The sequence below is a fragment of the Trachurus japonicus genome, unplaced genomic scaffold (genome assembly GCF_045865225.1).
Source record: "Trachurus japonicus isolate A0001 unplaced genomic scaffold, Traja_1.0 AP030849.1".
Classification (NCBI taxonomy): domain Eukaryota; kingdom Metazoa; phylum Chordata; class Actinopteri; order Carangiformes; family Carangidae; genus Trachurus; species Trachurus japonicus.
In genome coordinates, this window is record NW_028220982.1 from 1 (window position 1) to 141,288 (window position 141,288).

General features: G+C 45.1%; 2 protein-coding genes and 1 pseudogene across 2 annotated transcripts; 1 reads left to right on the plus strand and 2 right to left on the minus strand.

The window, feature by feature from the left end:
* The first annotated feature begins 20,385 nt into the window (after positions 1–20,385).
* Positions 20,386–93,095, plus strand: LOC146959939 (uncharacterized; annotated as a pseudogene).
* Positions 93,096–106,979: 13,884 nt separating this feature from the next.
* Positions 106,980–111,891, minus strand: LOC146959940 (interferon-induced very large GTPase 1-like). The gene is made up of 2 exons (XM_085772766.1): positions 111,859–111,891; positions 106,980–111,763 (listed from the first exon to the last, which is right to left on the minus strand). Exons 1-2 carry the CDS (start codon positions 111,883–111,885, stop codon positions 107,006–107,008), a joined length of 4,785 nt encoding a protein of 1,594 aa, XP_085628892.1. The 5' UTR covers positions 111,886–111,891; the 3' UTR covers positions 106,980–107,005.
* A 9,880-nt stretch (positions 111,892–121,771) lies between these two features.
* On the minus strand, positions 121,772–123,549 carry LOC146959941 (uncharacterized). The gene is made up of 6 exons (XM_085772767.1): positions 123,519–123,549; positions 123,266–123,374; positions 122,309–122,881; positions 122,116–122,153; positions 121,904–122,021; positions 121,772–121,782 (listed from the first exon to the last, which is right to left on the minus strand). The coding sequence occupies exons 1-6, from the start codon at positions 123,519–123,521 to the stop codon at positions 121,772–121,774; spliced, it is 852 nt and encodes a 283-aa protein (XP_085628893.1). The 5' UTR covers positions 123,522–123,549.
* Positions 123,550–141,288: the final 17,739 nt, after the last annotated feature.

A 141,288-nucleotide genomic window follows, 5' to 3' on the forward strand; every position in this document is an offset into this window, starting at 1 on the left:
ATAGTGCGTAACTTCTATTGCCCCCTAGAGGATTTCTGCGTTATTACAACGATACAGCCGGCACCTCAATATGGCGTATGGCCCGGTGTAACCCGCCCCCCCCCTCCCCACCACTACCGTTTGTCACTCTCTTCGCCAACAGACCTTCAGCCGAACGGGAAGGCTTTTTCTTTTTAGTAGGATCCACTTCTGAACCTCTTGGTCACTTCTTCGGGTTCTCCGCCATGTTGCTTCTAGTAGCGCTCTCCTCCCCCTCCCTTCTCGTTGTCAGGTAAAACCGATGTTGCATTCCAGGCAGGCTGTTGAACCCGTAAGTTACGGCTTCAAGTCACGACTTACAACTTTGTAGCGTTCCAGGCAACCCGTAACTCGTGTTTTTCCGACCTGTTACCCTTGAAAGTGGACTATAACGGCCACTCGTAACTTCCGACCCGTGAAGTCGTACCAGATCGAACTGGTACGACTTCACAGGTTGTAAAATACGAGTTACGGGTTGCCTGGAACGCACCATTATTTCCTGTCCTCCAGTGCGGGAATGTTGCCAACGTCCCGTACAAAAAGAACAAATACTGAAAAATATCCAGGGTGTTAGAAGAGCCGAACGGCTTAATCAGCGTTGTATCATCTCCTCTTGTAGTGGCTTGGGTCAAACGGATATTTACAGACACGTAGAAGTTACGCACTATAGCTTTAACTCTCACCTGGCAGATGTGCTAGACACTATATCTAAAGAGAGCAAAGACTGTTATATAATGGGAGATTTTAATGTTAATATCATAGATTCTGTGAAAAACCCTCAGGTTAATTCATTTATGGATATAATGTTGTACGTCGCCCAGACTGGCGTTACCGGGGCCTGAACGAGCAACGTGGGCCCAGGCTCACCACCCGCGAGAGGGTTCAGAAGGGGCCGGTGCCATGTGGGTGGCGGTCTTGGGTGGGGGCCCTGACGACCCAATCCCCGAACAACGACTCTGGCTATGGGGACATGGAATGTCACCTCACTGGGGGGGAAAGAGCCTGAGCTAGTGCTGGAGGTTGAGCGGTACCGGCTAGAGATAGTCGGGCTCACCTCCACGCACAGTTTGTGCTCCGGTACCCAACTCCTTGAGAGAGGCTGGACTCTCTTCCACTCTGGAGTTGCCCACGGTGAGAGGCGGCGAGCTGGTGTGGGCTTGCTCATAGCTCCCCAGCTCAGCCGCCATGTGTTGGAGTTCTCCCCACTTAACGAGAGGGTCGTTTCCCTGCGCCTTCGGGTCAGGATAGGTCTCTCACTGTCGTCTCGGCCTACGGGCCGAACGGCAGTGCAGAGTACCCGGCCTTCCTGGAGGCCCTGGGAGGAACTAGAAGCTGCTCCAACCGGGGACTCCATCGTTCTGCTGGGGAACTTCAACGCTCATGTGGGCAGCGGCAGTGTTACCTGGAGAGGTGTGATTGGGAGGAACGGCCTCCCCGATCTGAACCCGAGTGGTGTTTTGTTATTGGACTTCTGTGCTAGCCACAGTCTGTCCATAACGAACACCATGTTCAGGCATAAGAGTGTCCATCAGTGCACGTGGCACCAGGACACCCTAGGCCGGAGGTCAATGATCGACTTTGTAGTCATGTCATCTGACCTCCGGCCGTATGTCTTGGACACTCGGGTGAAGAGAGGGGCTGAGCTGTCAACTGATCACCACTTGGTGGTGAGTTGGATCCGCTGGCAGGGGAGGAAGCTGGTCAGACTTGGAAGACCCAAGCGTATCTTAAAGCTATGGTCTACGATTTGAAAGAGGATGAGAAAAATTTGAAAAAAGCACCACTCACACACACAGCACAGCCTCATCCTACAGGGAGACTCCTCGCGCTGGGTGACCGGCCACAGGGTGCTGTGTCTGGGGAAGAGGAGCAGAGAGACCGGGGCCTGGAGCTCCGCAGCACCGCAGTGCAGAGAGACCGGTCAGGCTGCGGCTGGAAGCAGCTGTGTGTCGGGGAGAGGAGGAAGACCAGGAGCTCAGCAGGGCCGCGGTGTGCAGGGTGCAGAGCACCCCGGTCAGGCTGCGGCTGCGGCTGGAAGCGGCTGTGTGTCGGGGAGAGGATCAGGGAGACTCGACGCAGCACCGGTACTAGTAATACGGGCAGCAACACATTCTGTGCTTCTGTACTGTGCTTCTCTGAATCCTAGTGGGGCTTTTTTTCGGCAGCAGGTGCTGAATTGGTGGGTTCATGTGTCTGTGGCTGAGCAGCTCAGAGCGGTTACAACTACTTGTAGTTTCTAAGCGGAGGGGGTGGGGACGAGGCGGGTCGAGGAGGAGCAGGCGAGACGAGGGGATTGGATGGAGGGTACGAGCCAGTGGGAGCCGGACGGGGCGCGCGGCGCCCATTGGTCAATTTCTATGCAGGCCCACGGCTGATAGACTGAATGGATTTTTTTGGTTCTTTTTGCTATTTATATTGTGTATATCGGACCACAGGACCATAATCGCTGTATAAACGATGTACCAATGCTCCAAATCGTAGACCATAGCTTTAAGGGTCTGCTGGGAACGTCTGGCAGAATCCCCTGTCAGGGAGGTCTTCAACTCCCACCTCCGGGAGAGCTTTGACTCCCGAGGCAGCTGATGGGTACCGGCAGGCCAAGCGGACGGCAGCTTGGGCGGTCACGGAAGCAAAAACTTGGGTCTGGGAAAAGTTCGGGGAGGCCATGGAGGAGGACTACCGGTCGGACTTGAGGAAATTCTGGCAAACCATCCGACGCCTCAGGAGGGGGAAGCAGTGCTCTGCCAACACTGTTTACAGTGGAGGAGGGGAGCTGTTGACCTCGACTGGGGATATCGTTGGGCGGTGGAAGGAATACTTTGAGGATCTCCTCAATCCCACTGACACGCCTTCCATTGAGGAAGCAGAATCCATATCACTCCATTCCTTACACCTTTATAAGTTACTGCAACATTGCCTGGGCTAGTACTCACCGAACTAAACTGCAACCAGTTCTTCGGTTGCAAAAACGAGCAGTGAGAATCATTACTCTTTTTCCTCCAAGAACCCATACTTTCCCTTTGTTTCATAAATTTGGTATCCTTGATATTTATCAGATTAATTACCTCCAGATTGCTCAGTTTGTATATGATTCTTTAACACACTTCCTTCCTTGTTTCACAATTTATTTTCTGCAAACAAACAATTTCATAATTTTTTCAACCCGTAAAGCATATCAGCTTCGGCACCCAAAATCGAGAACTGTTTCATCCCAATTTAAGATTTCCTACAGAGGTTCCAAGATATGGAATTCACTTCCTCCTCACTTTCTCTCAATCAGCTTTTAAAAAGTCTGTGAAACGTATGTTGTGCAATCAAGAACTGAATGCTTTGTTCTTCATAACACCTTGATGTGTGTATCTGTGTATTCAGTGGTGTTTTATTCGATATGTGTGCCTTGTATAATACAGTAGCTTGCATTCTTATCCATGCTTTGTAATTGTTCTCTTGACAAGTCCCTCAAGGGTTTTTTCAGACCTCATAGCATGTTCGCTGTGTATAATGTATTTTTGTTGTTGTTGTTGTTGTTGTTGTTGTTTTCTTGTTTGTTTTACTTTATTTTATGGATATTGTAATTGACTATGTGTTAAATAAATCAAATCAAATCAAATCAAAAGAAGTACTCACTAATAATACAACTTTTGCCTCAGCTTGAGGAAGTCGTATAGCCTGCATGTGGGGATTCATATTGTCAATTGTCCTGTAAAAAACAAATAAATCCCAACTTTTACATACAGCCCTTTTTTTTTTTTAAATTTTGTGAATCCAACAAGGCTCTGACTGGTTTATATAGCTTGAAAAGAAGGATTTCCCTTTTCCGTAACCTTTTATCAGGCAACTGATCACAATCAGAAACTTATTTTTGACAAATAAAATAAGTTACTTAAGATTAAGGTGAGTATTTAAGTTTGGAATCAGTATTTTTGGTTTTACACATTTCTATGTATTAATATTAATATTCCTTTAACTTTATCAGTGTTTTTTTGTTGTTGTTTTTTTGCTTATTTGTTTTTACACATTTTGGGAAAATCAACCTTTGAATTGACCTTGATAAAACAGATAATTTGTGGATACATAGACTGACACAATGTTACTGATTTACAGTATGAAATATGCTGTAAACAAACACTGGAGGTAATTAAAGGAAATGTTTTGGTATATTTTACGTTATTTGGGTGATGGGGTCTTTTAATACCACTGTGAATGGTTAAAACATCAGGACACGTGAAAGTGATTGGTGGCATGAACTTGATTAAATTCAGTGTGATTCATGTGTATTTGTTAATATTAAGTTTAAGTTAATCACACAGCAGTGAACTCATGAATAGTATTATACTAATTATGCGTGTATGGATAAGTCCTCACACTAATACTTAGCTGGATTGTCCTACTTCATTGTGATACAACTCATTAATCAACTGAAATATGAATTTACCATTAACGTAAACATGTCACATCACATCAACACAGTCATGAACACAGCTAACTTAAAGGGTAGCACGCCAAATACTGGTTAACTCTAAATTCATATGTCTAAATGAGGGCAAAATAAAAGACCATAGTCTCCGTGATACACTTAAGTTGTGGAAAACCTCAATTACCAAACATTAGTATGCTAACATTGTAGCTGCTAAACATGAGCATGTTAGCATAGATCCAGTCGGCAACAGAGGAAATGCCCACAAACGTCACATAAGAGCCATGGGAGAAAACACATCAACCCCCCAGCCTGCTATATTGTGAAAGCGTGGCATTTAAACCTTTGCTTAACACTTAAACCCACTGTCTTGTCTTACTTTGAATCACTTGTATCTGCTGAAAAAGAGCTATTAAAAAAAACTTGGGGTAGATTGTTGTCCAGGCGCTGACAAGCTGCTCACCAGGATGGCTTCACATCGCATAGAACAGGAAGGTGTCTGATGTGATTTTGTGATGGACCACAACCCCGACAAAGCCACTTGTAAAAAAAAAACTCATCAGTGATGATGATTATGATGATGATGATGATACGGTGCTCGCATTAATTCTATTAAGTGTCAGGTACAGAAGTTTAATTCATCATATCAATAGCAAAAGTGATATTGTTCCCTAACAAGTGACTCAAGCACTTGTGGCCATTGAACCAGATCATTGACCCAGTCTTTTAAAATGCACGGACAACAATCTACCCCGATTGTATTATTATTTTTTAAAAGCTCTTTTTCAGCAGATCCAAGAGATTCAAAGTAAGACATTGACAGCGGATTTAAGTGTTAAACTAAAGTTAAAATGCCGCACTTTCACAATATAGTGGGCTTGGGGGTTGGTTTGTTTTCCCCCACAGCTCTTACTGGATGTGACGTTTGTGGGCCTTCCCTCTGCTGCCGACAGGGATCTATTGTCACTGTTAGCATGTAGCTTAGCCTCACACACATTCGTCTTTGTTCATGTCAATGGTCCAATTTTTATGGTTTAAAGTTTTAAGTGTTTTTATGTTTGATTGTGTTGTATCAACCAGCAGAGGGCAGCAGTGTGACTGTTTCACTCCTGACAGCTCATTGAAGACTGAAAGATGAACTTCTGTTGGTTATAAATTCGTTCAACACAAAACAAACTGGACTATAATTTCTTGTTGTTGTGTTTAGTTCTTTAAAATCACAGTTGAGGAGTTCTGTAGGTTTGTAGCCTACTGTTGTGTTTCCATCACAGCTGTTCAACAACAGGTGGCAGTGCGTGTGACAAAATTCACCACTGACCTGAATGCTTTGCGTTTGTCGGAGCATGGATGTGTTGTTGTGTTTCTACACCATGGTGACCCAGATTTTAAAAATCAATTGACTGAACATCAAGAACAGGAAACTTTCCACTGATTCAGATCAGAGAAACAGAGAATTCTGGGGGGAAAATCACCATAAAGAAAAAAAAGTTAAAATAGTGAGAATTAACCAAGATAAAGAGTTGAAATAATAAATGAATCTCCTCTGCAGGCTGACAGTGACCTTCATCTTCTTCTTTACATAAGATCAAAACTCACAACCTTACATGAAGTTTCATGTGAAGCACTGAAGTCAGATCGAGCTGCAGATACTTTTTTATTCCACTTTATTGTTTGCCCTTCAAAAAGATTCATTCATTCCTGCTCATTTACGATTTTACTGATTGGTTTTCCTTTGAATGATTGTGTAACACTTAAATAATTGTTTTATCTGATTTCTTCCCGTGTTGTAAGTTTGTCTTCATTTCAATCTCATCATGTTTTGAAAGGTGTCACATGAACAAAGCAACCACCATTAGTATTATTATAATTTAAATTCTTCGTTGGAGTGAGTAGAAACTAAACCATATCACTCTGCACATTCATTAGGTTCTCAATGCCCTGATTGCTGTACCTTAAGAAAACATACAGAAAGGTTTTTGACTGATGAAACATTAATAACAGAGACGCCAGGTTATAAAACATTAAAAGAATTGTGTTGTGGGTGAACTGATATGTTTGTGGGTCTCTGGGCTCAGTGGAACAAAAGTGTCACCAACAGACAAACTGCAAACGGGGGTGGGGGAGGGGACATGAGTGAGAATGTAGAGCAGCAGATATGAATCTGTTGTCAGAGGTTATTAGAACTCATAAAAAAAACTGCCGACAGCAACTCGACACTTCCTTTGCTGCAGCACTCGGGCTGTGTGGTTTCAGCTCTGCAGCCTCCACACCCTGAGCTGTGGCTTCACTCTGATGAACACCACGACAGCTACAACCATCCACTCTGTTCAAGACTCAGGAAGCATCTGTGTAACGTTACAGAAACATCACTAACTGTAAATCATGTCTCAGTAATATCTACACTTGTATACTATGTAAAGTTGTTTGGAAATACTGTGCCATTTTTAAACTTTATTAAGATTTTGAGTGCCCTATAAATTTCAAATATCAAGAAATGTATAGGTATTTTAGATTAATTGCTTGTTATTTAATTTGTGTGTAAACAAGGGTGTCATCAGCATGAAGGCTTACATTTACACTGACACTATTGTAAAAGATGGTTCACATTCAAGTTAAATGATAGAAACATTACCATACCTACTGGATTTTGTGAAGCTGTATTTGTGGTTGCTGTTATTGATTAAAGGGATAGTTCAACATTTTGGCAAATTCGCCTATTGCCATAATCCCTATAGTTATAGCAGTAGGTTCATTACCTTTAAAGAGACCCAGAGGATTTTGCTTTTGGTTATAAAAGAGTCTCATATTAATGTGGATGAATGTACATTACCCACACTTGTTAATGGGTCCATTTTCGATGAATAGTTATTTTGATATTATTATTTAGTGGTCGACTCACCCAGCATTTTCTAGTTTCGGGTCACGGGAATAACGCTGCCGGATTGCTAATTGGCATCGTTTATGGTCGGAACTACGACCATATCTGATTGTCTTTGATTAATGAAAACATTCTTGGAAAATGTTTTTGCTTTTGTCCATCTTGCGCCAGTCCAAGAATTTCACTATGTGCGTGGAGGCTCATGGGAAATGTAGTGTCAAAACACTTTGCTTTCCGAAACTCCTCGTAGTCCCTCATCAGTGCATGTTGTTTTGAGATCCGTGGGGCTAAGACGCAAGCTGCTCAGTGAACACACTGAAGGTGAATGGTACAGGTCCCTTGTCCCTCATCAAACTCATCAAATACACAATCCAACAACTAGAATCTGAACGAGATATCATGGTTTTACCTCCATATTACACACTGGACCTTTAAACTGTATATATTATGCAGAGTCCAGTCCTAATATTTTGGTGAAGGTAAAATATGTATTTTTTTTCCTCCATTGATACATGAAATTATTAAATAATTTAAAACGTGTAGTGAAGTGAACTTCTTTCCTCTGCTTCGTTGATTTGGAATACAAGTTTATGTGTTTATTTAAACCCAAATGAAAGTACGTTATCAAGCAGAGTGAGTCAGAGAGGCCTGGCACTTATTTAAGATTATATTGAATATTATTTTAATAGCTGTTTGTTATTTTATTAATATCAGACTATGGTAACACAAATTTCATTTCCGTCATCAGAAACAGAGCTTGGTCTTGGTTTACAGAGTAATAAGCTCTTCCTGGGTTTCTGTTCTGCTGTTGGTGCTGCAATTATACAAAACACAGATAAAGAGCACCACCCTGTGGTTAGTTGTGGTTAGGTTAAGTGCAAGGACAAGGATGCTGATGGTGGTTGTCATGATCTTATTATCTTAATGGGAGCCAGAACTAAGACAATGACACTTACTGTACAAAGGACTTGACTAATACTAGGTTTGCGTATGCCACTTTTCACGTATTTTCCCAAATCCTTAAAAATTGGGCGGTGAAAACCACATAGCCTATGCATTTTTCAAACCGTGCATAGCCTCCTGTGTATACAGTCATTTCAGATTATTGTCAAGTAGCGGGCAAAAATGATAATACAATTGTGAATTTGGGAGACATTTCATTTAGATATTTCTTTTCTTTCACTACATTGTGTCAATAGTAATTATGATCACCAACCAGCTGCAGCAGCTATCTAACTGTCTTTATGTGATGCAGCAACTGCAAGCGTGGTAAGACAAGTGAACAGTGTTTGTTGAACGAAACAAGAGGAAATAAAAAAAAACCCAGTTTATTTCATTTGATGATTCCCGCAGTACAACTTTAAATCCCCTATACTTCCATCAATACAGTTTATAATAATCACGTTATTTTTATTATAAGACACAGTCAGTAAGGATGCAAATACACAATATATTTACAAATACACATGTCTTTGTAAAAACCAAAATACAAGTTTGAAATTAGACTTTTGTATTTGTGGATAGCAAAACACGTGTGCAAACCAAGGAATATTTGTAGATCAACCTTTGTGCGTTCACAGATATATATGAGACAAAAATAACCACATATTCTAGTACCAGTATTCTACACAGTGAAATAGACTAATACAAAAACCAGTCTGCTACTGAATGTGTCAGCTTTGAACCAGGATCAGGTTTCAGCGCCATCATGTGTTTCTCTAACGTTCACATCAACACCACTGTCTCTTCTCTTTTCTTTTGTCTTCACACTGAAACATATCAACACATATTCACATTTGAATTGGTCCAGACCTTCATGTTCCCCTCAGGATGAACCATAAGAACTTTACTGATCCTCTCATTTTTCATTCTAGCGCCACCATCTGGTCACAGTTGAATTTGTCCAACACTTTGGTTACAATCATAACCTCAATTACCACATGTTAGCAGGCTAAAACTGTAGCTGGTAAAAAAAAAAAAAAAAAAAGAGCATAAAAATGAGCAGAGAGCAACAAAGGGCTAAAAAGGGCCCTGTTTGGGAGTTTTTATGTTTGATTGTGTGTTTCAGCCAGCAGAGGGCAGCTGTGTGAAGGTTTCACGCCTCACACCAGAGGAACTCATTGAAGACTGACAGATGAACTGATGTTGATTTAAAATTCATTCAACACAAAACAAACCGGACTATAATTTCTTGTTGTTATGTTAAGTTCTTTAAAATCACAGTTGAGGAGTTCTGTAGATTTGTACTGTCACAGCTGTTCAACAACAGGTGGCAGTGCGTGTGACAAAATTCACCACTGACCTAAATGCGTTTGTGGGAAGATGAATGGGTTGTTGTGTTTCTACATCATGGTGACCCAGATTTTTTTTTTCTTTTTCTTTTTTTAAGCATCTTCCAGATTAAAATCATGAGCAGACAGTTCCACTGATTCAGTTCAGGGAAACAGAGAATTCTGGGAAAAATCACCATAAAGCAAAAAAGTTTGAAATAGTGAGAATTAACCAAGATAAAGAGTTGAAATAATAAATGAATCTCCTCTGCAGGCTGACAGTGACCTTCATCTTCTTCTTCAACAGCCGACATCTGAACGCTGAACACAAACAGCATGTTGGAGACTGAAGGTCACAGAGGAAAACCACACAACAGCTTCAGCTGAGCTGTCAATCAGCAGCAGCAGGGGCTGATGGGAGTTTGAGGAGCCGTCAGAAACCACGTGGCCTCGTCTGAGCTCACAGCTGGTCCTTGTTGGGCCTCAGCAGCATCAGAGCTCCACTTCTCCTCAGCTTCTCCAGAGGAAACACCACTGCTCAACATGCTCTTCCTCCCAGCTGCTGCTCTGTGCTGGCTGTGTTCAGGTGAGTGTTTCCAGCCAATCAGGAGCCAACACGCTCTACCTGTCAACCCTACTGTCACTCTGACCTTCATCTACCTGTCCGTGTCTCTGCAGCGCTGGTCGCCATGGCAGCAGAGCTGGTTCAGGACCAGTTGTCATTGACCAGGAGAGTTGGTGAATCAGTCTCCTTCAGCTGTGAAGGAACTGACCAGTGTGACACTTTGGTGTTCTGGTACCAGAAGAAAGAGACAGAAACATTTGCACTGATCCTTGAAATTGACAGGTATAATGATAAAACAGATTCAGGTTACAATCATCCTCAGAAAGAAGATTTCTCTGCTGTTACTAAACCAAACGGCTGTGAGCTGAAGATAGAGAAAGTTAAACCCATCCATTCAGCCTCCTACTACTACTGCTGCTGTCGGAAGAGTGGTTCCCACAGTGAGACATGATCCCTGCTGCCTGAACAAAAACCTCCAGATCAACACATGTCAGAGCAGTAAACCACAGCCCAGGTTCACACACTTCACCTCCACATCACACAACAGGTTTCCTGTTGTTGTTTCACGCACTGAGAAGAAACACTGAAGCTCATTAGAGAAAACAAAGGTCAAAGTAACTAAATGAATAAAATCACAAATACTCTAAACAAAGTTTAAACCACATTTTTAAATTGGACCAATAAGACGAGTGTGATGAAGCTCCGAGACAAAGATGAAGATGAACAGGAGTTCTGTGAGGCTGCTGTTAGCTACAGATATGTATACTGAATAGATATTGAAATTATAATTTTGATATCTTAATATATAAGGCAATGAAGTGATGATTTAGTATGTTTTTGAATTTAAAAACACAATAGAGAAGCATGATTTATATATCTTATTTATGTGTATTTACCTTATTTAAAAATACATTGAATTTCATTAGATTTTTACAACGAGCCTGCAAGAGTTGAACGAATAATCAGTGATGCTCATATGGATTTCTTTTTTTAAGACCTTTGTAGATCAGCTCATTAACAAACTGCTTTTCTCTAAATTCCTCTTCTTTTCTTTAAATTACTCTGTGCATTGTTGTTAAAGCAGAAGTCAGCGATCTGGTCGTTTTGGCTAACTTCTTGTCAGCAGATGGAGTTAGCAGTCCCCGCCCTCGTCCCTACGTCACCACATTCAGGCGCATCCCTTGGCTGCACACACAGAGAGGACTGCCCCTTTATGCCGTTCTCTCTCCTCATTGGATACAGGTTGTAGGATACAAGGAAAGTTTTCTCCTGGGCTCAGAGCAGAGCAGAGTGACTGACAGACCCGTATTTCAGACCAAACACTCTATGTAAGTGATTGCTGTCGGAAGATACAACTATTTAAGACTTATATTAACACAAACATTCACCTTACTTCTGCTTTAATGGAGAAAGTATGAGTGATACAAAAAAGCCTGATCGCAGCCTGAAGCAACAGTCTTGCAGCAAATATGACAAGAGGAGGCTGCTTTTAATTTCTGAAAGCTGAACACTGTCAACATTGAATCACCATTGAATCACAATATAGAAAAAAAAGATGACAATGGCAAATACCGTCAACTCTCAAGTAAAAGCAGAGTCTCAAACAGATGCCAGTCTCCTGTACTGTCTGGCTTTACAGGTTTGAGCCGGTCTCAATTAGAAGGATCTACTTTTATTTTCTGCAAGTTATTGAATGTACAAAATCTCTCAAAGCCAAACACTCTCAACCCCCATCTCAGGTGGCTGAAAGAGGTGTTACTTGTTCTTCAACAGCCAACATCTGGACACAAACAGCATGTTGGAGACTGAAGGTCTCAGTTTGACCAGTCACACACTGAAACATAGAAGCTGTGACACGTTCATGTTGCTGCCATGAAATGATCATTTTCACTGTTCAACTCTCCCCTTTAAAACCTCACACTCAGAGGAAAACCACACAACAGCTTCAGCTGAGCTGTCAATCAGCAGCAGCAGGGGCTGATGGGAGTTTGAGGAGCCGTCAGAAACCACGTGGCCTCGTCTGAGCTCACAGCTGGTCCTTGTTGGGCCTCAGCAGCATCAGAGCTCCACTTCTCCTCAGCTTCTCCAGAGGAAACACCACTGCACAACATGCTCTTCCTCCCAGCTGCTGCTCTGTGCTGGCTGTGTTCAGGTGAGTGTTTCCAGCCAATCAGGAGCCAACACGCTCTACCTGTCAACCCTACTGTCACTCTGACCTTCATCTACCTGTCTGCGTCTCTGCAGCTCTGGTCGCCATGGCAGCAGAGCTGGTTCAGGACCAGATATCATTGACCAAGAAAGATGGTCAAACAGTCTCCTTCAGCTGTGAAGGAACTGACCAGTGTGGCGGCAATCTGGTGTTCTGGTACCAGAAGAAAGACGGGGAAACATTCACACTGATTCTTCAAATTAACAGGCGTGATGGTGAAACTGATTCAAGGTACAATCATCCTCAGAAAGAAGATTTCTCAGCGAGTAAAATTGAGAACGGCTGTGAGCTGAAGATAGAGAAAGTTAAACCCATTCATTCAGCCTCCTACTACTGCTGCTGTCAGATGAGTAATTCCCACAGTGAGAAATGATCCCTGCTGCCTGAACAAAAACCTCCAGATCAACACATGTCAGAGCAGTAAACCACAGCCCAGGTTCACACACTTCACCTCCACATCACACAACAGGTTTCCGGTTGTTCCACACAAAGAAAACTCACACAGCACAGAAGCTCAACAGACAAACAGAAAACTGTCAAAGGAACTAAATGAATAAAATCACATCAAACATGAAAACTCTCAACAAAGTTTAAATTGCGTGTTGAAAGTGGAACCATGAATAAAGACGAGTGTAATGAAGCTCCAAGAACGCAGGTCTGTTAGTGACTCCCAGTATCTCTAAAAACAGACTGGGAGGTAGAGCCTTCAGTTACCGGGCTCCTTTACTGTGGAAGCAGCTCTCTCCATGGGTCAAAGAGGCAGACACTCTAACTACATTTAAGTCTAGACTTAAAGGGATAGTTCAACATTTTGGCAAATTGGCCCATTGCCATAATCGCTATAGTCATAGCAGTAGGTTCGTTACCTTTAATTGTAGGTGTAAGCTATTTTCAGTACGGCGGAGCGCAGCAGCTGGCTGCTCAGAGCTACGCTATGGAGGCTAAGGGAATTTCTTGGTTTCCCTCATTAAACTCATCAAATTCAACATCCCAAAACTCCACAGCACTTTTGTAGACAAGTTGTGAGCTGCACAACCACCACGCTATGAGATAATGACGGAACGATACGAAACGGAGCCGTTTTCGAGGTAAATTCATACAAAACCGCTGATGCGCGTTGCGTTCAGGGACAGTTTTTCAGCAAGCAGTCTCCGCATTTACCCTGTATTTACCTCGAAAACGGCTCCGTTTCGTATCGTTCCGTCATTATCTCATAGCGTGGTGGTTGTGCAGCTCACAACTTGTCTACAAAAGCGCTGTGGAGTTTTGGGATTTTGTATTTGATGAGTTTAATGAGGGAAACCAAGAAATTCCCTTAGCCTCCATAGCGTAGCTCTGAGCAGCCTGCTGCTGCGCTCCGCTGTACTAAAAATAGCTTACACCTACAATTAAAGGTAACGAACCTACTGCTATGACTATAGCAATTATGGCAATGGGCCAATTTGCCAAAATGTTGAACTATCCCTTTAAGACCTTCCTTTATGACAGGGCTTTTAGTTAGGGCTGGTTCAGGTAGCTCTGAACCATTTTATAGCTACGCTGCTATAGGCTTAGACTGCTGGGGACACATCTGGTTACATGGAGCCCTCTCCTCCTCTTCTCTCCTTTCCTCTCCTCTCCTCTCCTCTCCTCTCCTCTCCTCTCCTCTCCTCTCCTCTCCTCCCCTCTTCTCTCCTCTCCTCTCCTCTCCCCTCCTCTCCTCTCCTATTTTGATTGTCATTATCATTATCTGTTGCACTTTGTAGTTTGGCCTTGGTGTCTCGCACTCTCTCGGTGTTTAAAAGGGTTTTCCATGGAGTTTTTCCTCAGTGGATGTGAGGGTCTAAGGACAGAGGATGTTGTTATGATGTTATGTGAAGCCCTTTGAGACAAACTGTTTGTAAAAATGGGCTATACAAATTAAAGTGCCTTGCCTTGCCAAGCCAAAGGTGAAGATGAACATGAAATGTAAAAAAAAGAAAAGAAAAGAAAAGAAGAAAAAACAAAAAGATTATGACAAATATTCTTATTCTGCGGGTAATGGGGGCGGGACTAGATCAGCTTTTGCTTCTCCCGCTTTCCCTTTCGGCCATGTGTATTGTATTATTTGAACGAAGATGAAGTGTGATGATGATTTAAATTGACATGCCCGAAATAAAGAAATTGATTGATTGATTGATTGATTGATTGATTGATTGATTGATTGATTGATTGATTGAGTTCTGTGATGCTGAATCCACAGTTAGAGCTCTACTCGGCTCGACTCGGTTTAGTTCCTTTTCCATTACAGCTGAGTAATTCATATATACGTATATACATATAGTGAGCAGAATCATCATAGCACGGCTGCTACGGTCACATCCTCTAGCTTTCGTAATAGGATCCTCTCGTCAGCTCCAAACAGACTCGTCTGCACCTCGATGAAGGACCACAGTGATGTTTCTCACACAGCAGCCATTGTCAACTCATGTAAAGGAATTTCAACAGTCTCAGTACAGAGCAGGGGTCACTGTTGCCAGTGTGTTTTTAAAGGTTTGATTCTTGTGTCGGAAGGCGTGCTTACAATTCTTCCAGTGATTACATAGGGTGACCAAACGTCCTCTTTTTACGTCCTGTCCAGGGCGTCCGGCGGGGTTTTATAAATTCACCATCAAGCGTGTACTTAAATTGACCAGCGTTTTGCACACAATACTACGGTAGCTACTTTGTTGCGTGATGTAATTCTCGAGAGGCTGCCTTGTGGGCGGCTCTGCGACGTGCACATGCACAGGGAACAGAGCAGACAGCGGAGCAGCATTGCACACAAAATGCCGAAGTGTAAGTGCAGCTTCACAGATGAACTGCAAAAAAAACTTTCCCACACCGTCCCGGTTGGAACCAGTGGGAGGCGGAGTGCACCATGTGCAAAGCTGGCACATATGATTCAGTGTCTAATAAAGGTTCTGGAGATCTCAAAGCTCACATGGATACCGAAAAACATTAAAAAAAACCTGTGCGAGGTGAGAGTTCTTCTGCAAAGTTGACTGAGTTCTTTGTCAGACCCGGGAACACAGAGGATGCTGTAAATGCAGCAGAAGGTGCAATAGCATTTCATACTGTAAAACACCACAGCAGCTACAGGTCCATGGATTGCACCAGTACCTTGCTAAAAAAAGGCATTTCCAGACTCTGACATCGCTAAAAGAATTAGTAGTGCTCGCACTAATGGCGCTTTTCCACTGGCACGGCGCGGCACGGCCCACTTTTTTTTGTTTTCCCACTGGCCCTAGTACCTGGTACCAGGTACTATTTTTAGTACCTCCTCGGCCCTGGTTCCAAGCGAGCCGAAGCAATACTAAAACGTGACGTCAGCCGACTGCCTTCCGCTGATTGGGCAGAGCGTTGGCGCGTGCGCGACGTCCGACATGAGAATCAAACCTGGAAATTTCAAAAACACAGCGGCAACAGCGCCAGCTGATCTGTACCGAGACAGTTGTTATTCCTTCACCCGAGTTAAATGTTGCTGTGTGTAAAACCACTGTGGTCTGTTAACGAGGTGCAGTCGAGTGAGGTTGGAGCTGATGAGCGGATGCCGACCCCGCCCCCGCTGAGGAGGTAGTGGAAAAGCACCTTTACCGAGCCGTGCCGTTCCGTGCTGTGAAAGTGTAGTGGAAAAGCACCATAAGACTGAAGCCATTGTCAATGGTGTTATAGCGCCCCACTCTATTGAAGTCACTCATGAAGCACTCAAAGAAATCCAGTACTGTGGTACTTCTACAGACGTAACCACGGAGCAGTGAACATATTCCCAATCATAATCCAGTATTTTGACTGGAAGAAGGGTGGTGTGCAAACAAAATTGATTGAGGTTAAAGACACTCCCAATGAGACAGCAGAAACCATCGCAAAATATCTCACTGAAACACTGGCAAAAAACAATTTGTCTGAAAAATGTATTGCATTTACTGGCAACAATTGCAACACAAATTTTGGAGTGATGAAGCAGGAAAGAATGTGTTTGCAAATTTGAAGAGGTTGCTGCAGAACAAGACTCTGATCGGTGTGGGTTGCCCAGCACACATTAATAATTGTGCTCATCATGGGGTAGACACAACATATGATTGAGAATATCATGTTCAAAATCTACCAGTACTTCCACTTCCACATTTACACTGTGCAGACTGAGAGCCTGAAGGAGTACTGTGAGTACTGTGATTTTGTTGAGATTGATTACAGAAGGATGCTCTCTCACAGCAAGACAAGGTGGCTGTCATTGTTCCCAAGCATTGAGAGGATGATACAGATGTTTCCAGCTTTAAAGGCACATTTTCTGTCTCAGCAAAGGCCACCCATAGTACTCAAGACGTTTTTTGAAAACGACTTCGCTGAGATCTACCTCTGGCAAGTGCACTCACTCATGTCTGTGTTCCACACCCACATTCAAGAAATGGAATAGGAGAACATGAAGGTGAAGAAAATATTGAACAATATCCACACCATTCTTCTTGGACGCAAGAGCAACAACTTCATGTCCCTCAAAGTTAAGGGACTATACTGGCACAAAAGCACAAAGATGGACTTGGTATGGGCTGTGACCAGTTCTGTGCTGATGTGCAAGGCCTGTACATTGCATGTCTGGAGTATCTGGAGTATCTGGAGAAGTGGATGACTCCCATGGAAGAGTTCTCAACATTCATGTGGATGGATCTGAGTGAGCCACCAAACTGGAATGATGTGGAGGCCTGCTTCAAGTACCTATAGGAGAGAAGGGGGTGCCTGTTGATGATGTCAAGTGTTTTGACCAGGTCACCGATCTGAGGAAATTCACAGAAAGGTGCAACCGTGATGAGGAGTTCAGTGGCCTGCAAGTCGCACCAGAAGTGGACCAAATATTTTGAAAAGGAAAAAAGCATTGCATGCTACTCAGAGCTACTGAAGATTGCACAGTTTGTCTTTGCACTTCCCTCTCACAATGCAAATGTTGAGGGGGTTTTCTCACTGATGCAGAGCCAGTGGACAAAGGAGAGGAACCAGCTGTCTGTTGAGTCACTGAAGAGGATTCTATTAGTGCACTGGGTAACCATCAGGACAACGATTTAGGGGTCAAAAATGACCGGAATTCTCCTTTAAGGACACTGCCCTCACATGGCTTTGCTCCTACCTCTCTGACAAAAACTTTTCTGTTGTGATGGGAGGATTCTCCTCATCTCCATGTGGTGTTCCCCAGGGGTCAATTCTTGGTCCATTACTATTTCCCATATAGTACATGCTCCCCTGATGAAATAATTAATAACCATAATATTAACTTCCATTTTTGTGCGTATGACACGCTCCTCTATGTCTGGCAATAATACAGATGAATCTTAGCCTGTCTTTCTGATATTAAATGTTGGATGTCTCAAAACTTCTTGCAGCTAAACAAATCCTAATCAGAAAGCATTTTATTCAGTCCCCCTAACCAAACCAATGATTTTAAAAAGAAAAAAAAAGAATCTTGGGTTATTGTCATCCAACATTAAATTTGGTTGTTATTTTTGATTCGGAGTTGTGCTTTTATACAACAAATCATAAAAGTAATTCAATCCTGCTTTCTGGAGATCAGAAATATTGCTAAAGTCAAACCATTCCTATCCCAAGCAGACCTTGAAAGAGCCATTCATGCCTTTGTTTCTTTCAGTCTGGATCATTGCAATTCTCTCTATGCAGGACTGAGTCAAAAGCCCTCTCCCGTCCAGAATACAGCCACAAGACTTTTAACTAGTGACAAGACAAGACCGTAACACCCATCCTTGACACTCTGCACTGGTTGGTTACCAGTCAAACTTGATTGATTGATTTTACACTTTTACTTTTAAAGCCCTACATGGCCTTGCTCCTTCTTATATCACAGTTACTTGTACCTTATGAGCCTAGCCGCTGCCTACACTCCTCAGGTATGAACCTTCTATCTACTCCCAGAGCCAGCCTAGTCTCTATAGGCGACCGGGCATTTTCTATTAGAGCCCCTCAGCTGTGGAAGTCCCTGCCTGAGGAGCTGAGGTCGGCAAACTCCCTTCCCTCTTTTAAATCACCTCTTAAAGGGAAACTAAGCAGGATTCTTCCCATGGCTATGCTACATTTTTACCTTAATTAAAAAGCTCCGGAGTAATTGTGATAGTTAACTACATGACTTGTGACACCCAAAAAACATGGTTGGACATTAAGCCAAAAGGGTCTTATAAACGCCACCAGTGTAATCACTGCGCTAATGTAATACAAACTAAGACATTTCTAGATTTTGCATTGCAGAAAGAGTATAATATCAACCACTTCATCAACTGTAAAACTACCTTTGTCATCTATAGGTTGGAATGTCCCACCTGCAAAGTGTTTTACATAGGCAGAACCAAAAGGCGCCTCCAAGACAGATTGGCAGAACACAAGTATGCAATTCGCACTGGAAATGTTAATTATCCTATGGCCAAACACTACCTTGACTTCCACAACAGTAATCCTTCGACCTTGCAACCATTTGGCATAGACCACATTCCATCTTCTATACACAAAGGCAATAGACAAAGAAAACTGAATCAAAGGGAAGTGTTTTTGATTTATAAGTTGCAGGCTACAAAACATCCGGGCCTGAATGAGGACTTAGACTTCACTGCTTTCTTGTGAGTTGGTTATGTTCTCTAATTTTTCTCTGGTTTCTGTATGTTTATTATTGTATTTATTTTATCTAATGCTGTGTTTTTGATTGTATTGTTGTATCTTATTTGATATAATGTGTTTTCTCTTTGGTATCTGTTGGCATGTTTATTTTGTACATATCACTGATTGTTTTCCTTTATTCTTTCATTCAGCTTGGTTGAGGCCTGGGCTATAGGTATGTCCCTTTAATGGGCTGACGACCACACCCACTCTGGGTTGTGGCAACCAGGTGGACACTTGTCATTGGATAAACACTTGTATAAAAGAACCATTGTTCCTATACTCCATTTGACTCCCTGATGAAGGCTAGACGCCAAAACGCGTCAGAGTTTTTAATTGTCATTTTGACCATGCCAAAATTTAATAAAGGCATTTTATAGGTAAGAGAGTGCCTTGGAATTTTTCTTTTGTTTTCCCACATCCTTGATCCCTCTCCAAAGAGCACTTCTTTTTAAACAACTAGTCCACGAAGCGCTCCTTTGTTTGAACATTTTTTTACTACACAAACATATGTTGTAACATCATATACTATGTTATATAGCTTTATCCACCACTCCATGGATTGATTTTTCGTGGGCTTCGTGGTAAACAAATGCACATGGCCAGGCAGAGGGTTAGCAACTCCGCAGAAAAGCTGTGTGCAGACATTTAAAGGTCCCATGTCCCAAAGTTCACTTTATAATGGTTTTCTAAAAGTTATATTTGTTCCTGTGGTCTGTCTAATGGGACCTAGAAGTGAAAAAAGTCAGTCATCTCCCTCCCTCATTTGCTCCGCCTTCCAGAGAATGTGTAATCTCCCTTCCTGACATCAAGTCGTCACTGTTGCCGATGTGTTTTTAAAAGCAGTGGGTTTGATTCTCGTGTCGGACGTCGCACTTATGATTCTTCCAGTGATGACACTCTGACCAATCAGTGGCCAGCAGTCGGGTGATGTCATGTTTTAGTATCTGCTTGGCTCGCTTGAAACGCAGGCTGAGGTGTTACCAAAAAAGAAAGCACCAAGTACCAGGTAGTCTACTATCCCTAGCTAAAAATCTAAAAAGTTGAGTCGGGTTGTACTGGAATTTGACACATAGCTGCTGTTAGCTACATGCTAACAGTGACTATGCTAACATGTTAATGTGTAGCATAGTGTTAGCATGCTACCATTTGGTAATTATTGAGGTTTTAATCATAACCAAAGTGTTGGACAAACTAAAATGTGACCCGATGGTGGCGCTAGAATGATAAATGAAAGGATCAGTAAAGTTCTTATGGTTCATCCTGAGGGAACCATGAAGGTCTGGACCAATTCAAATGTGAATATTTGTTGAAGACAAAAGAAAAGAGAGGAGAAAGTGGTGCTGATGTGAATGTAAGAGAAGCACATGATGGAGCTGAAACCTGATCCTGGTTCATAATGTGGACTCGTTCACCTCAGCTGACACATTCAGCAGCAGACTGGTTTTTGTATGAGTCTTTCTCACTGTGGATTACTTCATCTTGGGCTCTGGTACTAAACTGTACGTTAGAGGTAAGAACAAACTTTCATTTCTCTTCAGTTGTTTTGTTGAAGAAGTTAAAATGTGTTTGAAGTCAGTTTCTGCTGCTTCAGACTTTTATATGTTAGTTTGTTCAGAGTTAGTACAAAGCTCTTGATGCAGCCGTTCTTGAATGATAAAGTTCAATCATGAGTGAAAAGATGTTTAAATGTCTGAACAGAAGAAGGAATTATTTTTTTCTACTGCAGCTAAAACATTTGTGAAGAGTCTTGCATTAAAAGTTTAATTGGAATTATTATCAGCTGCTATTTTATCAACCATCACAAAGCTTTTCTCTTCTCTCTACTTCCATGGTATCTGCAGGAACAGTAAATATAATTTGTATAATCAAATAACTGTTTCATAAATGTAAAACCACTTCATATAATCGTGAATATGGATAGTCTTAAAGATTGTCACTTAATAGAATAGTAAGTAGTAACTGTCTAATTGTGTAAATTATGTCAAACACAATCTAAAATGTGCTTGTAATACTATAAAGAGAAACATTCCATATTAGATTAATTATATAAAGTGAGTGGTGAGAATTGTTAGAATTGTTTTAATATTTTAATAGAACAAAAAAGCATCTATTTAGTTTAATTATGTACAAATCTAAAATTGTGATTGGTTAAATAATTCAATCACAAGAATGTGATCAATTTACTATAAATTCATCTGATACAAAATTAAATGTATTATCAATAATTACACATATATTTTATAATTATTGTATGTGAACACGCACATAAATCATACCTGAATGTGGTGAGATGTAAGAAAATATTGTAATTAATTTGTAGTTTTTTGATATGCTATATAAAAATATATATTGGCAATTAAATTATATGATCTGATCTATATCATCAAGTATGTTGAAAATACTGTATAGGCTTTACTATAGATTAAACTACAACATCTAGGCTATTTAGTTTCATCGTGTATTGATCTAAAATTGTGGGAGAATAAATATTTAAATCGTAATAATGTAGTCCATTTACAACTAATTTATCTAACTCAAAATAAAATTTTGTATCGATAAATACATAAAACATTTCTATATAAACACGCACATAATTTCATATCATGGTCAATGGTCAAATGGCATTTTATATATTAGCAATACAATCCTGTGATTTTATCTATATCATAAAGGATGTTGTTAATACTGTATAAATTTCACTGAGTTTGTATTTTTATTAGTGCTGTCAATGTTAATGTGATAACAATGAGCTAACGCACAATATTTTTAATGGCATTTTTTTTATGTGCGATTAACGCACGTATAATACATCCTGGAAGCCACGCAGCAGTAACAAGTGGATGGTGAAGTAGAAACAAACCTCAGAAACTGATAAAGAAACGGCTCCTTAGAGCGGCAAGTTCAGCTACATTGTTCTCTCCACAAGTTATTTATTATTTGTTTGTTTGTTTGTTTATTTCACATATCAAAAAAGTTAAAAAAATATGCAACATATAGAATCCAAGATAATGTGAGGGAAAAATGCTGAAAAAACCCTCCAGGGGCTTGTGCAGTGGCATTCTCCGACTACAGTTCTAGGCTACTACATTTGTGGGGTACAAGAACCTTTTATACATTGTAAAAACAAACATGGTTTAACATGATTTAACACAGTACAATGCATACAAAAACGTGAAAAATTAATCATTGTGATAAGCACTCACTCACATATTTAAAACTTAAGTCATCAAAAATATACAGACATACATTGAAAATCTAAGGGCATCCTGGTAACACATGACAACATAATTTGAAATTAATTGAATACTGATAAAAAAATATATCAAATAGTCCCTGTTTAATATTGGCAGAAAGTATTGTCTAGTTAGCAGAAATCACTAAATTGCGGTAAAGATAAGTATAAAAAAAAAGAAAAAAAAAAGTACAAATAATAGATTCCATATTCTGGACCCACAATAAAGTAGAACTGTGATTGGGAGGTACAAAAATATGGGGGTCTAAGGTGGCAAGAGTAATGTGTGGAATAAGTGTGAAATTGATAGTTACATATAAACGTATTATTTTTTTTTAGAAAACCATAAATAGATAAACCAATCTGAACATGATTCACTTGATAAACACTGAGGATACCAGACTGTAGGAATAAAGGCAGTGAAGAATGTCTTGTCTTATTCTTACTACTCTTTTCTGAAGATGGTAGGCTATATGGGCTTTAGTCTAGTTTGGTAAGTGCTGAGCCAGGTGGCATTACAATAGTTTATATATGGATAAACCATTGCATAGTATAACATAATGGCAACCTCAGTGTTGATCAGGTGACAAATATATACCCAGTATTCCAATGGTTTTGACCATCGTTATGATAATAATAATATAATATACATTCACTGTCAATGTGTTTCCACACAGGCAGTGTTTAGGTCATCCCAGATCGACTTTGGGCCAAACACAGTGTGTTTGGGTCAGTGCAAACACAACAGTCCCTCTCGGATCGCCAAAATCAGATCACATTGGATAGTTTGCAACGGAGACTCCTAGACAACTGTACAACCAGTCCACCTCAGAGGTTGTTCTGGAGAATATTCTGGACGATATTTGTCCTTGTTTCGGATTATTACAATAATTAAAGCCGCAAGCGGCTATGACGGGCCCTCGCTCCACGCCACTCGGCGTCCCCGCTACCCCCGGGCCGCTCTTCGAAAACCCCCGCGCGCGACCGGACGTGGGCGGCTGCGTCGAGGGCGGTCCCCTCGTCGAACACGCGAAGTTTCGAGCAAATCGGACAACGTACGATGGAGTTACGGCAGGTTTACGGTTCGTCCACCAGGGGGTGGTAACGGGATGTGGGCCGTTGCGTTCGGGGTCGTGACCTCATCACACATGTGAAGTTTCGAGCCGATCGGACAATGTCGATGCAAAACGCGACATTTCCTGTGTCCACAAGGGGGCGTCTTGAGCGAGCTAGCGTACGATCAAATGGAGGCGTAGAGGGCGGGCCCCTGATCATGTACTGAAATTTTGAAGTGACTACGACCAAGTATGTGGGCGTGGAAGGCAAACGTAATAGCATGGCGACTAAACGAGCAGTTGACCAACTTTGTCGCCCCCTAGCAGCCACGCCGTTTCACGTAGAGAAAAGCTTTTAATAGTGTTTGACCAGCTCGGTCTCCTGATGATCTGTAGCGAATATGAAGTCAATCGGGCAAAATCCGTGGGAGGTGGCAGTTCACGATGGAGCGCTATTCCTGTCGCCGCCACAAGGGGGCCATTAGCCGTAGCGTCATAGCGTTCACGAAATACCTTCACCAACTTGTTCGGCATGTTTTAGAAGTGGAATGAAGTTGATGGGGGCAACTATGTATTTTTAATGAATTTTAGCGCACTTCCTGTTACCACCGGGGGGCGCTATGAGTGACGTAGGAAAATAATATGTCGGATCGTTCAGGGTCACGCCATCATCATGTGCAACAAGTTTGAAGCTGCTGCGATCAAATCTGTGGGCGCGATAGCATTTAAACCTTTTTAGCTGAATTCGGGAACTTGGCCGTGCGCTAGCAGCCACGCCCTTTGACCTACACACCTGCGGAGCACAAGCCGTAATCAGCTCAGTCTGGAGATGTTCCGTGCCCAATTTGAAGTCAATCGGGCGAACTCCCTCGGAGGAGTTCGTTTTGCGTCAAAGAAATGCTAACCAAAATGGCCGACTTCCTGTTGGGTTTAGGGCGTGGCTCCCATTCAATTTTTGGTATGTTTGGGTATGATACAGGTGTGTGTCGAGTTTCGTATGTGTACGACAAAGTAAGCGAAATTTGTCTATGGAGAATTTCGGAAAAACTTCTAGGGGGCGCTATTGAGGCATTTAGCCACGCCCATGGGAAACGACTCTATCCGCTGAAAGAGCTCGCCATTCTTGACCCGTGGATGAAATTTCGTGAGGACACGACTTCGTTAAAGCCACGAAAAAGGCAAACGTAATTGTACGATAAAAAATCGTCAGTCGCCGCGGCGGCACACGGACGCCGTTCGTCGTATCTTCACAGCGTTCATAATGTAGCTTCAGCAACTGGTTCTGCATGTATTAGAAGTGGAATGAAGTTGATCGGGTGAAGTATGGATTTTTAATGAATTTTTGCGTACTTCCTGTTACCACCGGGGGGCGCTATGAGCCAGGCAGGAAGTCGATACATCAAAACGTTCAGGGAGGAGCCAACGTCATGTCCTTTGAATTTCAAGTGGCTACGACGAAGTATGTGCGCGTGAAAGGCAAACGAAATTTAAATTGGGATGATACACATTCGCCGCGGCGGTACACGGACGCCGTTGCTCGTAGGGTCAAAGCGTTCATGATGTAGCTTCACCATCCGGGTCTGCATGTACTAGAAGTGTAACGAAGTCGATTTGGTCAACTACGTATTTTTAACGAATTTTTGTACGTTTCCTGTTACCACCGGGGGGCGCTATGAGCGACGTACGCAAATAATATGTCGGATCGTTCAGGGTCTCTCCATAGATTTTTGCACCAAGTTTGAAGCGTCTACGATCAAGTATGAGGGCATGAGAGCCGTTCGTATTTACATGGCGAGCACCGAAACAGTCGCCAAACTTCGGGGCACGCCAGAGGCCAAGCGCTTTGAGCTACAGACCTGCGGAGCACAAGATAAGCTCAGCTAGGTCTGGCGATGTTCTGGACCCAATTTGGAGCCGATCGGGCGTAACCCCTCGGAGGAGTTCGTTTTGCGTAAACCAACTTTGAAGCAAAATGGCCGACTTCCTGTTGGTTGTCGGGTATGTCCGTAATGAGATTTTTTGAAGATCTTGGGTTGATGAATATGTTTACCAAGTTTCGGACAAATCGGTATCGCAGACTGCCATTTCCTATGCGCGGTCTAGGGGGCGCTGTGGTGCCATTTGGCCACGCCCACATGTGAGACCACCACAGAATCGCAATTTTTTGGCTTCCCCCCCTGCGTGTAAAATTTCATCCGTTTCTCGGCTTGGGAAAGGGGTCGAAATCGCGTTCGAACTCGGGGAATAATAATAATAAAAATAATAATAAGAATTAAAGCCGCAAGCGGCGATGACGGGCCCTCGCTCACCCATGCCACCGCGGGGCCTGAGGCACGCCGGGGCTGTGGCGTGAAGGTGAAAGGGTGAAAAAACCTGAGAGGAGGCAAAAAAAGCAATTTTTCGTTCATCCACCAGGGGGCAATCACCGCATGTGGTCTGGTGCGTTCAGGGGCCGCCCCTCATCACTCATGTGAAGTTTGGAGTGAATCGGACAAAGCATGAGGGAGTTATGAGCAGTTAATGGTTCGTCCACCAGGGGGCAGTAATGGGATGCGTGCAGGTGCGTTCAGGGTCAGTCCCTCATCACACATGTGAAGTTTCGTGTAAATCGGACAAAGCATGAAGGAGTTATGAGCAGTTAATGGTTCATCCACTAGGGGGCAGTAATGGGATGCGTGCAGGTGTGTTCAGGGTCAGTCCCTCATCACACATGTGAAGTTTCGTGGAAATCGGACAATGTTGATGTAAAATATGCCACTTCCTGTTTCCACTAGGGGGCAAATGAGTGAGATCGCCTATGAGCACATAGAAACGTTGAGGTCGTGACCCTGGACCTGTGTACCAATTTTTATGTTGATACGAGTTCAATAAAGCCACCCAAAGGGCAAACGTATTGTCATGGCGAGGAATGATAGCCACGCCCCCACACGGACGCCATTACTCGTAGCTTCACAGTCTTCATAATGTAGCTTCACCAACTGGTTCTGCATGTATTAGAAGTGGAATGAAGTTGATGGGGCAAAGTATGTACATTTTCCAAATTTTAGTCCACTTCCTGTTACCACCGGGGGGCGCTATGAGTTACGTGGGAAGTTAATATATCGGGACGTTCAGGGCGGAGCCATCATCATGTCCAGCAAGTTTGAAGTTGATTGGATGAAGTATGTGGGCGTGAGAGCCACTCGTATGGACATGGCGAGCACGCCAAAGTGAATTGAGCGCTGGCAGCCACGCCCTTTGACCTACGGACTCACGGAGCACAAGATAAGCTCAGCTAGGTCTGGAGATGTGGTGTACCTAATTTGAACTTGATCGGGCGAACGCTCTGGGAGGAGTTAATTTTAGGCGGGAAAAATCAAAACCAAAATGGCCGACTTCCTGTTGTGTTGAGGTCATGAGGTCAAGAGGATTTTTTGTATATCTGGGTATAATACATATGTCTACCGAATTTTGTGTGTGTATGACAAAGTAAGACGATGGCGATGCCATTGACACGTGTTTGTAGGGGGCGCTATTCAGCCATTTGGCCACGCCCATTTCCAACGACTTTAAAATATCAAATTTTTCGCGAGGCCTGATGTGCATGCCAAAATTCACGCGTTTTGGGGCATGTTGAGGCCCCCAAAAATGCGATTTTAGGGAGAATATAATAATAATAAACATAGCAATTACAATAGGGCTTTCGCTGGGCGACTTGCAGTCGCCGCTCGGGCCCTAATAATAAACAGCGCGATTTCAATAGGGCTTTCGCTGGGCGACTTGCAGTCGCCGCTCGGGCCCTAATAAACACTTGCATTTCAAGGTAGCGTTTTTTCCTGCCAGGTCACTTGAGTACTTGATTACTTGCTTGGTTACTTGTTGCTTGTCGGTGATCGGTGTGGATGTCGAATTACAATAGGGACCTCCCTGGGTCGTTGACACAGGCTCGGGCCCTAATAATAAAAAGAAACATTACAATATCTGGGGTTTTTGCTGCCAGGTCTATGCAGTACTTGAGTACTTGCTTGCTTACTTGTTGTTACTCGTCGGCTGGCACGTCGACTAATGTGCATGTCGAATAACAATAGGGACCTCCCTGGGTCGTTGACACAGGCTCGGGCCCTAATTAAAGCCGCAAGCGGCTATGACGGGCCCTCGCTCCACGCCACTCGGCCTCCCCGCAACCCCCGGGCCGCTCTTCGAAACCCCCGCGCGCAACCGGACGCGGGCGGCTGCGTCGAGGGCGGTCCCCTCGTCGAACACGTGACGTTCCGAGCAAATCGGACGACGTACGATGGAGTTACGGCAGGTTTACGGTTCGTCCACCAGGGGGCGGTAACGGGATGTGGGCCGTTGCGTTCGGGGTCGTGACCTCATCACACATGTGAAGTTTCGAGCCGATCGGACAATGTCGATGCAAAACACGACATTTCCTGTGTCCACAAGGGGGCGTCTTGAGCGAGCTAGCGTACGATCAAATGGAGGCGTAGAGGGCCGGCCTCTGATCATGTACTGAAATTTTGAAGTGACTACGATCAAGTATGTGGGCGTGGAAGGCAAACGTAATAGCATGGCGACTAAACGAGCAGTTGACCAACTTTGTCGCCCCCTAGCGGCCACGCCGTTTGACGTAGAGAAAAGCTTTTAATAGTGTTTGACCAGCTCGGTCTCCTGATGACTTGTAGCGAATATGAAGTCAATCGGGCAAAATCCGTGGGAGGTGGCAGTTCGCGGTGGAGCGCTATTCCTGTCGCCGCCACAAGGGGGCCATTAGCCGTAGCGTCATAGCGTTCATGAAATACCTTCACCAACTTGTTCGGCATGTTTTAGAAGTGGAATGAAGTTGATGGGGTCAACGATGTATTTTTTAATGAATTTTAGCGCACTTCCTGTTACCACCGGGGGGCGCAATGAGTGACGTAGGAAAATAATATGTCGGATCGTTCAGGGTCACGCCCTCATCATGTGCACCAAGTTTGAAGCCGCTGCGATCAAATCTGTGGGTGTGATAGCATTGCAAACTTCTTAGCTGAATTCGGCAACTTGGCCGTGCCCTAGCAGCCACGCCCTTTTGACCTACACACCTGCGGAGCACAAGCCGTAATCAGCTCAGTCTGGAGATGTTCTGTACCCAATTTGAAGTCAATCGGGCGAACTCCCTCGGAGGAGTTCGTTTTGCGTCAAAGAAATGCTAACCAAAATGGCCGACTTCCTGTTAGGTTTAGGGCGTGGCTCCAATTCAATTTTTTGTATGTTTGGGTATGATACACGTGTGTGTCGAGTTTCGTATGTGTACGACAAAGTAAGCGAAATTTGTCTATGAAGAAATTCGGAAAAACTTCTAGGGGGCGCTATTGAGGCATTTAGCCACGCCCATGGGAAACGACTCTATCCCCTGAAAGAGCTCGCCATTCTTGACCCGTGGATGAAATTTCGTGAGGACACGACTTCGTTAAAGCTACGAAAAAGGCAAACGTAATTGTACGATAAAAAATCGTCAGTCGCCGCGGCGGCACACGGACGCCGTTCGTCGTATCTTCACAGCGTTCATAATGTAGCTTCAGCAACTGGTTCTGCATGTATTAGAAGTGGAATGAAGTTGATCGGGTGAAGTATGGATTTTTAATGAATTTTTGCGTACTTCCTGTTACCACCGGGGGGCGCTATGAGCCAGGCAGGAAGTCGATACATCAAAACGTTCAGGGAGGAGCCAACGTCATGTCCTTTGAATTTCAAGTGGCTACGACGAAGTATGTGCGCGTGAAAGGCAAACGAAATTTAAATTGGGATGATACACTTTCGCCGCGGCGGCACACGGACGCCGTTGCTCGTAGGGTCAAAGCGTTCATGATGTAGCTTCACCATCCGGGTCTGCATGTACTAGAAGTGTAACGAAGTCGATTTGGTCAACTACGTATTTTTAACGAATTTTTGTACGTTTCCTGTGACCACCGGGGGGCGCTATGAGCGACGTCGGCAAATAATATGTCGGATCGTTCAGGGTCTCGCCATAGATTTTTGCACCAAGTTTGAAGCGTCTACGATCAAGTATGTGGGCATGAGAGCCATTCGTATTTACATGGCGAGCACCGAAACAGTCGCCAAACTTCGGGGCACGCCAGAGGCCAACCCCTTTGAGCTACAGACCTGCGGAGCACAAGATAAGCTCAGCTAGGTCTGACGATGTTCTGAACCCAATTTGGAGCCGATCGGGCGTAATCCCTCGGAGGAGTTCGTTTTGCGTAAAATAAATGCTAACCAAAATGGCCGACTTCCTGTTGGTTTTTGGGCTTCGCACGAAACAAATTTTTTTCATGTCTGGGTATGATACATATGTGTACCAAGTTTGGGCAGCCTGCGAGAAAAAAAATTTTGGTCCCTATGGCCGGGGGTCAAAAGTTCAAGGGGGCGCTGTTGTGCCAATTTGCCCCGCCCACAAACGGCGATAGTATCAGATCGAAATTTTTTCAGGTCCCGACGTGTGTCCCAAATTTCGTCCGTTTCTCGGCTTGGCAAAGGGGTCAAATCGAGGTTCAAAGTCGCGGAAAAATAATAATAATAATAAAAATAAACACTTGCATTTCAAGGTAGCGTTTTTTCCTGCCAGGTCACTTGAGTACTTGATTACTTGCTTGGTTACTTGTTGCTTGTCGGTGATCGGTGTGGATGTCGAATTACAATAGGGACCTCCCTGGGTCGTTGACACAGGCTCGGGCCCTAATTAAAGCCGCAAGCGGCTATGACGGGCCCTCGCTCCACGCCACTCGGCGTCCCCGCTACCCCCGGGCCGCTCTTCGAAAACCCCCGCGCGCAACCGGACGTGGGCGGCTGCGTCGAGGGCGGTCCCCTCGTCGAACACGCGAAGTTTCGAGCAAAACGGACAACGTACGATGGAGTTACGGCAGGTTTACGGTTCGTCCACCAGGGGGCGGTAACGGGATGTGGGCCGTTGCGTACGGGGTCGTGACCTCATCACACATGTGAAGTTTCGAGCCGATCGGACAATGTCGATGCAAAACGCGACATTTCCTGTGTCCACAAGGGGGCGTATTGAGCGAGCTAGCGTACGATCAAATGGAGGCGTAGAGGGCCGGCCCCTGATCATGTACTGAAATTTTGAAGTGACTACGACCAAGTATGTGGGCGTGGAAGGCAAACGTAATAGCATGGCGACTAAACGAGCAGTTGGCCAACTTTGTCGCCCCCTAGCGGCCACGCCGTTTCACGTAGAGAAAAGCTTTTAATAGTGTTTGACCAGCTCGGTCTCCTGATGATCTGTAGCGAATATGAAGTCAATCGGGCAAAATCCGTGGGAGGTGGCTGTTCACGATGGAGCGCTATTCCTGTCGCCGCCACAAGGGGGCCATTAGCCGTAGCGTCATAGCGTTCACGAAATACCTTCACCAACTTGTTCGGCATGTTTTAGAAGTGGAATGAAGTTGATGGGGTCAACGATGTATTTTTAACGAATTTTAGCGCACTTCCTGTTACCACCGGGGGGCGCTATGAGTGACGTAGGAAAATAATATGTCGGATCGTTCAGGGTCACGCCATCATCATGTGCACCAAGTTTGAAGCCGCTGCGATCAAATCTGTGGGCGCGATAGCATTTAAACCTTTTTAGCTGAATTCGGGAACTTGGCCGTGCCCTAGTAGCCACGCCCTTTGACCTACACACCTGCGGAGCACAAGCCGTAATCAGCTCAGTCTGGAGATGTTCCGTGCCCAATTTGAAGTCAATCGGGCGAACTCCCTCGGAGGAGTTCGTTTTGCGTCAAAGAAATGCTAACCAAAATGGCCGACTTCCTGTTGGGTTTAGGGCGTGGCTCCAATTCAATTTTTGGTATGTTTGGGTATGATACACGTGTGTGTCGAGTTTCGTATGTGTACGACAAAGTAAGCGAAATTTGTCTATGGAGAATTTCGGAAAAACTTCAAGGGGGCGCTATTGAGGCATTTAGCCACGCCCATGGGAAACGACTCTATCCGCTGAAAGAGCTCGCGATTCTTGACCTGTGGATGAAATTTCGTGAGGACACGACTTCGTTAAAGCCACGAAAAAGGCAAACGTAATTGTACGATAAAAAATCGTCAGTCGCCGCGGCGGCACACGGACGCCGTTCGTCGTAGCTTCACAGCGTTCATAATGTAGCTTCAGCAACTGGTTCTGCATGTATTAGAAGTGGAATGAAGTTGATCGGGTGAAGTATGGATTTTTAACAAATTTTTGCGTACTTCCTGTTACCACCGGGGGGCGCTATGAGCCAGGCAGGAAGTCGATACATCAAAACGTTCAGGGCGGAGCCAACGTCATGTCCTTTGAATTTCAAGTGGCTACGACGAAGTATGTGCACGTAATTGGGAAACGTAATTTTACGACAAAAAATCGGCAGTCGCCGCGGCGGCACACGGACGCCGTTGCTCGTAGGGTCAAAGCGTTCATGATGTAGCTTCACCATCCGGGTCTGCATGTACTAGAAGTGTAACGAAGTCGATTTGGTGAACTACGTATTTGTAACGAATTTTTGTACGTTTCCTGTGACCACCGGGGGGCGCTATGAGCGACGTCGGCAAATAATATGTCGGATCGTTCAGGGTCTCGCCATAGATTTTTGCACCAAGTTTGAAGCGTCTACGATCAAGTATGTGGGCATGAGAGCCATTCGTATTTACATGGCGAGCACCGAAACAGTCGCCAAACTTCGGGGCACGCCAGAGGCCAACCCCTTTGAGCTACAGACCTGCGGAGCACAAGATAAGCTCAGCTAGGTCTGACGATGTTCTGAACCCAATTTGGAGCCGATCGGGCGTAATCCCTCGGAGGAGTTCGTTTTGCGTAAAATAAATGCTAACCAAAATGGCCGACTTCCTGTTGGTTTTTGGGCTTCGCACGAAACAAATTTTTTTCATGTCTGGGTATGATACATATGTGTACCAAGTTTGGGCAGCCTGCGGGAAAAAAAATTTTGGTCCCTATGGCCGGGGGTCAAAAGTTCAGGGGGCGCTGTTGTGCCAATTTGCCCCGCCCACAAACGGCGATAGCATCAGACGTCAATTTTCGCAAGACCCGACGTGTGTCCCAAATTTCGTGAGTTTTCGAGCGTGGCAAAGGGGTCAAATCGGGGTTTAAAGTCGCGGAATAATAATAATAATAATAATAATAATAAACATTACAATATCTGGGGTTTTTGCTGCCAGGTCTATGCAGTACTTGAGTACTAGCTTGCTTACTTGTTGTTACTCGTCGGCTGGCACGTTGACTAATGTGCATGTCGAATAACAATAGGGACCTCCCTGGGTCGTTGACACAGGCTCGGGCCCTAATTAAAGCCGCAAGCGGCTATGACGGGCCCTCGCTCCACGCCACTCGGCGTCCCCGCTACCCCCGGGCCGCTCTTCGAAAACCCCCGCGCGCAACCGGACGTGGGCGGCTGCGTCGAGGGCGGTCCCCTCGTCGAACACGTGACGTTTCGAGCAAAACGGACAACGTACGATGGAGTTACGGCAGGTTTACGGTTCGTCCACCAGGGGGCGGTAACGGGATGTGGGCCGTTGCGTACGGGGTCGTGACCTCATCACACATGTGAAGTTTCGAGCTGATCGGACAATGTCGATGCAAAACGCGACTTTTCCTGTGTCCACAAGGGGGCGTATTGAGCGAGCTAGCGTACGATCAAATGGAGGCGTAGAGGGCGGGCCCCTGATCATGTACTGAAATTTTGAAGTGACTACGACCAAGTATGTGGGCGTGGAAGGCAAACGTAATAGCATGGCGACTAAACGAGCAGTTGACCAACTTTGTCGCCCCCTAGCAGACACGCCGTTTCACGTAGAGAAAAGCTTTTAATAGTGTTTGACCAGCTCGGTCTCCTGATGATCTGTAGCGAATATGAAGTCAATCGGGCAAAATCCGTGGGAGGTGGCAGTTCACGATGGAGCGCTATTCCTGTCGCCGCCACAAGGGGGCCATTAGCCGTAGCGTCATAGCGTTCACGAAATACCTTCACCAACTTGTTCGGCATGTTTTAGAAGTGGAATGAAGTTGATGGGGTCAACTATGTATTTTTAATTAATTTTAGCGCACTTCCTGTTACCACCGGGGGGCGCTATGAGTGACGTAGGAAAATAATATGTCGGATCGTTCAGGGTCACGCCCTCATCATGTGCACCAAGTTTGAAGCCGCTGCGATCAAATCTGTGGGCGTGATAGCATTTAAACCTATTTAGCTGAATTCGGGAACTTGGCCGTGCCCTAGCAGCCACGCCCTTTGACCTACACACCTGCGGAGCACAAGCCGTAATCAGCTTAGTCTGGAGATGTTCCGTGCCCAATTTGAAGTGAATCGGGCGAACTCCCTCGGAGGAGTTCGTTTTGCGTCAAAGAAATGCTAACCAAAATGGCCGACTTCCTGTTGGGTTTAGGGTGTGGCTCCAATTCAATTTTTTGTATGTTTGGGTATGATACACGCGTGTGTCGAGTTTCGTATGTGTACGACAAAGTAAGCGAAATTTGTCTATGGAGAATTTCGGAAAAACTTCAAGGGGGCGCTATTGAGGCATTTAGCCACGCCCATGGGAAACGACTCTATCCGCTGAAAGAGCTCGCCATTCTTGACCTGTGTATGAAATTTCGTGAGGACACGACTTCGTTAAAGCCACGAAAAAGGCAAACGTAATTGTACGATAAAAAATCGTCAGTCGCCGCGGCGGCACACGGACGCCGTTCGTCGTATCTTCACAGCGTTCATAATGTAGCTTCAGCAACTGGTTCTGCATGTATTAGAAGTGGAATGAAGTCGATCGAGTGAAGTATGGATTTTTAACGAATTTTTGCGTACTTCCTGTTACCACCGGGGGGCGCTATGAGCCAGGCAGGAAGTCGATACATCAAAATGTTCAGGGAGGAGCCAACGTCATGTCCTTTGAATTTCAAGTGGCTACGACGAAGTATGTGCGCGTAATTGGCAAACGAAATTTAAATTGGGATGATACACATTCGCCGCGGCGGCACACGGATGCCGTTGCTCGTAGGGTCAAAGCGTTCATGATGTAGCTTCACCATCCGGGTCTGCATGTACTAGAAGTGTAACAAAGTCGATTTGGTCAACTACGTATTTTTAACGAATTTTTGTACGTTTCCTGTTACCACCGGGGGGCGCTATGAGCGACGTACGCAAATAATATGTCGGATCGTTCAGGGTCTCGCCATAGATTTTTGCACCAAGTTTGAAGCGTCTACGATCAAGTATGAGGGCATGAGAGCCGTTCGTATTTACATGGCGAGCACCGAAACAGTCGCCAAACTTCGGGGCACGCCAGAGGCCAAGCGCTTTGAGCTACAGACCTGCGGAGCACAAGATAAGCTCAGCTAGGTCTGGCGATGTTCTGGACCCAATTTGGAGCCGATCGGGCGTAACCCCTCGGAGGAGTTCGTTTTGCGTAAACCAACTTTGAAGCAAAATGGCCGACTTCCTGTTGGTTTTAGGGTATGTCATTTTATGAAATTTTTTGAAGATCTCGGGTTGATGAATATGTTTACCAAGTTTCGGACAAATCGGTGTCGCAGACCCTCATTCCCTATGCGCGGTCTAGGGGGCGCTGTGGTGCCATTTGGCCACGCCCACATGCGAGACCACCACTGAATCGCAATTTTCGGGCTTCCCCCCTGCGTCGAAAGTTTCATCCGTTTCTCGGCTTGGGAAAGGGGTCGAAATCGCGTTCAAACGCGCGGAAGAATAATAATAATAATTAAAGCCGCAAGCGGCTATGACGGGCCCTCGCTCCACGCCACTCGGCGTCCCCGCTACCCCCGGGCCGCTCTTCGAAAACCCCCGCGCGCAACCGGACGCGGGCGGCTGCGTCGAGGGCGGTCCCCTCGTCGAACACGTGACGTTTCGAGCAAAACGGACAACGTACGATGGAGTTACGGCAGGTTTACGGTTCGTCCACCAGGGGGCGGTAACGGGATGTGGGCCGTTGCGTACGGGGTCGTGACCTCGTCACACATGTGAAGTTTCGAGCCGATCGGACAATGTCGATGCAAAACGCGACATTTCCTGTGTCCACAAGGGGGCGTCTTGAGCGAGCTAGCGTACGATCAAATGGAGGCGTAGAGGGCGGGCCCCTGATCATGTACTGAAATTTTGAAGTGACTACGACCAAGTATGTGGGCGTGGAAGGCAAACGTAACAGCATGGCGACTAAACGAGCAGTTGACCAACTTTGTCGCCCCCTAGCAGCCACGCCGTTTCACGTAGAGAAAAGCTTTTAATAGTGTTTGACCAGCTCGGTCTCCTGATGATCTGTAGCGAATATGAAGTCAATCGGGCAAAATCCGTGGGAGGTGGCAGTTCACGATGGAGCGCTATTCCTATCGCCGCCACAAGGGGGCCATTAGCCGTAGCGTCATAGCGTTCACGAAATACCTTCAACAACTTGTTCGGCATGTTTTAGAAGTGGAATGAAGTTGATGGGGGCAACTATGTATTTTTAATGAATTTTAGCGCACTTCCTGTTACCACCGGGGGGCGCTATGAGTGACGTAGGAAAATAATATGTCGGATCGTTCAGGGTCACGCCATCATCATGTGCACCAAGTTTGAAGCCGCTGCGATCAAATCTGTGGGCGTGATAGCATTTAACCCTTCTTAGCTGAATTCGGGAACTTGGCCGTGCGCTAGCAGCCACGCCCTTTGACCTACCCACCTGCGGAGCACAAGCCGTAATCAGCTCAGTCTGGAGATGTTCCGTGCCCAATTTGAAGTCAATCGGGCGAACTCCCTCGGAGGAGTTCGTTTTGCGTCAAAGAAATGCTAACCAAAATGGCCGACTTCCTGTTGGGTTTAGGGCGTGGCTCCAATTCAACTTTTTGTATGTTTGGGTATGATACACGTGTGTGTCGAGTTTCGTATGTGTACGACAAAGTAAGCGAAATTTGTCTATGGAGAATTTCGGAAAAAATTCAAGGGGGCGCTATTGAGGCATTTAGCCACGCCCACGGGAAACGACTCTATCCGCTGAAAGAGCTCGCCATTCTTGACCTGTGGATGAAATTTCGTGAGGACACGACTTCGTTAAAGGCACGAAAAAGGCAAACGTAATTGTACGATAAAAAATCGTCAGTCGCCGCGGCGGCACACGGACGCTGTTCGTCGTATCTTCACAGCGTTCATAATGTAGCTTCAGCAACTGGTTCTGCATGTATTAGAAGTGGAATGAAGTTGATCGGGTGAAGTATGGATTTTTAATGAATTTTTGCGTACTTCCTGTTACCACCGGGGGGCGCTATGAGCCAGGCAGGAAGTCGATACATCAAAACGTTCAGGGAGGAGCCATCGTCATGTCCTTTGAATTTCAAGTGGCTACGACGAAGTATGTGCACGTGAAAGGCAAACGAAATTTAAATTGGGATGATACACATTCGCCGCGGCGGCACACGGACGCCGTTGCTCGTAGGGTCAAAAAGTTCATGATGTAGCTTCACCATCCGGGTCTGCATGTACTAGAAGTGTAACGAAGTCGATTTGGTCAACTACGTATTTTTAACGAATTTTTGTACGTTTCCTGTTACCACCGGGGGGCGCTATGAGCGACGTCGGCGAATAATATGTCGGATCGTTCAGGGTCTCGCCATAGATTTTTGCACCAAGTTTGAAGCGTCTACGATCAAGTATGTGGGCATGAGAGCCATTCGTATTTACATGGCGAGCACCGAAACAGTCGCCAAACTTCGGGGCTCGTCAGAGGCCAACCCCTTTGAGCTACAGACCTGCGGAGCACAAGATAAGCTCAGCTAGGTCTGACGATGTTCTGAACCCAATTTGGAGCCGATCGGGCGTAATCCTTCGGAGGAGTTCGTTTTGCATAAACGAAATTTGAACCAAAATGGCCGACTTCCTGTTGGGTTTTGGGCTTCGCCATAAGAGGTTTTTTTGTTCATCTCGCATTGATAAATATGTCTGCCGAATTTGGTCCGCTTTCGTTAACGTCATTTTTTTCCCTATGGGTTTTTGAAAAGTTTGTAGGGGGCGCTATTTTGCCATTTGGCCACGCCCACATGCGAGACCACCACTCAACGCTAAGTTGCCACAGGTCCCACGTGCGTCTAAAATTTGGTGAGTTTTCGTGCATGGGAAAGGGGTCGAAACGGCGTTCGAAGTGGGAGAATAATAATAATAATAATAATTAAAGCCGCAAGCGGCTATGACGGGCCCTCGCTCCACGCCACTCGGCGTCCCCGCTACCCCCGGGCCGCTCTTCGAAAACCCCCGCGCGCAACCGGACGTGGGCGGCTGCGTCGAGGGCGGTCCCCTCGTCGAACACGCGAAGTTTCGAGCAAAACGGACAACGTACGATGGAGTTACGGCAGGTTTACGGTTCGTCCACCAGGGGGCGGTAACGGGATGTGGGCCGTTGCGTACGGGGTCGTGACCTCATCACACATGTGAAGTTTCGAGCCGATCGGACAATGTCGATGCAAAACGCGACATTTCCTGTGTCCACAAGGGGGCGTATTGAGCGAGCTAGCGTACGATCAAATGGAGGCGTAGAGGGCGGGCCCCTGATCATGTACTGAAATTTTGAAGTGACTACGACCAAGTATGTGGGCGTGGAAGGCAAACGTAATAGCATGGCGACTAAACGAGCAGTTGGCCAACTTTGTCGCCCCCTAGCGGCCACGCCGTTTCACGTAGAGAAAAGCTTTTAATAGTGTTTGACCAGCTCGGTCTCCTGATGATCTGTAGCGAATATGAAGTCAATCGGGCAAAATCCGTGGGAGGTGGCAGTTCACGATGGAGCGCTATTCCTGTCGCCGCCACAAGGGGGCCATTAGCCGTAGCGTCATAGCGTTCACGAAATACCTTCACCAACTTGTTCGGCATGTTTTAGAAGTGGAATGAAGTTGATGGGGGCAACTATGTATTTTTAATGAATTTTAGCGCACTTCCTGTTACCACCGGGGGGCGCTATGAGTGACGTAGGAAAATAATATGTCGGATCGTTCAGGGTCACGCCATCATCATGTGCACCAAGTTTGAAGCTGCTGCGATCAAATCTGTGGGCGCGATAGCATTTAAACCTTTTTAGCTGAATTCGGGAACTTGGCCGTGCCCTAGTGGCCACGCCCTTTGACCTACACACCTGCGGAGCACAAGCCGTAATCAGCTCAGTCTGGAGATGTTCCGTGCCCAATTTGAAGTCAATCGGGCGAACTCCCTCGGAGGAGTTCGTTTTGCGTCAAAGAAATGCTAACCAAAATGGCCGACTTCCTGTTGGGTTTAGGGCGTGGCTCCAATTCAATTTTTTGTATGTTTGGGTATGATACACGTGTGTGTCGAGTTTCGTATGTGTACGACAAAGTAAGCGAAATTTGTCTATGGAGAATTTCGGAAAAACTTCAAGGGGGCGCTATTGAGGCATTTAGCCACGCCCATGGGAAACGACTCTATCCGCTGAAAGAGCTCGCCATTCTTGACCTGTGGATGAAATTTCGTGAGGACACGACTTCGTTAAAGCCACGAAAAAGGCAAACGTAATTGTACGATAAAAAATCGTCAGTCGCCGCGGCGGCACACGGACGCCGTTCGTCGTAGCTTCACAGCGTTCATAATGTAGCTTCAGCAACTGGTTCTGCATGTATTAGAAGTGGAATGAAGTTGATCCGGTGAAGTATGGATTTTTAACGAATTTTTGCGTACTTCCTGTTACCACCGGGGGGCGCTATGAGCCAGGCAGGAAGTCGATACATCAAAACGTTCAGGGCGGAGCCAACGTCATGTCCTTTGAATTTCAAGTGGCTACGACGAAGTATGTGCGCGTAATTGGGAAACGTAATTTTACGACAAAAAATCGTCAGTCGCCGCGGCGGCACACGGACGCCGTTGCTCGTAGGGTCAAAGCGTTCATGATGTAGCTTCACCATCCGGGTCTACATGTACTAGAAGTGTAACGAAGTCGATTTGGCCAACTACGTATTTTTAACGAATTTTTGTACGTTTCCTGTTACCACCGGGGGGCGCTATGAGCGACATCGGCAAATAATATGTCGGATCGTTCAGGGTCTCGCCATAGATTTTTGCACCAAGTTTGAAGCGTCTACGATCAAGTATGTGGGCATGAGAGCCATTCGTATTTACATGGCGAGCACCGAAACAGTCGCCAAACTTCGGGGCACGCCAGAGGCCAACCCCTTTGAGCTACAGACCTGCGGAGCACAAGATAAGCTCAGCTAGGTCTGACGATGTTCTGAACCCAATTTGGAGCCGATCGGGCCTAAACCCTCGGAGGAGTTCGTTTTGCGTAAAATAAATGCTAACCAAAATGGCCGACTTCCTGTTGGTTTTTGGGCTTCGCACGAAACAAATTTTTTTCATGTCTGGGTATGATACATATGTGTACCAAGTTTGGGCAGCCTGCGAGAAAAAAAATTTTCATCCCTATGGCCGGGGGTCAAAAGTTCCAGGGGGCGCTGTTGTGCCAATTTGCCCCGCCCACAAACGGCGATAGCATCAGACGTCAATTTTCGCAACTCCCGACGTGTGTCCCAAGTTTCGTCCGTTTCTCGGCTTGGCAAAGGGGTCAAATTGGGGTTTAAAGAGGGGGAATAATAATAATAATAATAATAATAATAATTAAAGCCGCAAGCGGCTATGACGGGCCCTCGCTCCACGCCACTCGGCGTCCCCGCTACCCCCGGGCCGCTCTTCGAAAACCCCCGCGCGCAACCGGACGTGGGCGGCTGCGTCGAGGGCGGTCCCCTCGTCGAACACGTGACGTTTCGAGCAAAACGGACAACGTACGATGGAGTTACGGCAGGTTTACGGTTCGTCCACCAGGGGGCGGTAACGGGATGTGGGCCGTTGTGTTCGGGGTCGTGACCTCATCACACACGTGAAGTTTCGAGCCGATCGGACAATGTCGATGCAAAACGCGACATTTCCTGTGTCCACAAGGGGGCGTCTTGAGCGAGCTAGTGTACGATCAAATGGAGGCGTAGAGGGCGGGCCCCTGATCATGTACTGAAATTTTGAAGTGACTACGACCAAGTATGTGGGCGTGGAAGGCAAACGTAATAGCATGGCGACTAAACGAGCAGTTGACCAACTTTGTCGCCCCCTAGCAGCCACGCCGTTTGACGTAGAGAAAAGCTTTTAATGGTGTTTGACCAGCTCGGTCTCCTGATGATCTGTAGCGAATATGAAGTCAATCGGGCAAAATCCGTGGGAGGTGGCAGTTCATGATGGAGCGCTATTCCTGTCGCCGCCACAAGGGGGCCATTAGCCGTAGCGTCATAGCGTTCACGAAATACCTTCACCAACTTGTTCGGCATGTTTTAGAAGTGGAATGAAGTTGATGGGGGCAACTATGTATTTTTAATGAATTTTAGCGCACTTCCTGTTACCACCGGGGGGCGCTATGAGTGACGTAGGAAAATAATATGTCGGATCGTTCAGGGTCACGCCCTCATCATGTGCACCAAGTTTGAAGCTGCTGCGATCAAATCTGTGGGCGTGATAGCATTTAAACCTTTTTAGCTGAATTCGGGAACTTGGCCGTGCGCTAGCAGCCACGCCCTTTGACCTACACACCTGCGGAGCACAAGCCGTAATCAGCTCAGTCTGGAGATGTTCCGTGCCCAATTTGAAGTCAATCGGGCAAACTCCCTCGGAGGAGTTCGTTTTGCGTCAAAGAAATGCTAACCAAAATGGCCGACTTCCTGTTGGGTTTAGGGCGTGGCTCCAATTCAATTTTTGGTATGTTTGGGTATGATACAGGTGTGTGTCGAGTTTCGTATGTGTACGACAAAGTAAGCGAAATTTGTCTATGGAGAATTTCGGAAAAACTTCTAGGGGGCGCTATTGAGGCATTTAGCCACGCCCATGGGAAACGACTCTATCCGCTGAAAGAGCTCGCCATTCTTGACCCGTGGATGAAATTTCGTGAGGACACGACTTCGTTAAAGCCACGAAAAAGGCAAACGTAATTGTACGATAAAAAATCGTCAGTCGCCGCGGCGGCACACGGACGCCGTTCGTCGTAGCTTCACAGCGTTCATAATGTAGCTTCAGCAACTGGTTCTGCATGTATTAGAAGTGGAATGAAGTTGATCGGGTGAAGTATGGATTTTTAACGAATTTTTGCGTACTTCCTGTTACCACCGGGGGGCGCTATGAGCCAGGCAGGAAGTCGATACATCAAAACGTTCAGGGTGGAGCCAACGTCATGTCCTTTGAATTTCAAGTGGCTACGACGAAGTATGTGCGTGTAATTGGCAAACGTAATTTTACGACAAAAAATCGCCAGTCGCCGCGGCGGCACACGGACGCTGTTGCTCGTAGGGTCAAAGCGTTCATGATGTAGCTTCACCATCCGGGTCTGCATGTACTAGAAGTGTAACGAAGTCGATTTGGCCAACTACGTATTTTTAACGAATTTTTGTACGTTTCCTGTTACCACCGGGGGGCGCTATGAGCGACGTCGGCAAATAATATGTCGGATCGTTCAGGGTCTCTCCATAGATTTTTGCACCAAGTTTGAAGCGTCTACGATCAAGTATGTGGGCATGAGAGCCATTCGTATTTACATGGCGAGCACCGAAACAGTCGCCAAACTTCGGGGCACGCCAGAGGCCAACCCCTTTGAGCTACAGACCTGCGGAGCACAAGATAAGCTCAGCTAGGTCTGACGATGTTCTGAACCCAATTTGGAGCCGATCGGGCGTAATCCCTCGGAGGAGTTCGTTTTACGTAAAATAAATGCTAACCAAAATGGCCGACTTCCTGTTGGTTTTTGGGCTTCGCACGAAACAAATTTTTTTCATGTCTGGGTATGATACATATGTGTACCAAGTTTGGGCAGCCTGCGAGAAAAAAATTTTTGATCCCTATGGCCGGGGGTCAAAAGTTCCAGGGGGCGCTGTTCTGCCAATTTGCCCCGCCCACAAACGGCGATAGCATCAGACGTCAATTTTCGCAAGTCCCGACGTGTGTCCCAAGTTTCGTCCGTTTCTCGGCTTGGCAAAGGGGTCAAATTGGGGTTTAAAGAGGGGGAATAATAATAATAATAATAATAATAATAAACATTACAATATCTGGAGTTTTTGCTGCCAGGTCTATGCAGTACTTGAGTACTTGCTTGCTTACTTGTTGTTACTCGTCGGCTGGCACGTTGACTAATGTGCATGTCGAATAACAATAGGGACCTCCCTGGGTCGTTGACACAGGCTCGGGCCCTAATAATAAACATTTGCATTTCGGGGAATTTTGCGCCAGGTCAGTGGAGTACTTGATTACTTGGTTGGTTACTTGTTGTTACTCGTCGGCTGGCACGTCGACTAATGTGCATGTCGAATAACAATAGGGACCTCCCTGGGTCGTTGACACAGGCTCGGGCCCTAATAATAATTAAAGCCGCAAGCGGCTATGACGGGCCCTCGCTCCACGCCACTCGGCGTCCCCGCTACCCCCGGGCCGCTCTTCGAAAACCCCCGCGCGCAACCGGACGCGGGCGGCTGCGTCGAGGGCGGTCCCCTCGTCGAACACGTGACGTTTCGAGCAAATCGGACGACGTACGATGGAGTTAGGGCAGGTTTACGGTTCGTCCACCAGGGGGCGGTAACGGGATGTGGGCCGTTGTGTACGGGGTCGTGACCTCATCACACATGTGAAGTTTCGAGCCGATCGGACAATGTCGATGCAAAACGCGACATTTCCTGTGTCCACAAGGGGGCGTCTTGAGCGAGCTAGCGTACGATCAAATGGAGGCGTAGAGGGCTGGCCCCTGATCATGTACTGAAATTTTGAAGTGACTACGACCAAGTATGTGGGCGTGGAAGGCAAACGTAATAGCATGGCGACTAAACGAGCAGTTGACCAACTTTGTCGCCCCCTAGCAGCCACGCCGTTTCACGTAGAGAAAAGCTTTTAATAGTGTTTGACCAGCTCGGTCTCCTGATGATCTGTAGCGAATATGAAGTCAATCGGGCAAAATCCGTGGGAGGTGGCAGTTCACGATTGAGCGCTATTCCTGTCGCCGCCACAAGGGGGCCATTAGCCGTAGCGTCATAGCGTTCACGAAATACCTTCACCAACTTGTTCGGCATGTTTTAGAAGTGGAATGAAGTTGATGCGGGCAACTATGTATTTTTAATGAATTTTAGCGCACTTCCTGTTACCACCGGGGGGCGCTATGAGTGACGTAGGAAAGTAATATGTCGGATCGTTCAGGGTCACGTCATCATCATGTGCACCAAGTTTGAAGCCGCTGCGATCAAATCTGTGGGCGTGATAGCATTTAAACCTTCTTAGCTGAATTCGGGAACTTGGCCGTGCGCTAGCAGCCACGCCCTTTGACCTACACACCTGCGGAGCACAAGCCGTAATCAGCTCAGTCTGGAGATGTTCTGTGCCCAATTTGAAGTCAATCGGGCGAACTCCCTCGGAGGAGTTCGTTTTGCGTCAAAGAAATGCTAACCAAAATGGCCGACTTCCTGTTGGGTTTAGGGCGTGGCTCCAATTCAATTTTTGGTATGTTTGGGTATGATACACGTGTGTGTCGAGTTTCGTATGTGTACGACAAAGTAAGCGAAATTTGTCTATGGAGAAATTCGGAAAAACTTCTAGGGGGCGCTATTGAGGCATTTAGCCACGCCCATGGGAAATGACTCTATCCGCTGAAAGAGCTCGCCATTCTTGACCCGTGGATGAAATTTCGTGAGGACACGACTTCGTTAAAGCCGCGAAAAAGGCAAACGTAATTGTACGATAAAAAATCGTCAGTCGCCGCGGCGGCACACGGACGCTGTTCGTCGTATCTTCACAGCGTTCATAATGTAGCTTCAGCAACTGGTTCTGCATGTATTAGAAGTGGAATGAAGTTGATCGGGTGAAGTATGGATTTTTAACGAATTTTTGCGTACTTCCTGTTACCACCGGGGGGCGCTATGAGCCAGGCAGGAAGTCGATACATCAAAACGTTCAGGGTGGAGCCAACGTCATGTCCTTTGAATTTCAAGTGGCTACGACGAAGTATGTGCGTGTAATTGGCAAACGTAATTTTACGACAAAAAATCGCCAGTCGCCGCGGCGGCACACGGACGCCGTTGCTCGTAGGGTCAAAGCGTTCATGATGTAGCTTCACCATCCGGGTCTGCATGTACTAGAAGTGTAACGAAGTCGATTTGGCCAACTACGTATTTTTAACGAATTTTTGTACGTTTCCTGTTACCACCGGGGGGCGCTATGAGCGACGTCGGCAAATAATATGTCGGATCGTTCAGGGTCTCGCCATAGATTTTTGCACCAAGTTTGAAGCGTCTACGATCAAGTATGTGGGCATGAGAGCCATTCGTATTTACATGGCGAGCGCCGAAACAGTCGCCAAACTTCGGGGCACGCCAGAGGCCAAGCGCTTTGAGCTACAGACCTGCGGAGCACAAGATAAGCTCAGCTAGGTCTGACGATGTTCTGAACCCAATTTGGAGCCGATCGGGCGTAATCCCTCGGAGGAGTTCGTTTTACGTAAAATAAATGCTAACCAAAATGGCCGACTTCCTGTTGGTTTTTGGGCTTCGCACGAAACAAATTTTTTTCATGTCTGGGTATGATACATATGTGTACCAAGTTTGGGCAGCCTGCGAGAAAAAAATTTTTGATCCCTATGGCCGGGGGTCAAAAGTTCCAGGGGGCGCTGTTCTGCCAATTTGCCCCGCCCACAAACGGCGATAGCATCAGACGTCAATTTTCGCAAGTCCCGACGTGTGTCCCAAGTTTCGTCCGTTTCTCGGCTTGGCAAAGGGGTCAAATTGGGGTTTAAAGAGGGGGAATAATAATAATAATAATAATAATTAAAGCCGCAAGCGGCTATGACGGGCCCTCGCTCCACGCCACTCGGAGTCCCCGCTACCCCCGGGCCGCTCTTCGAAACCCCCGCGCGCAACCGGACGTGGGCGGCCGCGTCGAGGGCGGTCCCCTCGTCGAACACGTGAAGTTTCGAGCAAATCGGACGACGTACGATGGAGTTACGGCAGGTTTACGGTTCGTCCACCAGGGGGCGGTAACGGGATGTGGGCCGTTGCGTTCGGGGTCGTGACCTCATCACACATGTGAAGTTTCGAGCCGATCGGACAATGTCGATGCAAAACACGACATTTCCTGTGTCCACAAGGGGGCGTATTGAGCGAGCTAGCGTACGATCAAATGGAGGCGTAGAGGGCAGGCCTCTGATCATGTACTGAAATTTTGAAGTGACTACGATCAAGTATGTGGGCGTGGAAGGCAAACGTAATAGCATGGCGACTAAACGAGCAGTTGACCAACTTTGTCGCCCCCTAGCGGCCACGCCGTTTGACGTAGAGAAAAGCTTTTAATAGTGTTTGACCAGCTCGGTCTCCTGATGACTTGTAGCGAATATGAAGTCAATCGGGCAAAATCCGTGGGAGGTGGCAGTTCGCGGTGGAGCGCTATTCCTGTCGCCGCCACAAGGGGGCCATTAGCCGTAGCGTCATAGCGTTCATGAAATACCTTCACCAACTTGTTCGGCATGTTTTAGAAGTGGAATGAAGTTGATGGGGTCAACGATGTATTTTTTAATGAATTTTAGCGCACTTCCTGTTACCACCGGGGGGCGCAATGAGTGACGTAGGAAAATAATATGTCGGATCGTTCAGGGTCACGCCCTCATCATGTGCACCAAGTTTGAAGCCGCTGCGATCAAATCTGTGGGTGTGATAGCATTGCAAACTTCTTAGCTGAATTCGGCAACTTGGCCGTGCCCTAGCAGCCACGCCCTTTTGACCTACACACCTGCGGAGCACAAGCCGTAATCAGCTCGGTCTGGAGATGTTCTGTACCCAATTTGAAGTCAATCGGGCGAACTCCCTCGGAGGAGTTCGTTTTGCGTCAAAGAAATGCTAACCAAAATGGCCGACTTCCTGTTAGGTTTAGGGCGTGGCTCCAATTCAATTTTTTGTATGTTTGGGTATGATACACGTGTGTTTCGAGTTTCGTATGTGTACGACAAAGTAAGCGAAATTTGTCTATGGAGAAATTCGGAAAAACTTCTAGGGGGCGCTATTGAGGCATTTAGCCACGCCCATGGGAAACGACTCTATCCCCTGAAAGAGCTCGCCATTCTTGACCCGTGTATGAAATTTCGTGAGGACACGACTTCGTTAAAGCCACGAAAAAGGCAAACGTAATTGTACGATAAAAAATCGTCAGTCGCCGCGGCGGCACACGGACGCCGTTCGTCGTATCTTCACAGCGTTCATAATGTAGCTTCAGCAACTGGTTCTGCATGTATTAGAAGTGGAATGAAGTCGATCGGGTGAAGTATGGATTTTTAATGAATTTTTGCGTACTTCCTGTTACCACCGGGGGGCGCTATGAGCCAGGCAGGAAGTCGATACATCAAAACGTTCAGGGAGGAGCCAACGTCATGTCCTTTGAATTTCAAGTGGCTACGACGAAGTATGTGCGCGTGAAAGGCAAACGAAATTTAAATTGGGATGATACACTTTCGCCGCGGCGGCACACGGACGCCGTTGCTCGTAGGGTCAAAGCGTTCATGATGTAGCTTCGCCATCCGGGTCTGCATGTACTAGAAGTGTAACGAAGTCGATTTGGTCAACTACGTATTTTTAACGAATTTTTGTACGTTTCCTGTTACCACCGGGGGGCGCTATGAGCGACGTACGCAAATAATATGTCGGATCGTTCAGGGTCTCTCCATAGATTTTTGCACCAAGTTTGAAGCGTCTACGATCAAGTATGAGGGCATGAGAGCCGTTCGTATTTACATGGCGAGCACCGAAACAGTCGCCAAACTTCGGGGCACGCCAGAGGCCAACCCCTTTGAGCTACAGACCTGCGGAGCACAAGATAAGCTCAGCTAGGTCTGACGATGTTCTGAACCCAATTTGGAGCCGATCGGGCGTAACCCCTCGGAGGAGTTCGTTTTGCGTTTACAAACTTTGAAGCAAAATGGCCGACTTCCTGTTGGTTTTAGGGTATGTCATTTTATGAAATTTTTTGAAGATCTCGGGTTGATGAATATGTTTACCAAGTTTCGGACAAATCGGTGTCGCAGACCCTCATTCCCTATGCGCGGTCTAGGGGGCGCTGTGGTGCCATTTGGCCACGCCCACATGCGAGACCACCACTGAATCGCAATTTTCGGGCTTCCCCCCCTGCGTCGAAAGTTTCATCCGTTTCTCGGCTTGGGAAAGGGGTCGAAATCGCGTTCAAACGCGCGGAAGAATAATAATAATAATAATAATAAACATTTGCATTTCGGGGAATTTTGCGCCAGGTCAGTGGAGTACTTGATTACTTGGTTGGTTACTTGTTGTTACTCGTCGACTTGCACGTCGACTTATGTGGATGTCGAATAACAATAGGGACCTCCCTGGGTCGTTGACACAGGCTCGGGCCCTAATAATAAACATTACAATATCTGGAGTTTTTGCTGCCAGGTCTATGCAGTACTTGAGTACTTGCTTGCTTACTTGTTGTTACTCGCCGGCTGGCACGTTGACTAATGTGCATGTCGAATAACAATAGGGACCTCCCTGGGTCGTTGACACAGGCTCGGGCCCTAATTAAAGCCGCAAGCGGCTATGACGGGCCCTCGCTCCACGCCACTCGGCGTCCCCGCTACCCCCGCGCCGCTCTTCGAAAACCCCCGCGCGCAACCGGACGTGGGCGGCCGCGTCGAGGGCGGTCCCCTCGTCGAACACGTGACGTTTCGAGCAAAACGGACAACGTACGATGGAGTTACGGCAGGTTTACGGTTCGTCCACCAGGGGGCGGTAACGGGATGTGGGCCGTTGCGTACGGGATCGTGACCTCATCACACATGTGAAGTTTCGAGCTGATCGGACAATGTCGATGCAAAACGCGACATTTCCTGTGTCCACAAGGGGGCGTCTTGAGCGAGCTAGCGTACGATCAAATGGAGGCGTAGAGGGCGGGCCCCTGATCATGTACTGAAATTTTGAAGTGACTACGACCAAGTATGTGGGCGTGGAAGGCAAACGTAATAGCATGGCGACTAAACGAGCAGTTGACCAACTTTGTCGCCCCTAGCAGCCACGCCGTTTCACGTAGAGAAAAGCTTTTAATAGTGTTTGACCAGCTCGGTCTCCTGATGATCTGTAGCGAATATGAAGTCAATCGGGCAAAATCCGTGGGACGTGGCAGTTCACGATGGAGCGCTATTCCTGTCGCCGCCACAAGGGGGCCATTAGCCGTAGCGTCATAGCGTTCACGAAATACCTTCACCAACTTGTTCGGCATGTTTTAGAAGTGGAATGAAGTTGATGGGGGCAACTATGTATTTTTAATGAATTTTAGCGCACTTCCTGTTACCACCGGGGGGCGCTATGAGTGACGTAGGAAAATAATATGTCGGATCGTTCAGGGTCACGCCATCATCATGTGCACCAAGTTTGAAGCTGCTGCGATCAAATCTGTGGGCGTGATAGCATTTAAACCTTTTTAGCTGAATTCGGGAACTTGGCCGTGCCCTAGTAGCCACGCCCTTTGACCTACACACCTGCGGAGCACAAGCCGTAATCAGCTCAGTCTGGAGATGTTCCGTGCCCAATTTGAAGTAAATCGGGCGAACTCCCTCGGAGGAGTTCGTTTTGCGTCAAAGAAATGCTAACCAAAATGGCCGACTTCCTGTTGGGTTTAGGGCGTGGCTCCAATTCAATTTTTGGTATGTTTGGGTATGATACACGTGTGTGTCGAGTTTCGGATGTGTACGACAAAGTAAGCGAAATTTGTCTATGGAGAATTTCGGAAAAACTTCAAGGGGGCGCTATTGAGGCATTTAGCCACGCCCATGGGAAACGACTCTATCCGCTGAAAGAGCTCGCCATTCTTGACCTGTGTATGAAATTTCGTGAGGACACGACTTTGTTAAAGCCACGAAAAATGCAAACGTAATTGTACGATAAAAAATCGTCAGTCGCCGCGGCGGCAAACGGACGCCGTTCGTCGTATCTTCACAGCGTTCATAATGTAGCTTCAGCAACTGGTTCTGCATGTATTAGAAGTGGAATGAAGTTGATCGGGTGAAGTATGGATTTTTAATGAATTTTTGCGTACTTCCTGTTACCACCGGGGGGCGCTATGAGCCAGGCAGGAAGTCGATACATCAAAATGTTCAGGGCGGAGCCAACGTCATGTCCCTTGAATTTCAAGTGGCTACGACGAACTATGTGCGCGTAATTGGCAAACGTAATTTTACGACAAAAAATCGTCAGTCGCCGCGGCGGCACACGGACGCCGTTCGTCGTATCTTCACAGCGTTCATAATGTAGCTTCAGCAACTGGTTCAGCATGTACTAGAAGTGAAACAAAGTCGATTTGGTCAACTACGTATTTTTAACGAATTTTTGTACGTTTCCTGTTACCACCGGGGGGCGCTATGAGCGACTTCGGCAAATAATATGTCGGATCGTTCAGGGTCTCGCCATAGATTTTTGCACCAAGTTTGAAGCGTCTACGATCAAGTATGTGGGCATGAGAGCCATTCGTATTTACATGGCGAGCACCGAAACAGTCGCCAAACTTCGGGGCACGCCAGAGGCCAACCCCTTTGAGCTACAGACCTGCGGAGCACAAGATAAGCTCAGCTAGGTCTGACGATGTTCTGGACCCAATTTGGAGCCGATCGGGCGTAATCCCTCGGAGGAGTTCGTTTTGCGTAAAATAAATGCTAACCAAAATGGCCGACTTCCTGTTGGTTTTTGGGCTTCGCACGAAACAAATTTTTTTCATGTCTGGGTATGATACATATGTCTACCAAGTTTGGGCAGCCTGCGGGAAAAAAAATTTTGATCCCTATGGCCGGGGGTAAAAAGTTCTAGGGGGCGCTGTTGTGCCAATTTGCCCCGCCCACAAACGGCGATGGCATCAGAACGCATTTTAATCGAGACCCGACGTGTGTCCCAAATTTGGTGAGTTTTCGAGCGTGGCAAAGGGGTCAAATCGGGGTTTATTGACGAGGAATAATAATAATAATAATAATAAACATTTGCATTTCAAGATAGCGTTTTTTCCTGCCAGGTCACTTGAGTACTTGATTACTTGATTACTTGCTTGGTTACTTGTTGCTTGTCGGTGATCGGTGTGGATGTCGAATTACAATAGGGTCCTCCCTGGGACGTTGTCACAGGCTCGGGCCCTAATAAACATTTGCATTTCGGGGAATTTTGCGCCAGGTCAGTGGAGTACTTGATTACTTGCTTGCTTACTTGTTGTTACTCGTCGGCTGGCACGTCGACTAATGTGGATGTCGAATAACAATAGGGACCTCCCTGGGTCGTTGACACAGGCTCGGGCCCTAATTAAAGCCGCAAGCGGCTATGACGGGCCCTCGCTCCACGCCACTCGGCGTCCCCGCTACCCCCGGGCCGCTCTTCGAAAACCCCCGCGCGCAACTGGAGGTGGGCGGCCGCGTCGAGGGCGGTTCCCTCGTCGAACACGTGACGTTTCGAGCAAATCGGACAACGTACGATGGAGTTACGGCAGGTTTACGGTTCGTCCACCAGGGGGCGGTAACGGGATGTGGGCCGTTGCGTTCGGGGTCGTGACCTCATCACACATGTGAAGTTTCGAGCCGATCGGACGATGTCGATGCAAAACTCGACATTTCCTGTGTCCACAAGGGGGCGTATTGAGCGAGCTAGCGTACGATCAAATGGAGGCGTAGAGGGCGGGCCTCTGATCATGTACTGAAATTTTGAAGTGACTACGACCAAGTATGTGGGCGTGGAAGGCAAACGTAATAGCATGGCGACTAAACGAGCAGTTGGCCAACTTTGTCGCCCCCTAGCAGCCACGCCGTTTGACGTAGAGAAAAGCTTTTAATAGTGTTTGACCAGCTCGGTCTCCTGATGATGTGTAGCGAATATGAAGTCAATCGGGCAAAATCCGTGGGAGGTGGCAGTTCACGATGGAGCGCTATTCCTGTCGCCGCCACAAGGGGGCCATTAGCCGTAGCGTCATAGCGTTCACGAAATACCTTCACCAACTTGTTCGGCATGTTTTAGAAGTGGAATGAAGTTGATGGGGGCAACTATGTATTTTTAATGAATTTTAGCGCACTTCCTGTTACCACCGGGGGGCGCTATGAGTGACGTAGGAAAATAATATGTCGGATCGTTCAGGGTCACGCCATCATCATGTGCACCAAGTTTGAAGCTGCTGCGATCAAATCTGTGGGCGTGATAGCATTTAAACCTTTTTAGCTGAATTCGGGAACTTGGCCGTGCCCTAGTAGCCACGCCCTTTGACCTACACACCCGCGGAGCACAAGCCGTAATCAGCTCAGTCTGGAGATGTTCCGTGCCCAATTTGAAGTCAATCGGGCGAACTCCCTCGGAGGAGTTCGTTTTGCGTCAAAGAAATGCTAACCAAAATGGCCGACTTCCTGTTGGGTTTAGGGCGTGGCTCCAATTCAATTTTTTGTATGTTTGGGTATGATACACGTGTGTGTCGAGTTTCGTATGTGTACGACAAAGTAAGCGAAATTTGTCTATGGAGAATTTCAGAAAAACTTCAAGGGGGCGCTATTGAGGCATTTAGCCACGCCCATGGGAAACGACTCTATCCGCTGAAAGAGCTCGCCATTCTTGACCTGTGTATGAAATTTCGTGAGGACACGACTTCGTTAAAGCCACGAAAAAGGCAAACGTAATTGTACGATAAAAAATCGTCAGTCGCCGCGGCGGCACACGGACGCCGTTCGTCGTAGCTTCACAGCGTTCATAATGTAGCTTCAGCAACTGGTTCTGCATGTATTAGAAGTGGAATGAAGTTGATTGGGTGAAGTATGGATTTTTAACGAATTTTTGCGTACTTCCTGTTACCACCGGGGGGCGCTATGAGCCAGGCAGGAAGTCGATATATCAAAACGTTCAGGGCGGAGCCAACGTCATGTCCTTTGAATTTCAAGTGGCTACGACGAAGTATGTGCGCGTAATCGGGAAACGTAATTTTACGACAAAAAATCGGCAGTCGCCGCGGCGGCACACGGACGCCGTTGCTCGTAGGGTCAAAGCGTTCATGATGTAGCTTCACCATCCGGGTCTGCATGTACTAGAAGTGTAACGAAGTCGATTTGGTCAACTACGTATTTTTAACGAATTTTTGTACGTTTCCTGTTACCACCGGGGGGCGCTATGAGCGACGTCGGCAAATAATATGTCGGATCGTTCAGGGTCTCGCCATAGATTTTTGCACCAAGTTTGAAGCGTCTACGATCAAGTATGTGGGCATGAGAGCCATTCGTATTTACATGGCGAGCACCGAAACAGTCGCCAAACTTCGGGGCACGCCAGAGGCCAAGCGCTTTGAGCTACAGACCTGCGGAGTACAAGATAAGCTCAGCTAGGTCTGACGATGTTCTGAACCCAATTTGGAGCCGATCGGGCGTAACCCCTCGGAGGAGTTCGTTTTGCGTTTACAAACTTTGAAGCAAAATGGCCGACTTCCTGTTGGGTTTCGGGCTTCGCGATAGGAGGATTTTGTGTTTATCTCGCATTGATGAACATGTGTGGCGATTTTGGTCCGCTTTCGTTAACGTCATTTTTTTCCCTATGGGTTTTTGGGAAAATTGTAGGGGGCGCTATTTAGCCATCTGGCCCCGCCCAAATGCGACGCTGCCAAAATATCAAATTTTTCGCGAAGCCCCACGAGGCTACAAAGTTTGGTGAGTTTTCGTGCATGGCAAAGGGGTCGTTTTTGCGATTCTTTGCGGGGAATAATAATAATAATTAAAGCCGCAAGCGGCGATGGCGGGCCCTCGCTCGCCCATGCCACCGCGGGGCCTGAGGCACGCCGGGGCCGTGGCGCGGAGCAGAAATGGAGAAAAAACCTGGAAGGAGGCCAAAAACGCAATGTTTCGTTCATCCACCAGGGGGCAGTCACCGCATGTGGTGTGGTGCGTTCAGGGGCCGCCCCTCATCACTCGTGTGAAGTTGGGAGTGAATCGGACAAAGCATGAGGGAGTTATGAGCAGTTAAAGGTTCGTCCACTAGGGGGCAGTAATGGGATGCGTGCAGGTGTGTTCAGGGTCAGTCCCTCATCACACATGTGAAGTTTCGTGGAAATCGGACAAAGCATGAGGGAGTTATGAGCAGTTAAAGGTTTGTCCACTAGGGGGCAGTAATGGGATGCGTGCAGGTGTGTTCAGGGTCAGCCCCTCATCACACATGTGAAGTTTCGTGGAAATCGGACAAAGCATGAGGGAGTTATGAGCAGTTAAAGGTCCGTCCACTAGGGGGCAGTAATGGGATGCGTGCAGGTGTGTTCAGGGTCAGCCCCTCATCACACATGTGAAGTTTCGTGGAAATCGGACAATGTTGATGCAAAAAATGGCACTTCCGGTTTCCACTAGGGGGCCACATGAGCGACACCCCTATCAGATGGAAGAGGTCTCCACCCTGGACCTGTGTATCAAATTTCATGATGATACGAGTTCATTAAAGCCATCAAAAAGCCAAACGTATTTTCATGGCGAGGAATTGATGGTAGCCACGCCCCCACAGGGACGCCATTACTCGTAGCTTCACAGTCTTCATAATGTAGCTTCACCAACTGGTTCTGCATGTTTTAGAAGTGGAATGAAGTTGATGGGGTGAACTATGTATTTTTAATGAATTTTAGTTCACTTCCTGTTACCACCGGGGGGCGCTATGAGTTACGTGGGAAGTTAATATATTGGGACGTTCAGGGCGGAGCCATCGTCATGTCCAGCAAGTTTGAAGTTGATTGGATGAAGTATGTGGGCGTGAGAGCCAATCGTATTACATGGCGAGCACGCCAAAGTTAATTGAGCGCTGGCAGCCACGCCCTTTGACCTACGGACTCACGGCGCACAAGATAAGCTCAGCTAGGTCTGGAGATGTGGTGTACCTAATTTCAACTTGATCGGGCGAACGCTGTGGGAGGAGTTCGTTTTAGGCGGGAAAAATCTAAACCAAAATGGCCGACTTCCTGTTGGGTTGAGGTCATGAGGTCAAGAGGCTTTTTTGCATATCTGGGTATAATACATATGTGTACCAAATTTTATCAACATCGGACAAAGTTAGCAAAATTCCCTATGGGCATTTTTGGAATTTGTAGGGGGCGCTATTCAGCCATTTTGCGTCGACCGTGTGCGACCACCCAAAAATATCGAATTTCGGATCCGGCCGGACGCCCATGCAAAAGTAGACGCATTTTCGCCTTTGGGAAAGGGGTCAAAATGGCGTTTTAAGGGTGTGGGAATAATAATAATAATAATAATAATAATAATAAACAGCGCGATTTCAATAGGGCTTTCGCTGGGCGACTTGCAGTCGCCGCTCGGGCCCTAATAATAATAATAATAATAAACATTACAATATCTGGGGTTTTTGCTGCCAGGTCTATGCAGTACTTGAGTACTTTCTTGCTTACTTGTTGTTACTCGTCGGCTGGCACGTTGACTAATGTGCATGTCGAATAACAATAGGGACCTCCCTGGGTCGTTGACACAGGCTCGGGCCCTAATTAAAGCCGCAAGCGGCTATGACGGGCCCTCGCTCCACGCCACTCGGCGTCTCGCTATCCCCGGCCCGCTCTTCGAAACCCCCGCACGCAACCGGACGTGGGCGGCTGCGTCGAGGGCGGTCCCCTCGTCGAACACGTGAAGTTTCGAGCAAATCGGACAACGTACGATGGAGTTACGGCAGGTTTACGGTCCGTCCACCAGGGGGCGGTAACGGGATGTGGGCCGTTGGGTTTGGGGTCGTGACCTCATCACACATGTGAAGTTTCGAGCTGATCGGACAATGTCGATGCAAAACACGACATTTCCTGTGTCCACAAGGGGGCGTCTTGAGCGAGCTAGCGTACGATCAAATGGAGGCGTAGAGGGCCGGCCTCTGATCATGTACCGAAATTTTGAAGTGACTACGATCAAGTATGTGGGCGTGGAAGGCAAACGTAATAGCATGGCGACTAAACGAGCAGTTGGCCAACTTTGTCGCCCCCTAGCAGCCACGCCGTTTCACGTAGAGAAAAGCTTTTAATAGTGTTTGACCAGCTCGGTCTCCTGATGATCTGTCGCGAATATGAAGTCAATCGGGCAAAATCCGTGGGAGGTGGCAGTACACGATGGAGCGCTATTCCTGTCGCCTCCACAAGGGGGCCATTAGCCGTAGCGTCATAGCGTTCATGAAATACCTTCACCAACTTGTTCGGCATGTTTTAGAAGTGGAATGAAGTTTATGGGGTCAACTATGTATTTTTTAATGAATTTTTGCGCACTTCCTGTTACCACCGGGGGGCGCAATGAGTGACGTAGAAAAATAATATGTCGGATCGTTCAGGGTCACGCCCTCATCATGTGCACCAAGTTTGAAGCTGCTGCGATCAAATCTGTGGGCGTGATAGCATTGCAAACTTCTTAGCTGAATTCGGGAACTTGGCCGTGCCCTAGCAGCCACGCCCTTTTGACCTACACACCTGCGGAGCACAAGCCGTAATCAGCTTGGTCTGGAGATGTTCTGTACCCAATTTGAAGTCAATCGGGCGAACTCCCTCGGACGAGTTCGTTTTGCGTCAAAGAAATGCTAACCAAAATGGCCGACTTCCTGTTAGGTTTAGGGCATGGCTCCAATTCAATTTTTTGTATGTTTGGGTATGATACACGTGAGTGTCGAGTTTCGTATGTGTACGACAAAGTAAGCGAAATTTGTCTATGGAGAAATTCGGAAAAACTTCTAGGGGGCGCTATTGAGGCATTTAGCCACGCCCATGGGAAACGACTCTATCCCCTGAAAGAGCTCGCCATTCTTGACCCGTGGATGAAATTTCGTGAGGACACGACTTCGTTAAAGCCACGAAAAAGGCAAACGTAATTGTACGATAAAAAATCGTCAGTCGCCGCGGCGGCACACGGACGCCGTTCGTCGTATCTTCACAGCGTTCATAATGTAGCTTCAGCAACTGGTTCTGCATGTATTAGAAGTGGAATGAAGTTGATCGGGTGAAGTATGGATTTTTAATGAATTTTTGCGTACTTCCTGTTACCACCGGGGGGCGCTATGAGCCAGGCAGGAAGTCGATACATCAAAACGTTCAGGGAGGAGCCAACGTCATGTCCTTTGAATTTCAAGTGGCTACGACGAAGTATGTGCGCGTGAAAGGCAAACGAAATTTAAATTGGGATGATACACTTTCGCCGCGGCGGCACACGGACGCCGTTGCTCGTAGGGTCAAAGCGTTCATGATGTAGCTTCACCATCCGGGTCTGCATGTACTAGAAGTGTAACGAAGTCGATTTGGTCAACTACGTATTTTTAACGAATTTTTGTACGTTTCCTGTTACCACCGGGGGGCGCTATGAGCGACGTCGGCAAATAATATGTCGGATCGTTCAGGGTCTCTCCATAGATTTTTGCACCAAGTTTGAAGCGTCTACGATCAAGTATGAGGGCATGAGAGCCGTTCGTATTTACATGGCGAGCACCGAAACAGTCGCCAAACTTCGGGGCACGCCAGAGGCCAAGCGCTTTGAGCTACAGACCTGCGGAGCACAAGATAAGCTCAGCTAGGTCTGGCGATGTTCTGGACCCAATTTGGAGCCGATCGGGCGTAACCCCTCGGAGGAGTTCGTTTTGCGTTTACAAACTTTGAAGCAAAATGGCCGACTTCCTGTTGGGTTTCGGGCTTCGCTATAGGAGGATTTTGCGTTCATCTCGCATTGATGAACATGTGTGGCGATTTTGGTCCGCTTTCGTTAACGTCATTTTTTTCCCTATGGGTTTTTGGGAGAATTGTAGGGGGCGCTATTTAGCCATTTGGCCCCGCCCAAATGCGACGCTGCCAAAATATCAAATTTTTCGCGAAGCCCCACGAGGCTACAAAGTTTGGTGAGTTTTCGTGCATGGCAAAGGGGTCGTTTTTGCGATTCTTTACGGGGAATAATAATAATAAAAATAATAATAAACATTTGCATTTCGGGGAATTTTGCGCCAGGTCAGTGGAGTACTTGATTACTTGCTTGGTTACTTGTTGTTACTCGTCGGCTGGCACGTTGACTAATGTGCATGTCGAATTACAATAGGGTCCTCCCTGGGACGTTGTCACAGGCTCGGGCCCTAATTAAAGCCGCAAGCGGCGATGGCGGGCCCTCGCTCGCCCATGCCACCGCGGGGCCTGAGGCACGCCGGGGCCGTGGCGCGGAGCAGAAATGGAGAAAAAACCTGGAAGGAGGCCAAAAATGCAATGTTTCGTTCATCCACCAGGGGGCAGTCACCGCATGTGGTCTGGTGTGTTCAGGGTCAGTCCCTCATCACACATGTGAAGTTTCTTGGAAATCGGACAAAGCATGAGGGAGTTATGAGCTGTTAAAGGTTCGTCCACTAGGGGGCAGTAATGGGATGCATGCAGGTGTGTTCAGGGTCAGTCCCTCATCACACATGTGAAGTTTCGTGGAAATCGGACAATGTTGATGCAAAAAATGGCACTTCCTGTTTCCACTAGGGGGCCACATGAGCGACACCCCTATCAGATGGAAGAGGTCTCCACCCTGGACCTGTGTATCAAGTTTCATGATGATACGAGTTCATTAAAGCCATCAAAAAGCCAAACGTATTTTCATGGCGAGGAATTGATGTTAGCCACGCCCCCACAGGGACGCCATTAATCGTAGCTTCACAGCGTTCATAATGTAGCTTCACCAACTGGTTCTGCATGTTTTACAAGTGGAATGGAGTTGATCGGGTGAAGTATGGATTTTTAATGATTTTTTGCGTACTTCCTGTTACCACCGGGGGGCGCTATGAGCCAGGCAGGAAGTCGATACATCAAAACATTCAGGGCGGAGCCAACGTCATGTCCTTTGAATTTCAAGTGGCTACGACGAAGTATGTGCGCGTAATAGGCAAACGTAATTTTACGACAAAAAATCGTCAGTCGCCGCGGCGGCACACGGACGCCGTTCGTCGTATCTTCAAAGCGTTCATAATGTAGCTTCAGCAACTGGTTCAGCATGTACTAGAAGTGGAACGAAGTCGATTTAGTGAACTACGTATTTTTAACGAATTTTTGTACGTTTCCTGTTACCACCGGGGGGCGCTATGAGCGATGTAGGCAAATAATGTATCGGATCGTTCAGGGTCTCGCTATAGATTTTTGCACCAAGTTTGAAGCGTCTACGATCAAGTATGTGGGCATGAGAGCCGTTCGTATTTACATGGCGAGCACCGAAACAGTCGCCAAACTTCGGGGCACGCCAGAGGCCAAGCGCTTTGAGCTACAGACCTGCGGAGCACAAGATAAGCTCAGCTAGGTCTGACGATGTTCTGGACCCAATTTGGAGCCGATCGGGCGTAACCCCTCGGACGAGTTCGTTTTGCGTAAACGAACTTTGAACCAAAATGGCCGACTTCCTGTTGGGTTTCGGGCTTCGCTATAGGAGGATTTTTTGTTCATCTCGCATTGATAAATATGTGTGCCGATTTTGGTCCGCTTTCGTTAACGTCATTTTTTTCCCTATGGGTTTTTGGCAAAATTGTAGGGGGCGCTATTTAGCCATTTCGCGTCGACCATGTGCGACCACCCAAAAATATCGAATTTCGGATCAGGCCGGACGTCCGTGCAAAAGTAGACGCATTTTCGCGTTTGGGAAAGGGGCGAAATTGGGGTTTAAAGGCGGAGAAGAATAATAATAATAATTAAAGCCGCAAGCGGCGATGGCGGGCCCTCGCTCGCCCATGCCACCGCGGGGCCTGAGGCACGCCGGGGCCGTGGCGCGGAGCAGAAATGGAGAAAAAACCTGGAAGGAGGCAAAAAACGCAATGTTTCGTTCATCCACCAGGGGGCAGTCACCGCATGTGGTCTGGTGCGTTCAGGGGCCGCCCCTCATCACTCGCGTGAAGTTTGGAGTGAATCAGACAAAGCATGAGGGAGTTATGAGCAGTTAAAGGTTCGTCCACTAGGGGGCAGTAATGGGATGCGTGCAGGTGTGTTCAGGGTCAGCCCCTCATCACACATGTGAAGTTTTGTGGAAATCGGACAAAGCATGAGGGAGTTATGAGCAGTTAATGGTTCGTCCACTAGGGGGCAGTAATGGGATGCGTGCAGGTGTGTTCAGGGTCAGTCCCTCATCACACATGTGAAGTTTCTTGGAAATCGGACAAAGCATGAGGGAGTTATGAGCAGTTAAAGGTTCGTCCACTAGGGGGCAGTAATGGGATGCGTGCAGGTGTGTTCAGGGTCAGTCCCTCATCACACATGTGAAGTTTCGTGGAAATCGGACAAAGCATGAGGGAGTTATGAGCAGTTAATGGTTCGTCCACTAGGGGGCAGTAATGGGATGCGTGCAGGTGTGTTCAGGGTCAGTCCCTCATCACACATGTGAAGTTTCTTGGAAATCGGACAAAGCATGAGGGAGTTATGAGCAGTTAATGGTTCGTCCACTAGGGGCAGTAATGGGATGCGTGCAGGTGTGTTCAGGGTCAGCCCCTCATCACACATGTGAAGTTTCGTGGAAATCGGACAATGTTGATGTAAAATATGGCACTTCCTGTTTCCACTAGGGGGCGAATGAGTGAGATCGCCTACGAGCATATGGAAACGTTGAGGTCGTGACCCTGGACCTGTGTACCAATTTTCATGTTGATATGAGTTCAATAAAGCCATCAAAAAGCCAAACGTATTGTCATGGCGAGGAATGGTCGCCGCGTCGCCACACGGACGCCATTACTCGTAGCTTCACAGCGTTCATGATGTAGCTTCACCAACTGGTTCTACATGTTTTAGAAGTGGAATGAAGTTGATGGGGCAAAGTATGTACATTTTCCAAATTTTAGTACACTTCCTGTTACCACCGGGGGGCGCTATGAGTTACGTGGGAAGTTAATATATCGGGACGTTCAGGGCGGAGCCATCATCATGTCCAGCAAGTTTGAAGTTGATTGGATGAAGTATGTGGGCGTGAGAGCCACACGTATGGACATGGCGAGAACGCCAAAGTGAATTGAGCGCTGGCAGCCACGCCCTTTGACCTACGGACTCACGGAGCACAAGATAAGCTCAGCTAGGTCTGGAGATGTGGTGTACCTAATTTCAACTTGATCGGGCGAACGCTGTGGGAGGAGTTCGTTTTAGGCGGGAAAAATCAAAATCAAAATGGCCGACTTCCTGTTGGGTTGAGGTCATGAGGTCAAGAGGCTTTTTTGCATATCTGGGTATAATACATATGTGTACCGAATTTTATCGACATCGGACAAAGTCACTCAAATTCCCTATGGGGATTTTGAAAGTTTGTAGGGGGCGCTATTTCGCCATTTCGCGTCGACCATGTGCGACCACCCAAAAATATCGTATTTCGGATCAGGCCGGACGTCCGTGCAAAAGTACACGCGTTTTCGCATTTGGGAAAGGGGCGAAATTGAGGCACGAAGTCGGAGAAGAATAATAATAATAAACAGCGCGATTTCAATAGGGCTTTCGCTGGGCGACTTGCAGTCGCCGCTCGGGCCCTAATTAAAGCCGCAAGCGGCTATGACGGGCCCTCGCTCCACGCCACTCGGCGTCCCCGCTACCCCCGGGCCGCTCTTCGAAAACCCCCGCGCGCAACCGGACGTGGGCGGCTGCGTCGAGGGCGGTCCCCTCGTCGAACACGTGACGTTTCGAGCAAAACGGACAACGTACGATGGAGTTACGGCAGGTTTACGGTTCGTCCACCAGGGGGCGGTAACGGGATGTGGGCCGTTGCGTACGGGGTCGTGACCTCATCACACATGTGAAGTTTCGAGCTGATCGGACAATGTCGATGCAAAACGCGACTTTTCCTGTGTCCACAAGGGGGCGTATTGAGCGAGCTAGCGTACGATCAAATGGAGGCGTAGAGGGCGGGCCCCTGATCATGTACTGAAATTTTGAAGTGACTACGACCAAGTATGTGGGCGTGGAAGGCAAACGTAATAGCATGGCGACTAAACGAGCAGTTGACCAACTTTGTCGCCCCCTAGCAGACACGCCGTTTCACGTAGAGAAAAGCTTTTAATAGTGTTTGACCAGCTCGGTCTCCTGATGATCTGTAGCGAATATGAAGTCAATCGGGCAAAATCCGTGGGAGGTGGCAGTTCACGATGGAGCGCTATTCCTGTCGCCGCCACAAGGGGGCCATTAGCCGTAGCGTCATAGCGTTCACGAAATACCTTCACCAACTTGTTCGGCATGTTTTAGAAGTGGAATGAAGTTGATGGGGTCAACTATGTATTTTTAATTAATTTTAGCGCACTTCCTGTTACCACCGGGGGGCGCTATGAGTGACGTAGGAAAATAATATGTCGGATCGTTCAGGGTCACGCCCTCATCATGTGCACCAAGTTTGAAGCCGCTGCGATCAAATCTGTGGGCGTGATAGCATTTAAACCTATTTAGCTGAATTCGGGAACTTGGCCGTGCCCTAGCAGCCACGCCCTTTGACCTACACACCTGCGGAGCACAAGCCGTAATCAGCTTAGTCTGGAGATGTTCCGTGCCCAATTTGAAGTGAATCGGGCGAACTCCCTCGGAGGAGTTCGTTTTGCGTCAAAGAAATGCTAACCAAAATGGCCGACTTCCTGTTGGGTTTAGGGTGTGGCTCCAATTCAATTTTTTGTATGTTTGGGTATGATACACGCGTGTGTCGAGTTTCGTATGTGTACGACAAAGTAAGCGAAATTTGTCTATGGAGAATTTCGGAAAAACTTCAAGGGGGCGCTATTGAGGCATTTAGCCACGCCCATGGGAAACGACTCTATCCGCTGAAAGAGCTCGCCATTCTTGACCTGTGTATGAAATTTCGTGAGGACACGACTTCGTTAAAGCCACGAAAAAGGCAAACGTAATTGTACGATAAAAAATCGTCAGTCGCCGCGGCGGCACACGGACGCCGTTCGTCGTATCTTCACAGCGTTCATAATGTAGCTTCAGCAACTGGTTCTGCATGTATTAGAAGTGGAATGAAGTCGATCGAGTGAAGTATGGATTTTTAACGAATTTTTGCGTACTTCCTGTTACCACCGGGGGGCGCTATGAGCCAGGCAGGAAGTCGATACATCAAAATGTTCAGGGAGGAGCCAACGTCATGTCCTTTGAATTTCAAGTGGCTACGACGAAGTATGTGCGCGTAATTGGCAAACGAAATTTAAATTGGGATGATACACATTCGCCGCGGCGGCACACGGATGCCGTTGCTCGTAGGGTCAAAGCGTTCATGATGTAGCTTCACCATCCGGGTCTGCATGTACTAGAAGTGTAACAAAGTCGATTTGGTCAACTACGTATTTTTAACGAATTTTTGTACGTTTCCTGTTACCACCGGGGGGCGCTATGAGCGACGTACGCAAATAATATGTCGGATCGTTCAGGGTCTCGCCATAGATTTTTGCACCAAGTTTGAAGCGTCTACGATCAAGTATGAGGGCATGAGAGCCGTTCGTATTTACATGGCGAGCACCGAAACAGTCGCCAAACTTCGGGGCACGCCAGAGGCCAAGCGCTTTGAGCTACAGACCTGCGGAGCACAAGATAAGCTCAGCTAGGTCTGGCGATGTTCTGGACCCAATTTGGAGCCGATCGGGCGTAACCCCTCGGAGGAGTTCGTTTTGCGTAAACCAACTTTGAAGCAAAATGGCCGACTTCCTGTTGGTTTTAGGGTATGTCATTTTATGAAATTTTTTGAAGATCTCGGGTTGATGAATATGTTTACCAAGTTTCGGACAAATCGGTGTCGCAGACCCTCATTCCCTATGCGCGGTCTAGGGGGCGCTGTGGTGCCATTTGGCCACGCCCACATGCGAGACCACCACTGAATCGCAATTTTCGGGCTTCCCCCCCTGCGTCGAAAGTTTCATCCGTTTCTCGGCTTGGGAAAGGGGTCGAAATCGCGTTCAAACGCGCGGAAGAATAATAATAATAATAATAATTAAAGCCGCAAGCGGCTATGACGGGCCCTCGCTCCACGCCACTCGGCGTCCCCGCTACCCCCGGGCCGCTCTTCGAAACCCCCGCGCGCAACCGGACGTGGGCGGCCGCGTCGAGGGCGGTCCCCTCGTCGAACACGTGAAGTTTCGAGCAAATCGGACGACGTACGATGGAGTTACGGCAGGTTTACGGTTCGTCCACCAGGGGGCGGTAACGGGATGTGGGCCGTTGCGTTCGGGGTCGTGACCTCATCACACATGTGAAGTTTCGAGCCGATCGGACAATGTCGATGCAAAACGCGACATTTCCTGTGTCCACAAGGGGGCGTCTTGAGCGAGCTAGCGTACGATCAAATGGAGGCGTAGAGGGCCGGCCTCTGATCATGTACTGAAATTTTGAAGTGACCACGATCAAGTATGTGGGCGTGGAAGGTAAACGTAATAGCATGGCGACTAAACGAGCAGTTGACCAACTTTGTCGCCCCCTAGCGGCCACGCCGTTTGACGTAGAGAAAAGCTTTTAATAGTGTTTGACCAGCTCGGTCTCCTGATGACTTGTAGCGAATATGAAGTCAATCGGGCAAAATCCGTGGGAGGTGGCAGTTCGCGGTGGAGCGCTATTCCTGTCGCCGCCACAAGGGGGCCATTAGCCGTAGCGTCATAGCGTTCATGAAATACCTTCACCAACTTGTTCGGCATGTTTTAGAAGTGGAATGAAGTTGATGGGGTCAACGATGTATTTTTTAATGAATTTTAGCGCACTTCCTGTTACCACCGGGGGGCGCAATGAGTGACGTAGGAAAATAATATGTCGGATCGTTCAGGGTCACGCCCTCATCATGTGCACCAAGTTTGAAGCCGCTGCGATCAAATCTGTGGGTGTGATAGCATTGCAAACTTCTTAGCTGAATTCGGGAACTTGGCCGTGCCCTAGCAGCCACGCCCTTTTGACCTACACACCTGCGGAGCACAAGCCGTAATCAGCTCAGTCTGGAGATGTTCTGTACCCAATTTGAAGTCAATCGGGCGAACTCCCTCGGAGGAGTTCGTTTTGCGTCAAAGAAATGCTAACCAAAATGGCCGACTTCCTGTTAGGTTTAGGGCGTGGCTCCAATTCAATTTTTTGTATGTTTGGGTATGATAGACGTGTGTGTCGAGTTTCGTATGTGTACGACAAAGTAAGCGAAATTTGTCTATGGAGAAATTCGGAAAAACTTCTAGGGGGCGCTATTGAGGCATTTAGCCACGCCCATGGGAAACGACTCTATCTCCTGAAAGAGCTCGCCATTCTTGACCCGTGTATGAAATTTCGTGAGGACACGACTTCGTTAAAGCCACGAAAAAGGCAAACGTAATTGTACGATAAAAAATCGTCAGTCGCCGCGGCGGCACACGGACGCCGTTCGTCGTATCTTCACAGCGTTCATAATGTAGCTTCAGCAACTGGTTCTGCATGTATTAGAAGTGGAATGAAGTTGATCGGGTGAAGTATGGATTTTTAATGAATTTTTGCGTACTTCCTGTTACCACCGGGGGGCGCTATGAGCCAGGCAGGAAGTCGATACATCAAAACGTTCAGGGAGGAGCCAACGTCATGTCCTTTGAATTTCAAGTGGCTACGACAAAGTATGTGCGCGTGAAAGGCAAACGAAATTTAAATTGGGATGATACACTTTCGCCGCGGCGGCACACGGACGCCGTTGCTCGTAGGGTCAAAGCGTTCATGATGTAGCTTCACCATCCGGGTCTGCATGTACTAGAAGTGTAACGAAGACGATTTGGTCAACTACGTATTTTTAACGAATTTTTGTACGTTTCCTGTTACCACCGGGGGGCGCTATGAGCGACGTACGCAAATAATATGTCGGATCGTTCAGGGTCTCTCCATAGATTTTTGCACCAAGTTTGAAGCGTCTACGATCAAGTATGAGGGCATGAGAGCCGTTCGTATTTACATGGCGAGCACCGAAACAGTCGCCAAACTTCGGGGCACGCCAGAGGCCAAGCGCTTTGAGCTACAGACCTGCGGAGCACAAGATAAGCTCAGCTAGGTCTGGCGATGTTCTGGACCCAATTTGGAGCCGATCGGGCGTAACCCCTCGGAGGAGTTCGTTTTGCGTAAACCAACTTTGAAGCAAAATGGCCGACTTCCTGTTGGTTTTAGGGTATGTCATTTTATGAAATTTTTTGAAGATCTCGGGTTGATGAATATGTTTACCAAGTTTCGGACAAATCGGTGTCGCAGACCCTCATTCCCTATGCGCGGTCTAGGGGGCGCTGTGGTGCCATTTGGCCACGCCCACATGCGAGACCACCACAGTACGCCGAGTTGCCACAGTCCCCACGTGCGTGTAAATTTTCCTCCGTTTCCCGGCTTGGGAAAGGGGTCGAAATCGCGTTCAAAGCGGCGGAAAAAAGAATAATAATAATAATAATAATAATAATAATAATAAACATTACAATATCTGGGGTTTTTGCTGCCAGGTCTATGCAGTACTTGAGTACTTGCTTGCTTACTTGTTGTTACTCGTCGGCTGGCACGTCGACTAATGTGCATGTCGAATAACAATAGGGACCTCCCTGGGTCGTTGACACAGGCTCGGGCCCTAATTAAAGCCGCAAGCGGCTATGACGGGCCCTCGCTGCACGCCACTCGGCGTCCCCGCTACCCCCGGGCCGCTCTTCGAAAACCCCCGCGCGCAACCGGACGCGGGCGGCTGCGTCGAGGGCGGTCCCCTCGTCGAACACGTGAAGTTTCGAGCAAAACGGACAACGTACGATGGAGTTACGGCAGGTTTACGGTTCGTCCACCAGGGGGCGGTAACGGGATGTGGGCCGTTGCGTACGGGGTCGTGACCTCATCACACATGTGAAGTTTCGAGCCGATCGGACAATGTCGATGCAAAACGCGACATTTCCTGTGTCCACAAGGGGGCGTATTGAGCGAGCTAGCGTACGATCAAATGGAGGCGTAGAGGGCCGGCCCCTGATCATGTACTGAAATTTTGAAGTGACTACGACCAAGTATGTGGGCGTGGAAGGCAAACGTAATAGCATGGCGACTAAACGAGCAGTTGGCCAACTTTGTCGCCCCCTAGCGGCCACGCCGTTTCACGTAGAGAAAAGCTTTTAATAGTGTTTGACCAGCTCGGTCTCCTGATGATCTGTAGCGAATATGAAGTCAATCGGGCAAAATCCTTGGGAGGTGGCAGTTCACAATGGAGCGCTATTCCTGTCGCCGCCACAAGGGGGCCATTAGCCGTAGCGTCATAGCGTTCACGAAATACCTTCACCAACTTGTTCGGCATGTTTTAGAAGTGGAATGAAGTTGATGGGGTCAACGATGTATTTTTAATGAATTTTAGCGCACTTCCTGTTACCACCGGGGGGCGCTATGAGTGACGTAGGAAAATAATATGTCGGATCGTTCAGGGTCACGCCATCATCATGTGCACCAAGTTTGAAGCTGCTGCGATCAAATCTGTGGGCGCGATAGCATTTAAACCTTTTTAGCTGAATTCGGGAACTTGGCCGTGCCCTAGTAGCCACGCCCTTTGACCTACACACCTGCGGAGCACAAGCCGTAATCAGCTCAGTCTGGAGATGTTCCGTGCCCAATTTGAAGTCAATCGGGCGAACTCCCTCGGAGGAGTTCGTTTTGCGTCAAAGAAATGCTAACCAAAATGGCCGACTTCCTGTTGGGTTTAGGGCGTGGCTCCAATTCAATTTTTGGTATGTTTGGGTATGATACACGTGTGTGTCGAGTTTCGTATGTGTACGACAAAGTAAGCGAAATTTGTCTATGGAGAATTTCGGAAAAACTTCAAGGGGGCGCTATTGAGGCATTTAGCCACGCCCATGGGAAACGACTCTATCCGCTGAAAGAGCTCGCCATTCTTGACCTGTGGATGAAATTTCGTGAGGACACGACTTCGTTAAAGCCACGAAAAAGGCAAACGTAATTGTACGATAAAAAATCATCAGTCGCCGCGGCGGCACACGGACGCCGTTCGTCGTAGCTTCACAGCGTTCATAATGTAGCTTCAGCAACTGGTTCTGCATGTATTAGAAGTGGAATGAAGTTGATCGGGTGAAGTATGGATTTTTAACAAATTTTTGCGTACTTCCTGTTACCACCGGGGGGCGCTATGAGCCAGGCAGGAAGTCGATACATCAAAACGTTCAGGGCGGAGCCAACGTCATGTCCTTTGAATTTCAAGTGGCTACGACGAAGTATGTGCGCGTAATTGGGAAACGTAATTTTACGACAAAAAATCGGCAGTCGCCGCGGCGGCACACGGACGCCGTTGCTCGTAGGGTCAAAGCGTTCATGATGTAGCTTCACCATCCGGGTCTGCATGTACTAGAAGGGTAACGAAGTCGATTTGGTCAACTACGTATTTTTAACGAATTTTTGTACGTTTCCTGTGACCACCGGGGGGCGCTATGAGCGACGTAGGCAAATAATATGTCGGATCGTTCAGGGTCTCGCCATAGATTTTTGCACCAAGTTTGAAGCGTCTACGATCAAGTATGTGGGCATGAGAGCCATTCGTATTTACATGGCGAGCACCGAAACAGTCGCCAAACTTCGGGGCACGCCAGAGGCCAACCCCTTTGAGCTACAGACCTGCGGAGCACAAGATAAGCTCAGCTAGGTCTGACGATGTTCTGAACCCAATTTGGAGCCGATCGGGCGTAATCCCTCGGAGGAGTTCGTTTTGCGTAAAATAAATGCTAACCAAAATGGCCGACTTCCTGTTGGGTTTTGGGCTTCGCACGAAACAAATTTTTTTCATGTCTGGGTATGATACATATGTGTACCAAGTTTGGGCAGCCTGCGGGAAAAAAAATTTTGGTCCCTATGGCCGGGGGTCAAAAGTTCAAGGGGGCGCTGTTGTGCCAATTTGCCCCGCCCACAAACGGCGATAGCATCAGACGTCAATTTTCGCAAGACCCGACGTGTGTCCCAAATTTCGTGAGTTTTCGAGCGTGGCAAAGGGGTCAAATCGGGGTTTAAAGTCGCGGAATAATAATAATAATAATAATAATAATAATAATTAAAGCCGCAAGCGGCGATGACGGGCCCTCGCTCACCCATGCGACCGCGGGGCCTGAGGCACGCCGGGGATGTGGCGCGAAGGTGAAAGGGAGAAAAAACCAGGAAGGAGGCAAAAAAAAAGTAATATTTCGTTCATCCACTAGGGGGCAGTAATGGGATGCGTGCAGGTGTGTTCAGGGTCAGTCCCTCATCACACATGTGAAGTTTGGAGTGAATCGGACAAAGCATGAGGGAGTTATGAGCAGTTAATGGTTCATCCACTAGGGGGCAGTAATGGGATGCGTGCAGGTGTGTTCAGGGTCAGTCCCTCATCACACATGTGAAGTTTCGTGGAAATCGGACAAAGCATGAGGGAGTTATCAGCAGTTAAAGGTTCGTCCACTAGGGGGCAGTAATGGGATGCGTGCAGGTGTGTTCAGGGTCAGTCCCTCATCACACATGTGAAGTTTCGTTGAAATTGGAAAAAGCATGAGGGAGTTATGAGCAGTTAAAGGTTCATCCACTAGGGGGCAGTAATGGGATGCGTGCAGGTGTGTTCAGGGTCAGCCCCTCATTACACATGTGAAGTTTCGTGGAAATCGGACAATGTTGATGTAAAATATGGCACTTCCTGTTTCCACTAGGGGGCGAAAGGAGTGAGATCGCCTACGACCATATAGAAACGCTGAGGTCGTGACCCTTGACCTGTGTACCAATTTTCATGTTGATACGAGTTCAATAAAGCCACCCAAAGGGCAAACGTATTGTCATGGCGAGGAATGATAGCCACGCCCCCACACGGACGCCATTACTCGTAGCTTCACAGCGTTCATAATGTAACTTCACCAACTGGTTCTGCATGTTTTAGAAGTGGAATGAAGTTGATGGGGCAAAGTATGTACATTTTCCAAATTTTAGTCCACTTCCTGTTACCACCGGGGGGCGCTATGAGTTACGTGGGAAGTTAATATATCGGGACGTTCAGGGCGGAGCCCTCATCATGTCCAGCAAGTTTGAAGTTGATTGGATGAAGTATGTGGGCGTGAGAGCCACTCGTATGGACATGGCGAGCACGCCAAAGTGAATTGAGCGCTGACAGCCACGCCCTTTGACCTACGGACTCACGGAGCACAAGATAAGCTCAGCTAGGTCTGGAGATGTGGTGTACCTAATTTGAACTTGATCGGGCGAACGCTCTGGGAGGAGTTAATTTTAGGCGGGAAAAATCAAAACCAAAATGGCCGACTTCCTGTTGTGTTGAGGTCATGAGGTCAAGAGGATTTTTTGTATATCTGGGTATAATACATATGTCTACCGAATTTTGTGTGTGTATGACAAAGTAAGACGATGGCGATGCCATTGACACGTGTTTGTAGGGGGCGCTATTCAGCCATTTGGCCACGCCCATTTCCAACGACTTTAAAATATCAAATTTTTCGCGAGGCCTGATGTGCATGCCAAAATTCACGCGTTTTGGGGCATGTTGAGGCCCCCAAAAATGCGATTTTAGGGAGAATATAATAATAATAATAATAAACATAGCAATTACAATAGGGCTTTCGCTGGGCGACTTGCAGTCGCCGCTCGGGCCCTAATAATAAACATTACAATATCTGGGGTTTTTGCTGCCAGGTCTATGCAGTACTTGAGTACTAGCTTGCTTACTTGTTGTTACTCGTCGGCTGGCACGTTGACTAATGTGCATGTCGAATAACAATAGGGACCTCCCTGGGTCGTTGACACAGGCTCGGGCCCTAATAAACATTTGCATTTCGGGGAATTTTGCGCCAGGTCAGTGGAGTACTTGATTACTTGCTTGCTTACTTGTTGTTACTCGTCGGCTGGCACGTCGACTAATGTGGATGTCGAATAACAATAGGGACCTCCCTGGGTCGTTGACACAGGCTCGGGCCCTAATTAAAGCCGCAAGCGGCTATGACGGGCCCTCGCTCCACGCCACTCGGCGTCCCCGCTACCCCCGGGCCGCTCTTCGAAAACCCCCGCGCGCAACCGGACGTGGGCGGCTGCGTCGAGGGCGGTCCCCTCGTCGAACACGTGACGTTTCGAGCAAAACGGACAACGTACGATGGAGTTACGGCAGGTTTACGGTTCGTCCACCAGGGGGCGGTAACGGGATGTGGGCCGTTGCGTACGGGGTCGTGACCTCATCACACATGTGAAGTTTCGAGCTGATCGGACAATGTCGATGCAAAACGCGACTTTTCCTGTGTCCACAAGGGGGCGTATTGAGCGAGCTAGCGTACGATCAAATGGAGGCGTAGAGGGCGGGCCCCTGATCATGTACTGAAATTTTGAAGTGACTACGACCAAGTATGTGGGCGTGGAAGGCAAACGTAATAGCATGGCGACTAAACGAGCAGTTGACCAACTTTGTCGCCCCCTAGCAGCCACGCCGTTTGACGTAGAGAAAAGCTTTTAATAGTGTTTGACCAGCTCGGTCTCCTGATGATCTGTAGCGAATATGAAGTCAATCGGGCAAAATCCGTGGGAGGTGGCAGTTCACGATGGAGCGCTATTCCTGTCGCCGCCACAAGGGGGCCATTAGCCGTAGCGTCATAGCGTTCACGAAATACCTTCACCAACTTGTTCGGCATGTTTTAGAAGTGGAATGAAGTTGATGGGTCAACTATGTATTTTTAATTAATTTTAGCGCACTTCCTGTTACCACCGGGGGGCGCTATGAGTGACGTAGGAAAATAATATGTCGGATCGTTCAGGGTCACGCCCTCATCATGTGCACCAAGTTTGAAGCCGCTGCGATCAAATCTGTGGGCGTGATAGCATTTAAACCTATTTAGCTGAATTCGGGAACTTGGCCGTGCCCTAGCAGCCACGCCCTTTGACCTACACACCTGCGGAGCACAAGCCGTAATCAGCTTAGTCTGGAGATGTTCCGTGCCCAATTTGAAGTGAATCGGGCGAACTCCCTCGGAGGAGTTCGTTTTGCGTCAAAGAAATGCTAACCAAAATGGCCGACTTCCTGTTGGGTTTAGGGCGTGGCTCCAATTCAATTTTTTGTATGTTTGGGTATGATACACGCGTGTGTCGAGTTTCGTATGTGTACGACAAAGTAAGCGAAATTTGTCTATGGAGAATTTCGGAAAAACTTCAAGGGGGCGCTATTGAGGCATTTAGCCACGCCCATGGGAAACGACTCTATCCGCTGAAAGAGCTCGCCATTCTTGACCTGTGTATGAAATTTCGTGAGGACACGACTTCGTTAAAGCCACGAAAAAGGCAAACGTAATTGTACGATAAAAAATCGTCAGTCGCCGCGGCGGCACACGGACGCCGTTCGTCGTATCTTCACAGCGTTCATAATGTAGCTTCAGCAACTGGTTCTGCATGTATTAGAAGTGGAATGAAGTCGATCGAGTGAAGTATGGATTTTTAATGAATTTTTGCGTACTTCCTGTTACCACCGGGGGGCGCTATGAGCCAGGCAGGAAGTCGATACATCAAAATGTTCAGGGAGGAGCCAACGTCATGTCCTTTGAATTTCAAGTGGCTACGACGAAGTATGTGCGCGTAATTGGCAAACGAAATTTAAATTGGGATGATACACATTCGCCGCGGCGGCACACGGATGCCGTTGCTCGTAGGGTCAAAGCGTTCATGATGTAGCTTCACCATCCGGGTCTGCATGTACTAGAAGTGTAACAAAGTCGATTTGGTCAACTACGTATTTTTAACGAATTTTTGTACGTTTCCTGTTACCACCGGGGGGCGCTATGAGCGACGTACGCAAATAATATGTCGGATCGTTCAGGGTCTCGCCATAGATTTTTGCACCAAGTTTGAAGCGTCTACGATCAAGTATGAGGGCATGAGAGCCGTTCGTATTTACATGGCGAGCACCGAAACAGTCGCCAAACTTCGGGGCACGCCAGAGGCCAAGCGCTTTGAGCTACAGACCTGCGGAGCACAAGATAAGCTCAGCTAGGTCTGGCGATGTTCTGGACCCAATTTGGAGCCGATCGGGCGTAACCCCTCGGAGGAGTTCGTTTTGCGTAAACCAACTTTGAAGCAAAATGGCCGACTTCCTGTTGGTTTTAGGGTATGTCATTTTATGAAATTTTTTGAAGATCTCGGGTTGATGAATATGTTTACCAAGTTTCGGACAAATCGGTGTCGCAGACCCTCATTCCCTATGCGCGGTCTAGGGGGCGCTGTGGTGCCATTTGGCCACGCCCACATGCGAGACCACCACTGAATCGCAATTTTCGGGCTTCCCCCCCTGCGTCGAAAGTTTCATCCGTTTCTCGGCTTGGGAAAGGGGTCGAAATCGCGTTCAAACGCGCGGAAGAATAATAATAATAATTAAAGCCGCAAGCGGCGATGATCGGCCCTCGCTCGCCCATGCCACCGCGGGGCCTGAGGCACGCCGGGGCTGTGGCGCGGAGCAGAAATGGAGAAGAAACCCGGAAGGAGGCCAAAATTGCAATGTTTCGTTCATCCACCAGGGGGCAGTCACCGCATGTGGTGTGGTGCGTTCAGGGGCGGCCCCTCATCACTCATGTGAAGTTTGGAGTGAATCGGACAAAGCATGAAGGAGTTATGAGCAGTTAAAGGTTCGTCCACTAGGGGGCAGTAATGGGATGCATGCAGGTGTGTTCAGGGTCAGTCCCTCATCACACATGTGAAGTTTCGTGGAAATCGGACAATGTTGATGCAAAAAATCGCACTTCCTGTTTCCACTAGGGGGCCACATGAGCGACACCCCTATCAGATGGAAGAGGTCTCCACCCTGGACCTGTCTATCAAGTTTCATGATGATACGAGTTCAATAAAGCCATCAAAAAGCCAAACGTATTTTCATGGCGAGGAATTGATGGTAGCCACGCCCCCACAGGGACGCCATTACTCGTAGCTTCACGGTCTTCATAATGTAGCTTCACCAACTGGTTCTGCATGTTTTACAAGTGGAATGGAGTTGATTGGGTGAACTATGTATTTTTAATGAATTTTAGTTCACTTCCTGTTACCACCGGGGGGCGCTATGAGCGACGTAGGCAAATAATATGTCGGATCGTTCAGGGTCTCGCCATAGATTTTTGCACCAAGTTTGAAGCGTCTACGATCAAGTATGTGGCGTGAGAGCCAATCGTATTACATGGCGAGCACGCCAAAGTGAATTGAGCGCTGGCAGCCACGCCCTTTGACCTACGGACTCACGGAGCACGAGATAAGCTCAGCTAGGTCTGGAGATGTGGTGTACCTAATTTCAACTTGATCGGGCGAACGCTGTGGGAGGAGTTAAGTTTAGGCGGGAAAAATCTAAACCAAAATGGCCGACTTCCTGTTGGGATTTCACCATGACATTAAGAGGCTTTTTTGCATATCTGGGTATAATACATATGTGTACCGAATTTTGTAGGTCTACGCCAAAGTAAGCAAAATTGTCTATGGGACTTTTCAAAATTTGTAGGGGGCGCTATTTCGCCATGTCGCGTCGGACATGTGCGACCACCACATATATCGAATTTCGGATCAGGCCGGACGTCCGGGCAAAAGTTCACGCATTTTCGAAGTCGGGAAAGGGGCCAAATTGGGGCATTTAGGTGACGGAATAATAAGAATAATAATAATAATAAAAAACAACGCGATTTCAATAGCCCCTCGGGCGAGTGCTACTCGCCGCTCGGGCCTAATTAAAGCCGCAAGCGGCGATGGCGGGCCCTCGCTCGCCCATGCCACCGCGGGGCCTGAGGCACGCCGGGGCCGTGGCGCGGAGCAGAAATGGAGAAAAAACCTGGAAGGAGGCCAAAAATGCAATGTTTCGTTCATCCACCAGGGGGCAGTCACCGTATGTGGTCTGGTGCGTTCAGGGGCCGCCCCTCATCACTCATGTGAAGTTTGGAGTGAATCGGACAAAGCATGAGGGAGTTATGAGCAGTTAAAGGTTCGTCCACAAGGGGGCAGTAATGGTATGCGTGCAGGTGTGTTCAGGGTCAGTCCCTCATCACACATGTGAAGTTTCGTGGAAATCGGACAAAGCATGAGGGAGTTATGAGCAGTTAATGGTTCGTCCACTAGGGGGCAGTAATGGGATGCGTGCAAGTGTGTTCAGGGTCAGTCCCTCATCACACATGTGAAGTTTCGTGGAAATCGGACAAAGCATGAGGGAGTTATGAGCTGTTAAAGGTTCGTCCACTAGGGGGCAGTAATGGGATGTGTGCAGGTGTGTTCAGGGTCAGTCCCTCATCACACATGTGAAGTTTCGTGGAAATCGGACAATGTTGATGCAAAAAATGGCACTTCCGGTTTCCACTAGGGGGCCACATGAGCGACACCCCTATCAGATGGAAGAGGTCTCCACCCTGGACCTGTGTATAAAGTTTCATGATGATACGAGTTCATTAAAGCCATCAAAAAGCCAAACGTATTTTCATGGCGAGGAATTAATGGTAGCCACGCCCCCACAGGGACGCCATTACTCGTAGCTTCACAGTGTTCATAATGTAGCTTCACCAACTGGTTCTGCATGTTTTAGAAGTGGAATGAAGTTGATGGGGTCAACTATGTATTTTTAATGAATTTTAGTTCACTTCCTGTTACCACCGGGGGGCGCTATGAGCGACGTAGGCAAATAATATGTCGGATCGTTCAGGGTCTCGCCATAGATTTTTGCACCAAGTTTGAAGCGTCTACGATCAAGTATGTGGGCGTGACAGCCAATCGTATTACATGGCGAGCACGCCAAAGTGAATTGAGCGCTGACAGCCACGCCCTTTGACCTACGGACTCACGGCGCACAAGATAAGCTCAGCTAGGTCTGGAGATGTGGTGTAGCTAATTTCAACTTGATCGGGCGAACGCTGTGGGAGGAGTTCGTTTTGGGCGGGAAAAATCAAAACCAAAATGGCCGACTTCCTGTTGGGTTGAGGTCATGAGGTCAAGAGGCTTTTTTGCATATTTGGGTATAATACATATGTGTACCAAATTTTGTGAGCGTAGGACAAAGTTAGCAAAATTCCCTATGGGCATTTTTGGACTTTGTAGGGGGCGCTATTCCGCCATTTTGCGTCGACCGTGTGCGACCACTCAAAAATATCGAATTTCGGATCCGGCCGGACGCCCATGCAAAAGTAGACGCATTTTCGCCTTTGGGAAAGGGGTCAAAATGGCATTTTAAGAGCGCAAGAATAATAAAGAATAATAATAATAATAATAATTAAAGCCGCAAGCGGCGATGATCGGCCCTCGCTCGACCCATGCGACCGCGGGGGCCTGAGGCGTGCGGGGGCCGTGGCGCGAAGCGAGAATGGCGAAAAAGCGCTGCGGGAGCGGAAAAACGCAACGTGCGGTTCGTCCACTAGGTGGCGCTACGAAGCCAGAAGCGGGTAGCGGCGTTCAGGAGCTGACCGGGATCAAGCACCTGAAGTTTGATGTGAATCGGACAATGTAAATGTAAAACAGGTCACTTCCTGTTACCACCAGGGGGCGCATTTGTATGAATCCAGATGTGGGTGGGTGTGTTCAGGGGCGGAGTGTCATCACACGTGTAACATTTGAAGTCGATTTGACAATGTAAGTGTAAAGCAGGTCACTTCCTGTTACCACCGGGGGGCGCATTTGTATGAAGCCAGATGTGGGTAGGTGTGATCAGGGGCTGACCGGGATGAAATCTGTAAAATTGGAGGTCGATTGGACATTGTAAGTGTAAAGCAGGTCACTTCCTGTTACCACCGGGGGGCGCATTTGTATCAATCCAGATGCGGGTAGGTGTGATCAGGGGCTGACCAGGATCACATGTGTTAAATTTGAAGAAAATCGGACAATGTAAGTGTAAACCAGGTCACTCTGACCACCGGGGGCGTATTTGTATTAGGTTTGTTCAGTGGCTGACTGGCATCACCCATGGTAAATTAGAATTGAATCTGCTCATGTAAGTGAATGCAACAATAAAGCAGGTCACTTTCTGTTACCACCGGGGGGTGTACATGGGAAGTTTATACATCAAAACGTTCAGGGCGGAGCCATCGTCATTCACAGAAACATTGAAGTTGATAGGATTAAGTATGTGGGCGGAGCATCCGCTCGAAGGTGAAATGGCGAGCAAACAAAAAGGCGCCAAACTTGACAAGGCCGCAGAATCCACGCCCTTTGACCTAGAGACTTGCGGAGCACAACTTTTAATCAGCATGGTATCTCGCTGGTCTGTAGCCAATTTGAAGTTGATCGGACAAAATCTGTGGGCGGAGTTAACTTGTTTATGTAAAAAAAGTCACTTCCTGTTACCACCGGGGGGCGCATTGAGCAAAGTGGGATATTGATATATCGGGCGAATCAGGGACTCACTGCCGTAATTGCAATTCAAGTTTGAAGTTGATAGGATGAAGTATGTGGGCGTGACAGCCAACCGAATTTGGATGGCGTTCGAGCCCAACTTTGGCGCCCACCAGAAGCCACGCCCTTTGACGAATCGAGCTACGGAGCACAATCTTTACTCAGCTAGGTCAGAAGATGTTGTCTATCAAATTTGGAGCGTGTCGGGTGAATCGTTTTGGACGAGTTAATTTGGCGCCAAAAACGACCAATTCAAAATGGCCGACTTCCTGTTGACATTTCACCATGACATTAAGAGGCTTTTTTGTATATCTGGGTATGGTACATATGTGTACCGAATTTCGTCCGTCTAGGCCAAAGTGACCCAATTTCCCTATGGGCTTTTTTGAACTTTGTAGGGGGCGCTATTTCGCCATTTCGTGTCGGACATGCGCGAGCAGCACAAAATATCGAATTTCGGAAGAAGCCGGACGTCCGGCAAAAAGTTCACGCATTTTTGAGTTGGGGAAAGGGGCAAAATTGGGGTTTGAAGGCGGAGAAGAATAATAATAATAATAATAAACAGCGCGATTTCAATAGGCCCTCCGCGGGCGAGTGCTACTCGCCGCTCGGGCCTAATAAACAGCGCGATTTCAAAAGGGCTTTCGCTGGGCGACTTGCAGTCGCCGCTCGGGCCCTAATAATAATAATTAAAGCCGCAAGCGGCTATGACGGGCCCTCGCTCCACGCCACTCGGCGTCCCCGCTACCCCCGGGCCGCTCTTCGAAAACCCCCGCGCGCAACCGGACGTGGGCGGCTGCGTCGAGGGCGGTCCCCTCGTCGAACACGTGACGTTTCGAGCAAATCGGACAACGTACGATGGAGTTACGGCAGGTTTACGGTTCGTCCACCAGGGGGCGGTAACGGGATGTGGGCCGTTGCGTACGGGGTGGTGACCTCATCTCACATGTGAAGTTTCGAGCCGATCGGACAATGTCGATGCAAAACGCGACATTTCCTGTGTCCACAAGGGGGCGTCTTGAGCGAGCTAGCGTACGATCAAATGGAGGCGTAGAGGGCGGGCCCCTGATCATGTACTGAAATTTTGAAGTGACTACGACCAAGTATGTGGGCGTGGAAGGCAAACGTAATAGCATGGCGACTAAACGAGCAGTTGACCAACTTTGTCGCCCCCTAGCAGCCACGCCGTTTCACGTAGAGAAAAGCTTTTAATAGTGTTTGACCAGCTCGGTCTCCTGATGATCTGTAGCGAATATGAAGTCAATCGGGCAAAATCCGTGGGAGGTGGCAGTTCACGATGGAGCGCTATTCCTGTCGCCGCCACAAGGGGGCCATTAGCCGTAGCGTCATAGCGTTCACGAAATACCTTCACCAACTTGTTCGGCATGTTTTAGAAGTGGAATGAAGTTGATGGGGGCAACTATGTATTTTTAATGAATTTTAGCGCACTTCCTGTTACCACCGGGGGGCGCTATGAGTGACGTAGGAAAATAATATGTCGGATCGTTCAGGGTCACGCCATCATCATGTGCACCAAGTTTGAAGCTGCTGCGATCAAATCTGTGGGCGTGATAGCATTTAAACCTTTTTAGCTGAATTCGGGAACTTGGCCGTGCCCTAGTAGCCACGCCCTTTGACCTACACACCTGCGGAGCACAAGCCGTAATCAGCTCAGTCTGGAGATGTTCCGTGCCCAATTTGAAGTCAATCGGGCGAACTCCCTCGGAGGAGTTCGTTTTGCGTCAAAGAAATGCTAACCAAAATGGCCGACTTCCTGTTGGGTTTAGGGCGTGGCTCCAATTCAATTTTTTGTATGTTTGGGTATGATACACGTGTGTGTCGAGTTTCGTATGTGTACGACAAAGTAAGCGAAATTTGTCTATGGAGAATTTCGGAAAAACTTCAAGGGGGCGCTATTGAGGCATTTAGCCACGCCCATGGGAAACGACTCTATCCGCTGAAAGAGCTCGCCATTCTTGACCTGTGTATGAAATTTCGTGAGGACACGACTTCGTTAAAGCCACGAAAAAGGCAAACGTAATTGGACGATAAAAAATCGTCAGTCGCCGCGGCGGCACACGGACGCCGTTCGTCGTATCTTCACAGCGTTCATAATGTAGCTTCAGCAACTGGTTCTGCATGTATTAGAAGTGGAATGAAGTTGATTGGGTGAAGTATGGATTTTTAATGAATTTTTGCGTACTTCCTGTTACCACCGGGGGGCGCTATGAGCCAGGCAGGAAGTCGATACATCAAAACGTTCAGGGAGGAGCCATCGTCATGTCCTTTGAATTTTAAGTGGCTACGACGAAGTATGTGCGCGTGAAAGGCAAACGAAATTTAAATTGGGATGATACACATTCGCCGCGGCGGCACACGGACGCCGTTGCTCGTAGGGTCAAAGCGTTCATGATGTAGCTTCACCATCCGGGTCTGCATGTACTAGAAGTGTAACGAAGTCGATTTGGTCAACTACGTATTTTTTAACGAATTTTTGTACGTTTCCTGTTACCACCGGGGGGCGCTATGAGCGACGTCGGCAAATAATATGTCGGATCGTTCAGGGTCTCGCCATAGATTTTTGCACCAAGTTTGAAGCGTCTACGATCAAGTATGTGGGCATGAGAGCCATTCGTATTTACATGGCGAGCACCGAAACAGTCGCCAAACTTCGGGGCACGCCAGAGGCCAACCCCTTTGAGCTACAGACCTGCGGAGCACAAGATAAGCTCAGCTAGGTCTGACGATGTTCTGGACCCAATTTGGAGCCGATCGGGCGTAACCCCTCGGAGGAGTTCGTTTTGCGTAAAATAAATGCTAACCAAAATGGCCGACTTCCTGTTGGTTTTTGGGCTTCGCACGAAACAAATTTTTTTCATGTCTGGGTATGATACATATGTGTACCAAGTTTGGGCAGCCTGCGAGAAAAAAAATTTTGGTCCCTATGGCCGGGGGTCAAAAGTTCAAGGGGGCGCTGTTGTGCCAATTTGCCCCGCCCACAAACGGCGATAGTATCAGATCGAAATTTTTTCAGGTCCCGACGTGTGTCCCAAATTTCGTCCGTTTCTCGGCTTGGCAAAGGGGTCAAATCGAGGTTCAAAGTCGCGGAAAAATAATAATAATAATAATTAAAGCCGCAAGCGGCGATGGCGGGCCCTCGCTCGCCCATGCCACCGCGGGGCCTGAGGCACGCCGGGGCTGTGGCGCGGAGCAGAAATGGAGAAAAAACCTGGAAGGAGGCAAAAAACGCAATGTTTCGTTCATCCACCAGGGGGCAGTCACCGCATGTGGTCTGGTGCGTTCAGGGGCGGCCCCTCATCACTCCTGTGAAGTTTGGAGTGAATCGGACAAAGCATGAGGGAGTTATGAGCAGTTAAAGGTTCGTCCACCAGGGGGCAGTAATGGGATGCGTGCAGCTGTGTTCAGAGTCAGTCCCTCATCACACATGTGAAGTTTTGTGGAAATCGGACAATGTTGATGTAAAATATGGCACTTCCTGTTTCCACTAGGGGGCGAATGAGTGAGATCGCCTATGAGCATATGGAGACGTTGAGGTCGTGACCCTGGACCTGTGTACCAATTTTCATGTTGATACGAGTTCAATAAAGCCATCCAAAGGGCAAACGTATTGTCATGGCGAGGAATGGTCGCCGCGTCGCCACACGGACGCCATTACTCGTAGCTTCACAGCGTTCATGATGGAGCTTCACCAACTGGTTCTGCATGTTTTAGAAGTGGAATGAAGTTGATGGGGCAAAGTATGTACATTTTCCAAATTTTAGTACACTTCCTGTTACCACCGGGGGGCGCTATGAGTTACGTGGGAAGTTAATATATCGGGACGTTCAGGGCGGAGCCATCATCATGTCCAGCAAGTTTGAAGTTGATTGGATGAAGTATGTGGGCGTGAGAGCCACTCGTATGGACATGGCGAGAACGCCAAAGTCTGTTGAGCACAGGTAGCCACGCCCTTTGACCTACGGACTCACGGAGCACAAGATAAGCTCAGCTAGGTCTGGAGATGTGGTGTACCTAATTTGAACTTGATCGGGCAAATTCTGTGGGAGGAGTTACGTTTAGGCGGGAAAAATCAAAACCAAAATGGCCGACTTCCTGTTGGGTTGAGGTCATGAGGTCAAGAGGATTTTTTGTATATCTGGGTATAATACATATGTGTACCAAATTTTGTGTGTGTACGACAAAGTAAGACGAATGGCGATGCCATTGACACGTGTTTGTAGGGGGCGCTATTCGGTCATTTTGCGCCGTCCATGTGCGGCACCACCAAAATATCGAATTTCGGAGAAGGCCGGACGTCCGTGCAAAAGTAGACGCATTTTCGCATTTGGGAAAGGGGCGAAATTGGGGCCAGAAGTTGCGTAAGAATAATAATAATAATAAACAGCGCGATTTCAATAGGGCTTTCGCTGGGCGACTTGCAGTCGCCGCTCGGGCCCTAATAATAAACATTTGCATTTCGGGGAATTTTGCGCCAGGTCAGTGGAGTACTTGATTACTTGCTTGCTTACTTGTTGTTACTCGTCGGCTGGCACGTCGACTAATGTGGATGTCGAATAACAATAGGGACCTCCCTGGGTCGTTGACACAGGCTCGGGCCCTAATAAACAGCGCGATTTCAATAGGGCTTTCGCTGGGCGACTTGCAGTCGCCGCTCGGGCCCTAATAATTAAAGCCGCAAGCGGCGATGACGGGCCCTCGCTCACCCATGCGACCGCGGGGCCTGAGGCACGCCGGGGATGTGGCGCGAAGGTGAAAGGGAGAAAAAACCAGGAAGGAGGCAAAAAAAAAGTAATATTTCGTTCATCCACTAGGGGGCAGTAATGGGATGCGTGCAGGTGTGTTCAGGGTCAGTCCCTCATCACACATGTGAAGTTTGGAGTGAATCGGACAAAGCATGAGGGAGTTATCAGCAGTTAAAGGTTCGTCCACTAGGGGGCAGTAATGGGATGCGTGCAGGTGCGTTCAGGGTCAGTCCCTCATCACACATGTGAAGTTTCTTGGAAATCGGACAAAGCATGAGGGAGTTATGAGCAGTTAAAGGTTCGTCCACTAGGGGGCAGTAATGGGATGCGTGCAGGTGTGTTCAGGGTCAGTCCCTCATCACACATGTGAAGTTTCGTTGAAATTGGACAAAGCATGAGGGAGTTATGAGCAGTTAAAGGTTCGTCCACTAGGGGGCAGTAATGGGATGCGTGCAGGTGTGTTCAGGGTCAGTCCCTCATCACACATGTGAAGTTTGGAGTGAATCGGACAAAGCATGAGGGAGTTATGAGCAGTTAATGGTTCATCCACTAGGGGGCAGTAATGGGATGCGTGCAGGTGTGTTCAGGGTCAGCCCCTCATCACACATGTGAAGTTTGGAGTGAATCGGACAAAGCATGAGGGAGTTATGAGCAGTTAAAGGTTCGTCCACTAGGGGGCAGTAATGGGATGCGTGCAGGTGTGTTCAGGGTCAGTCCCTCATCACACATGTGAAGTTTCGTGGAAATCGGACAAAGCATGAGGGAGTTATGAGCAGTTAAAGGTTCGTCCACTAGGGGGCGGTAATGGGATGCGTGCAGGTGTGTTCAGGGTCAGTCCCTCATCACACATGTGAAGTTTCGTGGAAATCGGACAAAGCATGAGGGAGTTATGAGCAGTTAAAGGTTCGTCCACTAGGGGGCAGTAATGGGATGCGTGCAGGTGTGTTCAGGGTCAGTCCCTCATCACACATGTGAAGTTTCGTGGAAATCGGACAATGTTGATGTAAAATATGCCACTTCCTGTTTCCACTAGGGGGCAACATGAGTGAGATCGCCTATGAGCATATGGAGACGTTGAGGTCGTGACCCTGGACCTGTGTACCAATTTTCATGTTGATACGAGTTCATTAAAGCCATCATAAAGCCAAACGTATTATCATGGCGAGGAATGGTCGCCGCGTCGCCACACGGCCGCCATTACTCGTAGCTTCACAGCGTTCATGATGGAGCTTCACCACCTTAGTCTGCATGTTTTAGAAGTGGAATTAAGTTGATGGGGTCAACTATGTGGCATCAGTACACGTTAAGGTAAAACCTGGCCACTTCCTGTTACCACCGGGGGCGCTATGAGTGACGTAGGAAATTAATATATCGGGACGTTCAGGGCGGAGCCGTCATCATGTCCAGCAAGTTAGAAGTTGATCGGATAAAGTATGTGGGCGTTAGAGCTGTTCGAAGGTGAAATGGCGAGCAAACGAAAAGTCGCCAAAATCCTCAAGGCCCCAGAAGCCACGCCCTTTGACCTAGAGACCTGCGGAGCACAACTTTTGATCAGAGTGGCATCTCGGTGGTCTGTAGCCAATTTGAAGTCAATCGGACAAAATCTGTAGGAGAAGTTAGATCAAACAGGTCAAAAGTTCAAATCAAAATGGCCGACTTCCTGTTGTGATTTCACCATGTCATTAAGAGGCTTTTTTGTGTGTCTTGCCATGTTCTATAAGCCCACCAAATTTCATGCATGTAGGTGAAACGCAAAGGAGGGGCTGATGTTTTGAAATTTTCTAGGGGGCGCTATTCAGCCATTTGACCACGCCCATTCCCAACGACTTTAAAATATCAAATTTTTCGCGAGTCCTGATGTGCATGCCAAAATTTACGCGTTTTGGGGCATGTTGAAGCCCCCAAAAATGCGATTTTAGGGAGAATATAATAATAATAATAATAATTAAAGCCGCAAGCGGCGATGACGGGCCCTCGCTCACCCATGCGACCGCGGGGCCTGAGGCATGTCGGGGCTGCAATGATTTGTTCATCCACCAGGTGGCGCTAAGCAGTTGTGGGTGGGTGCGTTCAGGGTCAGCCCCTCATCACTAATGTGAAGTTTGGAGTGAATCGGACAAAGCATGAGGGAGTTATGAGCAGTTAATGGTTCATCCACTAGGGGGCAGTAATGGGATGCGTGCAGGTGTGTTCAGGGTCAGCCCCTCATCACACATGTGAAGTTTCGTGGAAATCGGACAAAGCATGAGGGAGTTATGAGCACTTAAAGGTTCGTCCACTAGGGGGCAGTAATGGGATGCGTGCAGGTGTGTTCAGGGTCAGCCTCTCATTACATATGTGAAGTTTCGTGGAAATCGGACAAAGCATGAGGGAGTTATGAGCAGTTAAAGGTTTGTCCACTAGAGGGCAGTAATGGGATGCGTGCAGGTGTGTTCAGGGTCAGTCCCTCATCACACATGTGAAGTTTCTTGGAAATCGGACAAAGCATGAGGGAGTTATGAGCAGTTAAAGGTTCATCCACTAGGGGGCAGTAATGGGATGCGTGCAGGTGTGTTCAGGGGCCGCCCCTCATCACACATGTGAAGTTTCGTGGAAATCGGACAAAGCATGAGGGAGTTATGAGCAGTTAAAGGTTCGTCCACTAGGGGGCAGTAATGGGATGCGTGCAGGTGTGTTCAGGGTCAGTCCCTCATCACACATGTGAAGTTTCGTGGAAATCGGACAATGTTGATGTAAAATATGCCACTTCCTGTTTCCACTAGGGGGCAACATGAGTGAGATCGCCTATGAGCATATGGAGACGTTGAGGTCGTGACCCTGGACCTGTGTACCAATTTTCATGTTGATACGAGTTCATTAAAGCCATCATAAAGCCAAACGTATTTTCATGGCGAGGAATGGTCGCCGCGTCGCCACACGGCCGCCATTACTCGTAGCTTCACAGCGTTCCTGATGTAGCTTCACCACCTTAGTCTGCATGTTGTAGAAGTGGAATGAAGTTGATGGGGTCAACTATGTGGCATCAGTACACGTTAAGGTAAAACCTGGCCACTTCCTGTTACCACCGGGGGGCGCTATGAGTGACGTAGGAAATTAATATATCGGGACGTTCAGGGCGGAGCCGTCATCATGTCCAGCAAGTTAAAAGTTGATCGGATAAAGTATGTGGGCGTTAGAGCTGTTCGAAGGTGAAATGGCGAGCAAACGAAAAGTCGCCAAAATCCTCAAGGCCCCAGAAGCCACGCCCTTTGACCTAGAGACCTGCGGAGCACAACTTTTGATCAGAGTGGCATCTCGGTGGTCTCTAGCCAATTTGAAGTCAATCGGACAAAATCTGTAGGAGAAGTTAGATCAAACAGGTCAAAAGTTCAAATCAAAATGGCCGACTTCCTGTTGTGATTTCACCATGTCATTAAGAGGCTTTTTTGTGTGTCTTGCCATGTTCTATAAGCCCACCAAATTTCATGCATGTAGGTGAAACGCAAAGGAGGGGCTGATGTTTTGAAATTTTCTAGGGGGCGCTATTCAGCCATTTGACCACGCCCATTCCCAACGACTTTAAAATATCAAATTTTTCGCGAGTCCTGATGTGCATGCCAAAATTTACGCGTTTTGGGGCATGTTGAAGCCCCCAAAAATGCGATTTTAGGGAGAATATAATAATAATAATAATAATTAAAGCCGCAAGCGGCGATGATCGGCCCTCGCTCGACCCATGCGACCGCGGGGGCCTGAGGCGTGCGGGGGCCGTGGCGCGAAGCGAGAATGGCGAAAAAGCGCTGCGGGAGCGGAAAAACGCAACGTGCGGTTCATCCACTAGGTGGCGCTACGAAGCCAGAAGCGGGTAGCGGCGTTCAGGAGCTGACCGGGATCAAGCACCTGAAGTTTGATGTGAATCGGACAATGTAAATGTAAAACAGGTCACTTCCTGTTACCACCAGGGGGCGCATTTGTATGAATCCAGATGTGGGTGGGTGTGTTCAGGGGCGGAGTGTCATCACACGTGTAACATTTGAAGTCGATTTGACAATGTAAGTGTAAGGCAGGTCACTTCCTGTTACCACCGGGGGGCGCATTTGTATGAAGCCAGATGTGGGTAGGTGTGATCAGGGGCTGACCGGGATGAAATCTGTAAAATTGGAGGTCGATTGGACATTGTAAGTGTAAAGCAGGTCACTTCCTGTTACCACCGGGGGCGCATTTGTATCAATCCAGATGCGGGTAGGTGTGATCAGGGGCTGACCAGGATCACATGTGTTAAATTTGAAGAAAATCGGACAATGTAAGTGTAAACCAGGTCACTCTGACCACCGGGGGCGTATTTGTATTAGGTTTGTTCAGTGGCTGACTGGCATCACCCATGGTAAATTAGAATTGAATCTGCTCATGTAAGTGAATGCAACAATAAAGCAGGTCACTTTCTGTTACCACCGGGGGGTGTACATGGGAAGTTTATACATCAAAACGTTCAGGGCGGAGCCATCGTCATTCACAGCAACATTGAAGTTGATAGGATTAAGTATGTGGGCGGAGCATCCGCTCGAAGGTGAAATGGCGAGCAAACAAAAAGGCGCCAAACTTGACAAGGCCGCAGAATCCACGCCCTTTGACCTAGAGACTTGCGGAGCACAACTTTTAATCAGCATGGTATCTCGCTGGTCTGTAGCCAATTTGAAGTTGATCGGACAAAATCTGTGGGCGGAGTTAACTTGTTTATGTAAAAAAAGTCACTTCCTGTTACCACCGGGGGGCGCATTGAGCAAAGTGGGATATTGATATATCGGGCGAATCAGAGACTCACTGCCGTAATTGCAATTCAAGTTTGAAGTTGATAGGATAAAGTATGTGGGCGTGACAGCCAACCGAATTTGGATGGCGTTCGAGCCCAACTTTGGCGCCCACCAGAAGCCACGCCCTTTGACGAATCGAGCTACGGAGCACAATCTTTACTCAGCTAGGTCAGAAGATGTTGTCTATCAAATTTGGAGCGTGTCGGGCGAATCGTTTTGGACGAGTTAATTTGGCGCCAAAAACGACCAATTCAAAATGGCCGACTTCCTGTTGACATTTCACCATGACATTAAGAGGCTTTTTTGTATATCTGGGTATGGTACATATGTGTACCGAATTTCGTCCGTCTAGGCCAAAGTGACCCAATTTCCCTATGGGCTTTTTTGAACTTTGTAGGGGGCGCTATTTCGCCATTTCGCGTCGGACATGCGCGAGCAGCACAAAATATCGAATTTCGGAAGAAGCAGGACGTCCGGCAAAAAGTTCACGCATTTTCGAGTTGGGGAAAGGGGCGAAATTGGGGTTTGAAGGCGGAGAAGAATAATAATAATAATAATAATAATAATAAACAGCGCGATTTCAATAGCCCCTCGGGCGAGTGCTACTCGCCGCTCGGGCCTAATTAAAGCCGCAAGCGGCGATGACGGGCCCTCGCTCACACATGCAACCGCGGGGCCTGAGGCATGTCGGGGCTGCAATGTTTTGTTCATCCACCAGGTGGCGCTAAGCAGTTGTAGGTGGGTGCGTTCAGGGGCGGCCCCTCATCACTCTTGTGAAGTTTGGAGTGAATCGGACAAAGCATGAGGGAGTTATGAGCAGTTAATGGTTCATCCACTAGGGGGCAGTAATGGGATGCGTGCAGGTGTGTTCAGGGTCAGTCTCTCATCACACATGTGAAGTTTGGAGGAAATCGGACAATGTTGATGTAAAATATGCCACTTCCTGTTTCCACTAGGGGGCAACATGAGTGAGATCGCCTATGAGCATATGGAGACGTTTAGGTCGTGACCCTGGACCTGTGTACCAATTTTCATGTTGATACGAGTTCATTAAAGCCATCATAAAGGCAAACGTATTTTAATGGCGAGGAATGGTCGCCGCGTCGCCACACGGACGCCATTACTCGTAGCTTCACAGCGTTCATGATGTAGCTTCACCACCTTAGTCTGCATGTTTTAGAAGTGGAATGAAGTTGATGGGGTCAACTATGTGGCATCAGTACACGTTAAGGTAAAACCTGGCCACTTCCTGTTACCACCAGGGGGCGCTATGAGTGACGTAGGAAATTAATATATCGGGACGTTCAGGGCGGAGCCAACATTATGTCCAGCAAGTTTGAAGTTGATCGGATAAAGTATGTGGGCGTTAGAGCTGTTCGAAGGTGAAATGGCGAGCAAACGAAAAGTCGCCAAAATCCTCAAGGCCCAGAAGCCACGCCCTTTGACCTAGAGACCTGCGGAGCACAACTTTTGATCAGAGTGGCATCTCGGTGGTCTCTAGCCAATTTGAAGTCAATCGGACAAAATCTGTAGGAGAAGTTAGATCAAACAGGTCAAAAATTCAAATCAAAATGGCCGACTTCCTGTTGTGATTTCACCATGACATTAAGAGGCTTTTTTGTGTGTCTTGCCATGTTCTATAAACCCATTAAATTTCATTCGTCTAGGTGACACACAAAGGCGGGGCTGATGTTTTGAAATTTTCTAGGGGGCGCTATTTAGCCATTTGGCCACGCCCATTTCCAACGACTTTAAAATATCAAATTTTTCGCCAGTCCTAATGTGCATGCCAAAATTTACGCGTTTTGGGGCATGTTGAAGCCTCCAAAAATGCGATCCTTTTGAGAGAAAAAGAATGAAAGAAAGAAAGAATAATAATAAACAGAGCAATTACAATAGGGCTTTCGCTGGGCGACTTGCAGTCGCCGCTCGGGCCCTAATTAAAGCCGCAAGCGGCTATGACGGGCCCTCGCTCCACGCCACTCGGCGTCCCCGCTACCCCCGGGCCGCTCTTCGAAAACCCCCGCGCGCAACCGGACGTGGGCGGCTGCGTCGAGGGCGGTCCCCTCGTCGAACACGTGAAGTTTCGAGCAAATCGGACAACGTACGATGGAGTTACGGCAGGTTTACGGTCCGTCCACCAGGGGGCGGTAACGGGATGTGGGCCGTTGCGTTCGGGGTCGTGACCTCATCACACATGTGAAGTTTCGAGCCGATCGGACAATGTCGATGCAAAACGCGACATTTCCTGTGTCCACAAGGGGGCGTCTTGAGCGAGCTAGCGTACGATCAAACGGAGGCGTAGAGGGCGGGCCTCTGATCATGTACTGAAATTTTGAAGTGACTACGATCAAGTATGTGGGCGTGGAAGGCAAACGTAATAGCATGGCGACTAAACGAGCAGTTGACCAACTTTGTCGCCCCCTAGCAGCCACGCCGTTTGACGTAGAGAAAAGCTTTTAATAGTGTTTGACCAGCTCGGTCTCCTGATGATCTGTAGCGAATATGAAGTCAATCGGGCAAAATCCGTGGGAGGTGGCAGTTCACGATGGAGCGCTATTCCTGTCGCCTCCACTAGGGGGCCATTAGCCGTAGCGTCATAGCGTTCATGAAATACCTTCACCAACTTGTTCGGCATGTTTTAGAAGTGGAATGAAGTTGATGGGGTCAACTATGTATTTTTAATGAATTTTAGCGCACTTCCTGTTACCACCGGGGGGCGCTATGAGTGACGTAGGAAAATAATATGTCGGATCGTTCAGGGTCACGCCCTCATCATGTGCACCAAGTTTGAAGCCGCTGCGATCAAATCTGTGGGCGTGCTAGCATTGCAAACTTCTTCGCTGAATTCGGCAACTTGGCCGTGCCCTAGCAGCCACGCCCTTTTGACCTACACACCTGCGGAGCACAAGCCGTAATCAGCTTGGTCTGGAGATGTTCTGTACCCAATTTGAAGTCAATCGGGCGAACTCCCTCGGAGGAGTTCGTTTTGCGTCAAAGAAATGCTAACCAAAATGGCCGACTTCCTGTTAGGTTTAGGGCGTGGCTCCAATTCAATTTTTTGTATGTTTGGGTATGATACACGTGTGTGTCGAGTTTCGTATGTGTACGACAAAGTAAGCGAAATTTGTCTATGGAGAAATTCGGAAAAACTTCTAGGGGGCGCTATTGAGGCATTTAGCCACGCCCATGGGAAACGACTCTATCCCCTGAAAGAGCTCGCCATTCTTGACCCGTGGATGAAATTTCGTGAGGACACGACTTCGTTAAAGCCACGAAAAAGGCAAACGTAATTGTACGATAAAAAATCGTCAGTCGCCGCGGCGGCACACGGACGCCGTTTGTCGTATCTTCACAGCGTTCATAATGTAGCTTCAGCAACTGGTTCTGCATGTATTAGAAGTGGAATGAAGTTGATCGGGTGAAGTATGGATTTTTAATGAATTTTTGCGTACTTCCTGTTACCACCGGGGGGCGCTATGAGCCAGGCAGGAAGTCGATACATCAAAACGTTCAGGGAGGAGCCAACGTCATGTCCTTTGAATTTCAAGTGGCTACGACGAAGTATGTGCGCGTGAAAGGCAAACGAAATTTAAATTGGGATGATACACATTCGCCGCGGCGGCACACGGACGCCGTTGCTCGTAGGGTCAAAGCGTTCATGATGTAGCTTCACCATCCGGGTCTGCATGTACTAGAAGTGTAACGAAGTCGATTTGGTCAACTACGTATTTTTAACGAATTTTTGTACGTTTCCTGTTACCACCGGGGGGCGCTATGAGCGACATACGCAAATAATATGTCGGATCGTTCAGGGTCTCTCCATAGATTTTTGCACCAAGTTTGAAGCGTCTACGATCAAGTATGTGGGCATGAGAGCCGTTCGTATTTACATGGCGAGCACCGAAACAGTCGCCAAACTTCGGGGCACGCCAGAGGCCAAGCCCTTTGAGCTACAGACCTGCGGAGCACAAGATAAGCTCAGCTAGGTCTGACGATGTTCTGGACCCAATTTGGAGCCGATCGGGCGTAATCCCTCGGAGGAGTTCGTTTTGCGTAAAATAAATGCTAACCAAAATGGCCGACTTCCTGTTGGTTTTTGGGCTTCGCACGAAACAAATTTTTTTCATGTCTGGGTATGATACATATGTGTACCAAGTTTGGGCAGCCTGCGGGAAAAAAATTTTTGGTCCCTATGGCCGGGGGTCAAAAGTTCAAGGGGGCGCTGTTGTGCCAATTTGCCCCGCCCACAAACGGCGATAGCATCAGATCGAAATTTTTTCAGGTCCCGACGTGTGTCCCAAATTTCGTCCGTTTCTCGTCTTGGCAAAGGGGTCAAATCGGGGTTCAAAGTCGCGGAATAATAATAATAATAAAAATAAACACTTGCATTTCAAGATAGCATTTTTTCCCTGCCAGGTCACTTGAGTACTTGATTACTTGCTTGGTTACTTGTTGCTTGTCGGTGATCGGTGTGGATGTCGAATAACAATAGGGACCTCCCTGGGTCGTTGACACAGGCTCGGGCCCTAATAAACATTACAATATCTGGGGTTTTTGCTGCCAGGTCTATGCAGTACTTGAGTACTTGCTTGCTTACTTGTTGTTACTCGTCGGCTGGCACGTCGACTAATGTGCATGTCGAATAACAATAGGGACCTCCCTGGGTCGTTGACACAGGCTCGGGCCCTAATAATAAACATACATTTACATAAACCAAACATATTTGTCCACTCCCATGTTGAGAAGATTATTAAACACTTTAAAAAATAAATCCCTCTTCCAGCACATTTAAAGCAATTAAAAAAAGACATTATTTGCTATTAATCTTGAATAACCTGTGGACCATAATGTGTTTAATCATGATTAAAAACTTTAATCGATTGACAACCCTAGTTTTTTGGTAATTACATATTTCATTAAAATATATTGCATTTTTAAGTATAATACCATTATAACTATGACCATATAGCACAGTGAATGTGTGTGCAGGTGAATCCAGTACATGTGGTGGTCTCTGTGCTGTATTGATGAGTAGCTGCGTGATCAGAGTCCATGTAGTGTCCAGGACCAGGTGCTGGAAGCTGCTGTTGACTGTGTGAATGTGTCTGTGCTGCTTGTTGCTGCTGTCAAACTTCAGATGAGCAGGTGGTGAAGCCGGTGGTGAGCGTGTACCCAGCAGCTCCCAGCAGCCACCTGGGGGGGAGGAGCTCCCTGCTGTGTGTGGCCTCAGACATGTCTCCTGCTCTGGTCCAGTTCTCCTGGAAAAGACAAAACGGGAAGGGTACTCCGGAGGAGCTGCCTCCTGCTGAGGGAGAGCGGCTGGAGCACACAGAGTCAGGACGCTCCGTCTCCATCTTGCTGATCCACCAACCAGAGAAGAGCTCGTACCACTGCCACGTCAAACACGAGGGGGGCACGGTGGAGGCCCAAACACAAGGTGATGGAGGCTTGGTGATTCAGCTTCATGTGGACAGAACAGCACAGCACTGACATTTGACTCCTTCTCTGTTTCAGAGGTTGGAGCTCCAGCAGCCCCCTGTCCTCCAGGGAGACAGCCGGAGACAGTGGTACCTCCGCACCAAGCTGACTGTAAGATCACCTGCTGCCTCTCTACAATGACCGCTCCAATGTTGTGCTGCAGTTAGTGCCCAATATCAGTCTGTTCACTCTCTGCTCATCATGCCACATTCCAACACACACTCCCTGATTCTGTCAGTGTCTAACAAGGCAAGGCAAGGCAATTTTATTTGTATAGCCCGTTTTTACAAACAGTTTGTCTCAAAGGGCTTTACATAGCATCATAACAACATCCTCTCCATGGAAAACCCTTTTAACAGGGAAAAATCGGAGAAACCTCAGGGTGAGCAACAGAGGACGGGCAGACGTGCAATAGATGTTGTTACAGAAAAGAAAACAGTTTATAACAGAGAATGTGAGAAACATGGAAATGTTAAGAAGAGCTGAAGGAGGAAGCTCCTGGTAGGCAAGGTAGGCAGGGAGAGCAGGCCAGCTTAACGGGAGGACTGGATGGCAGACTGGTTCATGGGAAGGAAGGGCAGGCCAGTTTAACAGCATGGGAAGGTGGGGTGGGGTGTGGGGGGAGGGGGTGGTGGAGAGAGATGGAGCTCCGGTGGATCTGTGGAAACGCGAGACACCAAGGCCAAACTACAAAGTGCAACAGATAATGGTGATGACAGTTGAAAATGAGAGAGAGGAGAGGAGAGGAGAGGAGAGGAGAGGAGAGGAGAGGGCTCCATGTAACCAGATGTGTCCCCCAGCAGTCTAAGTCTATAGCAGCGTAGCTATAAAATGGTTCAGAGCTACCTGAACCAGCCCTAACTAAAAGCCCTGTCATAAAGGAAGGTCTTAAGTCTAGACTTAAATGTAGTTAGAGTGTCTGCCTCTTTGACCCATGGAGAGAGCTGGTTCCACAGTAAAGGAGCCCGGTAACTGAAGGCTCTACCTCCCAGTCTGTTTTTAGAGATACTGGGAGTCACTAACAGACCTGAATTCTGGGAGCGGAGTGCTCTGGTAGGACAGTAAGGAATGATTAGTTCTTTCAGATAGGATGGAGCTTTATCATTAAGGTCAAAGGTCACATTTGACTTGTTCTGGAGTCCTCAGAAAATCAGTGAATTGATAACCACCTGTGTCTTTTAACCATGTTATGGTGGAGTGATTTGAATAGTTGAGAAGAAGGTGATGGAGGCTTGGAAACTGTGTTGTACAGCTTCATGTGGACACTCTGTCACAGAGAACACTGACTGGTTTCTCTTGAATCCTTTTCTGTTGCAGTGGTTCCCCTGGATCGTCTCCAGCCTCAGTGCAGGGTGAAGCTGCTCTGTCTGCTCTACACGGTGCTGATAGTGAAGAGTCTGCTCTACTGCTGTGGACTCTCTCTGCTGAGGTGCCTCAGAAACACGGAGCCGTCCCCCAGCTCAACACAAGCAGACTGACTTGTTTCGTCTTTCTCTCCATCATCTCATCACTTACTCTCATTTTTCTCTTTGATCACAGATTGGAAATTTAAATCACATAAATCTTTTATTCACTCTTCAACTTAAGTCAGTGTGCAAACATAAAAATGTACACACATTTACACTTTATTATGTTACAACTTTTTTTTTTATCATTGTCTAACGTCTAACTGTCTCTTTGATTGTGTGTTTTATTAGCCATTTTCATAGTGATTCTTGTGATAGTATAACATTTAGTTATATTGCACGGAAGCATATTGCATTCACTTAAAAAGAAAAGCTGTTTTTTTATATTACATTATTTGTCACATTTATTATTTTAGAAAAGTGGTGGTTTTAGGTTTCAAAGGAGAACTGTGCAAGTCCGCTCGCATTTCCGCTGTTTCGGTTACGCTCCTCTCGCCCATGTGCATTTGTTTACAACAAAGCCGGCGAAAAATCAATAAATGGAGCGGTGGATAACGTTACATAACATATACAATGTTACAGTGTGTGTGTTTGTGTAGTCTTAACCATCACAAACAAAAGATTACGGGTTATGGAGCGCGTTTGTGTTGTGGTGTGCAGAGACGACACCGGGGCGGCGACCGAGTAACTACACTGATGTTGCAAGGTTGGAAGGCAGAGAGTCTCCTTTGTCACTCGTAACAAGTCACAAATCATGTAGTTAACGATCACAATTACTCCGGAGCTTTTTAATTAAGGTAAAAATGTAGCATAGCCACGGGATAAATCCTGCTTAGTTCCTCATTCATTTAAATATACAGCAGACAAATAGTTTCCTTTAAATATTAATCCTGCTCTGATATTTTGACACTCTGAAGTGGTGTTCTGTAATAACATATTCTTCTTTCAATATCAGTCTGAATTTACAGGGAACAAAGTGAAAATGAGATAAAATTGTAGGCTTTTCCTTTGAAAATCTACATCAACTTGCAAATTATACTATTTAATTAGTTTTGGAAGGTCACCTTTATTTTGAAATCACTCCTTACACGCTCTTACTGTAGTAAATAAATGTACCACAAAACAATGCCAGGGCTAGCTTGACTGTATCTTTCAGAGTGGAGGCTGTGATGACCATAGACATACAATTTTGTAGATAGCCTATGTATAAATTTATAATATTTTATATATTATAGGAGCTTGACTGCAGCAGTTAAACTTCACTTGCAGGTGAGAGCTTATCATAGGATTTTGAAATCACGTTTAGTCAGGAGAAATATTATTTAGAACAAAAAGGAGAAATAAATCACTTTGAAAAGCAGAAAATAATTAATTACTCCAAAAAACTGAAAAGTATTTTTATTGAATGAAATATGCTTCTGTATGGTTCCCTGCTTTGTAAATATTTAAAATTTTTCTACCTTTTTTTTTAACCCGTTTTTCTTTTGATACCTCCAGCACCTTGGCAGAGAGCCAGCCGGGTGAAGCGGCAGCCCTCTTCTTGCATAATCGTTTTTCAAAGAAAATCAAATGTATGTTTTGATTCATAGGTTAGGTAACAATATGTATTACGTAACATATACTGTATGTTTGCATTTTTACTAATCAAATATAATATTAAAGTATTTTTGTCTTTATTTCATTTCAACTTTTATTTGACACGAGTACATTAAAGGAGGATGAAACTTATCTTACTGTTTATTTAATTCTCTGTTTTTAGGTTGTTCATGCATGTTGTGGGTTTGTCAATTTCATTTGTTGTCACATTTTCAACATTAAGTCACAGTGTCTCTGTATTAACAACCTGATTGTTACAAATATACAAATATTTTCACTATGGTTGTAAGCATGTGGAAAAAGATGTAAATAGGACCTTGCAGCTTAATTAGGATACATCTTAATAGACTTGATCTAAAACAGCCAACACAAACACTGCTTCACACAGTAGGCCTACGTTTGGTTATGTCTCTATCATTACGCTTTAACAGGAATGTGAAGCTCATTTTCGGCCTACATCGTACAGACTACCCCCAAGTCTATGAACAAACTAACGAAACTATGTCACACTCCAACAAGGAAATGTGAGAATTATGTTAAACCAAAAAAAGAAATTGCTATAATAGTCTTTTATTCACAGTGTATGATATGTACAATAGAAATGATCTATATCACCAAGCAAATTCCAAGAAATTAGCTGCAGTTTGTCTCTCAATTATCCTTGAACTCGACAGTCCTCCAATCATCATGCAGAAGCCCAGTGTCGGCCCCACCCACTGCTCCATTCACACACAGAGATGCTGACAAAATTGCAGTGTTTATCCAAGTTTCTAGTTTCTATACGCTTGCTCATTTAAGGCCGTGGAAGCTGAGCTTCAACAGGTTTAATGCACTGAGACTGTGCACTAAACAGTGATAAGAAGATGATTCTGAACCAACTCATGTTCTAACACATTTTTAGTCAATGAAATGTCAACACAACAGTTTATATTTGACCATTTATTATTTGACTTGAGGGCAAGCAGAGCTTCCCTCGTAGCAATCACCCCTGAAGTGTACTGAGATGATTCACAGTTAGTGATGTTTCTGTAACGTTACACAGATGCTTCCTGAGTCTTGAACAGAGTGGATGGTTGTAGCTGTCGTGGTGTTCATCAGAGTGAAGCCACAGCTCAGGGTGTGGAGGCTGCAGAGCTGAAACCACACAGCCCGAGTGCTGCAGGGAAGGAAGTGTCGATTCGCTGTCAGCAGTTTTTTTTATGAGTTTTAATAACCACTGACAACAGATTCATATCTGCTGCTCTACATTCACACTCATGCCCCCCACCCTCCACAATCACACACCCTTTGTAGTTTGTCTGTTGGTGACACTTTTGTTCCACTGAGCCCAGAGACCCATAAACATGTCAGTTAACCCACAACACAGCACAACACTTTTAATGTTTTATAGCCTGACATCTCTGTTCTTGTTTCTTCAGTCAAAAACTTTTCTGTACATTTTCTTGATGTACAGCAGTCAGGACAGTGGCAACCTAATGAATTTGCAGACATGGTTTAGTTTCTACTTGTCGCTCCAATGTTGAACAATAATAATAACAGTAATAACTAGAAAATTTCCTCTGGGAAATTTTGAGAGGGCCACGGAAGCTACGGCCGGTTTTGACATATCTGTCAACATGGGAATCAAACCCACGATCTTAAGGTCAAGACAGAGCTAATCAGACCACATGATCATCTTTCTATAAGCACTGATATGGAGGAGCTGTAACCACATTAGGTTACCTGTGTGTGTGTGTGTGTGTGTGTGTGTGTGTGTGTGTGTGTGTGTGTGTGTGTGTGTGTGTGTGTGTGTGTGTGTGTGTGTGCGTGTGAGTGAGAGAGACACTGCTGTCTGCTGAACAGAGGGTCGCAGGAAGCTGGATCTGATCTAAAGTGCCGTGTTTCAGCTGCAAAAACCTGTTGCACTGATCTGAGCGCACACACACACACACACACACACACACACACAGAGAGACACACACACACACACACACAGAGAGAGAGAGAGAGAGAGAAAAAGACACACACACACAAAAGAAAAAAAAGAAAAAGTTGTAACTCTAAAAATTTTTTAAAAAAAGAAAGAAAAGAGACTGGAGTCGTGTGTCAGTCAATAGCCTAAATGTTTTGTCTTTTGTCAGTGTTGATTTTGTTGTTGTTTACAAGAGAACAACTGTACAGATGTTGAGGCATCACTAAAGCAAAATATAATGGAGCCAATTGTACTGGTTCACCTGAAAATAACAGCTGTGTGTGTGTTCGTACATGTGCATTGGACTTAGAAAGTAAAATAGATAAGCACCACACGGAGCAGGAGCAGAGAGATTTGAGCTCGGTGCAGCTTCCGACCAACAGCCCAGAGGAAGGGAACCGTACCTCTTATCAGAATGTGGTCAAGATTTCCTGGGCAAGAAGTCCTTCCTGGGCGTGCCAATGTGCATTAAATGTTTGTAGGGCAAACACTTTTCTCACAGTTGCAAGTTAGAAAAGGGGGTCATTTCTGTTTTTCTCAGAAAAACAGCTCCAACTTTTGTTTTGAAGTCAATGAGCCACTGGAGCGGATCTAGCTGCACAAAGAGTCTCCATAATAAATTTCTGTAAGTCTGTCTGCTGTTTTGAGCACATCATATGAGACAAGACAAGTGTGGCTACAAACAGTGAGGAAATCATGTGTCTAGAGTTTAATTTGTGGCCGTGCTGACAGTTTATCCAGAAAAAAATCCAGAATGTTTTTTCACTCTCTTTCACTCTAACGATGATGTCACACACTCTAAGTTCGGCTCGTTAGACGCAACACACAACCATCATAAAGTTGGATTTTGTCAAAAAATGTAATGATTTTAAAACTGACAAATATCTGGAACTGTTGAAGATATCAATAAGATGAGTTATACGGGAATAGATTAAAAGTTTGTCTACAGTTTAAAAGTCAAATAGGGTCTGTGGGAGAAAGTATGCTGAAGTTTTAGAGGTTCAAAGAAGTAAGAAGATTTGAAGAGTTTTCAATGCATTCCTATGGGAGAAAAATTGCAGAAAAAGTTAAATATTTTAAAAAAAAGTATAAATAGTATGAAAGAGAAAAGATATAGCAACACTGTCCTGAAAAAGCTGCATGTTTTGATGTATGAATTGTTGAAATAGCACAAAGTATGAAGGAGGAGTTAAACGAAGAAAAAGAGCGGAACAAGTAAATTTAAAGAAACAAAATGGGCGAACCGAATAACATTAGTTATTACTAATACTACTAATATTACTTACTAATAAGAAAAAATCCACACAATAACAGTGTCAAAATGTCACCAGTGCTGCAGTCACTGGTCACTGCAGCTATTTCATAGCTGTTGGGACCAGTGCCCGGTGCGATGGCCCGTGGCCCTAATAATAATATGGTGGTGGTGGTTGCGTTGTTCATAACACCTTCCAAAAAGCATTTAAATTTAAAAACTTTGAAAAAACAAAGTCAACGGTACGTGCTACAGTTTTGAAACCAACATGTAGCCCAGATACTGGTGAAACCTTTGTACAAATTATGAAGTCCATCACTCTTTTTTTTTCAAAAACTGTAAAACTTATTAAACCTATCTCCTCCCACAAATTTTGCTCAATGGTCACCAAACTTGTGAATGGCTTACACAATTTGTAAAGCCACTGTGGAACTGCACTTGCCAATTAGTTCAGTGTGATAGACTATGGTCTTTGGTTCCAGAAGTTGTGGGTTCAAGGCTCAACTGATGTGAACACTTTAAAGTCAACTGGCTTTTCTTCCTATTCTCCTGTTTGTTGCTCAGAATTTGCCTAAATTAGCCTGGACCCGACCCATGATTTTTGATAAAGAAGTACTAGAATTATGTGTACTTCTGCTCAAAATGTTCAACCACATTCTTCATAGTGAATTACAATAGCGTGTTTTTTTCAAAGTTTTTTTACTTTAAAAATGTGTAAATTATGCAAGTCCAGTCGCTTTTTCACTGTTTTATTGGATATATAAACATGAATTACATTACACAAGCAGCAGAAAAATAAATGTACAACTCCTGTAACCGACTAAAATGAGAGAAAAGAACTTTGTTCTCAGAAAAGTTAAAGAAAATACATCACAGCAAAGAACACTGCTGAGGCCCAACAAGGACCAGCTGTGAGCTCAGACGAGGCCACGTGGTTTCTGACGGCTCCTCAAACTCCCATCAGCCCCTGCTGCTCACACTCATTTGTCTTATTACCTACACCTGTGACTGCAGTGAAAAGGGTTAGACTGGCTGTTGTTAATGACTGGATGTATATGCATTTAGTTTCTGCTTATTTTGTCGGAGTTTGTTAAAACTGTATATATTATGCAGAGTCCAATCCTAATATTTTGGTGAAGGTAAAATATCGATTTTTTCTTCTACTGATACACGAAATGAGTAAATTAATTAAAAAATGTAGAAGTGAATTTCTTTCTTCTGCTTCTTTGATTTGAAAAACAAGTTCATGTGTTTATTTAAACCCAAATAAAAAAGTAAGTCAGAGAAGCCTGACACTTATTTAGGATTATATTGAATGTTATTTTAATGGCTGTTGTTTCATGTATATTATTACTCTTTGCATGAAACAACCAGAGGAATGACAGGACATGGAGTCTCTCCCATCTGAAACAGACAGGCCTCCACTACTTTGTGTATTGTAATGGAACGACTTTAAACATTAGTATCAGACGCGTTGTTCATTAATAAAGTATATCAGCAGAGTGTGCGGTGGCCGTCTTTTTCTATTGATTTTACGCACTCCTGCTACCCACCTGCACCTGAGGAACTGTGGCTGTGCAGGGAGATTTGCTTTTCATTAGTATCAGACTATTATAACACTGAGTAGTAATCTCTTTGTGGGTTTCTGTTATGCTGCTGGTGCTTTAATATGAAATGCAGATGAAGACTGCCACCCTGTGGTTAGTTAGAGGAAGTGCAAGGACAAGGATTATTATTATCAGGCTACGTTCACTTACTTTATTCGGTTCGGCCATTTTCTGCCTTTCTTCGTCATGTAACTAGTCCTTCATACTTTGTGCTATTTCAACAATTCAAATATCAAAATGTTCAGCCTTTTCGGGACAGGTGTGCTATGTCTTTTCTCTTTTAAACTATTCATACTTTTTGCAATATTCAACTATTTCTGATTTTTTTTTCCCCATAGAGAATGCATTGGAACAGTCTTGAAACTCTTCAAATCTTCTTACTTCTTTCAGCCTTTAAAGCGTCCACATACTTTCAGCTAGAGACTTCATTCAAATCCTGAGCTGTAGACAAACTTCTAATGTATTCATCCTGTATGTACAACTTTTTCATAGCTTGTACCATTTTTGAGATAAATCCTTTAAAAGCACATGAGGATTTCTGACAAATTTCACACTTTTCAATGAGTGTGTATGGGGTTGGGTCAGAGTGAGTGACATCATCGTTAGAGTGAGAGGGATCGAAAAAACATTCAGGATTTTTTCTGGATAAATTGCCAGCACGGCCACAAATTAAACTCTAGACACATGATTTCCTCACCGGTTTGTAGCCACACTTGTCGTGTCTCATTTAATGTGCTCAAAACAGCAGACAGACTTACTGAATTGTCTCAGTGAGCCTAATTGTGCAGCTAGACCCACTCCAGTGGCTCATCCACTTCAATATAAAAGTAGGAGCTGATTTTTTTAGAAAAGCAGAAATGCCCCCCTTTTCTACCTTGCGACCCTGAGAAAAGTTTTTGCCCTACAAACATTTAATGCACATCAATGTGCTCAGGAAGGTCTCCTTGCCCAGATGGTCAGGACCACATTCTGATAAGAGGTACGGTTCTCTTTTTCTGGGCTGTTTTGGGAAGCTGCACAGAGCTCAAATCTCTCTGCTCTGCTCTGCTCTGTGTGCAGTTGGTCCAGCTGTAGGGGCCAGCTCGTTATCAAAGTCTATAAATAGAACAGGTGCAGGTGCAGCCTGGCCGCTCGTTAAGATGTTTTTAAACACAGCCCCACACACACACATGATAAACCAGACTGACAGAGGATGTCCACGCACAAACACAGGCATCACACTCACACAGACAGACACACACAGACACTCACACACAGTCACACATGCACACATACACAAACAAACAATTCCATTCCATTCTTCATTCTTCCGTTCTTAGATAATAATTTAAAATATTTTTTAAATGTAGCCAGGGAGCTCTCTGCTCTCATTCAGCCCAATGCATTTTTTTACAGCAGCAGGAGAAGGAGCTCAACTTTGTAACTTGCTGTTAAGTGCTTTTTAATTCATTTTAATTCACCAAAAAATAGTCACAGGTCACAAAAAAGTCCTCTTCTTGCTTGGTGTGGCTAATTTCTGCACTTTCCTTACTTTTTTTTTTTTAAGCATCATTGAAAAATCTCACATTCATCAAAGTCTCAACCTCTTTTGCACAACTCCACTGTAGTGTAGGGGTTAGGGTGGCCGCTTGCCAACCCCAAGGTCACTGGTTTGAATCCAAGGGAAGAACTCTTGTTATGTTATGTTGAATTCTGCTCTCCTCCCCCGCCTTCAATTGGTTACAGGTGTTTGTTATCTCCTTGATTACTCATACCAGTTTGCAGCACATCATCACATTACAATGAATGACAACAGTCTTGAAAGCAGTGTGCTCTCTGTAGCCGAGTGGCAGAGTAAAGGTTTAATGATCATAAGGTCATGGGTTTGATTCCTGCCTCAGTCATTTCACATCATTGCTTGACTTTTGATTCCAATTATTCAGCTGTCATTGGACAGTCTTTGATTCCTCATAGTATAAAGCTCATTGTAACTCAGGTTCTCTGTGGCCATATGGTTAGTGTGTTAGGTTACCACTCATGAAGTTGTGGGTTCAATTCCTTCGATGGACATGTTTCTTGTATGCCATTCCGCATGTCTTTGTCAATTTATTCTGCTAATTCAGCATGGTTCAGCATTGGGTTTCAGCATTCACACGCATGTTCCGTTAGGAAATGCTGTTTCTAGTTTGTTTTGAGGTCAAATGTGTCAAATGTGCTATAATGGAACCTTTGCCATTCCCAATATCACCCCAGTTGTTTTTGTGGAAAATGCAAAGCTGGTGTTGTGCTGAAAAGAGACACCTTGCCGAAAAACTACTGCCCCAACGGGAATGTCAAGGCAATTTTATTTGTATAGCCCGTTTTTACAAACAGTTTGTCTCAAAGGGCTTTACATGGCATCATAACAACATCCTCTGTCCTTAGACCCTCACATCCACTGAGGAAAAACTCCATGGAAAACCCTTTTAACGGGGAAAGTAGGCGACGGTTGGTGCAGGGAGATGGAGCTCCGGTGGATCTGCGGAAACACAGACAGAGTGCGAGACACCAAGGCCAAACTACAAAGTGCAACAGTTCAAAATGTGCTGAGAGGAGAGGAGAGGAGAGGAGAGGAGAGGACTCCATGTAACCAGATGTGTCCCCCAGCAGTATATCATCTCATCTGCGGCTTTGCATTTACCCATGCATTTGCCTCAAAAACAACTCTGTCTCGTAACATTTCATTATTATTTCATAGTGTGGTGAATGTGCAGGATACAACTTGTCCACCAGAGCCTCCGTAGCATTAGCTGAGCAGCTCGCATTCCTGCCTGGCCAGTTTCAAAACAGCTTGCACCAACAATTAAAGGTAACAAACCTGTGACTATAGGGATTATGGCAATGGGCGAAATTGCCAAAATGTTGAAATATCCCTTTAAGCGGAGTCACATGTGCTCATGTGATGACGACAAGAATCATAGGTGCCTGATTCAATAACAAATGATCAAAAACAAAATACATACAAAGTAGTTTCTTCCAGTCTGCAGGAAACCTCCATTGTTTCAGAGATGAGAGTTTAGGGTCGGGGTTGAACTGTCTTGCACCTGTGATATCTTTCATCTATTACTTTTATAATGGTTTTGTAGTGTTAGTTGTCCAACTAATTGTGTTATCCCTTCTTCTCGCCAACAATGGAGGTGGTGTTCCAGGAGGTGGTTTCCATTCATGGGCTGTGTGACCCTGGTTTTTGTTTTCTTTTTACAACACTATTTTCTGTGTGTGTCACATACAGTACGAGTGGGGTGCTCTTCATTAGCCTCAGCCACTATAGCAGTGTAGCCATTTAGTCGTATTTTTGTGACCATCAATCAAATAAACTTTGGAAATGATTTGCTGAGTGTTGAGTGTCATCTCATTACTGTCCCCTATTATGTTATTCTTACACACATTAACATTAGGTGACATTGTTGGTTCATTCATTGGTCATTCATTTAACAGGGTAAATTAAATTAATTGCTATTTGCTATAATCTCTGTCGCCTCTCGTACCGCCAGAGGGGGAGCATACATCAGTCCGACTGCCCAAAAGTCCGACGGCTTATTTCTCCGACTACTCATTCTACAGTGTTAAGGTTAGGTTTAGGGTAAGGTTAAGGGTTAGGGCTACTTAAGTCGGAGAAGTGGGAGGTCGGACTAATGGACGCAAAAATAAAGAAATGTATGGTCGGAGAAATGGGTAGTCGGACAGACGTCATGTGCCCCCGCCAGAGTACAGTATGCCCTTCTGCCCTTGTGTCTGCATTAATGGCAAAGACTAATTTCATGTTGCACTGTCACCACCAGAGAGCAGCAACTGTTGTGGGCTTTTTGAATGGTCAATAACAGAATCAGTGCAACTGGCAATGTTCTGTAAAAAATAATAGTTGTATTATTCTCTATGATAAACATGGACCTGAGTTTATATCTTTGCAATAAAATGCCTCAGAGCTGGGATGTAATGATATCAGTGCGGTATGGGTTTCATTCCAGCTGTACTAAATGAAAAGAATGTGGATTTTATCATAGTCCCTCTATTACATCTGCAGTATTACATGTCTATGTGGTCTGAGCTCTATTAACGTCTGGGCAACTACAAAAAATAGTTGCTCTCATACAGTGAGGGACAGTGCAATTAAAATTTCACTACAATAGTTTTACACATGACACATATTTAGATATCACAAGGTTTCTTCAATTTATGCCAACAGTTGCATTATGTCACTGCAGGGTAGTACATTTATCTAAAAACTAAAATCAGTCACATGCTCTCCTCCCCCAAATAGGCCGGGTTATTTAAACCCCCCAGTTTACCTGCTCATCCCTGGCTATGCTTCTGCTGCTACTCTGCTGCTGCTCTGCCTTTCTCTACCGCTGCTGCTGCTGCTGCTGCTGCTGCTGCTGCTGCTGCTGCCTTGCTGCCCATGAGGTTTTGCAAACCCACCACCTCCCCAGCATCCACCTGTGGGCTCTGTCTCTTGATTCCCTGTGGGGGGTCTGCTTCATTCCCTGTAATGTCTGGCAAGGCAGATCATTCAGGGAACGAATATGAGTCAGAGCCTGACGCCAAACCTGCTGCAGCCATGCTCAAGAATATGCTATCCATGCTGTGCTTCAGCTTGCTATGCTTACAGTACGCTCAATACATTTTTTCTTCTCATTCCAGAGTTGTCTGATTGAACTAGATTTCACTGCTGCTCATATTTGATGCCTCCTGTAGATGAGACAAAAAGCTAACTATGCATAAAACATTCAGATGACTATCCTGTGTACTATGGAACAACCTAAAAATGTAGAATCTATTATATTGTGTCTGAAATTTGTAAATTATGATCTTATCATTTGAGGAACAAAGCAAACAAACGGACATGGTATTTCAATGTATAGTTTTTATTATGTCCATTAATGGTGGTTGGGTAAAAAAAAAAAAAAGTTAAATTCAAGAGGTACATTTGAGTTGTTGATATCTTCAAGCCCGGACTGGGCCGGAGATGGACCTGAGTCGTACACAAGGAGAACAGGGCTCTGTCGCACAACACAGCACAACTGACTTAATCCTCATTTACCACACCATTTATACTTATACTTATTGGACTTTGACATTTATTACATTAATCACATCCTGCTCTCTGCTAGGCTTGGGCGATAGGACAAATGTATCACCAATCGACCACCGGCTGAGTCCGTCACGGTTGATTTAATTTTTGGTGATTGTCTGGGCGATTTTTTTTGCATTTTATTTCGCCAAATTAATGGTCTTCCTCCACAGAATTCAACTCTAATTTACACGGAACACAATTCAAAGCGTGCGTAAATTGGATCTGGCAGCTATAGTTATGTAATATGTATGTTATTCACACTGATTTCCGACGAGTCTGAATTAGTTTTAGAAGAGCATTATGTTTTATGATATTCAGTGTGCCCTTATTTTGAAATCCTTGTACCGGGGGTTACTGTTACCAAGGATACGGAAATAAAAGTAGCGAAGCTCCGGACAGAGTTGTGTTATGAAAACACATGTGTCTTATCACAATAACGGATTTTCCGGGACAGATCAAATCCGTTAGATTATCAAGCTGATTATCCATACAAAAGGTAGGCTGCCGGTTCTCACGGCCCGGACTTCTGCCAATAGTTTTTTTTTTTTTTTTTTGAGGGTGTGTGTGTGTGTGCCGAGCGAACACGCGTCTATGGGACAGGCTTTTATTTAATTTAGAACCAACCTTATGCTCAGCAAAGATGCGAAATACAGTATATAGTCTAATATAATAAAATGGTTCTGTTGTTTGGATCCAGAGCAGCATCATTTACAAGTTTAATCAGCACCAATTAAACTTCTTCTAAATAAACGTAAACATTTAATAACAGGTCGGGTCAGGTTGGAGTTGGACCACAGGCTTCTTTTTTTTTAGGTGTGCGCTGCGCCCACCTCGCTTCTCTCTGACGCGTCGGTGCTCATGGTTGTGATTGATCAGCTGCCTTGAATCCGCCCTTTACACGTGCGCGTTCACCGATTCACAATAAGACAAGCCGGGGTTGAGTTACCGAGTTGATAACCAGCGTCGTGGTACCACTGATCCGGAGTGACAGTGTTGTGGATCGGTTCAGCTGGATAGGCTTGGAGTAACCAGGTTGAGCTTGCTTCGTGGTACAGGCCTCTGCCCTCGGCGCAGCTGGCTCAGTGGTCAGCATATGTGCACAGTCCACACATAACTTTACCATGCCTTTTAATTTCATACTTTTCGATTTGATATGTGCACATTCCGTTCAAATAAAACGTTTTATGCAATAAAATATAATTATTCTGTTGAAATTATTTATCTACATACACACCTGCGCTCCGCACACGTGTCATAACTGCCGAATATATCATCAATCGCCGATTTAAAGGGGTACGGTGGCCGATTGGAAATTTTTAACCTATCGCCCAAGCCTACTTTCTGCTCCATGATCCTGTTACTCTCTTTGCCCTCCACCTTTTGCATCGTTAATCTCTTTCCGACCCTCCGAGGTGTTTATATGGGAGGTTCCTCCGAATCGTAGATCCTTTTTCTGATGCTGATTACTACTCGTGTCACCTCATCAGCACACCATGACCCAGGCTTTTGTGCAAAACTAAGACCCTAATGGTTTTTCTATCCATAAATTGTGACACAAGAGCTTCGTGACAGCTGGCTCCGCAAGGAACTGAAAGTTCCAGTGTGCCGCTCTCCACTTTCACAAAAAAACTCATATTGGGGGATTTTGGTGCAGTCTTAAAAGTTCACTGAGAGGCAACAGATGCATCTAGATTTATGCATATAGTTTCTATGGTGGATATTCATTAAGAGAAACAGGAGTTCAAATAAAGGGCAAACATTAAGAAAGATTAAAACAATAGGCAAGGCAAGGCAATATTAAGAGTAAAAGTTAAACAAATGATTATATACTAAATGAAAAACACACTTTGATTAAGAAAAGTAGCATAATAGGATCTATACATTTTGTATGTTCTTTTTCCAACATATAAGCCATTACACAGATACAATTTTACACTACATTGATACTAAACAATCAGTAAAAGACTTGACTAAATCTGTTTCATATATTGTCCTAACATGACTTGGATCCTTTGCTTTGAATATCAGAGAAGTTCAGACAGACAAAAAACTAACATGATGTAGATATGATGGCAAATTATTAAAAATGAGATATGAACAGCTGAAAACTTCAAATACTAACATGATTCAACTTGACATTTAAAGACTTGAAAAACAACAACACAAACCTACTGAGAGAAATAAATTTGTGACAAACTTAAAAAAAAATAAGAATAAAAATAAAAATCTGTTCTTTTAGTTGTTGTTATTTTGGACAACACGACTCATCATCTAACCATCACCTTTTCACAACTAATTCCAAGATCCCAAACTACTATGTTTCTTTGGTGATCATCATCGTATTAGGTCTGAATAATGGATAATGAAATCAGACTGTCAGATGTTGTGATTTATTTATGACTTACTTATAACTCACAGACAAACCATTTTTCAATGATAAGCTGTGTACAGTGTAAATGTCATTTTATGTTTTGTGACCCACAATTATGCTGAGTCGCCCATCTTGTACATTTCATCAAGACTTCGAATCGCTTCTTCTTTACTGTATCCCCACTTATTAGGAATTTCTCCTCTGCCCTGGAACTTTAATTGATAGTGTTCCTCCAGATTTGTTTTAAATCGAGACACAAACCATTTCCAGTATGCCAGTTTAGACCCATCAGGGGTAATGCTCCAGTTAGCAAACCTTGGTCCAGCAATTCGGTACTGTTTATAGGGAACAACCTCATCTGAATCATGTTTCGGGTGAAATTTTCGATCACTTGCAACATTTGTTGTGCAGAATTCAATGGCCAATTCCACAGTGTTTCTGTAATGCCATCCATTGACTGCTATGGATCGATGAAAAATGACACTGTGGTCAGAACCACTGTGGTCTTCCAAAGTGTTGGTGCAAACAGCTCCACAGAATGGGCATTTTTCCCAGCAGCACTTGCACAGCTGATCAATCAGGATTTGATCAGGCCTCCGTCTCGATTTCATAATCATATCCAATGAGAGGTTTTTCATCTCATCCATGATAAGACCTTTTTCTATCTCTCCTTTCAGAAAGTCAAAATTGTTTATGTCTTTGAAGTTTTCAGAACATATTACATCAAATGTCAGCTCATCTTTTAATGAATTGAAAAATTCTTCCAGCCACATGTCTATGTCTCCTTTCTGAGTTGTGACTTTCTCTGTTGCAGTAAATAAAGCCTGGCTCAAAAGATTTTCCAGATCATCAACATTTTTCTCAAGTATATGTTGTGCTTTATCCCTGTGTGATGTGAAGATGTATTTCTCTACCTCCTCATTAATAAACCTCTCTACTTGTTCCCTTGGTTGTCGGATGTACCTGATGAAATCATTGAAGTTCTCTTTCTCTGCCAGTGACTTCAACACATGTTTCTCCAGGTTCAGTCTGTTTCCATTGAATGCTGGGAAACTGCACCTCATCTCTCCAGCGAGACCAATAGCAGTCTTGTTCCAGACCGCCTCAGCAGTGGAATCCTTCAGTTTGTTACAGATCAGTTCTCCGAGTACAACAGCAGAAGAGCTTTCTTTACAGTAGCTTCTGAAAATGTTGTAATATTGATCTCTTTTGCTTTCTAAATAAATGAATGCATCATTCTTCTTCTTGAATTTGTTGTGGGACTCTGAAAGCCAACGCCCTGCTCTGTCAAACACATACAGTGAGAGATCAACTGTGAACTTCTTCTTCAGAGCATACTTCCTCTCTGACTCAAATTCTGTCACTTTGTCTTTGACAAGTTTGGCCACTTCTTGCAAATAAGTTGAACTGTAGCCACTTGTAGCTACAGGTTTGTTCTGGATTATTTCAAGTGACTGTTTTTCAACATTGTTAATCAGGGATCTGATCTGTTGTTGATCTTCAAACTGAAAAGAGCCTTTGAATACGCTAAATACTGCCAACACCTTCTGGACCACATACTGAGAGTAATCACCAGCCACTGATATGTTTTTGTATTTGCAACTGTTTCTGCATCTCTTATTTATTAGTTCCCATTCAAATCCAAGCTCATGGAGGATATTTGTCTGATCTTTCTCCAAGTTGATGTCTTCAATAGGTTTTATACCTTCAGTTAGTTCTTTCACCAAGCCGCTCCAAACAGAGTCAAACTGCTGTTTCAGTTTCTCTTCATCTTTTGCCTTGTCTTTTAACTGCTGAGCTAGCTCTTTGCTTTTCTGGAGCAGCTTCTTCTCAAACTCAGTCTTCTGATCATCAAGCTTTTTACAAGCCTTTTTCTGCTGGATAACTTCATCCAGTTTTCTTTTCACTCCTCTCACCAGTTCATCATGCAACTCCTTGATCTTGGTCTCAAATCGGCCTCGCCACTGAACCAACATTTCTTTGTCTCTGTCGTCATCAAAGTACCTTTTCATGTCTTCTGTGGTCTCTTCATATGTTTTGCTCATTTGTTTAGACAGATCACTGAGCTCAATCTTGTCAAGTTTTCCATTTTCAATTCTGTTATACATCTGGTCTTCAACAGTCAACATGTTGCTCCTCAGGGTCCAGGTCCAGTTCCCGTACTGATCCTCAACTTTTCTGTACACTGCAATTTCAAGCGTGTTTTTGAAGCTGAAGACAAAGTTTTCACTCAGTAGGGCGTTCCACAGGTCCTGAACTTTGCTTTTGAACTGTGACAGAGTAAACCCAGTAGACTGTGAAGCTTTAGAGACGATGAAGCTCTTCAGCTCTTGGATGCTCTCACTATAACCTGGATTTGGAGGAGCCATAGGTGGACTTCCCTCCCATAGCTGGGCAAAGTATTTCACATCTTTTTGCACATCAGATGCAATGACGTCACTGAAAGACTTGACATCACAATGCTCCTCTTTGGCAGCTAGTTGGGCCATCTGGTCCAGTTTCTCTTGCAGGCGTCTCTTTCCATCCATGTTCTTCTCTGCAGCTGAAATATCTGTAACGTTCTGGTGAACAAACACACAACTTGGAGAAAGTTTAACTATCTTCATCCTCATGAAAGCCTGAACAACAATCTGCAGAACATCCTGCATGTCAGCTGGATTCTCTCCAAAGATGTTGATCAATGTCATGTTTCCCAGACCAACAACAAAGGTTGCCAGTTCATTGTCGTGGTTTAGAGTGGTGTTACCTGCTAGTTCAAGAGCACGCAGTCCTTCAGTGTCCACCACCAGAACATAGTCAAACTTCAACTCTGTCTTCATCTCCTCCGACACTTTGACCAGCTGCATGAAGGCCCCCTTGGTGCATCTGCCAGCACTCACTGCAAACTGTAACCCAAACATGGCATTCAGCATGGTTGATTTTCCACTGCTTTGTATGCCCAAAACTGACAACACAAAGATTCTCTGGTCGCCCAGTTTCTTGATGACTTGATCTAAAAGACCAGAGATCCATGTTAGAGGCACATGACCTGCATCACCATCCATCAGCTCCATGGGATGTCCTGATATCATCAGCTCTGCAGCCAGCTCAGGGTATTTAGACCAGTCAGTCTGTTTACTCTGTGTTTGTTTCTGCAGAGATTTATGGGCTTCATAGATCTGTCCCATTTCTCTGAAGATGTGCTCCAAGCCAAAGTTCACTGACTGCAGTTTTTTGGATGTGTGTTCTTCTTCTTTTGTTTTAAACTTCTTGTCATGGTCTTCCTTCTCAGATTTCTTCTGTTCCTCGCCACAGCTGTCAGATTTGTCATGTTTCTTCTTCATGGCCAAGACCTCTGACCACTTCTCATCATAACTCTGGAGAATTACTGTGAGCTCGTCTGTGGAGAGAGCATCCATTAAGATCTGAGTCCATTTCAGGAAATACGCTTTGTCTGCTTTTGACCAAGTGCAGAGACCTTCAATGAACAACTTGACCAGTTTCCTGTGGGAAGCATCACGTTGTTCTTGTCGTATTTTCTTCAGTTTTTCTTCCTTTTCAGTTTTTTCCTTCTCAATGTTGTTTCCTTTGAGGTGATACAGTTCTCTGTGTGTTTTGCACCACTCATGCCACAGTCGGCCATGACAAGGGAGTAATTCATCTTTTGAAACATCCTTCCCCTGAAGTAAATCCACTATTTTCATAGCAGCAGATTTCCCTGTTTGACAGACTGTGTCAGCTTCATCCACTCTGATTCCAGAGACCTGGGCTATGGTTTCAAGCTGGAAGGATGTATGTGGTCCAGACAAGATCCCTGTAATGATCCTTTTTAATTCTTCAGAAATGTTTGACTGGCTTTTGTCTTTTAGACCCATTTTGTATTTTCCCTTTTTCATCTGACCTGCACGACAATCATTATCAGCAACGAGACAGATGAGAGGCTTATCAGAGTTAAAAAGAGTTGAGATCACTGTTGTACTTTTGGAACTTTTTTCCAAGGTTGACACAAGAACAATATTGACAGAAGATTTTTCAATCAGTATTTTACGTTGCTTTTCTATTGACAGAGCGTCACCATGAAGATTGCAGAAGGCAGTGCAGTCAGTGAAGGCATCATTGGGTTTCCCAGCAGGACAGTACCAGGCGATCTCTGCTACACCATCCATCAGATGGCGAGACTTGGTGCTACCTGGACAGTCTCTGTGGAAGAAGGTGTTGTGGCGGTCGTTGATCAAAGTGTTGATCAGCTGAGATTTAGACACTGACAGTGAACCCAGGCGGAAAAATGACACCATGGGGGTCTCAGCTTCACAGATGGGCAAACTCTTCATGGTGATGATGGTTGAATTATCTTTGATTTTAGTTTTCTTCCATGTTTTTCTTATTTGTCTGAATGTCCACAGAGGACACTCAACTTCCATTGTGACTGGGTCAGGGACAAGCAAAGGTAAGGCGTACTGACACTGTGAGAGCTTGGTCACCATGTTCTGCTTCAGGAAACTGTCTGAGCAGTGAAACACTGCCATTTGAACGTCCATTGGATGAATATGAGTCTGACTTGATTGGTCACAGCCAGTATCACTGCTCAAAAAAGCATCAAAGTCACAAGTTTCAGCAACAGGGGTTGAATGGCTTGCCTCAGCACTGACTTGTCTTACAGATATATATCTGGCTCTGTAGTCTAACATCATCAACCTCTGAAGAAAAGTATGAGCTAGATCTTCCTCAGATATTTCATTGTCCTGTTTTACTGGTCGACCTATTTTAAGAAAATCTGCTGGTGACAACTTCTGTTGATGTTTGTCTGGAAGGTGAAGTCTCTGGAGCAGAATTTTAGTTTCCCTTTGACACTGATTCTTCCTGTTCAGCTCTTCAGAGGCTTCCACCATTGGCTGTAATTAATAAATGAATACATAATATTTATATTAAAATTATAATGTCACCCAGTGGGACAGAAGTAAATAAGAGGAAATTGTGAGTTTCTTACCTTATCCTTGTGGACACTCAGATCCATGTGTATGGTATCTACAGCACAACAATGAACCAAAGTGCCATATATAATTCAACACAGTGTTAAAAAAAATCATGTTAAGCTCAATTAGTTCTATATTGATTTAGTCTCAATTGTATTCTTTTTTTGTGCAAAATTTTACCTTTTTTCCCAGTTGCTGATTGGATTTCAGATTCTTCCTCCATTGTTGTGCCCCCATCTTTTTCCTCTGAGTGGTGAGTAACACGGAAATCAATCACTGGATGACACTGTAAAAACACAAAATGTATATATATGTAACAAAATATACAAACAAACAATAAAACAGGACTGCACTGTGCTCTCCAGTTTCAGCATTCACACTATTGTTCTTCTGTTCGGCCATTTTCTTTATTCTCTTTTTATATTCTTACTACTTTCCGCCTTTTTACGGTCTTCTTCTAGTCCTTCATACTTTGTGCTATTTCAACAATTCTCACATCAAAACGTTCAGCCTTTTTGAGACATTATCAGAATGACTTTTCTCTTTTCAAATATTCATACTTTTTGCAATATTCAACTATTTCTGATTTTTTTCCCCTATAGAGAATGCATTGGAAAAGTCTTCAAACTCTTCAAATCTTCTTACTTCTTTCAGCCTATAAAGCTTCAGCGTACTTTCTGCTAGAGACTTCATTCAAATTCTAAGCTGTAGACAAACTTTTTAAGTGTTCCTCTATGACTCAGTTTATTGATATCTTCAACAGTTTCTGATATTTGGCAGTTTTAAAATCATTACATTTTTTGACAAAATCCAGCTTTATAATGGGTGTGTATTGCGTCTAACGAGCAGAGCTAGAGTGGTGACATTGTCAGCCAGAGTGGAGAGAGCCAAAAAAAAGCAACTGGAACTTTTGTCTTAAAACTGTCACCACAGCCACAAATTACACTCTATACTCATGATTTTAGCCACAGTTTGTAGCCACTCCTGTCTTCTGGCTAACAATCTGGTCAAAAATGCAAAGAGATTTAGAGAATAATTTAAAAATATTTTTTAAATGCAGCCTGGGTGCTCTCTCTCTGCCATTTACCCCAATGCATTTTTTTCACAGCAGCAGTAGAAGGAGCTCAACTTTGTAATTCACTGGAATGGGCATTATACTTTGTTTGATTTCATCAAAAAATAGTCAATAGTTCCTTCTTCTTTTAAGCATCATTGAAAAATCTCACATTCATCAAAATCTCAACCTCTACTTCACCAGAAGTGTTTGAATGGCGCAGTGGTTAGGCTTCCTGCATCCAACCACAAGGTCACGGGTTTGAATCCAAGGGAAGCATTCTTGTTATGTTATGTTGAAATCTGCTCCCCTCCCCCACCTTCAATTGGTTACAGGTGTTCGTTAAGAGACTCACTTATTGCTCGTGCCACAGTTTGCAGCAAATCATCATTTTATAATCAATTACATCGTCCTTTAGTGTGTGCTCTCTGTGGCGAAGTGGCAGAGTAAAGGTTTAGTGATCATGAGATCATGGGTCGATTCCTGCCTCAGTCATGTCACATCATTGCTTGACTTTTCATTCCAACTATTCAGCTGTCACTGGACAGTCTTTGATTCCTCATAGTATAAAGCTCATTGTAACTCAGGTCCTCTGTGGCCATATGGTTAGTGTGTCAGGTTACAACTCATGAAGTTGTGGGTTCAAGTCCTGCCTTGGACATTTTTGCGTGTCTCCCTCAATTTATTCAGCGTGGTTCAGCAATGTCTTTCAGCATTCACACGTATTTCCTTCAGGAAATACCAATTGTTCTTCTGTTCGGCCATTTTCTTCCGCCTTTTTACGGTCTTCTTCTAGTCCTTCATACTTTGTGCTATTTCAACAATTCATATATCAAAACGTGCAGCTTTTTCTGGACTTTATCGGATGTATTCAAATTTTTCATACTTTTTCAAATATTTAACTTTTTCTGATTTTTTTCAGCTTTATAATGTGTGTGTGTTGCGTCTAACGAGCAGAGCTAGAGTGGTGCTAGAGTGGGGAGAGGCAAAAAAACATTCAGAGTTTTTCTGGCTAAACTGTCAGCATGGCCACAAATTAAACTCTAGACAAATTATTTTCTCCAGTTTTGTAGCCACACTTGTCTTCTGGCTAAAATTCTGGTCAAAAATGCAAAGAGACTTAGATAATAATTTTAAATATTTTTTAAATGCAGCCAGGGAGCTCTCTGCTCTCATACAGCTCAATGCATTTTTTTCACAGCAGCAGGAGAAGGAGCTCAACTTTGTAACTTGCTGTTAAGTGCTTTTTAAATCATTTTAATTCACCAAAAAATAGTCACAGGTCACAAAAAAGTCCTCTTCTTACTTGGTGTGGCTAATTTATACTCATTTCTCTTTATTTTAAGCATCATTGAAAAATCTCACATTCATCAAAGTCTCAACCTCTCTTATTCACAACTCTGTCTGTAGTCCAGTTGGTAAGGTGTCCGCTTGCCAACCCCAAGGTCACTAGTTCGAATCCAGGCTGAGCAATCTTGTTATGTTATGTTGAATTCTGCTCCCCTCCATCACCCTCAATTGGTTACAGGTGGTCGTTAAGAGACGCATTAATTGCTAGTGCCACCATTTGCAGCACATCATCAAATTACAATGGCAACATGCTTTAGTCTGTGCTCTCTGTGGCGAAGTGGCAGAGTAAAGGTTTACTGATCATGAGGTCATGGGTTCGATTCCTGCCTCATTCATGTTGTACTTTCTGCTAGAGACTTCATTCAAATTCTGATTTGTAGACAAACTTCTAATGGCTCATTTATGATGCTTTTATAAAGACCCACTCCCGTGAAAATCGTGTTTTTTGAGCTTTTCACATGTTCCTGTGGCATTTTTCTTGTGTTAGAGCACATATCAGCAGAAAAGGAAGTGCAAAATTGCATTTCTGAGTTTTTCTGCCTTCAAACTGCTGTGAACCAATGGCAGACTCAAACTGGCAGTTTCAGGGAGACTGGAGCTGACGTGTCACAGCTCCAGGGGAGGGCACTAGTGCTACAAGCTGCCGCCCCGTTCTTCATCTGGCTCAGAGGTGAAAGGCTTGGCAGCTCAGTGTAGCTGTCAAGGCATAATAGGTATAGCTCACCTGGTAGAGCAGCTATCACTGTGAGCAAGGACTATGCTCCAGTCTGTGATCGAATCCCAGTGTAGAGTTTTACACTAAATGCGCTGAATCTGTAATTATACAATGTCCAGCTGTCAGCAACCGGGGGGCAAAGTCAAAGTCTTCTGACCATGAGATTGTGGGTTCAATTCCTACCTTGGTCAACCATTTGTATGGTCATCACTGCTTGCACTATTTTTACAAAAGTGTCCTCTACTTACTTGTTGTGGTTAATTTCTGCACTTTCCTTACTTTTTTTTTTAAGCAGAAGCCAGTGATCCTCTTATAAAAGGTTTTCTTTGCCCCTCATATACTGTCTCTGTCTGTAGCCTAATGGTTAGCTTGCTGGTCTGAAGACCTGAAGGTTGCTGGTTCAAATCTTGCCTCAACAACAATTATAGTGAATTATTTTCCCAGTCGTCCTCTGTTGACTTCTGATAACTTGCTTCATGTTGAAACTGCTGCTCTCAGCCTGAAATTCACAGAAATTTTCATTCTAAGTCATTCAAGCTTGACTCTCAAGCTTTCTTGATGTTGACAGTGCAGATCATTAACAGACAACAGTCTCTGCAACTGTGTGTGCACTGTGGCCTAGAGGCAGAGTGGAAGTCTACTGACCATGAGATTGTGGGTTCAATTCCAACCTTGGTCAAACATTTGTATGGTGGTCACTGCTTGCACTATTTGCTAATTCTGCAACAGCGTTCAGCTGCTTTCAGCAGTCACACCATTTCCATTCTTGGAAATGCTTTTTCTAGTTCATTTTAATTCACCAAAAAATAGTCACAGGTCACAAAAAAGTCCTCTTCTTACTTGGTGTGGCTAATTTCTGCACTTTCCTTACCTTTTTTTTTAAGCAGGAGCCAGTGATCCTCTTATTAAAGGTTTTCTCTGCCCCTCACATACAACTCTACTCTAGTGTAGTGGTTAAGGTGGCTGCTTGCCAACCCCAAGGTCACTGGTTCAAATCCAGGTTGAGCACTCTTGTTATGTTATGTTGAATTCTGCTCCCCTCCCCCACCCTCAACTGGTTACAGGTGTTCGTTAAGAGACGCATTAATTGCTTCTGCCACCGTTTGCAGCACATCATCACATTACAATGGCAACATGCTTCAGCCTGTGCTCTCTGTGGTGAAGTGGCAGAGTAAAGGTTTGTTGTTCATGAGGTCATGGGTTCAATTCCTGCCTCATTCATGTTGTACTTTCTGCTAGAGACTTCATTCAAATTCTGATTTGTAGACAAACTTCTAATGTCTTGTTTACAATTACAATGGCAACATGCTTATGTGTGTGCTCTCTGTAGTAACTTTCCTTACTTTTTTTTTTTAAAGCAGAAGCCAGTGATCCTCTTATTAAAGGTTTTCTTTGCCCCTCACATACTGTCTCTGTCTGTAGCCTAGTGGTTAGCTTGCTGGGCTGAAGAACCTCTCTTCTCCACAACTCTGTCTGTAGTCCAGTTGGTAAAGTGGCTGCTTGCCAACCCTAAGGTCACTAGTTCGAATCCAGGCTGAGCAATCTTGTTATGTGATGTTGAATTCTGCTCCCCTCCCCCACCCTCAATTGGTTACAGGTGTTCGTTAAGAGACGCATTAATTGCTACTGCCACCGTTTGCAGCACATCATCACATTACAATGGCAACATGCTTATGTCTGTGCTCTCTGTGGCGAAGCAGCAGAGTAAAGGTTTAATGATCATGAGGTTGTGGGTTTGATTCCAGGTTCAAATCTTGCCTCAACAACAATTATAGTGAATTATTTTCCCAGTCGTCCTCTGTTGACTTCTGATAACTTGCTTCATGTTGAAACTGCTGCTCTCAGCCTGAAATTCACAGAAATTTTCATTCAAGTCATTTAAGCTTGACTCTCAAGCTTTCTTGGTGTTGACACAGTGTGTTTCCAACAGGTGCAGCTTTGTAAATCATTTTAATTCACCAAAAAATAGTCACAGGTCACAAAAAAGTCCTCTTCTTTCTTGGTGTGGCTAATTTCTGCACTTCCCTTACCTTCTTTTTTAAGCAGGAGCCAGTGATCCTCTTATTAAAGGTTTTCTTTGCCCCTCACATACTGTCTCCCTCTGTAGCCTAGTGGTTAGCTTGCTGAGCTTGAGACCTGAAGGTTGCTGGTTCAAATCTTGCCTCAATAACAATTATAGTGAATTATTTTCCCAGTCGTCCTCTGTTGACTTCTGATAACTTGCTTCATGTTGAAACTGCTGCTCTCAGCCTGAAATTCACAGAAATTTTCATTCTAAGTCATTCAAGCTTGACTCTCAAGCTTTCTTGGTGTTGACACAGTGTGTTTCCAACAGGTGCAGCTTTGGGCTCGTTAACTTCAGAGTGAGACAGAGTGCAGCTCATCAACAGACAACAGTCTTTGTAACAGTGTGTACACTGTGGCCTAGAGGCAAGGTCAAAGTCTTCTGACCATGGGATTGTGGGTTTGATTCCTACCTCGGTCAACCATTTGTATGGTCATCACTGCTTGCACTATTTGCTAATTCTGCAACAGCGTTCAGCTGCTTTCAGCAGTCACACCATTTCCATTTTTGGAAATGCTTTTTCTAGTTAGTGTGACTGCTGAAGCAGTCACACTATTGTTCTTCTGTTTGGCCATTTTCTTCCGCCTTTTTACGGTCTTCTTCTAGTCCTTCATACTTTGTGCTATTTCAACAATTCATATATCAAAACGTGCAGCTTCTTTTGAACTTTATCGGCATTACTTTTCTCTTTTTAACTATTTATACTTTTTCAAATATTTAACTTTTTCTGATTTTTTTCAGCTTTATAATGTGTGTGTATTGCGTCTAACGAGCAGAGCTAGAGTGTAGAGAGGCAAAAAAACATTCTAGAGTTTTTCTGGCTAAACTGTCAGCACGGCCACAAATTAAACTCTAGACAAATTATTTTCTCCAGTTTTGTAGCCACACTTGTCTTCTGGCTAAAATTCTGGTCAAAAATGCAAAGAGACTTAGATAATAATTTTAAATATTTTTTAAATGCAGCCAGGGAGCTCTCTGCTCTCATTCAGCTCAATGCATTTTTTTCACATCAGCAGGAGAAGGAGCTCAACTTTGTAACTTGCTGTTAAGTGCTTTTTAATTCATTTTAATTCACCAAAAAATAGTCACAGGTCACAAAAAAGTCCTCTTCTTACTTGGTGTGGCTAATTTATATTAATTTCTTTTTGTTTTAAGCATCATTGAAAAATCTCACATTCATCAAAGTCTCAACCTCTCTTCTTGATAACTCCACTCTAGTGTAGGGGTTAGGGTGGCTGCTTGCCAACCCTAAGGTCACTGGTTCGAATCCAAGGGAAGAATTCTTGTTATGTTATGTTGAATTCTGCTCTCCTCCCCCGCCTTCAATTGGTTACAGGTGTTTGTTATCTCCTTGATTACTCATACCAGTTTGCAGCACATCATCACATTACAATGAATGACAACAGTCTTGAAAGCAGTGTGCTCTCTGTAGCAGAGAGGCAGAGTAAAGGCTTAGTGATCATATGGTCACGGGTTCGATTCCTGCCTCGGTCATTTCACATCATTGCTTGACTTTTGATTCCAATTATTCAGCTGTCATTGGACAGTCTTTGATTCCTCATAGTATAAAGCTCATTGTAACTCAGGTTCTCTGTGGCCATATGGTTAGTGTGTTAGGTGTTGTGCTATTTCAACAATTCATATATCAAAACGTGCAGCTTTTTTTGAACTTTATCGGCGTTACTTTTCTCTTTTTAACTATTTATACTTTTTAAAATATTAAACTTTTTCTGCAAATTAAACTCTAGACAAATTATTTTCTCCAGTTTTGTAGCCACACTTGTCTTTTGGCTAAAATTCTGGTCAAAAATGCAAAGAGACTTAGATAATAATTTTAAATATTTTTTAAATGCAGCCAGGGAGCTCTCTGCACATCATCACATTACAATGGCAACATGCTTATATCTGTGCTCTCTGTGGTGAAGTGGCAGAGTTAAAGGTTTAGTGATCATGAGGTTGTGGGTTCGATTACTGGTTCAAATCTTGCCTCATCAACAATTATAGTGAATTATTTTCCCAGTCGTCCTCTGTTGACTTCTGATAACTTGCTTCATGTTGAAACTGCTGCTCTCAGCCTGAAATTCACAGACATTTTCATTCTAAGTCTTACTTGGTGTGGCTAATTTCTGCACTTTCCTTACCTTTTTTTTTTAAGCAGGAGCCAGTGATCCTCTTATTAAAGGTTTTCTTTGCCACTCACATACTGTCTCTGCCTGTAGCCTAGTGGTTAGCTTGCTGAGCTGGAGACCTGAAGGTTACTGGTTCAAATCTTGCCTCAATAACAATTATAGTGAATTATTTTCCCAGTCGTCCTCTGTTGACTTCTGATAACTTGCTTCATGTTGAAACTGCTGCTCTCAGCCTGAAATTCACAGAAATTTTCATTCTAAGTCTTACTTGGTGTGGCTAATTTCTGCACTTTCCTTACCTTTTTTTAAGCAGGAGCCAGTGATCCTCTTATTAAAGGTTTTCTTTGCCACTCACATACTGTCTCTGCCTGTAGCCTAGTGGTTAGCTTGCTGAGCTGGAGACCTGAAGGTTACTGGTTCAAATCTTGCCTCAATAACAATTATTCACAGAAATTTTCATTCTAAGTCATTCAAGCTTGACTCTCAAGCTTTCTTGATGTCAGAGTGAGACAGAGTGCAGCTCATCAACAGACAACAGTCTCTGCAACTGTGTGTGCACTGTGGCCTAGAGGCAGAGTGGAAGTCTATTGACCATGAGGTTGTGGGTTCGAGTCCGACCTTGGTCAAACATTTGTATGGTGATCACTGCTTGCACTATTTGCTAATTCTGCAACAGCGTTCAGCTGCTGTCAGCAGTCACACCATTTCCATTCTTGGAAATGCCTTTTCTAGTTCTTACTACTTTCCGCCGTTCTGTGGACTGCTTCTAGTCCTTCATACTTTGTGCTATTTCAACAATTAAAATATCAAATTGTGCAGCTTTTTCTGGACATGAGCAGCATTACTTTTCTCTTTTCAACTATTAATACTTTTTCAAATATTTAACTTTTTCTGATTTTTTTGTCCCATTAGAAATACATTGGAACAGTCTTCAAACTCTGAAACTACTGGTCCTACTTTGAACCTCATTTGCTTCCACATACTTTCACCTACAGACTTCATTCAAATTCTGAGCTGTAGACAAACTTCTAATGTATTCAACCCGTGTACAACTTTTTCATAGCTTGTACCATTCTTGAGATAAATCCTTTAAAAGCACATGTGCTTTTCTGACAAACTTCAACACAAGGTCACTGGTTCAAATCACGCCTGAGCAGTCTTGTTAGTGTGTCAGCCACTTTGAACTTTAACCAATACCACTTGGTCTGGTCGCGTGAGCAAACTTGATAATGCATATATGCCCCCACCTATTCTCTTTACCTCTTTCAATCTTGGTTTGTGTTACAGTAACATGTTTCTTGTTTATACCACTGCATTAAGATTGATTTGCACTGGAACTTTGAAAACCAAGAACGCAGCAGTGAAAAGCAAAGCTCTTGAATATGCACAGGCTTAAAGCTCTTGTCCTGCGCTGCCCTCTGATGGATGTGACAGGCAGAATTAACCTCCCCTCCCCCGCCTTCAATTGGTTACAGGTGTTCGTCATCGCATTAATTACTCGTACCACAGTTTGCCGCACATCATCACATTACAATGAATGACAACAGGCTTGAAAACAGTGTGCTCTCTGTGGCCGAGTGGCAGAATAAAGGTTTATTGATCATGAGGTCATGGGTTTGATTCCTGCCTCAGTCATGTTACATCATTGCTTGACTTTTGATTCCAACTATTCAGCTGTCATTTGGCAGTCTTTGATTCCTCACAGTATAAAGCTCATTGTAAGTCAGGTCCTCTGTGGCCATATGGTTAGTGTGTCAGGTTACCACTCATGAAGTTGTGGGTTCAATTCCTGCCTTAAACATGTTTCTTGCATGTCTTTGTCAATTTATTCTGCTAATTCAGCATGGTTCAGCAATGGCTTTCAGCATTCACACTCATTTTCTGTTAGGAAATGCTGTTTCTAGTTATCTGTACTTATGCAAATTTAAAAAAATCAATATTTGTGTGGACGGACTCTGAAACAGGGTCAGCTGAATTTATGCCCTGTTTACATAACAACGCTTGCGGGTGAAAACAACAAAATATCTTATCGGATGTGCTTTTAGTTTAGATGGCGACTGTGGTTTTGGGGCTTAAAAACACAAAGAAGTGAAATCACCCTCCAGAGTGGAAATCTTAAACATGTTCCACCGTCACATTCTTGTCTAAGGGGTAAAAACGCAAAAGTCTGCTCCAATCGCATCCAATCAATTGTCTCTACAGCTGTTCTGTTGTCGCTAAACACACGCCGCTACACGTCAAATTATCTTATCTTTATCAAGCTGTTTTTTTATTGCTGTGTGTGTGTGTAAGTGGGCCTGCCGCCGCTTCTTAAAACAAAACCTAGAGTAATCATTGTAAATCAAATCCACCTTAGCTGTTCACGCTGGAGTCGCATAGGAAAAAATCGAATCTGATACGAAAATGTCAGAAAATTCGGATTTGGGTCCCTTGTAACTGCAGTGCGAACTTAGCCATAGTCGGTACATTACCTGTTCTGTATTCTGAGCAACACACTCCTGGTTAGGAGAGCTGACTGTGTCCACTGGTAGGCCATCAGAGCTGTGTGTTTCTGTGCCGGGTCACCAGAAAAAGGAGTTTTAGACACTTTGTTTGCTTCATGTAAAATATTTCATTATTTTTTATCTTCTCATCAAAACAGCAGTGTCATTTGGAAAGTGCCAGAGTTCAGAACATAGAACTGAAATGGGAAGGATTTTGCCTAAAAAGTTATTGTACCAAAAAAAAGTTGTTATTAAAACATCACCTTTCTCATTGGCTGCAGATGATTTTTCAGACGTGACTTTAAGTTCTCCTCCTGCTGTTGTGCTGTCATCCTCCTTCTCTGACTGTTCATCATCACCAGGTTCTTCCACTGGCTCCCTCTAAGAAAACAAGAGATTTAATAGAGACTTCATGTGACCTTGGTCAGCACAGTTGTGGAGATGAAGTATGTAAAGATTGAAACAGATTTCTTACCTTTAGCTCATTTTCATCTATGAGTTCCTTCTCTTCAGCTGCAGCACAAAGTAAAAACAGCAGAGTGTATCAGGTCAATACTATATTGGTAAATGTTTATTTCTGGTGTAAACATAATTCCTATCTCCAAGTGTTACATTATAGAGATATGTTAGTATAGGTAAAAATGTTATCAGCAATTTGTAAATCTGACCTGTTTGATTTGGATGAAATGCTGTAGAATCCCCCTTTTCTTCTTCATGCTCTTTATTGTCTCCACATGTCAGTCCACTGTGGCAGTGTGGATCATTTTCAGAGACCATAGCATCTATTTTCTTCAGCAGTGCTATTATTTCATTTTCGTCTCTCATAGTTTTTTTACATGTGTGGAATCTTTTTTCATCAAAACTGCTGAAGTCTTTCAGGTCTGTCAGTGCACTGGCACATTTTTCATCTGACTCATGAGTCACGACTGTCATCAAATAATCAAGTGATTCTTTGCCAAAAGTTTCCTCTAACCACTGCACTCCTGAACTGTAATGGCTGCTGTGCTGACCATTTGGTAACAGCAGGAGAAAGGCATGAATTCTCTGATATAAAGGGAGTTTTTGACTGTTTTGTTGACCAAGCATGTTAATGATGGAGATGTGTCGACCACACAGATCATACAGTCTAGATGAAAACTGCCCCTCATCTTTTTGTTCATCATGGTCAAATAAGATGTTATTTGAACCGACCTCAATAGAATTTGTGTCACCAAATAACACAAGTGTGAGACTGGGAATCACTGAAACAAAGAGAACAACATCTGTACATTAGACCAATCAAGGAAGGAAAAATCAAGGAAACAATATCCTCTTAGTTTTATGATTGTTGATTGAAATGGAGGAATAAGGAAATGGAGTGATTCTCACCTTCTTTGATGTTTGTAGAAACAGTCTGAGATGTTGGACTTGTGTCCTTCAGTGTCTCTCTCTCCTCTGCAGACCGCTCACTAAGGTTGATGCTGTTTTCAGTTTTAACCTCTCCGACTGCACCAGCCTCTCCTGCTGAAGGGTCACAGTCTCAGTATTATAGATTAGTTTAAAACATTTTGATGAAGTGAAACAAAGATATAATTTAGTAAAAATGTAGGATTTCTGTAGATGATGACTTTTCGTAAATATCTTACCTTTCTCATTTGTTGCAGGTGGTCCAGACTGGATTTCAGGCTCTCCTCCTGTGGTTGTATTGTTCTGCTCTGGATCCTCGGTTTCACCAGGTCCAGTCACTGATTTAGACTAAGAAAATAATTGTTTTCATGTGACAATTAGTTTGCCAGATTGGAGCCACTGGGATTAATTTATATACATATATATATATATATATATATATATATATATATATATATATATATATATATATATATATAATATATTTTTTACCATGGTTTTAGCTGCACTTTTCTCCAGCTGTTCTTCTGTCAGGTAATGTAAGAAAAACAGAATGAACAGGGTCACCTTAAAAATCCAAGAATGGTAATGGTTAATGAATGCATTAACAAATCATATTACCATTGTCATCAGTCACAGATGGTAGGGGTTTCATTCCTCCTCCTCCTCCTCCTGTGTCATCATGTTTCTCCTCCTCCATCTCATCACCTGATCAAGTGAACAGACAGATGATAAAGCTACTCAGACAAATGTCTGAATTATGTCTGAATACATGACATTTCTTTGTGTGTGTTTTGCTGAAATAATTCATTTCATTTCATTTATTGTTTATTTGTTTGAGGACAGTGCACATAAATGAACAGTTATCGCCGTGGCATCCTGTAAGTGTGCCGGATTTAGCTCAAAGCTAATTTCCATCCGCAGTCCTCACATAAAAAAAACAGACAGACATATCACAGAGTACAAGTAATAATAACAATAATATAACAATAACAATAATAATTAATTAAAAAAATCAAAGCCGCAAGCGGCGATGATTGGGCCCTCGCAACCCCATGCCACCGCAGGGGCCTGCCGCACGAAGCATGACAGGAGAAAGAACCTGTAGGAGCGGAAAAACGCAATGTTTCATTCATCCATCAGGCGGCGCTAACCAGTTGTGGGCGGGTGCATTCAGGGGCTGACCCTTATCACACATGTGAATTTTCAAGCAAATTGGTTAACGCATGAAGGAGTTATGACAAGTTGATGGTTCATCCACCAAGGGGCGGTAACCAGATGCGAGTGGGTGCGTTCGGACCCTTATCACACATGTTAAGTTTGGAGCAAATTGGAAAAGGATGAATGAGTTATCATGAGTTGATGCTCCATGGCGAAAATGATGAGTCACAATCAAAATGGCCGACTTCAGTTGGGTCATTTACAGAAGTTCCGTGACCGTGGAGAGTGAAGGTTCATTTCTCACTGGATTTGTTATCTATGAAGGTTAAATAGAAAATTTAGCTAGGGTGCCCCGCCCAAAAATGTGGGGAAATTTTTTGAGAGCCCTAAATCCAAAATGGCTACCGTCCGCCAAGCTGGAAATGATCTTTTCAATGGTTTGACAGCGGGTGTGTGTGTGGAAGGTGCTGCAGCAGTTTTGAGAGAAAAACAAAGTAAAAAAAAAAAGAAAACGACACATCGACTATTAAATTAGTTGTCGACGATTGTAATAGTCGACGTAGTCGTGACTAGTCGACTAATCGTGGCAGCCCTAGTTGTGACACTCAAATAGAATTATCCACCGTTACAGCCGCTTCTTTTCCCATTTTTTTGTAATGCAATGCATGCAGGGAGTTGCTGTTTCTTAACAATCCTAACGTGAACTAGACACAAATGAAACAGGGTGACTCCCGTTGCGGCAGCCGGCAATAATGCTGCAGCCACCCACTACACCCGAGGCCGTGCTGCGGCTGCAGACCCTTCTCGCAGTCGGCAGTGTTGCCTGCTCGTGTTTGGCTCTACTCGTGTTTTGCTTCTATGGCGGCGCACCAACGTTACGGTGTATTACCGCCACCTGCTGTGTTGGAGTGTGAACCAGAATCACCTGGTTATGTGCTGTCGCTGATCCAAACGTTTCTTTTTCTTTAGAAAAAAGCTCCCGAATAATGAGGAGAAACTTCGGACAGAAAAACTATTCGGGATCAAAGCATTATTAGTGTACTTCCGAATACCATATTCGGTTCGGGTACACCCCTACTCTGGACACACTAATGTCAAGACTCGATGTGCGATGACGTAGCTTACACACCCACAGAGACCCGTTATTACCGGACAGGACAGCAGAGATTTATTATAGGTTAGGCTATGTTACAAGTCAAGAGAGTGGTGAAGACGGCCGAAAAGATCATCAAGATCCCACTGCCCTCTCTGCAGAGCATCCACCAACGTCCACAGGAGAGCTGCCTCCATCCTCAATGACCACACCCACCCCCAGCACAACTTGTTCACACTTCTGCCCTCAGGCCGGAGGTACAGAAGTGTGAAAAGCAGGACTTCTAGGCTGAAAAACTCCTTTTTTCCCTTTGCCATCAGACTCCTAAACAATAGGAGTCGGTAATTCATTATTCATACAGTAGCACCACACTTGCACATGCACAATTTGCACACTATTTATTTATTATTTATTTATTATTATACATAGTGCATATTACACACACGCATCATACCTCCTTCTCTCTTCTTTTATTTCTTTTATTATTATTATTATTGCTGCTCATTGTTGTTGTTGTGTTGTACTATTGTTGTTTTGTAATTGCTCTTTTTATTAATTGCTGGCTTCTATGACGAGGACAGCAAAGTAAGAATTTCATTGTCAGGGAAACTCACCTTTCCACTGTGCAAATGACAATAAACACTTTTGAAGTTTGAAGTTTGATGAAGTCAATAATCAATAAGGGTGACTATATGTCGCTTTATATCCAACACAATCATGATCTAGTCCGTCCTTAGCCTATAATTTAAAGTTTGAGAAATGTCTGCATGGAGCAGCTGACAGATGTGCAGCTTACAGTGACAGTTAACTTATCGCTACCTCAGCCACCATCCGATCCTTCCTCCCTCACTTCCTGAGGCATTGCACAGAAGGTTTTATCAATCTATGGTTGCTCAACATGGAATACGCTTCCGCTGGTCATAAGGGAAAATTCAATGTAGCATTTAAAAAACAGCTGAAAACATGGCTTAGGTCTGCCAACATTAAGGGTAGTTTTTTTAAAATTTTAGATTACGAAAAATAGTAGGCACTTTACTCCAGGCACTTTAAAAACCAGCACTTTATTACAGATGCACTTTTTTTTTTTAAAATAGCACTTTATAATAGAATAATGAATGATGATGAACTTTAATGAATCTTGACAGCGCTATATGACACTTTTGTCTTTTAAATGCACTTAATTTTACTACTACCCCTTGCTCTTTCTGACTGAAGCTACGGTATGATATATTGTATATAGGGCTGTCAAACGATTATTTTTTCTAATCGCGATTAATCGCATTTTTTCCATAGTTAACTCGCGATTAATCTCTATTAAAAATATTATATATGGCGCTTTGGACTTTCAACACTCCAAAGTGTTATAATCTCTAGACAAACAACTTTTAGACCAGACCTAGCAGGCCTACCTAATCATAACACATGATGCATGAAACTCACACAGAATTGAAACGAATTGCATCCAGTGGAAATTGCCCTTTACTTTGCTACGCCCCTGCCTGGCCATGTGCGTTTGTTGACAACAGACTCGGTCAAAAAATCAATACATCGCCACGTGCATTTGTTGACAACCGATGCCTTCAAAAAAATCAATACATGGCCATGTGCATTTGTTGACAACAAAGCCGTCAAAAAATCAATGGATGGAGCTGTGGATATATGTTAGACTGTGTATATTTGTGTAGCAACCAACTTGAAGGTGCCTTACCGCCACCTACTGGACTGGAGGTCCCACACTCCAGTCCTCCAGTCCAGCAGACAGAGGACAAAATGGGCCGCGATTAACCGCGATTAAAAAATTTAATCGCGTTAATTTTTTTAATTAATCTAATCGCGATTAACGCGTTAACTCTGACAGCCCTAATTGTATATATTGTGATATTGTGATATGGTATTTGTACCATGTTGTAATTTGTTCTTATTCTCGTCCTTGTATAATTGTTGTTGTTGTGTGAACTGCGGGACTACGGATGGAAATTAGCCTAGAGCTAAATCTGGTGTATTTACATATTGTATCATTAATTCGCAGAGTCCTGTTACAAATAAACAAATAAATTAAATGAGGAATCTCCTGGACATATCCTGTATGCTGTGATTTTCCTCTTTTCATTTCTAACTAACCCGTTTCTTTTTTTGCCGGTACACGCTTGGTGTCTTCTCTCTTCCTCGCACTTGCTTGCTTGCATGTGTGGCAAGGTGTAGAGGGCCCAGGCGGGGATTGAACCCTCACCTCCCGGGTAAGAGTCATGCGCGCTTGCCAGTCACCCAAAGGGACATCCCCTTGGCCAAGTAGCCAGGGCGCATGATACTATGATGATAGTATGAAAACATTACAAGTGAGGAAAAACCGGATCGCCAGACGGAGGGGAACCGTAACTTTCGCTTTTACCGCGCCCTGCTGCAGTGGCAGTTCCATTCATCCTATTAACCATTTTTCTACCATTGCAATGAGTCTGGAAACATTATTTTAAGGCCGATAAACTCCGCAATGTTACTTTAATATCATGGACAGGAAGTGCACGCAAGAAACTAAAAAAAAAAAATGATTTAGACATTTTTGGAGGAAGCAGCTTTGCCATTGATTTATATTTAATCAAACAACAATGTACACAAATCTGTCAGCAACCTTAATGCATTACATTAACTGTCAAAATGGGGTATGCTATAGGCCTAAACTCCGTCCATATTTAGCACCAAGTTCATAGAAAAACATTTAACTTGTTGATTGGACAGTTGGAGCCTCTCTTCCAGTCTTTGTCCAAAAAAACAAAACAAAACAAAAAAAACACCTCTCATATTTACCATTTAATAGTTTAACAGTAGGCCTAATATACCTAAATAAGATCTGATTTAATTTGAGAAATGTATTTCAAAACACACAAAAGCTGATGCGTCTGCTCAAAGGCTTATTTCCATGAAGGTTCTCATTCAGCCAGGTCATCTTATTCTTGTGGAGTTTTAGGAAAAGGCAACTGGACTTCTTCTCTTGCTTGAAGACGTTTCACCCCTCATCCAAGAGGCTTCTTCAGTTCTGAGACTAATGCCAGAAACCCAGGTATTTACAGTAAACCCAGAGTGGGTGGTCCTATGTTTGGTTTCTAGTGAAACCAAAGTCACATGACCACCCCCCAGTTTCAGGGGTGTGGTCATGTGACTTGATGTGTGTAACATACTAACAAAAGTGAGGTAAACCAGACGGCCAATGGTTTTTAATTACATTAAGAGCTGTACCAACTCTCATCAGCCTCTCTGCCCTATCATGATGAAATCCCCTCCCACTTTATTCCTCAGATTCCAGGCATTTCCCAAGTGTGACGGCTCTCCTCTCCGCACAAAACATGTCTCACAAATCTATCACAAACTGATAACTGTGAGCACCACGACAGGTAAACAGAGACTGTTCTGGTTCATAGGCAAGACAATGAAAAAAAGAAAAGCAACACTACTTTCAAATTTGCCTGCATGACAGTGAATGGCTTACTCAATTTGTGAAGCCACTGTTGAACCACCACTTGCCAATTAGCTCAGAGTGATAGAAAATTGTTGTTTCCAGAAGTTACAGGTTCAAGTCTCAACTGGTGCAAAATGGACATTATAAGGTCAACTGTTCTGTCTTTTGAAAATGAACTGGGTATTTTGTTTTGTATTTTGTACATGATTTCCTGTCTTGCACGAGCTGGTCTGTGCTGTATTTATGCACCGTGCTCCGGCATCCGGCAGAAATAGAAGCTCTGCGTGTTGCAGAGGGCTGCCGGATGCCAGAGCTGTGACACAGCAGAGCAGCAGCTGGTGGAATTTGCTCTCCCTCCCTTTCGTTTTTAAGTCACCTCAGACAAAACTTGCAGCGTCTGCCATGATAGTGGTCTTTTAACGAATGGGGAAAGAGGAAGCTGTTCAGTGCCAGAAAAGGCGATACAGACCCCCTCAGGCCAAGACAGAGGTGTCATTGTTGTAAGTTGATGTACCATCATAAAAGTTCCGAAAATATTATGTGAAGGTTGAAAAGTTACTTAGTGTTGGTTTAAGCCTACACGTTTAACAGTCCTGTGAAAAACAAAACTGGACATATTCACAAATTCATAACTGGACGCCCTAGACAGGACGTGAAAAATGGACATGTCCGGCCAAAAGAGAACTCTTGGTCACCCTAGGTTAAAACTGTATTTTAAAATGCACTAACTTACCTGTGTTGTTCATGGTATAATGAAAGTAAATTATTAGGTGGGTATCAGGTGTTGATTAAATAGGTAAGGAAAATACACAAAATAACAAAATTTCATTATGTTGCCTTTTATTCAACAATATTTGTACTCCATTTCCCATTTGGTCAGAAATGGGCTACGTCTTTGATAATAGAAAACTTAAACGGCTCCAGGAGGACTTCTCTCTCCACAACATCAAGCTCAGAACTTGCAGCCCACAGGCATTGTGTGGTGCAGACAATCACACCTCTGCCCTCTGTCCAACTTCTCCTTTCTACTTCAATAAATAAATTGCCAACTTCGTCTGACCAAAAGGAAATTCAACAGTCGAACTTTCTTCGTCTTGTTTTTACCATAAGAGAAGCCAAAATAAACATTTGCTTATGCCAAGAACCGGCCCTGCCCCCACACATCCTTTTTCAAAGTCACAAGGTGTCAGGGCAATGCATCTCTCTTACTTTCACTTACTTCACTACAGATACAGCTTATCATACATTTCATATTTGCACAGGAAGAGAGGGTCACACTCTTTCTCTGTCTTTTTCTTTCCCTCTATACAAAAGAGTTTGTTTATGTTTTGTCGATAAAACAATGTGTAAAGTAAGGAGTCTTAAGGTTTAGAGAAGAACTTATTTACAAAACTGTGATGCAACTCACTCACTGCAAATAAATCTAGTTGTTAGATAACTAATGACTGATGAAGGTGGGGAAAAAAACGCTGCTTTCAGCTGCACTCTTCCTCTACTTCAACACAGTCAGAAAAAGGAGAATACAAATGGAGCTGCATTAAAAACAATATTTACTTAGCAAACCATATTTAATTTCTGAAACATCAAAAAATTAAATCACATCTCTTCTTCTTTGTCACAGAAATAGTAAAGGAAATTTAATGTCAATATCAAGTTGTGAAGTGTCCAACAAAAGGCCAGGTTTTCACCAGTCGATTTCTATGAACAGTACTTTGACTGGTTAAATCTATTAGGGTCTGAAAATCTATCTCTGTTCACAACAAATTTCATTTTACTTGAAAGTTCTCATTCTCTTTTATTAGTCTCTCAGAGAAATCACAGGTATGTCTTACAGACCCCCAGTGAAAACCAAACCACTGTCACATAGACAAAATGTTGTGAAGTTAAAGTACAAAACATTCTGACAGACCCACCAAGTAAAGATGTGCGTCACACTTCAAAAACTAAGTCTCACATTTGTTTTGTCTTTTATTGTAACCAGCATATAAATCACATGTACCATAATCCACGTTTTAAACATGAATAAAGATTCAAGATCAAGATTTGACTTAAGCTAAACACACAAAAAATCCATCTAATCTATGAGGTAAGATAAAAACATGCCTCACACTGAATAAAACCTTTTAACCATAATGAAAAATAAGTTTTTTTGGTTTGAACAGTGCATCTCTGCTATTAAACTGTATATTCACTGATTTTTATATATCACACAATGTAGAAATGTACGTACTTTGTTTTGCTGTTTCTCAATTCTGTGGTCTGTGTGGATGCATCTATCTTCTTATGAATCTGTACTGTAGTCACAGCTCTGTATATACTGCCCCTTAACAAACCCCTCCCACCCACTCTGAACAAATCAGATGTGATGTGAGATGTGAAGATCAGAGAAAGTGAAACCAAAACTATACAGCTTTTTCAAGATAAACAAGAAGGCTATTATATAAGTTGATAATACCACAGGAAAACATATTATTAACCACTCTGTCAAATTTGAAGGACTAAAAAAGTTGTTAAGTATATAAAATTCTGCATCAAAGTTGTCAATAAATGAGCAGCATTCTCTGCCTCAGGACGGTGGGGGCGTGGCCGCTGCTGGCAAAGAAACCATGCCCCATCACAGGAGAGTTAGGTCTCACTGTAGCCTACAGCAGAGGTTTTCAAATGTGAGAGAGTGAGCCCCCCTTGATGAAAAATATACAGCTGTGCCCCCCCCCAACCCCAAAAAAAGAGAGAGAATTGAACAGAGCCTATTAATTATCAGTTAAAGCACAGACGAATAAACCTAAACATTGATACAGAACTCTGTAACACACTCATCACACAAGCAGCTCCATGCTCTCCCTGTGTGATCATCTGGGAAGCAGACAGTCTGAGGTTGAAGTTTATTTTAATGAAATGCACAGGTGACACTGTGACAGGTCTCTGTACGTCTTGACCACATGTCAGCTGTTCATCTGTAGTAGAGGAGAACTATGCTGCGACGTGCACCAATTTGTGACCTTGATAAGAGCAGTCTCAGTACTGTGCTCTGAGCGAAAGCCTGACTGGAACTTCTCAAACAAGTCATTATTATCTAAAAAGGCAATCAGCTGTGTAGAGACGACTTTTTCTCAAACCTTTGATAAAAATGTCAACTTGGAAATCGGTCTGTGCAGATGTTACCTGTATGTATGCATTTTTATTATGTGATCATGGTTGATTTGTTTTTGTCTCATGTAAGTCTTGCTGGCAAGTGTCCATGTTTTTTTTATGTAAGTGAGGCCAAAGATGAATTTCCTGCCTCGGTGGGACAATAAAGTTTTCTAAATTCTAAATATTAATTGTTTAAAACTGAGGCATCCAAAGTGGGCCTTTTGAAGGTGTATAGACACGAGCATGTTTAAAACAGGATGGAAAAGTGCCAGTTGACAGAGAAAGGTTAACAATGGCTAAGACGTCGGGACCAACCGTCACCGTCACAAACACATATTTTAAAAACCAGGTGGGCAAACAGTCTGAGAGGCAGGTGGAAGATCTCGATGCTGTTAGTAGTTAAAGGAGAGTGGAGGTAAGAGTCTGTGGCAGCTTCTCTAAGAACAGTGCCAAACTGCTCTCGGATCTGTACAACCTTATTTACAAAATGATGAAGAAATTCCTCACATTTCTCTGGGGAGGGGTCAGGGAACTGGCTGGGTGCAGGTTGAGTCACAGAATAAATGGTTTTAAGAAGTACCCTGGGATTATGGCCCTGACTGGCAATCAAGTTAGCAAAGTACGAGTTTCTAGCCACTTTGACAGGACGCTGATACGAGGACATGAGACCTTTAAAGGAAGCAAGGGAGCCACTGTGCTTGTTGAGATCTTCACTCAACCATGGGCATGAAGAGAGAGTCTTCTTTTCATATCTTACGGGTGCAATAGAAACTATAATAGTAGTGCAGGAGTTATTGAAATCACTGACCAGTTTATCTACAGAGAGAGGGGGTTGTAGATTGTTACCACGCATTAAAACAAAGGCATGGCAGAAGGTTGGAGCAGAGAGTGAGCTAAGGGGACGAGAGCGGATATTTAGGGACTGGAGAGAGGTCAGGGATCTGAAGAAGAGGACTGCATTGTGATCAGAGGCCACAAAGTCATCATCCAGACAGAATCTGTGGGAGAGGACAAGGTCCAGGGTGTGACCTTTAATGCTGCTTGGTTGTTTTACAGATTGAGTCAAATTGAAATAGTTTATAAGAGTAATAAAATCAGAGGTGAACGAGGAGGCAGATGGAGAACCGTTGCCCAGTGTAGAAGTACACACCCCTTTTCCAATAAAAAAAGACACTCATTTTTATTCTTTTCAGAGTCCTGATACTGGTGACATGTGGTGCTGATGTGCAAAAAGATTAAAGCCCCACTAGGAAGGATTTCTTGCTCTGGTTGAGAAGAGCAACTGTCTGCTACCTCGTTCGTCCTGCCGTCCTGTTGGCTCCTTCCAGCCAGGACCTTCAGCTTGCACTGGGGGGTTTACAGCCGAGTGTGAAGCAGCTGGGATGAAAATCAGCACCTCCAAGTTCGAGGCCATGCTTGTCCACCGGAAAATGGTGGTTTGACCCCTCGAGGTTGGAGGAGAGCTCCTGCCTCAAGTGGAGGAGTTTAAGTATCTCGAGGTTTTGTTCATTAGTGAGGGAAGGATGGAGCATGAAATTGACAGACAGGTCGGCGCAGCGGCTGCAGTAATGTGGTTGATGTATCGGTCTGTCGTGGTGAAGAAGGACCTGAGCCAAAAGCCAAAGCTCTTGATTTACTGGTCAGTCTACATGTGCGTTCCTACTCTAACCTCTGGTCATGAATGAAAGAACAAGATCTTGGATACAAGATGGGTTTGGGATCTCTGTCTGCTCCTCCACATTGAGCTGAGGTGGCTCAGGCATCTGTATCAGACATGCTGGAGTGTGACTGTGTGACTCGGCTAGCCTGGGAACTCCCGGAAGGGCTGGAGGAAGTGTCCGGGGAGAAGGAAGTCTGGGTATCCCTGCTTAAACTACGGCCCCCGAGACCTGGCACTGGATAAGTGGAAGAAGACGAAATTAAATGAAACAAAATGAAAAACGTTTTTGTCTAGGTAGTGACAGTGTGTTTCTTTTGAAGTTACTCTCTGAATGCATTTAGCCAGGCTCACACATTTATGATTTGAATCTTGCGCATAGAGACACTTTTGGAGTAGATGAGACTGTGATCCAGCAGCACTGGTTATTAAAACTGTTGCTGTGTGTGTGTGTGTGTGTGTGTGTGTGTGTGTGTGTGTGTGTGTGTGTGTGTGTGTGTGTTGTAGTTGCTGCACTTGTCAAGCACATATGCAAATATACGTTCTGCTAGCAAAACGTGTGGTGGCCCTGAAGTGCAAAACACAACGGCAAATCAGACAACAACGGCAAAAGAGAAAACACAACGGCAAAAGAGAAAACACAACGGCAAAAGAGAAAACACAACGGCAAAAGAGAAAACACAACGGCAAAAGAGAAAACACAACACAAAAAGAGAAAACACAACGGCAAAAGAGAAAACACAACACAAACAGAGAAAACACAACACAAAAAGAGAAAACACAACGGCAAAAGAGAAAACACAACACAAAAAGAGAAAACACAACGGCAAAAGAGAAAACACAACACAAAAAGAGAAAACACAACACAAAAAGAGAAAACACAACGGCAAAAGAGAAAACACAACACAAAAAGAGAAAACACAACACAAAAAGAGAAAACACAACGGCAAAAGAGAAAACACAACACAAAAAGAGAAAACACAACACAAAAAGAGAAAACACAACGGCAAAAGAGAAAACACAACACAAAAAGAGAAAACACAACACAAAAAGAGAAAACACAACGGCAAAAGAGAAAACACAACACAAAAAGAGAAAACACAACACAAAAAGAGAAAACACAACGGCAAAAGAGAAAACACAACACAAAAAGAGAAAACACAACACAAAAAGAGAAAACACAATGGCAAAAGAGAAAACACAACACAAAAAGAGAAAACACAACACAAAAAGAGAAAACACAACGGCAAAAGAGAAAACACAACACAAAAAGAGAAAACACAACGGCAAAAGAGAAAACACAACACAAAAAGAGAAAACACAACACAAAAAGAGAAAACACAACGGCAAAAGAGAAAACACAACACAAAAAGAGAAAACACAACACAAAAAGAGAAAACACAACGGCAAAAGAGAAAACACAACACAAAAAGAGAAAACACAACGGCAAAAGAGAAAACACAACACAAAAAGAGAAAACACAACACAAAAAGAGAAAACACAACGGCAAAAGAGAAAACACAACACAAAAAGAGAAAACACAACACAAAAAGAGAAAACACAACGGCAAAAGAGAAAACACAACACAAAAAGAGAAAACACAACACAAAAAGAGAAAACACAACACAAAAAGAGAAAACACAACGGCAAAAGAGAAAACACAACACAAAAAGAGAAAACACAACGGCAAAAGAGAAAACACAACGGCAAAAGAGAAAACACAACACAAAAAGAGAAAACAACGGCAAAAGAGAAAACACAACGGCAAAAGAGAAAACACAACACAAAAAGAGAAAACACAACGGCAAATCAGAAAACACAACGACAAATTACTAAACAACGGCAAATCAGAAAACACAAAAGCAAAAGAGAAAACACAACACAGAAAGAGAAAACACAACGACATTAACCAAACCGGAAAAGGTAGGTACCCTCGGGCTGGTTTAGGCAAAGACGGTTGGTTTAGGCGTGTGAAGGGAGTGGTTAAGGTTAGGGTAAGATGCAGGGATAGGCTTAGCCTTGCAGAGGCAGCCAATCAGAGGCAGAGTAAGGCGGGTCTTGGCGTGGCCATAGTAGGAAAAAAAGTATCGCAAGCGGGACTAGCACAGAGGCCGCTATGTGTTGCCCAAAATGTTTTGCTTTTGTGTTTTCTGATTTGCCGTTGTGTTTTCTGTTTTGTTGTTGTGTTTTCTGATTTGCCGTTGTGTTTTCTCTTTTTGTGTTGTGTTTTCTCTTTTGCCGTTGTGTTTTCTCTTTTTGTGTTGTGTTTTCTCTTTTTGTGTTGTGTTTTCTCTTTTGCCGTTGCGTTTTCTCTTTTTGTGTTGTGTTTTCTCTTTTTGTGTTGTGTTTTCTCTTTTGCCGTTGCGTTTTCTCTTTTTGTGTTGTGTTTTCTCTTTTTCGTTGTGTTTTCTCTTTTTGCGTTGTGTTTTCTCTTTTTGCGTTGTGTTTTCTCTTTTGCCGTTGTGTTTTGCACTTCAGGGCCACCGTAAAAACGTCACCAAAGTGTGTGCGTAACCAAGCGCACCGAGCCAGGTGTGGAGAAATGGGACAGGCCCACAGTCTATGGTTTCTCTTCTTGCCTGACAGGCACCTGCTCCTCTATACACCTCCATTATTGCACTATAGCTTTACACTCCAGATCTTATTTAACATCTAGTCCTAACTACTTCAACCTTTGTCTCTGCATGTTCAGTGCCTTGTTCTCTGATAGTGGAATGACTGAAATCATGAGTTTGGTGTACTGAGTTTTCAATAGTATTCAGCATATTACCTGTGTATTGGCACCATCTAGTGGAAAAATATGAAATACACCTTCCCTTGTCTGAGTTTTTCCTGGCACAGACTGGGTTTCTGCCGCTGGTTAGACTTGTTTAGACAACGCCCTGTTTTTGTTATTTTATTTTATCTTTAGACATGGACTATGGAGTAGTGAGGATTTGACTCATCCTCAGCTCAGAACAGGCTCAGACACCAGGACTGACGAAGGAGAACGAGCAGCTCCTTGTCTCCAGATGTTTGGATGTGAACGTGGAGAGTGTCTGAAAGTCGACCTGAAGTGAGTTCAACAGGTGAGTATCTTCCCCGAGGAATCTGTAAATGTCTGAACATTATCACTACGGTCACATGGTGACATTTCACTTTTTAACTGGACAGTAGAAATATTTCTGGATGCCAATTGGGTGTTTCTAATCATGTTAAAATAAACATGAAAAAATCTGGTTAACTTGAAGTAAATTATGCAATTAATAATATAATTTGAGGTATATTTGCATTTATATGGGTGGTTCATAGAGTCAACAGAGGTGTGATTGTAACATGAGATAACATAGTCAGTGAGAGGATACAGGGAGCGACGGTTTGAATCAACATGAAGTGTTCTTTTGTTGTTGTTGTATTAATCTGTCAAAACAGATTTGTTTCAGTATTACTCTGAGTGGATCTGTTCAGTGTGTCTGAGCTGGTTCAACAGGAACTCTATTCAGATCATGAGAGCGATATGAAGTCAGACCAGCAGGCAGCTTGTCTGTTGATAATCTAGATATCCTGTACAGTAACGAAAACTATGGTGCACCATCATTATTCACACTCACTGTCACACCAACTAGTCAACAAAAGCTTAGAAGAACTCATAATCAACTACTAAGAAGACTACATGAGAGTTCAGGGCAAAGTATTTTTGGTTCTTACCTTAATCAGAGCTGGATGAATTCTTTAAATGATGAGGAAAGGAGTCTACTACTTCCTACCTTATCGCCTTTAGCATTTTCCTGCAGTTTAGAGAATTTCTGAGGTTCTGTTAACGCATTATCTACTGTAATCAGTGTGTAAAAGTATCACTTTTTACCTGGACAATAAAAATATTTCTGGATGCCATTTGGGTGTTTCTAATCATGTTAAAATAATCCAAAAAAAATCTGGTTAAAATAAAGTAAATTATGCAATTAATAATATAATTTGAGGTTTTTTTGCATTTATATGGGTGATTCATAGAGTCAAGAGTGGTGTGATTGTAACATGAGATAACATAGTCAGTGAGAAGATACAGGGAGCAACGGTTTGGATCAACATGAAGTATTCTTTTTTTTATTGTTGTATTAATCTGTCAAAACAGATTTTTTTTTCAGCATTGCTCTGAATGGATCTGTTATGGTGGTTCATAGAGTCAACAGTGGTGTGATTGTAACATGAGATAACATGGTCAGTGAGAAGATACAGGGAGTGACAGAACTGGTTGGACAGTTTAGATCAACATGAAGTATTCTTTTTTTAATTGTTGTTTGTTTAGCAAACTGTGTCAAAACAGATCTTTTCCATATTGATCTGAATGAAGAACTCATAATCAACTACTAAGAAGACTACATAAGAGTTTGGGGCAAAGTCTTTTAGGTTCCTACCTTAATGAGAGCTGGATGAGTTATCTAAATGACGAGGAAAGAGGCACGGAAAGCTAGAGATCGTCAAAGATAGAAAGATAGAGATCGTCATGCAGTGTTGTGTAAATTCTTACATGTCATGAACTAGTTCAAAGTTCAGTTTACTCAGATTAAAAATGAATAGTGCACATTGATAGTTCATCAAGGTGCATGTTTTTAATTTTGAACTCGTTCAAAGTTCAGTTCATTTCAATTTTTTTTTAAATGAGAGACCCACCACAGGGTGCTTGAGGGTTTATGGGAGTTTGCCCATCCAGTCCACATGTGTTTTGTGGACTTGAAGAAGGGATTCAACCAGGTCCCTCGTGGCACTCTGTGGGAGGTGCTCCGGGAGTCTGGGGTCCAACCCCGAGGCCCTCTGCTAAGGGCTCTACGGCCTCTGTATGACTGGAGCAGGAGCTTGGTTCGCATTGCCAGCAGTTAGTCAGACCTGTCACTATCTATATATTTTTCCCAGCCAGGACCTTCAGCATGTACTGGAGCGTTTTGCAGCCACCTCCAAGTCCGAGGCCATGGTTAAAGCAGAAGTAAGCGGAATGTTTGTGTTAATATAAGTCTTAAAGGTTGACTATGTAGAATTACAAGAAAAACAACAGAAAAAGAATTCCAGCAGTCGATTGCCAGAATGTTGCTAGGTAAAACGGGCCGTTGCTAGGGACTCCGCTCTGATCAGAGGACAGCGGAAAACAGCGGAGAACTGAGCCACATGTCAGCTACAGTCAGGTACGAATGTAAACACAACGTTGACAGAAAGTCATTGTCGACCCCGTCAAAAAAATTAAAAATAATAATTCAGACTAAAAAAATTTTTTTTATGGAAAAGCAATACTTTCATTCTGTACCCCTCTAAAGGCCCCATGGATGTATTATTTTTTTAAAAATATAGCTTTTAATAAATATTCTACATATTCAACCTTTAAATAGTTGTATCTTCCGACAGCAATCACTTCTATAGAGTGTTTGGTCTGAAACACGGGTCTGTCAGTCACTCTGCTCTGCTCTGAGCCCAGGAGAAAACTTTCCTTGTATCCTACAACCTTTATCCAATGAGGAGGGAGAACGGCATAAAGGGGCAGTCCTCTCTGTGTGTGCAGCCAAGGGATGCGCCTGAATGTGGTGACGTAGGGACGAGGGCGGGGGCTGCTAACTCCATCGGCTGACATGAAGTTAGCCAAAACCACCGGATCACTTACTTCTGCTTTAATTATGCAATTAATAATATAATTGTGGTGGACAACTTTGTCACGTGGTGTGAGCAGAACCATCTGCAGCTCAACGTGGCAAAAACTAAAGAACGGGTGGTGGACCTGAGGAGGACCAGGGCTCCAGTGACCCCTATCTCCATCCATGGGGTTAATGTGGACTTGGAGGACTTGGAGGAATACAAGTACTTAGGAGTGTACTTGGACAATAAACTGGACTGGACCAAAAACACAGACGCACTCTACAGGAAGAACCTTCAGGTCCTTCAACATCTGCCGGACAATGCTGCGGATGTTTTATGAGTCTGTGGTGGCCAGTGCCATTCTCTACGCTGTGGCGTGCTGGGGCAGCAGACGCCAACAGACCCCAAATTTTGGGGTGTATTCTCATAGTTTTTTACTTTGTAATTCTGGTAATATTTAACTTTGTAATTTTTGTAATATTTAAATTGTAATTTATCTTTTTCTCCTATTTTAAGTTGTTGTATTGTATTATTCTGCTATAATATTCTTCACCCTTGTACACTAGAGCGCTGTGACGAAAGAATTTCCCGCAAGGGATTAATAAAGTATATTCTATTCTATTCTATTCTATTCTATTCTCTTCTAATTTGAAGTTTATTTGCATTTATATGGGTGGTACAAAGAGTCAACAGGGGTGTGATTACTCTGAGTGGATCTGTTCAGTGTGTCTGAGCTGGTTCAACAGGAACTCTATTCAGGTCATGAGAGCGATATGAAGTCAGACCAGCAGGCAGCTTGTCTGTTGATAATCTAGATCTCTGACAACTATTAATGGTGGAAGTGAGTCTTGTTGTGATGAAGTCTGTTGTTATGTTTGTTTGAAGGTGGGGCTCTGCTATGAATCAGTGTGAGGACAAAACCACTCTGTGGGTGGAACATGAGGGCCTGACCAAAGCTGAGAGGTGAGATGAGGATCTCTAACTTTCCATGACTCTTCACCATGTCAGAGCTCACCATCACATACTGTAACTGCACCATCATTATTCACACTCACTGTCACACCAACTAGTCAACAAAATCTTAGAAGAACTCAGAACTACTAAGAATGAAAAGCAAATGACTGATTAGTGATCTGTGAAAAATGAAGTGAGACCACATCTGCTCAAACCTGAATCTTTTTATAGGTTAAAACTACTACTACTTCTCATTTCTCTTTTGTTTGTTTGTATCAGGATGCAGCAGCAGAGACCAGACTCTCCTGGACCCAGCTGTGTGTCCATGAAGAGTGATGGGTCTATAGACCATTTCATTCTCTTCAAAGGTGAAGAATCTGCTGATGGAAAGTAAGAAATAAAAGTTGAACGTCTTTATTATTATAGTCTTATTATAGTCTTCAGAACTGTCACCGTGATGTCAGATGGTGACGTGCCTTATCAGCTGGTGTTACGGAGGCGTGACCTTCCTGTCAGGTTTGACAGCTCGGTCACGCCTCCTGCTGTGGGGTTGCTCCTGCAGGACGGTGCTCCAGGTGTGTGACAGCGTGTAGGCTCCTTCATCCCGGTTCATAGTCCTGTGGGCACGTTTTCTGATCTCCACCGCGGGATCATCCCTATGTTCCCCAGGTCCTATGTTCCCCGGGTCCTATGTTCCCACTTTGTATGGGACCGGGGAACATAGGACCCTTTTTCTAAAAAAAGGTCCTATGTTCCCTGCTTTTCCCCAAAAGGACCCGGGGAACATGCAATTTTTGGTCCCATACCTGGAGGTGGAGTTGTGACTGCAGATTGTTGCCTATTTCTGAATGAGAGTTGAGTTGTGACTTTGAGTGAGAAGTGTAATTGTCCCATTGGTTGGGTTTAGGCAATGAAGAAAGGAGTTGGTTAAGTTTAGTAAAAAGACCAGGTAGAGGTTAGACAGGCCAGATAGAGAGAGAGAGTCCAGATGAGTAGAGAGAGTCCATCGACCAGCAACAGCAGGGAACATAGGACTCTTTTTTTGAAAAAAGGTCCCATGTTCCCCGGCAACAGTGGGGAACATAGGACCCTTTTTTAGAAAAAGGGTCCTATGTTCCCCAGTATGTATTGCGACCAGGGAACATAGGGTCCTTTTTGGGAAAAACGGGGAACATAGGACCCATTTTCAAAAAGAGGGTCCTCCGCTCCCACCACT

Coding starts and splice junctions, on each gene's coding strand:
- LOC146959941 (XM_085772767.1), bottom strand. Junction 122,882..123,265: donor ACCTGCAACAAATGAGAAAG/GTAAGATATTTA, acceptor TCTTTGTTTCAG/TGATTCCCAGTCTCACACTT. Junction 122,154..122,308: donor ATTTCATCCAAATCAAACAG/GTCAGATTTACA, acceptor TTTGTGCTGCAG/CTGAAGAGAAGGAACTCATA.
- LOC146959940 (XM_085772766.1), bottom strand. CDS start 111,885: ATGGATCTGAGTGTCCACAAGGATAAG. Junction 111,764..111,858: donor TGAGTGTCCACAAGGATAAG/GTAAGAAACTCA, acceptor TATTAATTACAG/CCAATGGTGGAAGCCTCTGA.